The following is a 144179-nucleotide window of genomic DNA, read 5'->3' as shown; positions in this document are numbered from 1 at the left end:
GTTTAACTAACCCTTTTTGGTCTACTTCGTTCCGTTTTGTATAAAATGTAGAGTTTTCATAAAATATAGTTGAAAGATTATAAAGGTACATATAAATGATAAAGTTCACAATATCCCGATCGTCACACATTTATTAAATTTAATGAGAGATGTTGGCCTAACTGCCTACCTCATGCCAAAATACTTAGTAATTATTTAGCTTTAATAACCTGATAAAAGGATCTGGCTGTTTGTCATGATAACAGCTGAAATGGTATGACTGAGTTCTGCTCAAGACATAAAGGCTAGCTGTGCTCCCTGTCACTCCCATCACCACTAGCACCTCAGAACAGTGAAAAGACAGTGTTTAATTGAAGAAACAAAATGATAAACATCCCTCTTTCTGATCATACAATAAAAGTGTAAATAGAATCTATAAGGCTTTTTCATTTACCTTTTAAAACTAGATTATTCTGATTAACCCTGTATTATTTATTATTCAGTTATTTATCACAGTTCATATAAAATATAGCATTTAAAATCTAATTGTAACTACTAAAGGCAAGTTCAATAGAAAGCCAGAAAAGTGTCACTGGGCCATTAAAAGTTGAGAGGGTGAGCAATAGTATAGTTTGCTCACCCTCTCAACAATTTAGACACACGAAACTTCCAAGTCAGAGGAACAATAACTGCAATTGGCAACATTGTTGATGCATGAGAACAAGACAATGGACTGATAAAAATGGTGGTACCTCTCCAGCAGTGCATGAAGGTAGAGAGAAGTGTAATGTGTGAATTTTGACAAAAACTAATCAATGTCCATTAGCATATGCAGGTACAATAAGGAGACAGCTTGAGTTGCTTTCAGGTGTACAAGCAGAATTCTAAGATTTAAAGACAGCCACAGTTTTATGGAAAAGTCACTGCAGCTGGGAATGTAGTGCACACCATGGAGATCTACAGAACTGTGGATGTTTTTGAATATTAGAACTCTCCTATATGCCTGGTTGCAACTCATGTAATTGTTTCCTTCCCATATCTGCATAGGCTAATGGATGTCAATTTGTTTTTTCAAAAACAGGCAACTCTACATGGCTTTTCCTTCATGCGCTGTTGGAAAGGTGGTGTCATTTATTAATCTGTTTTTTGTTCTCATGCATCAACAGTGTTACTCGTCACAGTTACTGTTACTTCTGATTGGGAAGTTTCATGTATCAAAATTACTATGCTATAGTTTATCCTTCTGACTTTTAATGGCACTTTTCCATTCTGTGAACATGTCTTGTATACAGACTATCTGAAAATTATTCACTCCATTACAAATGTTCGTAAAAATTACACCAGTAGAGATGGAAAAAACCAATTTCTGCAGACAAGAGCAACTCAAATAATATTTTCTTTATATTGGCAACACTGGCATTCCCAACACTTCCCATCCTTCATTGCCATAAAATGGTGACACCCACAGAGAAAGCATTGTGAGTACTTTGACTTTGGGAAACAAAGAGTTCAGGCAAGCAAATGTGATTTTTCCAGGAGGATGGGAAACCTCCACACTGGGCAAAGGAAGTCTGGCGTTACCTCGATGCAACTTTCCTAGATCAATGGATAGGCCAAGGAAGTTCCATCGCTTGGCCTCCTTGCTCACATGATCTGACACTCTTGATTTTTTCCTTTGGAGTAGGTTAAGGATAGGGTGTATGCAAAAAAAGTATAGAGCGTGGAGGAATTGAAGGAGCGCATCACACAGGTAATCGGGACAATTCCAATTGACATTGTCAGGAACACTTGGAGAGAGTTCAAATACAGATTGGATATTGTTCAAGCAACAAACAGTGCACATGTCATGCTGAGGTTTACTAAGGAAAAATAACATTTTTCCATTTGCTTTATTACCTGCTTCAATCAGTTTTTTTCCTCATCTCTACTGTTGTAAGTTTTATGAACATATGTAATGGAGTGAATAATTTTTGGACATCCTGTATACTCAGTAATATATAAAATAATCAAATCACTAAAAATAATTACTAGTACATTACATAATACAATTTATATAAGAATTAAAAGTAGAATTTATATTTTTATATTAACTTATTCATGAAAATTTTTGTGATTAATAATTTTTTTATAGGTATGTGAATCATGCTTTTTATTGGGCTGTAATGTCACCAAATCCGCAAAACGAAGATAGAATGCCTCAAGGACAGTTAGCCGAGGATATTAAAGCTAAATTTCGTTCTTTCCTAGAATTTCGGGACACTTTCACAGACATGGCAGAAAAATTATTTGGTTCGGGTAAGTAGAAATTATAAATATTATCGTTAAATTGTTATGTTTAATTTAAATTAGAAAAATGAGTACGAGTTTATATACATTATATAATTAGTGCGTTTGTTTTGTTATATAGGATATGTTTGGTTGTGTAGGAATCATAGCCATTTTGAGAATCCTCAAGATTTGGTCATAGTGACAACAGCAAATCAAGATTGTCCACTTAGTAATGGCCTCTGGCCAATTCTTGTGCTTGATGTATGGGAACATTCATATTATTTAAAATATCATAATCAGAGATCAAAATATATTCATGATTGGTGGTATCTAGTTGACTGGCAAAATGTTTTGAAATTAGATGATTGGTGGAAGGGATTGAAATTGCATGATGAATTATAACATTTATAACTAAAAATTTGATAACTGGGGCCAAGCTAGTCTGTATAAATCTGTGTTTACTTTATCAAATTAAGGTAATTAAATATTTCCTATTAATTATTTCCAATAAAATTTTTATTGTAGAATGATTTCATCAAAATAAGTTTCATAAAATTAGATTATGTTGTTTTAATAATTAAATTTTTCAAAAAAAGATTCTAATCTTTTGACTATTATAACTATAACTTTTTATTAATTATTTGTTCCTAAATTTAAATAATATCCGTCCACTAATATTTTAATTTAACTCATTATAAAGTTAAAAATACATGGTATATACAGGAAATCCTCATTAATTTGAACTTGGATAGTTGGAAAACCCATTAGCACTTTTGTCTTGGCTTGGGATATAGAGATTTACATGTTAAGGAATTTGGTTAGTTTGAAATTTGAAGTGAAAATTCTGTCTGAACTGCAATATGCATATGTTAACTCATTCGTTTAGATTGAAGTGCCTCCATATTATAGAGAACAATAGACCAAGAACAACTCTAATCTGGTCAACATAGCTTTGCTTTTACAGTAACGCATTTGGGCGTCCATAGAATTCTCTTATCTTATGTCTGGGTTTCAGGATTGTAAGATTGGGCTACAAGTAGCAGATTGAGATATTTGTAGGGCTATAGGTTACTAGATTTGGGCAACTTACTACTTCTTGGGCTACATTTTGAGGAATTTGCTTTGCTTTCTATAAAAACTATCTGGAAACCTGCGAGATTCTCACTGGACACATTCTGTTTACCTGTAGTTTATTTACGTTGTTGTTAATTAATGAAAATAGCATTCTGTTATGTAGAGTATTCCATTTGCTTAATAAATTATATCAGTTACGTGGCATTTGGCATATTGTACAGAAATATACCTCAATTCAAACCTCAATTATTCAAAATCACTATTATTTTGTCCCTTGAATTTTGAACTAATGAGGATTTCCTGTATATATATATATATTATTTAAAATATTACATTATTTAATTTAGAGAAAAAAAAAGGTGCTGAAATCTGCAATTTAATTATATATAATGTAACAAATTTAAAAAAAAAAAATACACGAAAATTACATAATCTTAGCAAATCATCATTATTCTTTATCAATTCTTAAGTATCACATAAAATAAACATATTAAACCATGGCTCTTATAAGAAATCAAGAAACTTTAATTTATACTAATATTTTGAAGCACTTTGATTCCCATTTTCAGAGCCTGTTACAAAATTATACTACAGATTGATATAAAAATTTACTGTAAAATGCTTAATATTTGTTCTAAAATATTAAGATAAACCATCATTTTGAAATATTTATAATACATAAAACTTTTATTCTAGACCTTTTTAATCACAATTTAAAGCACATTTATAGATAAATCCAAAATGTAACAACGGACAAAATTTTGTTATATTTTTGTTTTTTAGTCAAACAGAACTGTGTTGATTGTGGACCGTGTTGTATAAAATAGTTTTGACATAAATAGATATTAATTATAAGATTCAAAATATTAAAAATAAGTTTATTATAATGGTAATTCAATAAAACGTGGCTTTTAAAATACCTTTTAATATTTTAGAACAATTTATTATTTATTTCTAGTTTTAAATAATAAAATTTATCTGGCATTTTAATTATTTTAAAATTTATTAACCAGTGGCATGCCGTTTCCCTTGTATTTTCTAAAATATAAATACGTTTTGCGCAATTATTTTCATATTTTAATGTACTTTAAATTACTTAAAATTAATATTTTATTATAACCACATTATGTATTTTATTACAAATTTCTATACATGTGAAAAACAATGATAAGATTGCTATTGTATATTCGAATATAAATTTGTGTATTGTCGAATACAGAACAGCTTTCATGGCAAAAATATTTGAATCATGTAAAGCAGCCAGAATACACGCATTTGCTTTACAGAGCACCAACCACTGGTGGTTTAGCTGGTGGATGCTATACACCAAAATATCATATAATTCTTCCAGCGATTCTATCCATTAGCCACTTGTATGGAGCTACTTAACTAACAAGGGGAGGGCACGACCTGAGAAATTCACTTTGGGATGAGACTTGGTATATAGGTAGTACTCCTTTAGGATGTTTAATCCTCAAAACAAGAAAGCACAATGGCCAGCCAATCTTAAGAAAAAGGCCTTTAAAAATTCAAGCTCAGCTTATGTACTAATAAGTTTCGCTAAGTCAGCAGCTGCTGAGCTGCTCAGTTGACATCGTTCTTGGCTACCGCCAAGTCATTCACGGTTCAATTCTCGGTCTCAATTAGTATATTTTTTTTTCTTTCTAAAAATTTTTTAAAATAAGTATTTTGAATATATATAAGTATTAAAATTTTATTATAATAAATTATTTCATTTAAAAAAATGTTTAACACATATTACATGTCGTTTTAATTATAATAATACAAAATAATTAATAAGTATTAATAATCATCATCATCAACTGTTGGTAAACTGATAGTATCTTCATTCACAGACATTTTACTGTAAAATATTGAAACTATTTGTATTATGGTGTGATATATTATGGAACACTATGATCCTCTTCCAAATCCAAAAGTAAACTGACACTCCAAATATCAGGTCAGTCCATAAGTCCATGTGCATTTTTATGACCTTGAGAAAAATCTTGTTTTGCTGTTGAAAATGTCAGTCTAATGTGATACTTTTCACACTGAAGTGTTAAATTGGATCTCATTTATATTATATAAATGAGATCCAATTTTGGAATTGGAATTGGCTGTTGGAATTGGAAACATTTTAGTTGTTTAGTTTTGTTAAAATGGAAGTAAAGGATGAATATAAAAGACATGTTTTATACTTTTTATTTTTAAGTGGTGAGAATTAATAATAGTAGTAACCTTCAAAAAATTTGATACAATAGAATAATAAATGAAAACTGTTGTTTCATAACTAATTATTTATATAATTAATTTTTTTGTATTATTATAATTAAAATGACATGTAATATGTGTTAAACATTTTTTTAAATGAAATTATTTATTATAATAAAATTTTAATATTTATATATATTCAAAATACTTATTTAAAAAAATTTTTAGAAAGAAAAAAAAAATATACTAATTGAGACCAAGAATTGAACCGTGAACGACTTGGCGGTAGCCAAGAACGATGTCAACTGAGCTGCTCAGCAGCTGCTGACTTAGCGAAACTTATTAGTACATAAGCTGAGCTTGAATTTTTAAAGGCCTTTTTCTTAAGATTGGCTGGCCATTGTGCTTTCTTGTTTTGAGGATTAAACATCCTAAAGGAGTACTACCTATATACCAAGTCTCATCCCAAAGTGAATTTCCCAGGTCGTGCCCTCCCCTTGTAAGTGCATTGTTTTAAGATTTAAAAAGTAAAGATTTTATGTTATTTTCATGTACGTTTCTTTAAAAAGCTATATTTAATTATAATTTTCTTTTAATTATAATTATATTGACAGATTTTCGGACATAAAATCTTTAGAATTTTTATCACTTTTAGATGTTAATTTTAAATATTATGAAAAACACTTTTCTAAAGTAAGTTTTAATTCTTTAAATTAAGTACATTTAGATAAATCAAAAAAGTCTCCATAAAATTACATAGTGAATTGCAATACAGTAGAGCATCAATCAACCGAAACGTCAGTTAACCAAAAGCATTCCAGTCGGACTGTGTCGTGCTGAATCGAATGTTTTTGATACTAGATTAACTTCTAAAGTATAATTTTTTTGTTTTTATATTTTTCAATATATTTATTTTGTTTGTACAAAATAAAGAAATAATTTTTAACGATACAATAGCTATGAATATTATTATAAAAATTTTTGTTGGACTTATCATAAACGAAAATTCGACACGAAGCAACACGCAACAGGGAAAAATTTCAACGTGAGATATATTAATATACTATTATTGGGATATACTAATATAATAATTACATGGGATATTAATAATGTATTTTTTCATACATAATCGGTTATCCAAAAAATCAATTTTCCGAACAACTCCAGTCTCCAATTGATTCGGATAGTTGACACTCTACTGTATTTATATTTGTGTCCAGACTATATTGGCAAGTCACTCTTAGACATAAAAAATATTATAATTAATGACAATCTGAGCAAAAATGTACTAAAAGAATTATATGATTTAATATCATTAGTTTTTATGGTACCATCTGCGTGGGCATCCGTTGAGCGCAGTTTTTTAACCACGAAGTGAATTCATACATTCACAAGGAACATTCAGTCAGAGGAAATATTGTCGTCACTAGCTTTGCATTCCATAGAAAAAGAGCTTTTAAATACTTTGATGGAATCGACGACAAGCGATTTTTACAATAGAGTAATTAATGACTTTGTGGAAAAAATTGCAAAGCATACCAAATGAATCAAGTCAAAAATCATTGTCTAATATAATTGAGTTGATAAAATAAATATTTTGTCTTTTTGTTACAAAATACTTTCTTCAAGAACAAATTTGAATGTGAATAGAACAGAATCACAAGCTTATTTGTTTCTGAAAAAGTTAGTTTGTAATTTTAAAACATTTTAATAACTCACCTTGATTATAATATTAATAATAATAATATAATTATGAATCTCAAAAATTGAAAGAAATTATTTTCTATTGCATAGAAACTTTCCTAAGAAATAAATTTGCTTAGTTTTTATTAAATAATAAAGATTTTAATCAGATTGATTCAAAAATTTATATGTAAAGATAGCTAAAAGTTTCATTATACAATAATTAGTGAAATCTTAAATTTCTTAATAGTTAAAACAAAAAAGTCCAAAAAAAAAAAGAAAAATATGCATGTATTAAATAATGTGTTATGATGGAGCAGATTATATGCAAAAAATATATGATCCATACCCCTTTTCAAATTGTCTTTTAAACAGAGACAGCCTATGGATTATATACAAAAAATATGGTATAACTCTCTAAATTTAACTATAGAATAACCGGACTACAATTTTCAAATTCCCACTGTCTTGAGAACAGAGTCAGATAAATGAAAATCAGGACCAGACACCAAAAGCTTAGTGGCCAGGGGTCCCGATTAATTATATATGAGCTTCTGGTCTAGACTGGAAGTCGTGATTTTAATTCAAAATCATCTCGAGAATGGATTAGACAGATCAAGCATGACTAAATTATTATCGGGAGAAGTATGATGTATACGGGCAAGTAACTAGAGAGAGACAAAATACCTTACCTACTTTTCCAGCGAATTACTCTTTAATCAAACTAATGTTTTCGGCTTTATTAATAAGCCTTCATCGGGGTTTTTTGAAATGAGATTCAATTTGGAACAATATTTAAAATTCCGTTAATTTTAGAATGATTTACGTAAGGTATTTTGTATGTCTATAGTTACTGTCTAGTTCCAGGTGATACCAATATCTATAGGGGCAAGACGGCACTAAAATAAAGCTTAGGGGGCCAGAGACCCTAATTAAATATAGTTGAACTTCCAGTCTGGACCGGAAGTGTTTTTTTTTAAATTAAAAGACGATTAAAAATTGCAGCCCAGCATATTTGCTTGTTATAGTTATTACATATTGATTTCAATTTCGCAATTATTACTTTGTGCCAGTTTTTAAGCCTTGAAGATGATCCAAAAATATTAGTTTATTAAAGCATTCTTTCATAAGAGTCATGGTTAGTTTGTTTATATGATATTGATTTTTAAAAATAATAATAATAATAATTATAAAAGAAAATAATGTGAGAGATGAAAATGTAATTCTATTTCAACAAATACTGTTAATTTGTAAATATATTTATGATCTGTTTGCAATTATGATAAATTTATATAATATTGAAATAAGCTGTACGAAGACGAAATATTTATCTTAACATTCTGTCATATCTTCAAAGTGTATATCAATTACTTTTTTATAAAATTCAAATAATAATCTATATGGCTGTGAATTTATTCAATACACTCTATTGAATATGAATTCAGGATTTACTGTTTATAAATCTGTGTGTGAAATTCGAGTATGAATGAAAAAGTTAAAATATAAAATGTATGTTTCCGTTTTGCATGCAAAATATTAAAATCGCCAAAGATATATATAAATTAAAAATAGGGTTAGACGAGTTGAATTTAGTAGAAAATAGCCTATTTAAATACTGGCTGATACATAAATTCATTTGAACATACATTGTATTATCTGTATATAGTATAAATTTTTTTAAACTATTTGAACTGTATTAGTATTTATCAGCAGCATTAATAAATAAATTAACATATCCTGGAAATTGTATTCTAAATATAAATAATTCAAAACTTTCATAACATTCTACATCTGATTTTCTGAAAATAAAATTATTTTTCATAAATACATTAATTAGTCGTATAAATACTTTTATAAAATTAGGGATGCATCGATAATGCCAAATAATAAATCTTAATTTTTTTTTTTTTGTTGTTGTTCATGGGTAGGAATGTTATTTCCTAATTGCTCATGCCTAAAAATGGTTATCATCATCTTCAAACTTTGCTTTTTCTGATCAGGATGGTGATATTTACAAATGTATCTATTTTCAATGAGGAATTAGGCAAATTTGCATCTCTTCATTCATATAGTCACAGAAAACAGCATAATATTCAAAATAAATGTATATTTATCCTAAATTGTATACAAAACTGACCACAAAAAATTTAGAAATGAGAGGTTTTTCGAGATTTACATATACAGGTAACCCTTGTATAACACGGCACTTCTATAGCACGGATTCACTCTAACACGGTTTGAGAATTGGGTAAAACCCTCATACAACGTGAAATGTAATAAATTTTTACGTACTTAAGTACTAATAGTTCACAAAAATTATTATTTCCGTGAACTATTAGTACTTAAGTATGTAAATTTTCTTTTCCCGCCTTCTGTCGATACACTGTCCCTTATTCCATACTTGCTTTATTCTTCATAAGTGCTTAGCACCATATAAGGAAATTTATAAAGATCTTTTAACTAAAAGCAAGCAATCTAAAATTGCATACTTTTTGCAAAAGGTAAAGCATGGATCTGAAGATAATGCAGAAAAATAAGGAGGATAAGGATAACTTGACAAAAAGAAAACGCCCTCTGTTAATAGTGCTTAGTGATGATGAAGAAAACATTGTTTAATTTATATTAATAAAGATATTTATCTTAATTATGAAAATATAATAGTATGTTTTTTAATTTTTGGAACCTAACCCCGCTTTTTGTACTAGTTCTTTGTTTCACATAACACAGCAATTTTTTGGAACGTAACTCCCGTGTTATACGGGGGTTACCTGTATATTGAAAATGATCATGAATCAGTTAACAAATATTTTTTGTCATGTTCTCCTTATTCTCTCCTTGGTTGTGACATTCAAAGCCCAGTATATCTTGATGGAAACATTTGTTCTTCTAAATACAGTTCCATGTTCTCAAATTTATCAAGATAGTTATCAAGGAAATGAACTTTAAAGGACGTCCTGCAGCCACTAGAATCTCAACCAGCACCACATTTTTCAATCTTGTGATGCCCAGGAAGTCCTGAACTACTACAACAAAGCTGTTCCAAGTCTAGTTCTCTATTGTAGTGAGCTTCTTAAGGAATTCTTTCCATTCTACAATCTTCTTCATCTGTGGTCCCACAAAGACACTAGTTTTGATCTTTGCCAAAGACAGACTAAGGCAGAAGTCTTGAAGGTACTTGAAGAATAAAAATTCCTTATTTAGAACTGTGATAAATTGTTTTACCAGATAAAACTTATGACTCACGAACCAATTATCTGGTGAGAATAACGTTTAAGTGACGAACATTTTCTTTACCCCTTCTGGGCACTTCTTCAGGTCAATTCTTATTTCAGTTAGGCTGGCCGTCGACATTCAAAAATAAATTGAATGGTACAGATTTCAAATACAGTATGCGCATGCATTCTCTGTAAGATGATTAAAAAGGTTGAACATTAAGTTGAATTGGAATGCAGAGAACTACTGTTTTACCAGACTTAATTTGATGTACAGTGGAGACAATAAGCATCTTTCAGGAGTACACCAGTAGTTGCTTCTTGATTTTGTTGTTTTCAACAGAGATCTTGGTCTAATGTGATCAGTGAGTGGTGCCTTGTCTGTCACAAAGGTAAAACTATGTTGACGATTCATCATGAATACATTCATTTTGAAGCCTCCAATGACTTCCCAGTCATTCTCATCTCACTTCAAGACATATAACAAAGTCTTGATGGTGCTGTATTCCTCTGAGGTATGCTGAGTTAGCTAGAGAAAGAGATAAGTACTTGCTTCTGTTATGGAGTAGCATCGTTTCTGGATGAATAGTAAACAGGCACCACTTGTTTGGATTACAGGTAATCAAATATACTGGTTGCATTATGACATGTTGACAAGCGAAGAAACTGGAAAAAGCTTGATGATTCCTTTGATCTGTAATTTGACCACTCAGGCAAGTTCTAGTACTTGAGCCTAGACATCAGACTCAGTTAGACAACTGCAAACTGAACTGATAGGCTAGTGGACCCCTGTATTTATAGTACTACTGTTATTAGCGAGGTTGAGGCCAAAGTTTTAAACGCGAAAACGTGTACGTCGGATGTTCAGTGCTGCTTTCCTGTAAACGTAGAAGTTTGACAATGGTGTTTGGAAAGTCAGTGGAATCATGCTTCACATTCCAAACACCATTGTCAAACTTCTAGGCTTACAGGAAAGCGGTGCCAAATGTCCGACATATACGTTTTTGCGTTTAAAACTTCAGCCTCAACCTTGCTATTATTGGAACATAATGTTAGTTCTCTACCATTGTCAAAAGTTCATAACAGTTCTAGAAGCTAGTCAGAGTTTATACAGCACCATCATGAATAAATATAAACATTCACATCAAACCCAATACATAGCAATAATTATTACTATCATGAATGTTTTGGAAAATAGAGATATTTTGAAATATTGTTGTAGGGAAAAATAACCCTTTTCTGTACTTTGTAGACATAAGTACAGCTATACCTTGCCTTACGTTGGTAATTGGTTCCAGGAGAGGCAACGTAAGTCGAATTTACTTGTGTAATTATGACATAAGTCAAAACTACGGTGGAAAATGCCAATAATGAGCACTTAAAGACTGCTAAATAAGTCTACAACACAGAAACACAGATGCTTTCGTGTTTCGTTCTCTAGGATTTATGATGATTATATTAACATTTACTGTAAATGTACATATTTTAATATGATTTTATGCAATTTAACGCTTTTCTAGTGATATTACGACTTCAATATTTGTGGCGGACGGATGTAAAGTCAAATAAAATGACTTAAACTTGATTTTTATATTTCCATATACTTTTTTGACAAATGATGTATAATCGAGAACAATGTAACTCGAGGTATACCTGTAACTGGAAATGACACTTAAGACCCAGCAAAAAAAAAATGTGTTACGTGGTATAATCAATATTGAAATGGTTAATTATTGGCCAAATTTATATATATATATATATATTAATATAAATTTAAAATAATTCAGATGTTTTTATTAATATTGTTCTTTTTCATAAATTATATATTTCTTTAAATTCAATTTGTCAAATGATGACTTTGGTGATGATGTACATAAATGTACATTTCTTTACTGTCATGTTATTTTGTACAGTGGTGACTCGTACTTTGAATTTAATTCATTCCTGGAAGTCGTTTGAACTTTGAATCATTTGAAGTCTAAAGCAATTTTTTACATTAGAAATAATGGAAAGTGAAATTAATTCATTCTCACACCGTAAACAATACCCATTTCAATAAACTTAAAACATAATTTTAGGTAAAAATTACACAATTAAATGCCCTATTAATAAATTAAAACGTGAAAACAATAAATAAAATACATAAATACTGTATAACAACATTAAAATTGCATTTACTGGTTACACAGTTGACTTTGGCATCTTAAACATGGCCATCAGATCTGCTACAAATGTACTGCTTTCATGCTTTGCAATAAGTTTTTTCTTCATCTGAATCATCAATATTACAATCTTTCTTATTTGTTAGACTTGTTTGTTTCCACATATTTCTTGGATTCCATGATTAATAAGTAAAGGCGATATTGGGTTGAATAGAAATATTTTGCATATTTTATCATCTGTCTTTACTTAACTTCTTCTACTTTAACAGCCTTTGGTCCCAGGAGTAAGCCTGTCAGATCTTACTACTACATTTACTTCTATCCTCTGTATCCTGTGTCTTCCATCCAGCCTTTCTCATATCCTCTTCAACTCTCTCCACTTCTTCCATTGTCTGCCTCTGTTTTCTTTTCCCTCCACACCTAAATCACACGCCCTTTGTATTATATCTTACCGTCCTCTCTTTACGACATTCCAAACCATCTCAGTCATAATTTTACTATTTTCTCTAGGACATCTACAACTCTCAGCTCTCTTCTAATATCATTACTCTTCCTTTTCTCCTTAAGTGAAACCCAGCCAACCACTTTTAATATTCATTTGTCTTTACTTAACATAGATATGTAATTTAATTATAACAGTTGTGAAATTTAACACATTATTGCTAATTTGAGATTGTATTTGTGAGGTTGCCGAATTCGAGATTTCCAAATGTCAGGACTTATCGTATGTGGGGTGAAGGAAAGTGAGGCAAACAGCTGCAGTGACAAACAAACGCGTTTATTTACACTAAGTCTTACAATCTAGTGTGTCTTGCGTGTCTTGTCTTCTGGTGGCTCTTGATGGTTCGGTTGTTGGCCCGGGGCAGACAGTTGATGCTCGACCGTGGGAGGTTGTGACGAATGGTGAAAGCCCGAAGTTCAATCGGATGGTGTCCACTTGTAGAGGCAGGGAAAAGTCTGGACAGTTGATTATAGTTGTTAGCTGGGGAAAGTCTGAACAGTGGTTGACACGGACAGAAGCTGGGAGAACTCTTCACAAGGGAAGGCAGAGAAAAGTCTGCCTTGCCCTTGAGATCCAGGTTTTTATAAGATCTTTCTCCCCTGGATCTCCAGCTCCTGATTGGTCAGTTTCCTGTCTCTAGGCAGCCGACCGACCATTTCGAGCTATCAAAGGTTTAAATTCGACACTGTGTTTTATTCCGATCAAGGGAATTTAATCGCAACTTGAAACCTCTGCTCGTATTCAATTGTTTCGAATTCTTATAAGTCTGATACATAATATCAGCGCTGCATCTCCTTTTAAGGTTAAAAAAAGAACAGTTTTCTCTCGATTAATAGCTTTAATATTTCCCGATTTAAAGTATTCTTCCAATTTCTACGAGCATCAGAATCAAAAGCTTGTTCCCCTGATTTGACATTTTTATGATATCAAAAACACATGAGCTCGAGTATCGCTCGGGCTTCACATATTCTTTGTTCAGAAGTTTGTGTTACATTTCAAATGCATTTTTCACTGGGGCACAGTTGGAACTTTGAATCATCATTTGAACTCTAAAGCAAATTTTTGTCAAATTTAGTGTTCAACATTTGAAGTACCAGATACCACTGTACCATGCAGTGTGACAGTATTAGTATATAATTCTTTTAGATTGATTCAGTTATTATTTATCTAATTAATTAATATATATATTTTTAATTACAGTGGACTCATTAGTATCAATTTTTTTCCAGAAATCCTATATTTCACTGTACACTTAACTCCACTTAAGGGAAATGTGGTTAACCACCCTTTTTCTAGTCCAAAATATATACATAAGTGTGCTGGACACCTCATTCCACTCAGTGTCCTAATAGTAAGGTGACCAACTGTACTCATTTACTGAGTTTTGTACTCTTTCTTCGCAAACCGTACTCTTTTCAAATCCTGTACTCTGAAAGTACTCATTTGTATAATTTTATACTCATTTGTATTTCTAAAACATTTTTTTAGATTATTTTATTTCAATTTTATTAATTAAATATTTAAAATTATTTTGACAGTGATTTGAATTTCACGCGCGCATATTGCTTGCCGTTTCCGGCACAATTGAGAGGCCGTATTATGTACCTGGAGAGATAGATAGATACTACAGACCTCTTTTTCTAACAATGTCAAAATTACATTTGTGAAAAGAGATGGATATATCTATCTCTCCAATATTTGTGTACGTAATCCCCAGGCTGATCTTTGATGTGCAGTATGTACGGCATGCTTGACAGTCTTGACGCATGCGTAGTATGTACGGCAAAGTGTACTCTTTTTGAACAAAAAATAGTTGGTCACCTTACTAATAGGCAAGCCTAATTATTTTTAGTAACTTGAAATTATATTAATGCATGTAATACAGGCTAAATGTGAGCAATTAGCTTTTGTTCTATTTGTGAGAGATCTATAAGTTATTCTGGCTGATTTCCAGGATCCATATTATTCGACTGTATAAAACTGTAAGATAAGCCATATCATCATTCTTGCATTTCTTGCTCTCAACTCATTGTGTGTTCAATTGTCTACAGTCATATTTTTCCTTCTTTGTTGAGAATAAAAACCATTGGCTATAGCATGTCTGATTCTTGCTTTTTCTCTTTACAGTGTTAGAATATTGTAGTCGTACGTTAAACTGTTGTTTATAGTGTACAGATAAATAAAGAATTTGAAATTTATTTGGGTTTTGAGAATTTATGTAAACAGAAAGAAAAGGGAAGATTAAAAAACAACCAGATAATAGCAATGTTTTAACTAAATCTGACACCAACAACTAGCAAAACGAAAAATTTTTAATTCAGTGTATTGTATCTGACATGTACAACTTTATGCACTCAATCTGTAATTTAAAATACATTTACAAAAGTGCACTTAAGAAAATATGTCAATTCTTAGTAACAGATGTTTAAATGTCTTACGGCCAAGAATCTTTCTTGTAGTTGATGATTACTTCAACATTTGTTCATGATTATTTGAATAAAAAATATATCTGAAAACAGAAATTGCAGTCTTACAATTTAGCAAGAGATGTTTTCTAATGCTTGCCTCTAGTGCCAAATTACTTAGCATTTAAGTAATAATAATACCTGTAGTAGTATTACAGTCCAGTGTAATTCGGCAATTCTATCGCTTCAATATACAACTATTGGGTTTGGGTGTTTATATTATGCAGTCTTACAATGATATACAGTAGTAACATTTTACCATTTATATCTGTGTTTCTTTTGGGCTGAAATTGCATGATACTCATTAATGTCAACCTCAGTTAATATTAACTATTAGAAATAATAAAGATTGATGCTAAGGAGTATCCATTTATAAAAATAATTAATATGCATGTTTTCCTTGATTTTTTTTAAAATTAATTTATTGATATTTATGAATGCTTTTTTTTAAATTTAATTTGTACTTGTTATTCTGTTATTGTTTTTTTAAATATGGCAAAAGTATGATTGAAGCATTAATATATCAATAAATCAAAAGGATTACATTTGTTTGATATTTTTTTCGTGTTAGTTTTATCCAATATAACAATATCTGAACATCAAAAATTAAATGAAAATATAATTCTTATTTAATCTATATAAATTACTGTGTTTTAATTCACTTTAATATTGAAGAATGGCATTGATATATTTTATTATTCAATACGGTTAATGTTACCTTAGGTAGCCAAGATGGCGGCTCGTCTCTAATTCCAGCAAGGAAACAGTGGGACGCACGTTCTAACCTAACCTATTCTAATAATTTGGTTGCTAATAATTATGGTAATTTATTAGAATAGGTTAGAACGTGCGTCCCACTGTTTCCTTGCTGGAAATGGAGACGAGCCACCATCTTGGCTACCTAAGGTAACATTAACCTTTGATACATAGATACTAATAAAAATTATAACATTATTAAGCATAATGGTTTAAATTAAAGACTTTGTGGTACACATTTTTCATTGATTATATTTCAGTTCTTAACATATAAAAGAGTAAACTATTTTACTCAGTTTGAATTAAAGTATTATTTCAAATGGGACAAGGTGTTCTGTAGAGGTTTGTGTTTTGTTGCTAAGGGATCACTGTACATTCACTCATTAAAATATCTAATTCTTTTAGTCAAAAATGCCAAAGAAATTTCACTTGAAAACTTTGAATTGTGATAGCAGAAACTAAAGTTATATGCTTTCCAAATTTGGTTTGTCATTCTGTTATATTTTAAAACTGAAAAATGACAGTATTGCAATTTCTTAGAGGTCTTTATGCAACATTATTAATTTTAATGGGAAAAGATGTATGAGAAGCCAGCGGTTAGAGAGTAATGCTCTTATAGACCCCTTTGATCAGCGTCAGGCTAGTAAAGGTCGCTCAAGTGTTACTGGATGGCAGTTATGGTGTTAAAATGAAATAGGAGGGCTTATCAACAGTCGAGTGGGGAGGCGCAATGAGTCCATCGATAGGGTGTCTGGTTTTTCTGATAAGAAAATTTAATATAGAAAATAGAAGGATTACAAACTTAATACTAGATTCTAATCTATTGTGTGTCCAACTCGGTCTGTTGGACTAACAGACCGAGACAGAGAGCATACATAAATTGGTTAATTATTATCATACTTTGTTACAGTAGTCTAGATGGTAAATTATCCGGAGAGGCTAGGACAACACTTGCACAATTCACAAAGTTAAAGATATTCCGTAGGGGCTGGAGTATGGTGCGAGCTAGTGGTCACCTGTTCTATGGTGAAGTCCGCCTCGATTATGGTGGGATGATTTGTGACTACCTATGTTGTCTTCTTCTGAGTATGTCTGCCGACAATCAAGTGCACAGCCATTATATCCCTCTCAGGTATGGGAATTTGGTATCATGACCTTATGTTTTGTAGTAATGACACCTTCAATGTGTCATCACTGGGCCGACTAGGGCCGTGAGAATTGGACTTGTTCTCTTTTTGTCGCTGAATTGTTTAACAATCGACTTTCTCACACATCAACAATTGGGTAATGTTGAAAATTTTGAATGATTAACTGTTTACACGTTCTTTATCAGCCCTGTGAGAAGACGGAAAGACTGTAAATTGGGAAAAGTTTATTTTTCCATGTTAACGTTTATTGTACAGTACCTGCCAGATCGCACAGATGCAAACAAAAGAAAATGATTTTTCATCACTCAGAAAAAGAATGTTTCATACATATTCTGACACTTAAGATGATTCATAAGATTGTTATTATAAATGATTGTGATAAGTCTAAAACTTAATCAGCAACATATGAACAAGACAAAAAAAGTATACAATTTAGCATTTCTTCATAATAATTTGAACTATGATGTCAAAGTTTGTGGTCTAAATAAAAACTTTAATGATAAATATAATACAAACAAAACAAAGTATAAAGAATGTATTGAATTGATTATCAACTTAAGATTAATTTAATTATAAGTTTATATAAAAATTTATTCATTATATTGAATGTTATTTTGTGTTTGAGTACAAAATGAACAAAATGGTGGTAGTAGACTATCTTTTTTCAAAGTAGAAAGGATAATTTACTCAGGACTGAACACTTACTCTGTTTAATACCTCATGATTACACAGTTACATTTGAATATCATGTAATATAAAACATACCTTGGTCAACTGCATCAATTATGAAATAAAGAATCATTTCATTCATGTTTTGTGCTCATTGTTTAATTTCATACAGAGATATTCCATGTAATAAGTGTTCAATTCCAAGTAATAGGCCTAAATGTAATATATAGCTATTCACTCAAGCAATGTCAAAAGTAATAATTATATTTTTAATCTGACATTTAACAAATTTACAGTAACTTGAATTCAGTGTTTAGTCTTGTTTACAACACATTATTTTATTTTCGATTAAATTTTGTAACTGTTTTAAATTCATGTGTCTTTTTGCTTCATTCAATCTATTAATCTGATGAAATACTTTAGCATTAGGATATTATCGAGTATCATTGAAGACGTAATCTTTTTGGTTTATTGCAAAATTATTAATAATTGGCCAAATTAATCAAACCAGTTAAATTAGAAAAAAAAAAACTACATCAGTGTATCCTTAAACATTTAACTTAAAAAGAAACATTAATTTTATGTCTAAAAGTGAAATTACTTTTGATTTAAACTATAATTTTAAAACAAAATCTTTATTTAAAGAGCATTTAAAAGATTATTATAATTGCAAATAAAAATATTTGTTTATAAGAATTATTTATTAGTTTCTGATTATTGATTTTGCATTTAATTGTCTATTTAAATGTAATAATGTAAAGAACTGATCTGATAGGTTTCTCTAGTTTCCAGTATATTATCGTAATCAAATATAAATTCGGCATCATTCTGTCGAAATTTACTAACTAGTTCTTGATATCGATAAATCGACATGGGTGCAAGTTTATCGACATTTTGTATTTGAGCTTTAATGTTCACAGTTTCCCCTTCTTTTATTAATACAGGATAAGGAAAAGCCAGAAAAGGTTCTCTATATTTATTCAACTTCATTTCTGTCAAATATTCTTCAGATTTCTTTGCACTTGAAAGCTTAATTTGAATAATTGTTCTTAATTCTGATTTCTGAATATACCGACTTTGTTGAAGTACAGATAATGTTATTCCCAATATAAAAATGTCGGATTTTAATATTTGAAATGTTACGCCGAACGCATCATTTTCTTTGAGTGTTTCTGTCGGTTCTCGGTTCCTAGATAAGAAAGGTCGACACGTAAAATATCGCAAAAAGTTTCTAGGAGTCAGTTTGCAGTTTAAATATTTTGGTAAACTGATTGTTGCTTTAGGTATAAGAATTTTCAAAAGTATGGCATAAGCTTCACTTGTGTCAAATAGATTAGTATCGTCTATTATTTTTGCGTATTCATACGGATACATGGTTAAAAATCGAATGTGAGGGAGTAAAGGTTTAATTATATTCCGAAGATTGTTTTCTATATCCAAGTTTTGTCTTATGCATTCTTCTCTACTCCAGTTGACAATGGCGGTAAATAGATTATATTCTGAAGTTAAAGCCATATTAGATCTTTTTACAATCATAAGTATCGTTGATAATTGGCAATGTATAAAGCCAGCTGATTTAAATACTTTTGTAGGATTCTCACTGATTATAACTAGGCACTCATATAAAATTTTTGACATTTCTGTTTTGCAAATTAATTCGTAAATTTGACAGACGGATTCGGTAGTTATCCTGCTACTAATATAATCTTGACATTGTTTCTCCATAAATGGTAATCCATATTTTTTAGCTGCACGAAAAGCATCTATAGCTTGCTGAACACTTGTCAGATTAATGCCATCTGTGTATAAAAATCTGCAAAGAAAAAATAATTTCAATCTAATTTATTTGTAGAACAAATAATTTCAGAATCTTTCTAGGAACTTCAAAAAGAACTAAGAATTATATTTTTAATACAGTACTATATTTTAAAGAAATTTACTTTACTTTTATGTATTAGAAATAAAAAAAGCTAAGCTTTAACATTATGCTTCAAAAATATCATATTTTCTTGAGTAAACCTCAGGATTCAAATAAACAGGATGTTGAAAAGCATGGGAAACACATTTAAGTATGCATTGTATAGAGGAATACAGTTTAGAGTGACAGATAAGGAGTTTAAGTAAAATTCTACTTCTTCAGATTGTCTAGAGTCAAACAGCACGTTTATTCAAAGATTCGTAGAACCATTTTTGGAAATTATAAATATTATCAAATATCGAGCAAGGTAAGTCAAGATGAAGTTCATAAGTAAGACCTTATCAACTGAAGAATAATTAGGAAGATGGTGAGTTTGAATTAGAAGATGGTAGTCAAGATCCTGATTCTGACAACTTGAAATGGGTAAGAATGACAAAATGTAACTAGCAACCAAATCAGAAGATGCTCAGTGGATTAACTGTGAAAACAGCAATGAAAGATTATAAGTGATTTATTGTTTAGTAAAGAAAAAAAAATATGATGAAAAGTACAGATAAAAAGTAAAAGTGTAATAAAGAAATTAAAGTAAACTAAACTAGAACCATTAAAAGATAAGAAATAAATAAGAAAATCAGCTGGCATTTAAGCGGAAAATTCTTGGATAAATTGGGGTCACTCATTAAAAGCAGCCGCGTTTGAAATTTTGTCCGGTCTCCACTGAGGGAACCGCATCCGAAACATAACATCTATGAATTGCTTGACACCACTAAAAACCTACATAAAAGTTGAAAATTTCTGATGGGATGAGAGGGAGTTGAGCGTAACTACTGACATGTTGACGAACTCTTTACTCTCTTTTGTACTGGGTTCGTACGGAGTTTATTGCTATTCGCTTTTACTCCAAGAGACGGGTGGTGGATCGCTAGGTGACCGAAGAGCTGGCCTTATAGAAGACGGCCGTACGCGAGAGGAGGGATAAAATGCCTTCCGGGAGGACTTTGATGGGAAGCTGGACCCTATTCGGGCATCGTCGGCAAGGAGGAAACCCAGAAAAATTCCTATCTGCCAGCCCGTCCAAGCGAGAGACGAACCCACGACTGAACTCCAGTGTTTAGGGTCTGTTCTCTGCTGCTATGAGCAGAGACGGAGTCCACTTGGCCACTGGTGGACACGTGTTGACGAAAGGAAATGTCATTTCCTTTAAGTGGTACCGGCTGGCGCATGCAATTACAGCAAAGGCAATCATAGAGCTAGGTGACGTGGCGCCATCTGGTGGGGATGAGGGATGTAAATCTCATAACTTTTTCTTAGAACACTCATAACTTTTCCGTAGTTGAACCGATATTCACCAAACTCTGGAACAATATCAAGCAACTGTGTGGTTTTATATTCCAAGAAACAGCACCTAAAAATGTCAAAATACTTTTTTGTTATTAAGAGTGAAAGAGGCTAAAGTCGAAACTTTCGTTTTTTGAATATATCCTTTCTCAGAGTTAATTATATTTTCCAAAAAGTAATTTATGCACACGCCAGGGTCTACTGAGCATTTTGACACCAAAATCATAAAAATCTAACGTGGATTTTTTTTAAAAATCGGACAGGAAAGTGAAAATGTTACCCCAGAAGCCTGGGCTTAGCCCAGGCAATTAACGAAGTCTTCAAAGTTCAGCGGATTCTTCCGCGAGAAGAATGTTATCAGGAACACGCGTGGCCCAGACGAGAGTAGTCACGTGATCGAATGGCGCCGAGAAATGTCACGTGACACGCTTCTTACGCATCCGCCGTCCAATGTGCCACTCCTGCAACGAAAACAAGCTTGAGCAATGGCCGTTTTCAAACGGTACATACTAGGTAAGCATGCCTACAATTTTTTGTTTATAGTATATTTTATATCAATCGTTCCCACGAAATTATACGTGTTTTGGAAATGTTCGAGTCAAATTGGTCTCGAATCGACTAATTTTATTGAAAACCTTTCAAACTGCTGTACACACTAAACTGCACAAGTGTCATAATTCTGTGTGTTTCGGAAATTCCTATCGAATATGTGTCTGTTAAAACAAAAATTAAGAAGAAACTTCGTACTGGCAAGAAACTATAGCTTTACCAAATACAGTATATAAATTATTACATAAACAGTAGGTAGCAGTAGTAACAACTCAGTAGTAAATGAACCTGACTGTCGCTGTTTTTTTTTTTTTTTTTTTTTTGGTTAATGTTACCTTGTGGTAGCGAACATGGCGGCTCGTCTCTGAAACAGTGGGGACGCACGTTCTAACCTAACCTAACCTATTGTAATCAATTACGGGTGAGGCCGGATGGCCGAGCGGTCAAGGTTAGCAACCTGCCGCCCTGGGGGACCCGGGATCGAATCCGGACGGGTCGAAAAATCCCCAGGAATTTTTCGGGGGGTGGTCCGTCAGGATATGTCGGTCCCCGTCCCTCACCACCCGGCCGCCCCATTGTGGGCCTGGCCGAACCCATAATGGGCTTGCTATAAGGAGGCCCTCTTAGTGCCCACTGGGCGGAAAGAGTTACAAAAAAAAAAAAAAAAAAATCAATTACGGGTGTACTATAGATTACTGGCTATGGAATTTCGGGACTTTCAGTATATATCCGAACTGAGGGAACCGAGACGAGTTCAACGGTACCGTACTTTGGGCCGGAGGCAAAAAATAAGAAAGTTGTTATACTTTTTTCGGCGATCGCGCGATGATCGGGAGTCGCGTCGCTCTCTCTCCGCTAAGCCTATCGCGTGTTTAACAGGCAGTCCGGCAAGTCGGCCATATATACCTTCAACAGTGGCAGATGTTGATCCACGAGCACACCGATCGTCTACAGTTGGAGTTAAGTCTTTTTCGCACATCCTCGCTAGTCGATTTCGGGGGCTACGGCCAGGGCCGGCCTTCTCGATAAAGGGGCCCGGGTGCAAGAAACTATTTGGGTCCAAATGTTTTTCTAAAATAAAAAAATTTACAAACACGAACATATATTAATGCATGTTTATTTAAAGCGTGATTTTGTTCTTGCTAATACATTAATTACTTCAGAAAAATTACTAAAAATACTGCATTCTTGATAATGTTGGGGCCCCCTCAATCGCGGGGCCCCGGTGCGTAGCATCCGCCGCACCCCCCCGATGGCCGGCCCTGGCTACGGCCCCCCAGTCTCGCTATCGCTCGCGGTCGGCTAGTACTACGAGCCGATCGCCGATCGCGATGCTTAAACAAAAGGAAAAAAAAGGAACTGGCGTTTGACTGTTCGTGCAATTTCTCGCCTTTCAGCGTGTTTTTAAAAATTTGTTTGCAGACTTTACCGCGAGAGGACAGCACTAGCAACTACGGTGCCGTCTGTATGAAAACATTAAAAAAGTATGATAACTTTCTTATTTTTCGTCTCCGGTCCGAAAGTAAGGTATCGTTGAACTCGTCTCGGTCCCCTCAGTTCAGATATATACTCAAAGTCCCGAAATTCCATAGATAGTAATCTATAGTATACCCCCGTTTTTTTTATATCGGAACATTCCAATTTTCAACGCTGACTAAGCGTTGATCTCAACATACTCAGCACTCAACATATATGTTGAATGCTGCTTTCGAATGAATTATGGGTAATTGGTGCGACATTTGAATAAAAAATGGAGTCTACGTTACGGTCTGTCCATAAATTACGTCCGCACTTTTCTTGAAATTTTTACTTCTCCTCCCCTGTTCGGACGTCCAACAAAACTCAACACCCCTTAAAACCTTTATCACTTTATGATTGATAGGCACCATAAGTAGAAACAAACATACAAGAAAAATGCATTAACTGTACGAAATAAACAGACGTCCACTGAAGCTCAACCCCTCTCCTTGTCATTTACGGACAACCTTTTGGCCTCGGAAACAATTTTCCAAAACACTCAGGTCTTTTATGTCGTCCTTCGCATGCTCCATGCTGCAAAATTCGCAGCTTGGCTCACGTAACGTTTTTCCATTCTTCTTACAGCCGGTTTATTATTAAAATCTCAATTTGACTATTTTGGCGCTTGTAACGTTATTCGATGCACACTTCCAATTTAAATTGAAACATTGAACATTCACGAACTACCTCATAATCAGAATAACAAAAATAGTGCTGGATATAAATGATAGGAAAGGAAATAAATGCATATCTGAATTTTTTAATAATTCTCATTCATGATATCAAATTTTACCTCAGCATTGTTTCAAATCCTTGCGATGAGATATCGGAAATACGAATTTCTGCATCGTTGTTGCAGGAGAATAATGACTGAAAAATGGCACTTCTCGCCGATAAGAAAAATTTGTGGGCAAAAAATTGCTTCTGTCTTTTATCTTCGTCTTCAATAAGAAAAACGACATCACTAAGCACTTTACTGTGATATAAATACAAGAAAGTCGATTGCACTGACGACTGACATTCTTGCCAATTTTCTTTTTTAAACTAAAAATTTAATTTCCACAATTATTTTCAATAAAAAATTGAAAATATGAAAACAAACTTACCACTTGTGTTGACTCTCCTGTCGCCATATTAAAGAGAATATTCTAAAATGCAAACGTGGAAATATTAATTTGAATTTTTAGTAATAAATCAAGAAACAAAAACTTTATAAGAGAGAGTAATTCTGTATGAAGAAATAGTTTAAAAAATTGTAATTTTACGAAAACTTTTGTTTGGTTTGCCGAAATTTACTTCTTAATTAACTGAAGAATCATTTCTGCAATTAGAGAAATTTATCTTTAATTTCATGCAGCATCAAATAACACTTTATGCCAAAATGCCGATCAAAATTATTATTATGTCGATATTGTTGAAACGTTTTTTTTTTTTTTTTTTTTTTTTTTTATAACTCTTTCCGCCCTGTGGGCACTAAGAGGGCCTCTTTTAGAAGGCCCATTATGGGTTCGGCCAGGCCCACAATGGGGCGACCGGGTGGTGAGGGACGGGGCCCGACATATCCGAACGGACCACCCCCCGAAAAATTCCTGGGATTATTCGACCCGTTCGGATTCGATCCCGGGTCCCCCAGAGCGGTAGGCTGCCACCTTGACCGCTCGGCCATCCGGCCGTCATGTTGAAACGTTAATCAACATCATAACTTGAGAATAATATTTTTAAAATGTCTAAATTATAATTTGAACAGTCGAACTTTTACGATCGAATTTATTCACACAGTGGACTACGAAAGTGTTTTTTTCACTTCTTATACAACACGTAAGACGACGACAACAACCCGTCTTAAGCGGACATATACTGTACCAAAGGCCGGATGGCCGAGCGGTCAAGGTGGCAGCCTACCGCTCTGGAGACCCGGGTTCGAAAAATCCCCAGGGGTAGTCCGTTTGGATATGTCCCTCACCACTCGGTAGCTCCCATTGTGGGCCTGCCGAACCCATAATGGGCCTGCTAAGAAGAGGCCCTCTTACGGGATGGCAAGTTAAAAATTGATAAGTATTCGGTAACGATCGACTTTACACGTCAAAATTATGTATTTAGCAGAAAAATTTTGTATTAACCGCAAACGCTTTACACCCATACCCGCTGAAAATGCTCGATATCGTAATCATCTCGCATGCTTGTACTCTGTTCGAATATGACTTCTGTTATCTCTTCGTCTTGGACAGTGTTAGGGACGTTTAGTAAAATCATGCGAAGGCGTCTTCCCTCTGATAGTTTACATTTAATTCTGTCCTTAACATTTGGTAGCGCCTCTATTGCGTTACGGGGGTTTTACTTTCCCTTAGCATTGCTTATACAGAGAGTGTGTCTTCCTCGAACGTGTCTTATCGATTTCACATTTACTTTAAGTTAAGCTTATTGGGATGGATGTTTGCTATATCGTGTTTGATGATTTCTTCCGTGTCAATCTTTTCCTCTGAATTCTGTTTCGGGTAAACAATCAAAGCGTGGTTACTCCCGGTCTTTCAGCGTTGATTTTCTTATTTAGGGGTTTTTGCGATGTATTGTTGGGTTTACCGTTCGTACGGGTCACCTCAGCAAAAGTTGGATACAAAAGGTGTTCCTCGGAGTCAATCGAAGGCCGCAAAGAGGGGTGGCCTCAGTGGTGTAGCGTGGGTGTCAGCCGCCCGGGGCGGAGGAAAATTTCGCCGCCCCCTTATTTAGATATCTCAATTTAAAAGACTAAAATATACAGTACAGTCAAACCTGTTTTTATGCGGGGGATAGGGACCGCATTAAAAAAAACGCATAAAAAAATCTCACGAAACTTCACGAATGGCTGTAAATAATAGTTTTCGCAACACAATTAAAAAATATTTTTTTTATGCGGTCAACAGGGACCGCATAAAAACAGTCTCACATAGAAAATAACTCAAAACCGTACGAAATAGAATTTATTGACAACAGATGTTAGCACTTGACTGCATCGTCTGGTCTATCGTCTGTTTTACATATTTTTGTCCAGTTGGTGTTTTGTTGACTTAAAAAGTAAATTATTTCATTTTTCGCATATTCATGCAATAATATTACTATAATAAGTGTATTTATGCTATAATAAGTTTATTTAGCTATAATAAGTCAACGTAAGACATGACGAATCGCACGAGACTAGTCGCCAACTATACCGCACAAATTAAAAATTCGCATTAAAAAAATCGCACAAATAAAAATCGCACATAAAAAGAGCGCATAAAAACAGGTTTGACTGTAATTCTAAAGAAATTTTCTGCAAGAATAATAATCATTATTGTGTATTGTACAGGTTACAAATAAAAAAAGTCATGTATATGTTTTACAATATAATAATCACATTTATTACAGAAATTTTTACACGTCGCTACAATGAGCAAGATGTCATTATTATACATTAATTTAAAGAAAGGGGATTCCCCAGTTTCGTCACAGAATAAGTAATGAAAAATTCCGTGCTCATTTCAATCGGTCCGAATCGTAGGTGCGACAAAAATATGAAATGAAATGGTTCAAATTTTTACAAGATATTATTATTTATTGTGAAATTTTGCCGCCCCTAAAAGTGCCACCCGGGGCGGGCCGCCCCCACTACGCTACGCCACTGGGTGGCCTGTTCTCTAATTTCAATCCTTTCGTCCTTGCGGACAGCGACACTCGAAAATTCCGGGAACAGGTCCAAGATTCTGTCCAGTCGAAGTCCTTCTTTTTAATGATATGTTCCTCTGGAGTTTCAGAAGGATGGATTAGGGTCAGGGCCGGATTTACCAATCCAGGGGCCCTGGACACAAATTCGGTGGGGCCCCCCTTTAAGAGTAGGCAAATTTGATGATTTAGAAAATTTACACAAAATACTGTACTTTCAATAGATTTCAACTAGGAAGTTGTAAATTTCATTTAAAAATAAGGTTATTGTAAACATATATATATATATTTTACTGTGTAAGACTAATTATTTTAATTTAATTGAAAAATACCTATGTAAAATTTTTTCCCGAAATTTTCCGATGTTTCATGGGTTTTTTCCCCGGGTTTGGTTTTCTTTGCCTGTGGCCCTCGTGATTAGGACATACTAGGCTGTTGCAGTAATAGGAAAAAAAAAAAAAAATATATGTTTAAACATAGTTTTGTGGGGGCCTTGGGCACCGGCCCCAAATGTCCCTATGTCAATCCGGCCTTGATTAGGGTGGCTCACAAAGGTTATCATGTAGCAGAAATAAGGTCTTCGCAGAAGCTGACAGACCAACCGGAAACTTTCTGTTATCAGATTTGTTATTGATAACAGACGGGAAAGTATCAATAAAACAGAATTTGCATTCGAATTAATCAAAACTCTTAAAATTATGGAAACGAACATTTCACAAGTATTTAAAAGAGATTTAATTTATTAGAAAATAGAACATATGCTTTTAAATTAAAATTTAATGAAGTAAAAATTAAAAATATATTGAAAATCATAACAAAATTGTAAGTAAATTTTTGAAGAATAAAACAAAATATTTTAATAGGTAGTATTTTTAATATTAAAATTTGAAGAACGAAATAAAAATCACAAATATTAAGAGGATTTCGATACGATCGAGAATACGAACAATTAAGATTTAAATAACTGATTTTAAAATATTAGCGCGTAATTAACTTCACAAAATTTACATAATTATTATTTTTTAAATGTCAACTTACGGTTTGTTCGTTTCATTTAAAGTTTAGCTCGTCGATGTTAAAATTTCGAATAGAAATTCTGTTCTAATTCTTTAAACTTATGTTTGCTCTATTGTTTTATGCCCTTGTAATCCTTAAAAAACTTTCTAGTGAGAGAATCCAAGGAATTTCTAAAATGCTTTTGCTCATATTAATTAATGTATTACATTTTTGGATGAATCAGTCGGTCAGTCGGTGACTTTTTTTACTTGGCGGGGGGTCACTGCCACGACTCCTGATTTGGCAAAAAAATTTTGGGTCGGCCGCTTGCGCGCTTGCCGCCCGAACCCGCCGATGTCCACCCGTTTTTACCGGGCCTAAAGTTTTTATTATTAAAAATAATAAGAAAGAACGTTTGAAACAGTAGAAAAAGCTATGCTTATACGTAAGTGTTAGCTGTTACAAATGTCATCTTTACTGGAAGTTCAAAAATTCTCCTCGAAAAACTGGGGAAGAATACTTGTTAGGAACTGATACACGTGCTCACAGAGTTTCAAGTGTTACCTTTTATGTATATTATGTGTAACATTATATATTCATATACGGTAAGTTTATTTTAATGAATGATATTTAGTGTTTTTATTGTAGTTCTACATAATGAAAGTTACTGTATAATATATATAGTATAATTGAATTTTTTGAAGATAGCAATTTTTCTTTTATCATATTACTACTAGTAATTTTGTTTTTTTAAAATTTCATTTTATTTTTTTCGTGTTAATTATTTAAAAAAAACTCTTAATTTAATCTGTATAGAATAAGCCCGAATTATTATTTTAGTAGTCACTGAATGATTGACACATCGGTGATTTGTAATACTTCACATGTACTCGCAAGTACTTTCAACAGCTTACAACTGTCATCTTCAGGCGAAAATCGAATACTGTAATTTTCGAACAGTTAGCTTTTTAACGGACTATTTAAATTACGTGAAGCACGTGGATGGAATTCCTTATACATATTAATATTGCAATAACTATTATAGGTGTACAAACATGCTGTGATGACGTAATGACCCTAAAATATTTAAAATATAGATAACGGTGCCGTATTTGGCTGTGGTGAAACTGAGAAAGGAAATTTATAATTTAGATTGTTTAAATAATGATATCCATAGTTGCGGGATTTCTAATGTCGGTGCATTGCACGGTGTTAAAGTGGATATGTAAAGACTCTCCCATATGAATACCTCTCTTCGATCATCGCAACGTTTTAGCAATTTTGTATGTCCCCAGAGCGGAAGATAATCCTGATTTAGCACCTTTTTAACTAATTCTGTTGTTGGTCTGTTGTTTCTAATATCTTCTTGGTGTTCGAGAATGCGGGAGTGTAGCATTCTGGTGGTTGCTGCTATGTAAATGATTTCTTCCTCTGATAATGTATGTTTTAATGGGATTTCGTAAATTCCCGATTTCTCATTCAACGTGAGAGAGTCTCTATCGTTGCCCAATATACGTCTTAATGTTGGTTGAGGGACTATGGGCAACACAAAACCCTGTTTTCTAAATATACGTGTTATTTTTAGGGATATATGGCCAAAAAACGGTATCAGAGGTTGTACTAAAGTGAGTTTCTTTGTTGCAGAGGAAAGATTTTGGAAATAATTTCTTCTTGACACGGTTAAGGAGATAATGAAATCTGGAAGTAGAATACCCAGCATTATGTACCGCCCTATTAATAAGGTGCAATTCTTTATCTATTAATGTTAGGGTGGATGGTAAGAGGAGCGCTCTCCGAATGAGAGAAGTAATAGCAGAATTTACAAAATTTGTAGGTTGGAAGGCAGTTGCAGGGATAACATGTGGTATGCTGTTGTTTTTGTGGTGCACTGAAAAAATTAGCTCAGGAGATCTACATATTTCAAGATCTAGAAAAGAGATTTTGGTATTTTGTTCCTCTTCCACAGTGAACCTGATGGTAGGATATATAGAAGCTAACATTTGAATAAAGTTGTCTAATTCCTCTGCAGAGCCATCCCATGCGAGTAATATGTCATCTACATATCGTAGATACATGACTGGATAGTGGATTGCTAATGGGGCATGGAAAATGCGATACTCTATATTCTTCATGATGAGCTCTGCTAAAATGGGTGACGGGGGAACCCATTGGCACACCTTGGGTTTGTTTGTATACGTTACCGTTAAACTGAAAATAATTGTTTTCTGTGACGAGTAAGAGGGACTCTCGCAAGTGTAACTTAAATTTGGTACCCAGGTAGCAGGTAGGCCCGGCGTTGCTCGGGCAAAAGTAACGATAGCGAAGATTGAGATTATTACGTTATAGTCACAAAAGAAAAAGAGTAATTTCATCAACAAACTAAGTATTTCTAATGAAAGGTCAAATTTGAAAATCGAATGCTTCTAATATTGTTCGATTTTCACCACGTGTACTGATTATATCATTCGATTTTCATCGAATGTTCTAAAGAAGAAAGGTCGAGAAAAACCGAACTAATCTGTTTAAGTTTGAAAATCGAATGTGTTCTAACATATTACTCTTTTTCTTTTTTTTCCAGAGCCCGTAAATCTTGCACGTTGCTTTCTCTTGTTCTCCATTGTTACTTGACACTTCCATTGTTGACACTTCCATTGTTACTTAACACTTTGAATTCTTAAATTTGGTACCCTAACTGTGTACCAAATTTCAACTTTCAACTCCTAACCGTTTTAGCAAAAATTAAGATTATTATGTTACAGTCAACCTTACCCATTTTCACAGAATGCAAGAATTGGGTCCCCCCTGTTTCCAGACTAATTACAGAATTTTTAGATGGGTCTAAAAATATGTTCGATTTCCTGCAAAAACGAAAAAAACTGCATCTGCGTCTTGCACGTCGCTTTCTCTTAACAATTTCATTGTTGACAATTCCATTGTTACATAACACTTTTATTGTTGACAATTCCATTGTTACGTAACAATGGAACGAAGCCTCTTATCAAGACTAATTAAAAGTAAACGCAAAACAATATCAGAAGAAGAAGACAGTTTGTATGTAGCCCACCTCCTCTTCACTAAGCAGTGCAATCCAGAATCTCTCTACCAACAACTGGATAAGATAAGAATTTTAGCTAACAAAAAAGCATATGAAATCAGGAAGAAATTGAATAACAAGTTTTCTTGATTACAAAAAACATCCTGCCGTAAACGAAGTAAAACTACAGAGATTCCATATTACAATTTTGCAAATACAAAGGTGCCAGAAAATATTCACCGAATAATATCACGCGGGCCGAAACATATACCCGTTCCAAGGTTGGATTATTCACAACTAATTCCTCCCACCATGGTGGCTATAAAGAACACTCGCTGTCCAGGGTTACAACATAAATTGGAACTTTCCACAATATCAAGCATCGCATCACAACGACGTTCGAAAACCAACAAGTCGAACATACAAACGGCTCAGACAGTAAAATTATACCTCGGAAGTAATCATCTAAATCTTTTAGTTGCTGATAAAGATAAAAGATTTGTGCTATGTAAACACCAGGATTTCTTATCAAGAGCCAATGAATTTCTTGAACAATCCAAGTCGGTTATACTAAAAAAGGACCAGACAACATCAATACTAAAATACTAAGGAAAACACGAAAGGTCATAGCTCTCCCAGGAGTAACAGCTTCATTAGCAGGACCTCTCAATCCACCAACTAATGTTGCTTGCCCAAGATTATTCTTCGAAGCAAAAACTCACAAACCTGCATGGCCTTTAAGACCCCTAGTTAACAAACGCTCCCACCCAACATACCTCCTAGAGGCTGCACTAGCAAAACACGTTAGTCCCACCCTCCGATTTGGTAACTACAGCCGCTTTGGATGCCAAAGCTTTCATAGTCACTAAATTGAATAACCTTCCCAGTTGTTCGTACCGGTTGTATAAAATAGACGTAATTTCCCTATATCCATCGGTACCACACTTTGAAGCCGTCATGCTTATAAATGCCTTACTACTGAGCTCTGGTTACCCAACATCACATGTGTTACACTTGCGAGAGGCCCTCTTACTCGTCGCAGAAAACAATTATTTTCGGTTTAATGGTAACATATACAAACAAACCCAAGGTGTGCCAATGGGTTCCCCCGTCACCCATTTTAGCAGAGCTCATCATGAGGAATATAGAGTATTGCATTTTCCATGCCCCATTAGCAATCCACTATCCAGTCATGTATCTACGATATGTAGATGACATATTACTCGCATGGGATGGCTCTGCAGAGGAATTAGACAACTTTATTCAAATGTTAGCTTCTATATATCCTACCATCAGGTTCACTGTGGAAGAGGAACAAAATACCAAAATCTCTTTTCTAGATCTTGAAATATGTAGATCTCCTGAGCTAATTTTTTCAGTGCACCACAAAAACAACAGCATACCACATGTTATCCCTGCAACTGCCTTCCAACCTACAAATTTTGTAAATTCTGCTATTACTTCTCTCATTCGGAGAGCGCTCCTCTTACCATCCACCCTAACATTAATAGATAAAGAATTGCACCTTATTAATAGGGCGGTACATAATGCTGGGTATTCTACTTCCAGATTTCATTATCTCCTTAACCGTGTCAAGAAGAAATTATTTCCAAAATCTTTCCTCTGCAACAAAGAAGAACTCACTTTAGTACAACCTCCAATACTGTTTTTTGGCCATACATCCCTAAAAATAACACGTATATTTAGAAAACAGGGTTTTTGTTGCCCATAGTCCCTCAACCAACATTAAGACGTATATTGTGCAACGATAGAGACTCTCTCACGTTGAATGAGAAATCGGGAATTTACGAAATCCCATTAAAACATACATTATCAGGGGAAGAAATCATTTACATAGCAGCAACCACCAGAATGCTACACTCCCGCATTCTCGAACACCAAGGAGATATTAGAAACAACAGACCAACAACAGAATTAGCTAAAAGGGTGCTAAATCAGGATTATCTTCTGCTCTGGGGACATACAAAATTGCTAAAACGTTGCGATGATCGAAGAGAGGTATTCATATGGGAGAGTCTTTACAATCCACTTTAACACTGTGCAATGCACCGACATTAGAAATCCTGCAACTATGGATGTCATTATTTAAACAATCTAAATTGTAAATTTTCTTTCTCAGTTACACCACAGCCAAATACGGCACCATTATCTATATTTTAAATATTTTGGGGTCATTACGTCATCACAGCATGTTTCTACACCTATAATAGTTATTGCAATATTAATATGTATAAGTAATTCCATCCACGTGCTTCACGTAATTTAAATAGTCCATTAAAAAGCTAACTGTTCGAAAATTACAGTATTCGATTTTCGCCTGAAGATGACAGTTGTAAGCTGTTGAAAGTGCTTGCGAGTACATGTGCATGCGAGTACATCGCGGCATTACAAATCACCGTTTGTAATGCTGCAACACTGATGTGTCAATCATTCATTACTGTACGTTGGCATGAAATGTAATAATATTATTCTTTTATAGTAGTCACTATTTGTATAGTTTAAAGTTGAATGGGATATCTTGTTATTTTTATGAGATAACTGATTTTTAATTTGAATGAATTTGAGCTCTAACCCTATCTCCCACATATATCATGATCATATATATAGGGTGCCCACTTAAACATGTTCAGATGCATGAGATCTTTCCAGTATTGCATGATGTGTGTATATGATGCATGCATGCCTTGGTGCTAAAATAAAGTGAATCAATTTAAGACGATTTAGCAAAATGTGGAAATAATCTCCGACTGTAAAGGATTAAGACAACATTGCAGAAATTGATACAAAAATATTGAGCTTGATTTTGTTAGAGAATGCGTTCGAAACGACTGACTTCGGTGGAAATACAAAGATGTAGATGACCGAGCATGGCATGTAGCATTTCTGTTTCATAAATCTGTCCTATGCGTCTCTCGGTTTGCTAATATCATATGATGCTGCATCATACACCGATGCTTTTACATGATTGCTCTGTGAGCCTCTAATACATGTCTGTGTGAGAATAAAGTGGTATGCCATTGTGATGATGCTAAGTCTGATGTAGCTGTATTGCCCCACATCCTTTTTTATTGAATAATTTATTTGATTTTATTAAACCCATTATCATTATCACGGCATTTTTAAATGGATTAATTTTTTGCCCTCGGATAGACATTTAAGTATCAGTTATTTTAGCTCTGGAATGAATGTGGAATGAATGTACACTGAATGCATACACTTGTGCAGCGCCAGAAAGATATCTTTTGCCCGTAGATGAATGTTTAAGTGGACACACTATGTATCTTTATTTATTTATTTTTCAGAAAAGAAATTAATAAATATTTTAATAGAAATTTTTTAATGTTTAAAATATTTTCTGTATTTACAAAAATTAAATATTTACAATTATTCTTTCATTACTTGATATTACATTATTATAATTGACTGTCGATGGTCGTCATGTTAGCTTATATATACTGGAGGAGGCGATCGGACTGAAGGTCCGGGTAGCGTAACTGGTAACGTGTCTGCACGGATAGCAGAAGTTGCGGGTTCGAGTCCCGCTTCGGGCCGATTTCTTTTCCTCCAGTTCCAAATTATTAAAATTATTTATTTAATTTAATTATGATTATTAAGTTTAGTAAGAGATGGCGCCTAACGCCAAGCTCTAGTGCCAAATTGTCTTATTAATTATTTATTTATTATAGCCAACTCTAGCCCGATAATTTGGCTCTTGTGGATGTATAGCTTTGTAACGGGTTAGTCATTATTTATTTACATTATTATAATTATTATTGCAAAATGCTATTAAAATAACTAATAGAACAAGTCATTTTCAGAATGAAAATCTTGTTTTCATATATATGTGTAACAACAAAATTTTGTATAGGTAAATACTTACATGTACAAATTTTATCATTCTGATTTGTTATTTCGTTTGCTTTTTTCTAAGCCGCTTATTGTTTAAACAGTTTCCAGTACTTCCTTTTGCTGGATTATGAATACTCTGATACAATAACTTGGCACTAGATGAGTTATCCAAAATTTTGGTTAATTGTTCCAATGACATATTATTTAATTCTGCAATATTTTTTACTTTATTCATGATTAGATAAATGTTCTTTGAATTGATACCTGGTAAACGTGACAGGAAATCCTGCAATAATAATAATATTATTAATAAAACCAATTAAAGAAAGATTTTTAATGGAATGGATATAAAAATTAATTAAAAATTCAGTTATAAAACATATAAAACAAGTTGCATGACTAATGTGTCAGAAACCTGAGGAGGGATTAAGACAAATTTAATCCGAAATGCATTGCTGTTTATAAAGGAAAAGAATAAAATAGCAGTGTTTTTTTTTTAGAAAATCTTGATCTTTGATTTTATACACATATTGGGAAAGAAAACCAATTAGAGGTTTCACTAGTCTTATGTTTTATAACTGAATTTTTAATTTATTATTATTACTGTATTTTCATGGAATGGCCTGCATAAAAACAGGGGGAGACCAGCATGCTGGAAATCCTGGGGTTACCAGCATGCCGGTTAAACTGCGACTAAAATATAAAATTAATCAGATCTAACAAAAACTAATCATTAATTAAATGTTAAAGAAAACATTCTTCAGAGTACAATAAATTAGTAACATTGTAATTTGATTTACTTAAAATCAGGAAGAGGGTTTTCATTTACAAGACAATAAAATAATTAACGACTTATTGATGGTGGGCTATACCGACCATCTACCCCAACCTTAAAAATAACACACTGATTAACATTGACTTTGTATGAAATTTGAGTAAGTCGAGATAATTTACAGCAAATTTCTTAAATTTAATATGTTTATTTTTGTATTTTTGAATCAAATAACAATAAAACACACATTTAAAAAAAGCAATTTTGGAATTCCACGAGTATTTTACGTCGTTAGAAAGAAAACAAAATGAAGAAATTAAACATATAATCATAGTTTTTGATGTAATGCTGACAGTTTCACAGTTTTAGAACGAAAACATGTTCATTTTTACATGACATAACTCGTTCGTTTTTAATGCACCCTCTAGAGAGGGATCTATAACCTCACTTAAATCTGTATGTGGTTTTTACCATAAAGAAATACCTGATTTCATGGTCTCCTCGGATAGACCGCAATGCCAGTCATTCCACGAAAATACAGTGTTACGTTGCAAAAAGCTCGATTCTGGTGCCAAGTGCTATGCCAGACTAAAGTCAAGGCAACTCAAACAACTGTAACATTAATCTTCTGTGTTATTGGTATATGTGTCCATGTCTAGAAACTTCCTAACGATGTGATATGTGTTCAATATTGTGGCTTTCTATAGTGTCGTGTATGTTTTTATTATGGGTTTAACATTTCTAGACTTTCATGCAGTGTATGTGTATGACAGAAGTGGAAGAGAAGACAACAGGCACAATAAACACCCTATCCATCCTCCACGGTTGCCTTATTTCTTGGATGAGTGGAACATGTTGATTTTTTTCACTGTAAATATTTTTTATGTCATGAATGTTTAGGATGGAGATGTCTATAATATAAGTGATCTTATTGCATTTGTCAATCAAAATGATGTCATATCTATTGTGATGAATAGTTTTATATGTGATTATGGTGCTCTCATAGTATTTTTGTATCATTTTCTAATACTGTCTGTGGAGTATCCATGTAGTACGGTACCTGGGTGTCTAATAAACTGTGTTTTAGTGTAAGCTCTTTGTGTATTATATTTGATTATGCCTACGTAAACAGTCTATTTGTGCCGAGCTTGCAACCAGAGGTTACATGTTATATTGTTACTGGCAGAATGTGGCATTCATTATTATTACAAAATTAAACATAAAATTAAATAATGATGATGACGATAATTTTGTATTTACATTACCTGAGCTGCTGTATTATATTTATCCGATGAGGATTCTGTTGAGTTGCATTTATCTGAAACTTTTGCAACTTGATCTACTTGAGGTTGTTCTTTACCAAACTAAAAAGTAAAAATTAGACTATTGAATATTTTACAAATTATGAGAAATAACATGAAATAAGGAAAATTAACTCATTAATGACTAACTTTGAATCTAATATATTTAGTAAATTTCACACTTCAGAAAAATTAAGAATTAATATTTTAACATTTATACTTTAATAATACTAGTAATTGCAATAAACAAGTTAATAATTAAATCAAAATTACTTATCTTATTCATTCTAATAAAGTTTTAACAGTTAAAAAACAAAAGTTATACTTCATATGTTTTGTTGGGAAGTATGTTATCTATGATTATATATTAAAGCCAAACAATTACCAGATTAAATCGGGCTAATATCATTTGGCTTTAATGTATAATCATAGCTCGACGTAATCTGGTAATTGTTTGGTTTCAAACTATGTCATCGTTGTTAATTATTTGTTACTCTTCGCTAATATCATGTCAAAATTACTTTAAATGATTAAAAACACCCACCTTAATGATGATTATCTTTCTGAACTGTATGTTATAAATTCAATTTTATGACTTCTTAAAAGTATTGTCTTTTCCTAAATAATCTTTACTAAAATATAGGTGTGTCTATACTCTATGCCAGGGGTGGCCAACTTTTGTGCACATAAGATCTACTTTTTATCGTAAAAATGTGTCGCGATCGACTTGTTGTCATAGGCATAGTCTAAGTGGGGAGGGGGAAGTGTGAAATACATATTATGTTTATACACTGTTTCAGTACGAAGTGCACTCACTGCTTATGTGTCGAGTCATAACTGCATGCATACAGTTGCGTTCGGTTACAAATATAATACATTAAGTCAAAACATCGCTAGCGATCGACCAAAATTGGCTTGGCGATCGACTTGTTGGCCACCCCTGCTCTATGCAATGCAAATGGCAGAAAATGTGTTGATAATTTTCATTATTAAACTTTAGATGTATAAAAAACATAAAAATTATACTCTAAATTGATAATAAGTCTGATTATAACTTGCTTTATTAGGTTATATAGCAAAAGTTTAAGAAAAGATCCGAGTTGCTTAACTTTCCTGGCAACATTTGGTGGCACCATCTGTTATCTTAGTTAACAATATAAAAAGTTTTTAATAATATCATGAAAAGGCAAAAAGCTTAATTTTGAGAGTAGAGATGGGTTTTATAAAAAAATTATAAATGCTAGTAAGAAGTAAAATCATCATTAAGTCCGATCCTACCGAGAATACACACAATCCCCTCTATCTACCCACCCCCTCGACCTTTAATCACCAAAATTTAATAGCATCAATCCCCCTAATAAACTTCCCTGCAAAATTTCAGGAATTTTCAACAAAAAAAGCACAGGAGTTATTAAGCTTCAAATAGGATGAACAAAATCGTGCCACCACCACACACAAATTACCCTAAAGTTTTTTGCCTTTGACATTTCAAGGTGCCAAGTCCAAAAATGTAAAAATCTTACGGATCATCATTTTTTGACCGATTGCAATAATTTTCCTCTATTATATATAACATCCAGTAAAGTAAAAATAAATTAAAATTTATTAAATTTTATACATATTAATGCAAAAATAACAAATAAAATCCTATTTAAAGCTGAATATTAATGAATTATTTATAGGATAGGAACTACTATGAATAAAAAAAATCACAATAAGAAAATCATTAATTAATATTAGTTTAATCATAATTTCAAATGAATGAGACAAAGTAAGGATTACATATTAGTAACATTATAACCCTTAATTACATAAATTTAAAAGATATCGTACAGTGTACACCTTTTATTTTAGTGGATTTTTGTGCGTTCATTTACTAAATTTTTTTAGCAATTTTTAACCTTTATATTTTACAGTTTTCCTCCCTTTTTAAATTTTTTACTCCAGTTGTCACCAATAAATATACCATTTCAGATACGTATAACTAAGGACTGAGGAACGGCACATAGCCCAAAATGTATATCCTTTTTAGATAATAAAGTCTTCATAATCAATAAGCGTATTCCTGTATGATAAGTTTTCTACAGCAATTCTGCACTTACTTCCAATGAAATACTAAGTAAAAATTTACTTTTCCATTTTTTTTATAATATTTATTATTTTGAAATAAATAATACACATATTTTAAAATATGAGTACAATTTTTAAACTTACTTTTAATATTTCAAACATTTCAGCAGAAGCGTACGGAGAATGGCACCAAAGAATTCTAAGGTGAGGAAAATGCAATGTCAGAAGTATTAATTTTGAAGATACATTTTGTGCTGAAACTTCACTCGATAAATAATATTTTCCCTAAACGTTTCCATAAAAATGAAAATACATGAGCTTGTTATAATTTGATAATAAACAATCATTGTAACTTAATAATAACTAAATTAATATAAACTTAAATCAAAATGCAGTGACTCTAGTATATTGCTGTCTTGTTATAAAGCTATGAAGAGTTGTGTTGACAATGAAATAGTCAGCTTATATGCAGATAAATCAATACCTTTCTGATAGAATTTTATCTAAAATGTATAGTATGCTGAGTAGCAAATAACTCCTTTTGTTTTTAAAATGTAGAGCCACTTTGAAGGTCATCAACCTAGGCTGTTAAAGTACATAAAGTCAACTGATCATTAAGATCAGTATTAGAGAAAACGTTTGCTCAACCACAACCCTTGAAAAAGCTCTACATAATTTTTTGTCAATTGCGAATTGTAAGACTAATTGTACTGTTGACAATTCATTAGAAAAGAGGTAGTCAAGGCTCTATTTTCTATTTCAGTAGAAGCTAATAATTTCCTTACCTTTCCTGACTACAAAAGCCTTTATCTTTCCATGCACATCAAGGCAGCTATCTCTCTAATGAAGAAATGTATGTGTGCTAATGATTAAGTGCCATTAGACAAATTCAAAGCAATAGCAGATTATTTGTATCTAATGTTAAATAACTCATACTTCTCATGGATTAACAAATTTTATTTACAGAAAAGAGGAGTCTCTATGGAGTCACCAGCATTTAGAGATTAGCTGAGGTTGTGGTCAATAGGTAGAAAGTCCTTGCATTAAAGAATTTCAGAGAAATACAGGGTGTCTCAAAAGAAAGTTTATATTTGATTTATCAATTTAAAAGAAAGTTTGACGTCTGTCGTTAAAATCTTTATTAATTATTAAAGTACACAGCTTAGGAATTTACTTCTTAAAAATAACGTCATCTAAATGTAAACCATTACGCTCACGGGCACTCATTTAAATGAACAGCAAAATTTCCCATGACAGCTTGGCATGTAGATTTCCATGATGGCTGCCATTTTGTAACGGATATTTTCTCTCAGCTGCGCACCAGAAACCCCTACATTCTCCTAAGGTGACTGTGGCCCGTACTTTTTTGAAGATGAAATGGGATGGTCAGTTAAAGTGACTTCAGAACATTATGAGAAGAAGTTAGACGACTTCTTGGTACCTGAACTGCAAAACTTTCCTGGCTATAACCGAAGAACATGGTTTCAGCAGGACAGAACCACGTCCAACATCCATCGTCTCTGCCACGAATTCGAATTTCCCAGGGAAAATTTCACGAACTCATGGCAGAGACGTATTGGATGTATGTGACGTGGTTCTGTCCTGCTGAAACCATGTTCTTCGGTTATAGCCAGGAAAGTTTTGCAGTTCAGGTACCAAGAAGTCGTCTAACTTCTTCTCATAATGTTCTGAAGTCACTTTAACTGACCATCCCATTTCATCTTCAAAAAAGTACGGGCCACAGTCACCTTAGGAGAATGTAGGGGTTTCTGGTGCGCAGCTGAGAGAAAATATCCGTTACAAAATGGCAGCCATCATGGAAATCTACATGCCAAGCTGTCATGGGAAATTTTGCTGTTCATTTAAATGAGTGCCCGTGAGCGTAATGGTTTACATTTAGATGACGTTATTTTTAAGAAGTAAATTCCTAAGCTGTGTACTTTAATAATTAATAAAGATTTTAACGACAGACGTCAAACTTTCTTTTAAATTGATAAATCAAATATAAACTTTCTTTTGAGACACCCTGTATTAAACTGATAGTAAGATAGGTAGATGACTATTTTAGTTTTTCCAAATAATAAACATGAGTCCAAGAATTCATAAATCATATTGGTAAAAATCTCATAGAAATCAAATTCTTAAATTCATAAAGAAAATGTTTTCAGCTCTTTTCAATATAATATTAACTAATAAGATGCAAACTTCTCTGTGTTTGTTAACAAAAAATAGAAAAACCTTTTAAATTCTTTGTAGAATTTTCAGCTAATTCATTATAGAATAAAATATTTAAATTACTTTTTGTTCTTAAATTTGAAGTAACATTTTAAAATAATCTTAAACTTAAAACATGCCCATTGTGTGAATGATATAGCTATATTGCAATTACCAGTCGCTGCCAACCTGAGTGCTCTTGTACCCTTTAGCTATATTATAGATCTGGTTGTGAATCCAATGTAATAATAGCTATACTTGTGTATCATCCAAATATGAATAATTATGAAAAATTTTTTGTTTTTTTGTCAAATTTGAATTTTGTTATCTTTTAAGAACAATTATTTATTTGTTTAGTTAAATACAATAAAAGTGTATTTTCTAAAAAGTGTTTATTTATTTATTTATTTCAATTCAGATCACATACTTGTTCATTACAGTCTCAGAACTAAAGTGAGTACATAAGCAATAATACTTTTCTGTGAAATTAAACTTCTCATACATACTTAATTTCAATTACACAAACATATCTATATAAGTAAAAATAGATAAACTAATTTGTCAATTTTTTTAACACATGCATTTGGAAAACCTACTTTATTATATAATGGACACCCTTTTGCCCAAATCAGTCTGTTAAATTGAAGTTTTACTGTATGTAAGAGAGGAAAACATTTTTTGTAAACCCATGGCAGACCCCACTCCTTTATAGACTGGAAATTTGACAATGCTATTATGCACAAACTTGTAGTCTTTAGAGCAGTAGTTAGCAGAGCTATAATCCATTCTTCTCTGAAAATTGACAGAAATGCAGTTTCAAAGGATTAAAAATGTAGTATGTAATCAGTTTCCGAGACAACAGTGGATAGTATTACCAAAGCATTCTACAGGAAACGGGACAGGAAGCATAATGATGATGATGATGATGATGATAAAGGTAGATAAGAAGTATGAGTCATTATTGGTAAAGCTATTACCACACACAATTCAAGTATACATTGGTAATAAAAATATTACCTTCTGTTATGAATATTCTTCATTGCAACAAAGATGACATACTTTCAAAATCAGGTGTACCTAGCTCTAATTCTGAAGCTATCTAAATGTAAGGAGAGTTTCTATTACATCAGATCTGCCACAAGATTGCTTTCAAAAAGAATAAAAGAGCATTTTTACTTTGGTTATATTGGGTCAATACAAAATTAGTACCACACTTATGCAATGGACTTGCAATCGTGAGTTAGATGTATTCTAGAATAAATCAGTTCTTATTGATGAATGTTGAGACAACTTACTGATTAGGATTCTACAGCAAATATACATTTTTGCTTATCTAAATACATTGGCATGATCAATAGTAGAGATATGATGAGTGCATGCTAGAAGCCAATGCTAGACAGCATAAACTTCACAACTCATAACCAGGCTAATGATAAATTTAACCTAATATAACAATAGCTATAGTGGCTTACAATTACTTTGTTTACATTATAATTATACAGTGGAACCCCGATATAACGCGCATGTCGGGCAGGAAACAACACCCGCTTTATACCGAGCAGTGCGGTGTAACGCGGTTCACCTCTTTACTTAAGCAATAATGTCAAGCTTTTCTTTTACTCATCATGCATACAATAATTAAACACTATTCAAAATAAATGCAGAAACTCAATACATACACAATTACTCAATATGCATTAACAATAAAATGCGCTACTCACTAACGCCTCACGGACCTGTATAAACGTGTTTGAGCTTATCACGTCGCAAACATCGCCCATGTTATAACAGAGTGCACGGTATAGTGAGCAGCACTATAACGAAGGTCCACTGTATATGTATAAATTTATTGTATTTTCACATTGATGATTTCATACTTGTCTATTCCGTACTGTATTTCAAATACAAAAGTGGTTGTTCTTTATGTTTTAAATTTATGTTCCATTTGCTGTTGTATAATATATTTAAAGCTGAAAATGACTCAATGAGAGTTTGGTTTCCGTGATAAGCAATGGCACAGAATATTATAAATTATAAATATTTTAATTTATTCAAGATATAAAATTTTAAAAAGTAACATACCTGTAAAGAAAATGATTTATTTTGGTCAAACTCAATTAAGAGAATTGGTTTTTTATAATATCTACTCATCGATTTTACTTGATTATAAAGGCGACCGCTGTTCAATGAACCAATTAAATCACTTAAGCTTTTTCTTTCAACACACATATCAGGAGTCAAAATATAATCACCTATCTGAAAAAATCAAATATTGTACTTAATAACCTAAAAGTTTATAACTTAATTTTTGATTATGCCGAATACCTCCAATGTTACAGGTTCAATATCTATTCCTCTGTGATGAATTAAAGATGGAAGCTCACTTCTAAATTCTCTTAGATCAACTATAATCTGTTTTAAAATATAAAATGTTTTTAAGTTAGAGAAAATAAAAATAAATATATTTAAAAGAAAATATGAAAAAGTCATACAAAAATCTTATAAATTTCTTAGTATATGAAATTAATTTCAGAGAATCAAAGTATGAATTTGTTGAAGTTACAGAATACAATAATTTAATTGTAAATAATTCTCTTGACTCTTTCTAACTTTTTTGGAAATTTACTTTAAATCTAATATGTTTTCAAATTTATCAAATTAAATATCCAATCTCTGAATACTATCTCTCTAGGAAAAGCACCAAAGTGAGATCCTTATCCCCAAGTAAGAACCTTAGTTTATTTTATCAAAGAAGTATTTCAGTGGTAATTAGAGTAACTACTTCACAATCTAGTTCATAAACTTATGAAATCATTTTTACACAGTTCAAATTTTTGTCCATGAAAAGTGTTGCGTTTTCATTCTTGTTATCCACGAAATTGTTGAAAGACGATTTTGTGGTCTCGTCACTTCACTTCTAAATATTATAAGTTCCTTTCTCATTACTAACAGTAGTAGTAAAAAAACTAAAGGATTATGTGCTTTGTTAACCATCTGTTTCTTTTTTCTATAAATTTCCATTTATATTTGGGAGTCCAACTTTGGTGCACTTTGTCTGTATATAAAATAGAATGCACACATTCCATATTCTTTAGTGCATCTTATTACGAATTGTGTTACAAAATACCTTTTGTTGAACTGTTGCCTGTTTAACTTGACTTCCACCTTTCCTGGGATTTACAGTTTCGTTAGCAGGAGCGGCATTTCTGACGAGATCTGGATGATCATCGGTTTTACCATCTCTATCTTCAGGAATAGCCATAATCTATCAATAAAAATTAATTTTTAATTGTTTAGTATATAGTACTTGAATTAATTAAAATAATTCTAAAATTTAATTAAATTCAGGAAGAATTTATTAATTGCACAAATATAAAATGAATGCTATTAACAAATACTTTTCTACAAACATTGAAGTACAGAAATTTTGTCCTTAAAAATTATATTTCATTTTTAAGTTTTCGTGATTTGATGAAATAAACATTGTTTACAAATTTTAGCGAAGATACAGAGCAAGACAATGATTTTTTAAAATTACTATTACTATTTAAAACAACTTGAAATAAACCAGCAATGAGTTGCTCGACTTTCTTGGCAACATTTAAAATTTTGGTGGCACCATCTATTATCATATTTTATTTTAAAACTTTTTATATTTTTAACTATAAAATAGCAAAATGCTTAATTTTGAGGGTAGGGATGAGTTTTATAAAAAATTGTAAATGCTAATAATTAATAAAATCATCATTAAGTCTGATCCTACTGGAGATACACATGACCCCCATTATCTCCCCACCCCTTGACCTTTAACTACCAAAATTTAATAGCATCAATCCCCTAATAAACAAATCTCCCTGCAAAATTTCAGAAATTTTCGAAAAAAGCACAGGAGTTATTAAGCTTCAAAGAGCATGCCAGCCACCCACCACGCTAACATCCAAACATACAGAAATTACCCCTGAATTTTTTTGCATTTATCAATGTTTTGAGGTGTCCTAAGTTCAAAAATGTAAAAATCAGGAGGGGATCATTTTTTGCCGGATTCCCATACTTTCCCCTCTGTTACGGTTGATTTACACACAACTGTGACGTACGTGCCAGCACAGTGACCGTTTGGTGCAGTAAGCATCGATAAATATTGCACATAGCCAATCAAAGTTTCGTCTACGACACTTGTACAATTGACAGAATACAGATCATGTGTCGTAGACAAAACTCTGATTGGCTATGTGTGATATTTATCGATGCTTACTGCACCAAATGGTCATTGTTGTTTGTAAATCGATCCTTATAACAGCTGGGAAAGTAAAATGAAAATAATTTTTTTAGAACAATATAATTTATATGTAAACAAAATTCTAGCAGCTTTTATGCATTGCATCAAATATTTTCACTTTCACTGTTTTAAAAATCATTGTTATTTTAAAATAGCAAATGATTGTATAGTAAGTGTAGTCTGTGGGGCCTTACTATAAAAAAAGAAGGAAAAAGGATAAAAAATAAATAAAAACAAATGACTTAAAACTACTTATATAACTGAACCAATATTTTTATCAAATTTTTCTTACACTTTTCTCTCTAATAAGAAATTCAAAAGCTTCTTTTTCTTTTCTCAATGTAGTTAAGTAACGTTGTTCTTCTGCAGAGTCTCCATATATTAAAAAGTATACTTTTATTGATAAATGAGGATTTAATGCTTGAAACATCTTTAATAAAAAAAAACCATTTTTCATAAAGTTAAGGCAATAATTTTTAATAATAAAATAAAATAAGACTTATTTTATTTAAAATGCATTTAATTTTTAGTTTTACGTTAAAATCATTTTTTTTTTAATAATCAAAACTATAAAAAATAAAAACTCTTGCCTCTATTAAACGAATTGCACCAATATCAGCATTATATAATATAATATAATTAGGTTCGTTTGCTTGTAAAACTTTTTGTAAACTGAATGGATCGTTACTTCCACGTAATGCTTGAATAATTGTTATTGGAGAAGTTAAATTTTTCTCTTCTGCTATGCTATCCTTATCTTCATTCTTTACTTGTTCTACTTCTGAATCTGTCTTTATAAAGATATTGATGTATTTAAATAAATTTTGCTTAAAAATTTCTTATTCATTTTCAATAGCAGATATTCTAAATTTATTAATATATTGTATGTGTATTTATCAATATTAACCTTTAGATCTGAAGCTGTTACAAAACATAAAACTTTTAAATAATCTATTGTTATATGTCGGTACGAAGAATGTATCTATTGTTATATGTTCGGTGATGCAAGCATCGTTGCCATACCTTGGACCCCTCTCTATATGTATCTGCAGAATATTTAGGAAGCGCAACCTGGTACTGCCATTAGCTCCACTTCCAAACTTGCGCAAGCTTCTGTGTAACGACAGAGACAAGCTCTCCACACTAGAGAAATTGGGGGTCTATGCTGTTCCATTGAAAAATCTAGCAATGGGAATAAGCACACGATATATCGGGGCCACCACCAGAATGCTTGTCAGCCGCCTCGCCGAGCACCAGGACGATGTGGTGAGGGGTAGGCACACCACAGAGCTAGCAAAAAAGGCTCTCGAACAGGGTTTCAATCCACTATGGTCGCAAGCGCATATGCTCAAGTGCTGCAATGATAGAAAAACAGTTTTCATCTGGGAATCCCTCCTTACCACCACGTTAGAAGCATGCAACACTCCCACTCTTGAGCTGCCCAATATTTGGGTCATGTTATTCAAGCATTTAAACGCGCTTTAGCGTTATCTAATATACGATTAGTGTAAGCGCGGGTCTGCGCATGCGCGGCCTCGCTAGTCGTGGAGCTAGATGCTCGATCGGCTTTCGAATGTTTTTTTGAATTTTTAATTTACGTTCGTAACGGCTTTGGAAAAGCTTTATGCGTTCCATCCTGCATCGGTTTTGTTTCTTTTAAAGTTTTTCGGCAAATTTACGAACTTGCCTGAAGACGACGACAGTAAGGTTCGTCGAAAGTACTTGCAACAAGCAAACGTGGATATAACGCTGAACTCAGTGAACTTTTCACAACGTTTAATCTATTGTTAACTTTAAATAAATATTTGTACATATATATTATATTATTATTATAGAGTAGTATAAAATTTACGTTTTTTATCTATATTTTGCAATCATTTTATTTATTGAAACAATAAAATTAAAGTTTACATTCATCTAAAGCCGTGGTTTCCGACGTGGTTCCCCACAGGGGAACAATTCTGGAATGAATTATTAACAGTGAATTTGAAAGCCTGCTAATTGTTCTTATATCTTATTATTAATAAATTAAGCTAAGAATGTTTTTTAAATTTTCCTATTTCTACAGCATCTTCTCAGTGTCTTTTCTGTTTAGATAACCATTAAATGTATCTGCCATTTTTTCAACAAATTTCCCGTGAGTCAATGCACAACACCCATTCACCGAGTCACGTGATGTTGTGAATGAGTGCCGCAACGTCTTTTACTTGGAGTTAAAACGTCAAACGTGTACTTCTGCTTGCCGTACAAGTTTAATGTTTGTACTTGCACCTCAACCTCTCTAATGTTAGAAGTGATACTGTTCCTTATATCTAAACTTCTGTCAGAGTTGCCATTGTAATCAGATATTATCAATTTGATGAAATGGTCAGGATAGTAAGTACAAACTCAGAAAATTTATAAAAATTTCTCAAAAGATACAATACAATAAAAGTGTCTTAATCTTGTCTTTTCTACACACCTCAGGAAATAGTCTGTTATTTCCTGAGGTGTGTAGAAAAGACAAGATTAAGACACTTTTAATTTTGAGAAATAACAATTTTTTGCTCTTCAGACAAATATATTTTAACGAGTCATAAAATGAGTCATAAAATGCATGAAATGCATTTTATGACTCATTTTTCTAAATTCTTTTTAGATACATAGTAGAGACTACTTATTATAATCAAAGACATTGCTACCAGTTTCTAATGTTATAAGAAGTGGCATGTTTCAAAACATAATAGTTGAAATACATTTATAAAACTTCACTAGTGTACTAAAGATTAAACTCTAGTGAACAGGCTTAGTTATAGTTATCAGTGTTCAAGCATCTTTTACTATATATTGACTGATAACACATAATTGTTATTTTGAAAAAAACACAGAACACCAAAAGACTTAATTATAATTAATAAATTTACAATTTTTAATTGTTTTAACATGTGCTATTAATGTCAAAGTCAATAAACAGAATTTCCACTAATTACAGTATTATTTTCTTACCTTGCTTAATGCTATCATTCAGTTATCGTCATCAATACAGGTGAAGAAGTCTCAAAGTGATTACAATAAGCAGATTCTACCATACAATAAACATAGTCATTGACATACTGAATGAATATGTAATATAATACTTCAAGAATTTGAAATCTTTATTATAACTTTTAAGAATCTGAAGATATGGCATTGCCTATCTCAATTTAGTATATAAAATTATATAAACTTGTTCTTATTTTATAATTGAGCAATTTACTCTTTAGAGCTTCTACTGAAATTGTTCATTCTTGTTTACACTTTTCCTCTTTGCAAAACTGCATTTTCTATCCTGATAATTACATAATATTGATAAAATAATCTATCATTATCATTATCAGTTAATTGTCTATAAAAAGAAAAAAATGTGGATTTTCATGTTATCATTCACATTTCATAAATACTATTACTATAACACAACAATTTACAATGCAAAAAACTTCCTACCTGTGTTTTAATAATTTTAAAAACTTTATAAGCTCTAACTTAGATCCTAAAATTCAACTTTTTAATATATAACATATATTAAATGCAAATTAATTTTAAATACCTCTGGTGATGATGAATTATTTTGTGTATCTTCCTCATTCAATTCACTTTCTTTTCTTTTCTTCCCACCCTTCCTATTCTCCTTAGTCTTCATTTTTAAACTTTTTTTCTTTAAGGAGTTACTATATAATTTTCTCAGAAACTGTTGTGATCCTCTGCATAAAAACTAAATTTAAAATACAAAGCATTGTTAGTTACACAAAGAAAAAAATGCATATTCTTATTTGAATACTATACATCCTCATACGTGTATTGTATATATCATATTTTTCAAAAATCCAATGAAACAAGTTTTTTTTAATATTTTTTATTACAATACAAATAGAAATATACAAAAATAAATATGCTGTATCAAAGCACATATTAGGATTGATGTTATAACTTATTATTTGCTAACTATAATATTGCAAATGATAGATTTGTTTTCAATGTACAAGTTTAAGACATAAGAGAGGGTGCAGCCGACATTTTCTTTGCGAAAATGAAAACATCAGCCGCAACCTCTCTAAAATGTAAAAGTTCATGACATTATACTCGAAATTAAAAAAATAATAAGATTTTTAAATTTTATGTTTTCTGCAATACTTTTGATGCAAATATCTATGTAACAATATTGATAAAATATTAACTTTTTAAATACATTTTTCAATTATCAGACTTCCAGAAATAATACAATGGAGTGGCTGTATGACAGATTTCTTGGGAATTGTATTGCCCCAAGGCAAAAAGCTCTATCTCCAAAAAAGTGGAAAATCAAGTTGCACACTTAAGATCATACCTAATTAGCATCCTTTATTAAAACTGTCTAATACCTTTCATAAAAAAAAAAAATTCTGTAATTATTACAGAACATTTTGCCTTTGGGCAATAGAATTGTGTCTAAACGTTCCTACTGTCAGAACATTCTTCAGACACTGTAATGGAAACTGGTTCAAATGTGCTTGGACACAGCAATGATAGACTGTCAATTACTGCCAGGAAAATTGAATTTTGCATGGTTTTGTCATGAAATATCAACTTGGCATGTTTGTGCAGGCAGCAGAATTATGGAAGTTTGCATCTCAAGGAACAGGTGAAAAAACAAAAGATCAGCTGAAAATAGGATGTCAAGAAGCACAAGCCAACATTCTACATGATCTTTATTGTACCTAATTCACATGAATGCCTATGTCTGGTAAGATCCTCACAGGTTTCCAGATAGATTTTATAAAAAGTAAAGTAGAATTCCTCAAAATGTAGCCCAAATTATTTTTAAAGCAGTCCAAAAAGTAGCAAGTCACCCAAAAGTAGTAGCCTACAGTCCTACAAATATCTCAATCTGCTACATGTAGCCCAATGTCACAATACTGAAACCCAGCCATATTTTATGAAATAAGAGAAAAAAGGGGTAGTCCATATGTCAGGTGATACTCGAAAATGTGTTACTGTAAAAGCAAAGCCATATTGACCAGATTAGAATTGATCTTGGTCTATTCTTCTCTTATACCATGGAGACACTGATCTAAATGAATGAGTTAACATATTATGCATATCACAGTTTTGACAAAATTTTCACTCTGAATTACAAAGTAGCCATATTTTGAACTAACCAAATTCCTTAATATTAAATCCCTATATTCCTGGCTGGGACAAAAGTATGGTTACGAACTAATGGGATTTCAAACTATCTAAGTTCAAATTAATGAGGATTTCCTGTATATATATTTGTTTATATATGTTAGTCTAAAGGCCGAAATCGCTCATTGAGCGAAAAAACAGCCACAAAGCAAAATTTGCATCGTGGCATTTGTAAAAATGGACAAAATGCATTGTGGCTAATTGAAAACGGCCACAAAGCGAAATTTGTGTCGTGGCTTTCATGATATTTGACCATGACGTGTTCTGGTTAGGTTAGGTTAGGTTACTTGGTTACTTTTCAACAACATGTAATCATTTGTGAAAATCTGTTAATGTACTCGATATGTCAATGTTTTATAACAACTAATTAACTAAAAATAATTACTTTGTCAGGAACTTTTATTAATAAATCAGGTTTTTTTTTTATGAGAATCAAAAATGTTTCAGAGTTATTTATTTTTACAAGAACTATTACTGTGATATTTTGAATTGCATTTTATGTTCTTTAAGTGACATTTGCATTTTTTATCAATACAGTATCTTTTACAGTGACACACTATAAACCCCTGCTTACTTACAGAATGGATGCTGAGTGAAGTTGAGGGTACATCCTGAATGTTAATAAAGATACTCTTAGAAACTGTAAATTTATTAAGAGCATAAAGTCAATCAAGAAGACCCTTGTTTCTTAATTGATAGAGACCTGATGGATACAGCTCATAACAACAGCTAAAACATTTCTGGGAGCTGCATGTCCCCAATCAACATCAGGCACCCTAACTAAAACATTCGAACCAATTTCAACCTAACCTAACCTAACCTCAACCTAACCTAACCTAACCAGAACATGTCATGGTCAAATATCATGAAAGCCATGACACGAATTTTGCTTTGTGGTTGTTTTGAGTTAGCCACAATGCGTTGTGGCTGTTTTTACAAATGCTGCGACACATTGTGGTCGTTTTTTTCGCTCAATCAGCGATTTTGGTCTTTGAGCCTAACATATATACAAATATTAGTTTTGAATTTGCAAATAAAAAGTAAATGATATATTCATATTTGTGTCTAATAATCTGAAAAAATCTGCACAATAGAGCTAGATTACTATAAAAACAGAGGTTCTAGTTGCAAAAGAAGAAATAGTTTTAAAATAAGATTTTTGTTTGTAAAATATTTAAATAAAAATTTAATCTATAATTGAATTAAAGATGGTATTTGAGTAAGTATAAGAAATTAATTGAAAAGTTTTTAATACAAACTTCATTTAACTGTTGTCGAGTGTGATCATCATCAGTTAATATTAATGTTACTGCTGGATTAACATTTTCTTTTGTATTTTCTTTAATTTCAGCTAAAATTTCAGACAAAACAAGCCATTTTGGATTATCTTCTAGTTTTAAATCTGCGCAATTACAAAGTAAAATTAAAATTAGTTTACAATAAGTAAACAATTATATTTGTTTTATTGGTACAAACCTTCAATTCTTTCTTCTTTTAACTTTTTAATATCAAGTTTTCCGAATAATCTTTCCCTGCTTTGCTGAAATTATTGTTTATTAACAGTTTACTTCTTTGCATTATGATTTAAATTTATAATTTGAATAATATGAATTTTTAAATTACTTACAACAAACATACTCTCTGAAACATCCATAAAAAGCCAATCAGACATATTAGCATTTACTTCAACATTTTCTCTAAAAATGTAATTAGAAACATTCAATTGAATAGAGATCAGACAAAATACCATATTTTCACAGATTGTCTGGCATGTCGTCTATCTGGAGAGACCACAAAATCAGGTATTTCAATATGGTAAAAATCAAAATGCCAATTTATCCCAGGTGATTGCTGGCATGCTAATTTAAGTGAGGTTATGCATTCTTTTCTAGAGGGCGCACAAAAAATGAACAAGTTTTATTCTAAAACTGTGAAACTGTCGGCATTACATCAACAACTACAATTATATTTTAAAATCTTCATTTGTCTTCTTTCTAAGGATATAAAATACTTGTGGAATGCTGAAAGTGCTTTCTTTATGTTTATTTTATTGTAATTCAATCCAAAAAATGCAAAAATACACATATCCAATTTCAGAAACTTACTGTAAATTATCTCATCTTACACCCATTAGCATCCCCTTTGTGTGAAATTTGAGATGATGTTATTTTTAAGGTCAGGGTAGATGGTCAGTACAGTCCACACTGACTGACTGACTACTACTACTAATGTCATTAAGCCACTAATTGTTTTATTGCACTGTAAAAGAAAAGTTTGTTCCTGAGTTGTTAAGTAAATGTTAAAATAAACATTCTTCTGAATACAATAAAATAATAACTATTTTACTGTATTCAGAAGAATGTTTACTTTAACATTTACTTAACAACTAGTTTTGTTAGATCTGGTTAATTTTATTTTTTAGTCGCAGGTTTCTGGCATGCTGGTCTCCCCTGGTTATAAGTAACATGCCGGTCAATCTGCAAAAATACAGTATAATTTTAAGTATTTGTTTATACAAGACTTCAAGACAAGACAAGGGCCAGAATTGAATACAGTAGAAAGTCGAAAATCGGAATCAATTGGGGACTGGGGTTGTTCCGATTAGTCATTTGTTTCGATTACCCATTATGTACGAAAAAATACATTAACCTGTCCGATGTTCAAATTTTTCTCCGTTGCGTGTCGCTTCGTGTTGAATTTTTCTCCATTGCATGTCGCTTCGTGTTGAATTTTCGTCGATTTTAAGCCTAACGAAAATTTTTATAATAATAATCGAGGCTATCGTATCGTTAAAAATTATTTTTTATTTTGTACAAACAAAATAAATATATTGAAGAATATAAAAACATGAAAATTATACTTTAGAAGTAAATCTAGTATCAAAAACGTTTGATTCAGCATGACACAGTCCGACTGAAAATCGTTCCGATTACCGGCATTCCGATTAACGACTCTCTACTGTCTTTATAAGAATCAAGAACTTTCAAGGATATAATGAGTTTCCAAGAACAAAGTTCTCAAGAACAAGCAACAAATGTAATTCATTGAAAACAAAGAAAATAAGATAACACAATACTGCAAATTGCCATTATGGAATAGTTAACAACTAACTAACTAGTACCAAGCATTAAAGAACAAGTTTACTAACATTGTTGGCAATTATAGAGACTGAAGTTAACAATTAATTAGAGTATTAAAATTCCTAAAGAAATAGATCATGGAATAATTTGGTCTCTGTATTACTGTAATATGATTAGAATTTCCAATAGCATAACATGACCCATTTTTGGTACTGCCTTATTTGCAGTCATACGAGCTCATAAGGATTACAGTTGAGAAGCATTTGAATACCTAGCACAAATTCTTGGAAACAATGAGAATTTCTAAAAAGAATTGAATAATTCTCAATTCTTGCATTCAAATACTCCCATCTTGATTTGAAATCACTTTGGATTAAATCTAATAATTTTTTTTACTAATGTAAATGTGATTTTACTATGAAAATGAACATAACTGTATGACTTTATCTAATATAGTTTAAAGTTCAAAACAGAAAAATTTTAGTACTGTGTGATCCTGGTTTATATAGGTTTTACTACAATATTTGCTATTAATACAAAATTTAATATAATATTTAGTATTAAAAGCAGTATAAATTTAGCATATTTATTAATTTAGCAGATTTCCATTTTGAAAATCTCAGATTTTTATAACTATTTAAATAACTACTATACTTTAGAATGCCGATTATCTGAATCAATTGGGGACTGGGGTTGTTCGGAAAATCAATTTTTCGGATAACCGATTATGTACAAAAAAATACATTATTAATATAGTATATTTGTATATCCCACATTGAAATTTTTCTCCATTGCGTGTCGCTCTGCGTTGAATTTACATCAGTGTTAAGCCTAACGAAAATTTTATAATAATAATCGTGGCTATTGTATCATTATAAATTATTTCTTTATTTTGTACAAACAAAATAAATATATTGATAAATATAAAACAAAAAAAATTATACTTTAAAAGTTAATCTAGTATCAAAAACGTTCGATTCAGCACAACACACGTCCCGACACAGTCCGACTGGAAAGCTTTTGGTTAATTGACGTTTCAGTTGATCAACATTCGGATAATCAACGTTCTACTGTAGTTCATAAAATGTTTTATCACTTTGGCATACACCAGATTTATCCTAACATTTACAAGAAAGTATCTATTATAGATTTCTATGCATACAGAATAATGGCTAGAGAATGGAACAACTACAGTTTAAGATGTTACCAGTTGTTCCCATCAATTTCTTGTAGATGTGTTTACCAAGATTGAAAGTGAGAATGCTCTACATTCAACCAGGAAAAAACTATATTGATGACTATATTCATCTGAAGGATACTATGCAGAATGAAACCAATCCAGAAGATCTTGAAGAATAATGATTTTGCCATCAACATTTTCTGGAAGTCTGAGGCATATGCATGAATATACCAAAGATGCATTCACTCGTGGCAGAGACTATAGATGACCTGATATTTTCATCTTTCATGTGCAAGACACTACGGAAAGAGATCCACAAACACCTTTTTCCAGGACAGTCACCAACAGATTGATATGACTTGGTTGCTCGAGTATTCAAGAAAAACTTAACACAATAATAAAACTTATTTCCAAATCACACATTTTTGAAGACACAACTGCTTGTTCTCCACAGAGAGGCCTTCCTCAAGCACTTGCATTAATTTAGTTGAAAACAAAAATACTTGAAACAGATATTGACAAGATCATTTCAGTAAAAGTTTCAAACAGGGATAAAGACCCTAATTTTTATGATGGCTTCAAAAACATGATTCAAAATCCACATAGTGATCTCAACCTGATACCCCAATAATGATTGATGATTAATGCTCAAAGAATTATCCAAAATAATTTTTATGGAAAAATTCAAACTCGGTTAGTTTCAATAACTTTATACAAAGGAAACCTAAAAATAGTGGCTTTGCAGCCAACCTTAAGATCAACTCAGAAATACTTAACATCAGGTAGAGATTGACAATATGTGGATAGTCCTCTCCTCTCTTGATTACAAAAATTTTCCAGACACTAATGTTGAACTGTGTTATTCTATAAAAGTAATCAAATATATGTGCAAATATATTAACAAGGGAAGTGATCAAACAGCATTTGAAATGCAATATGAGAATAAAATGCTTTAACAAAATACACTAGTTTCAAATTGGAGGTATATCAGTATCAATGAAACAGTATGGAAAATCTTTGTTTTTCCAATTCACGAAACAAAACCAACAATTATGCATCTTAGTGTTTATTTAGAAAATAAGACAAAAAATATACTTCACTAAGAATTGCAAACAAAAACTTCAGATTTCACTAAGAATTAGCAACACTCTTAACAGTATTCTTTCAAATATACCAGCAAGATCCATTTGCTCAGACTCTACTCTGAAGTTCTGAAATATTATATAAATAGAATTCTTCCACAAAAGTGTTTAAGAAAACAAGGAACACAATTAGAAGGATAGTCAGATGTTTGTTCATCAGATGGACAGTCTTGTAGACAATATTTGATAGATAAACAGTGAAGGCTCTTGGTAGAGTCTTCTCTGTTCATCTATCAGATATTGAATGTTTTTATCTCAAAATGCTGCTATATGTTGTACACAATCCAATTTCTTTCCAGAACTTGAAAACCTGTTAATGATTATATATGTAATACATATCAAGAAGCATGTCTTAGCTGCAAGATCACCATTGGCAGTTGAAACTCAATCAGCTGGCAAAACTAGATATATCTTTTGTATTCTGTTAACAATTTTCTCTGTTGACTCACCATCTCAATGAGGATATTTTTATTCAAGTAAAAAAGTGCAATTCCACTATTGAAATCAGTTTCTTTCTGAACATTTTCAATAAAGCTTTGTTTAACATAGAAAACATCTGTTTATCAACAAATGGTAAAATGTTAGATTATTCAGGTATATCCCAGTCGAGAAGACAACGTTGCAAGCCATTGTTTGAAGAAATCTTGTGAAAAACATCTTATAATGTAATGGAAATGAATGATTTTGTTTCTGTCAAAGAACCAATTTTAATTCCAGAGCAGAAAGCAGTATATGATTGAATTCTCAGAGTCGTTTTCAAAAAATTATAAAATATAAATATTCATAAAATTGATAAAAATTTATTCAAAAAAAGTTAATTCATAAAAATAGACTTACCTAATTGACTTCAGAAGATTATAAAATGTAACACAATCATACTGTGTTAAATACCTAATAATAATAATAATAATAATAATAAAATTATAATTAATAAATCTTTTATAATTAAATAAATTGGTAATAAATTATTTTAAAATAAAATAAAACTATTATTCATTTTTATGTAATACAAAAAATAAACAAATTGCTGGTCCTTTCTAAAGTTAAAATTAGATACTATTTTAACAGCTGAGCTAAAAAACCCCAAATAATTTTATCTCAACATCTTGAAGGGAATTTGGTCTACAAATATAAATTATCTCAACCCTACATTGGGACTGTGAAATCAAACACTCACAGCATGACCAATCAATGCTACAGTAATCCATTTGCAAGGCAATGCAATGTCTAGAAAACCAAATAAATTATATATTACCAAATCAGAAAACTGGACCTGGAACATTATAGCTACAAACAGTATTACTAAGACAGAAGTGACTTATCAGTACCAATAATATATAACAGAAGAATGCAATAAAATGAATGAATGAAATAATAATTATAATGATAAAAATAGTCATGAAAATTGTATAAGGAACTTGTTTAAAAACCACATTGTCTATATTTAACAATATACTATATAAACTCTTTTTCCTCACTAACCATCGCTATCACGTCAGTAATGATCCTGCATCTAAAATAGACAATATTTTCATCTAAATCTTTGTCTTTATATTTAGAGCATTTCTACAATATGTATGCTCTCAATTGAGTCTAACAGTTGCACAATCCATTAGTCCACCTCTACTTTGACTAATCTTCTGGATACTGGAAGAAGATCAGACAATTGCATAGATATAAAGATGCATTTTAAAGAAAATAGAGAAAAAATTAATTAAGATATTTGAGTGCTTCTGTTTTAAAAATTATAAATAAAACAAATAAATACCACTTTAAGATTTTCCAGTTATACTGTACTTTAATACTAAATGATACACTGAAATATAATTATTTTTAGTATTTTTCATATGTAAATTTCTTTCAATCACTTACATAAGAATGGTGCGAAGAGTTTTAAGATCTGATATTAATCTGTGTGTTTTTGGTCCTAACTGGTGCCAAATTGGATCTAGTTGATACTTGATAATTTTATCAAATGATTTTGAAATAGCATTTTCTACTGTTACTTCTTCTGTATCCAGCTGGAATAAAATTATATATTTAATAACGCAAATAATTATACAAAATTTGAAATAAGTTAACTTACTATTGATTTAAAAAATGCTTACTGTTTTATTTAATTTTTTTATTTCCTTTACACACACGTTCATTATATCTAATAAGGCCAACTGAATACTTTGCATAGCTGGTGTCATAGTAATATGGAGTTCATCAACATCTGGCTACAAAATATTCAAATTTAAATTTTATAAATATAATTTTATATGAAAACACCAATATCATCAATAAACCAGCAAAAAACAAGATCATAATGAGAAAGAAACATTTTTTCATTAGGATATTGGTGTTATTTATAGTACTTTTATCCAGTTTATCTTATATGCATTGATGTTTACTGTAATTTCATATGTTAATGATATAATATATTCTTTTTCTTTATATTTTATGAATTAAATGATATTGTTTTAAAATCTAAAAGTAATAATTTAAAACAAAGAAAACTTTAATAAATTGTTGAACAAAGTTACAACACTAAATTATTAAAATATTGTTCATTTATTCAATAATACAGTAAGAACATATAAAAATGGTGCATATGTTTTTAGTTATTGCGATTATATTTTAATAATTTTTTAATATTTTTCAAAGCTATTGTTCTTTGAATTAGTATACATCAGTAATATAATAAACCACCACAAAAACTGGATAAATTATGAATAACAACATCAAATTAAATCCAAATTCAGTTTTAAAAAAAACCATAATATTTACCCAAAAACAAATGCTTCCAATAGCTATCAGCTATTGTCATCAGGTTATGGCATAGTGTTTGAAAATAGAAAATAACTTTAAACATCAATCTTTAAATGATGGTGAAGTGCCATTCAATTGGTTGTTGCTGTGGTGATGTAGAAATTAAAACTGGACCTCACATAAAGATCTCCAGGCCTGATAGTTTTATATATTTCTAATATTTTGAGGTGTTTGAAGAACATAGCTCTGGCCAGATGTAGAAATTGTACTTTGTGTAAGTATGCTTGAATCTGATGTTCTATGGCTAAAAGGGATAAGGAAGTGGCATCATGCATTAATTTATAGAAATGAAGTGTTCCTTCAATCATAAGCTTAAAGGACATGTAGTGATGCTGATTTATAATTGTTGTTTAGATGTGTTATCTGTGACTGGGATTGTGTAAACCCCAGGTAGAAGATGGTGTTCATAGCAGCCCTTGGAGAATAAATATGCTTTTTGACTGGATTTGGGTTTCATTTTGTGTTACAACAGTAATATATGATTTTTATAAAATCAATTAGTTTTCTATAAAAAAAAAGGCTATATGACTTTGCAACAATACATGTGCAAGCATCATTAAACAATAACTTTTTTTCCAATGTTTAACACTGAATAATTAATTTACATATTTTTTTCTAAAATACGGTATAAAACAGATGTTAAATTTTAAATGCAGTTTTATGATATGAGAGTTTCAAATAAATATTCATTTTCTTTAAATATTTATTTTTATGAATTAAATTACTGTATTTAAATGCAGAATACATCTGTCTCTTTAAAGTTCATCAAAATATCTCATAATTATTACTATTAAATAACAAATAACTAAAATTTATATACCTTGCATTTCTCAAAAGTACTTGATACAACAGCATGAAATCTTGGCCATAAATAAAGCTTTCGAACAAATAAATTTCTCATAACTCTCTGTATCTGACAAAAACCTCTGGTAAATGCACATGGATTAGATGACAATGCTTTAATAAAACCTGTCTGTTGAAATGAAAAATATCAAAGAACTCCATAACTAGTTTTTAGCATAACTACATTAATTAATTTAAAAAAATACTAGATCACTAAAACTCAATACAGAATAAAATATGTAAATATAATACATGTGTGTGGCTGAATATTTATAAATGTTATTATTTTTGTTTTTAATAAACATGAAATAAATTTCTGAAATTTTTTTATATCTTCCTGAAACAAATTTCATGTATACGATATTTACATGAGTTGACCAGCTTGCCACATATAAGTGTGGATTGACTGGAATGCCAATATTTTTTTTAATTCTTTTCACTCTGTGGGCATTAAGAGGGCCTCTTTTAGCAAGCCCATTATGTGTTCAGCCAGGCCCATAATGGGATGGTCAGTGGTGAGGAATGGAACCCAACATATCAGGATGGAATACATCCAAAAAATCGACCCATCCAGATTTGATCGTACCCAGGATCTGTATGTTGGATGATCACTCCTCAAAGTATTACCATCTTTGCCCAACTAGGTGATAGCAGTATTCATAATGACCGGTCAATTTGATAAATTAATCAATATTTATAACACTGCACGCCCTTTTTGGGCGTGCAGTGGGCCTTTTTTAATCAGGCATTATGAATAATGCCTGATTAATCACTTTGTACATAATATATAAATATTGTTCATTTAAAATTAAAGTTTTTCTCACCTTATTTTTTGTTCTATATAAACGAAGAATAAATGCTTCTTGACATGAATCTATTATTCTGTATAAAAATTCAACAAAAATTGTTACCAAGCTGAATATAATAAATATTTTAATCACATATGATAAAGTATTTTCTATTACTCTATAAAATATAAAACAATCTAAGCAATTATTTATTTCAAGTTATATTTAATATTCAATTAAAACAGTTTTTGTTTATTATAAATATTTTTAGCCAAAAAATATTCGCTAAATTAATCCAATCAACAACTGCTGAGAATTTTGAAAATTTTAAATGATGTAGTAAAATTATAAATATGAAACTCAGATATATCTTCCAATGTTCAACACTATAATTTTAACATGAAATTAATTTTAAGCTTTTGATAATAGATTATAAACATCTGTAAACATTCAAAATACAGGAAAAGGCCTATTGACTAGTTTTAAATTACTCTAAAAAATATCAAAAATGAAAAACATGCCTTAGTAAAGAAATATATTTGACAAAATACAGAGATTTGTTAATCTGGCACTTAATATTACGGAACATTTTTGTATTTTTGCAAAATTCAATAAGTTATATGCAATCTAAATGCTGTAGATATTGCTGTACAGTTTGTACTAGGGCATGCTACATAATTCTGATTTGTTTAGGCATGTTCTTTAATTAGTCTAAAGATTAATTATTTGAGCACTATAAATGGCTATTGCTAGGACTTATCACACACTATTGAGAAATCACTTAGAGACTGATGAATATTAATTATTTATTTGTAATCATGATATGCATTTTGGGCAATAGATAATTAATAAATAAATAATTAATGTTCATCAGTCTCTAAGTGATTTCTCAATAGTGTGTGATAAGTCATAGCAAGAGCCATTTATAGTGCTTAGATAATTGATTAATAATAGTGAGACAAGAAGCATATTATTAATTCAAAATAGTCTAAAGATGATAAAGTGCATAACTATAATGTGTTAAGACTGACTGAAAACCCTGTGAAAGTGTTAATAAACACAAAACATTATTGTCTGGAGTCCAAAAATTCACATCACATCACATGTCCAAAAAATTCTGATTCATGAAATAATAGCATGCTGTACTATTATTGTATTATTATTCTAGATTATTGGCTATTTTTTAGAGGTGTTGGATTACCAGACATTCTGGATTACCACAGCAAATCTAGAAAAACATATGAAATAAAAATTTGTAATGCTGAGTTAGACCATAATGTCATTTGTGTCAATGAAAAGTACACCATTCATCCTTAACAAAGTCATAAATTAGAAATATTACCATTTAAATAAAATAAAAATTTCATACTTATGGGCTTTGTACACAATAATTCCAGTAATGAGGTCAATTGGTACTCGATCCATCAGCATATCCACAACAAGAATACGAGATGTAACAAAAAATACACCTCCAGACATATAAACTTCACGTCTAATGAGATACAATTAATTATATTTTTTATTATTATAAATATTAAATTTACCATAATAATAAAATCCAAAAATTAAAATGTTTCTATAATAATACCATTAAACTAATAATAAACATTTTTTACAACAAAACAAATAGCTGTAGGAATATAAAAACAAATTATCTAATATGCAACAATATTATAAGTGATTTTAATAAAGATCATATCATAACAGATACATGTAAATGTGACATTTTGTCAAAGATAAGTTTGTATCATGACTTTTATACTTCCATATAAATCAGTGAGAATATCAAGATTGTCAGTAATAGTTTATGAGAAAACATTTCAATGTCATATAATTTGGATGATCGAAAGTAAAACAAAAATTCATACACTAATTTGATGTAAATTTTGTTTCATATCATTGTACTTTATTCACACTATATTGTAAGAAAATATAAATATTTCTATATTCTGGTATCTAAACTCCCTGTTTTTGAATTCCTGCTATAAGAAATGATGCACTTTAGCATCCATTGCAATATCTGAAACAAATAATCTCAAGTTATTTTCTTCAAAATTAACTTGAGATTAAATGTAGATCTCATTAATTATGTAATAAAGTCTCATCTAATCCAAGTAAAACAGAAACCATGACAGACAAAGTTGCCCTTTATTGAAAACTATGAATTTCAGATTGGGACTCTGCCAATCATTCCTTAACATGGTATACATGTATAAATACATTGAGCTTTAGGTTTTATATATATATATGTATGTATGTATGTATGTATGTATGTATGTATGTATACCATGCCAGGTAAAGCAATAGCCGGCTGAATGCCATAGATGAGGAAAGCCTATGCCGCAGGTGTAGATGTCATCCCCAGTTGGCACCATGAATAACCGTGAATGGTAATATAAAAGGTTTAAATGTGTCTGGAAGCAGAGAGTCACTCAGCGGTCTGGTTGTTGTAACTGGGCAGTGCACTGCACAGTAAGCAGAGGTAGTAGATTCAACTCCTACTCGGGGCTAATTCTTTTCTTCTAGACTGTTCTAAATTATATTAAATTATTATAATTATTAATTTTGATAAGAGATGATACCTAACATCTACCTCTATTACCAAATTACTTAATTTCTAATTATTTATTGTAGCATAAAATACTCCAATTAATTAAGGCTGTTGTTTGGTTTAAATAACTTAACATAGACACTACATCTGAGTCACAAAAAAAAAAAAACCTGAAAGTTATTGGATTAGAAATAATCTCAGTATTACATATCGACTTGAAATACATTTGGGAAAATTTTGAAAATCGCACTTTAAAATTAAAGAATAGAAAGTGGCTTTGTTCTTAGCATCTGATTTTATTTTTTTTAGTGGTATTATGTTTGTGTCCTATAATGGTTATGCAATTCAGTAATTTTTATCACAAACCTTGTAAACTTATAAGCTTATTCTTAACATTTCATTACAGTAGATTCACTACCTCATTTGTTTATTTTCATTATTTTTCTGTGTTATACAGTAAAATGTATAATGTAAATTTTCATTAATGTCTATTGTATATTAAAGAAAACACAATTGCTATACAGTTTCTAATAAAGAGTATATTACAAATATATCCATTAAGTTAATACTTACAAAAGTATGCTTTAATAATCTCATTTTAAGTATTTATTAGTAAAATAATTAAAGTGTATAATGGTTAATTTCATAAAACTAACCTTTCATTTGTACCATATTCAGAAGTAATTGTTTTAGGTAGCTCTTCTGATCCCATAAATGTTCCCAATTGTTCAAGAAAATAATTCTACATAAAATAATATTTATTATTATAATAAATACTTTCATAAAAAACTTTTATAATATTCATCATTACAAAATTTATTAATCTGATTTTTAATCAATTAAATAACTATATACAGCAGAATCTACTTATTGTAATCATAGACATTATGATCAATCAGTTAATTCAATCAGAATTAACATGTCCCAAAATATGTATGGTAAGTTAATAATAATTATAATTAATATAACTTCAAATTATATATCTTTTAATTGTTTTAACATGTTCTTTTAATGTCACAGTCAATAAAAACAGAATTTCCATTAGCTGCAATCGTATTTATTTATCCCACTTGCTCAAGGGTCACACTGCTTGTCACAAAATTTGCAAATTTGCAAAAATTTTATTCATCTGGCAATTGGAGTGGTGTCACAGTAAGCAAAAAAGTAACCTGGTGAATAAAAAATTTGTTTGGTGAATATATTGGCTATTGCTATAAAAAAGCTAAGGTAATCTCTGCTTAATGTTATCATCATCAGCTTAGACAAACCCCAAAGTGATTACAATAAGCAAATTTTCTTGCTGCATGTGATAAATTATTTTACATATAGTTATCACAGATATTTGATGTAAGTAACGATGTGATGTGATAAAGAGGGAAAGGCTCATAACAATTCTAGTGTGTGAAATGGTAAACAAGAATACACCGATCAGCTGGACAAAAACAGAGAAATGAAATTGTTACAATGATGGGCTGTAATTTTTAATCATATTTTTATAATTTATTTAATTTAAATACAGGCCTTGTTTTAGCAGTGTTTTTCCCCTGTATATCATACATTTCCCATTAACAATAGAGTCATGCCAGTCATCTATCTAACTCGATTTAGGGAAAAAGTTTTTAATTGAAATAACTTCTGATGCAAACCAGAAGTTCATAGTTAACTGAGGCCTCCTGCCCCTAAGCTTTCTTTATCTCATTCCAATTTTCATCTATCTAACACCATTCTCAAGATTAAGGAATGACAGACGCGCAGATGACAGTGGAAATTTATAGGTATACAATTTTTTCAAATTGCAGCCCAATTAGAAGAATTAGTCAATCATAACAACTTTATTATGACTGAAGCCATCTAAATCTGCAGTAGAAATATAAATAGCACTGTCATAAACTGTAGAACCTTGGATTCTTTGTCTTCCACTTGAAAATAGATTGTCTAAAAATTTTTTTTTTTACAATCTTAAATATTCTTTATTTTTATTTTTAAGTATTATATTTATTATAAATGACTATTCCATTTTTAATCTCCCAGCATTTGTTCTGTGTTTCAAACAAGTACTTCCAATCCTTTTAAAAAAATCATCTTTAGGTTCAAGCAAAATAGTTATCAAATGATAATACTGTATCGACATATTGATATTGATTGATATGATAACAATTGTGTAAATGCACTTGTGTAATTTATAATATTTCTGAACCTGAATATGATTCTTTAAAGGGAATGAAAGTACTTGTTTGAAACACCAAACATAAGCAAAAAATTGAAGGTGGATTAGTTATTTATTGTAAATACTCCAGTCAACTTGATTACTTATATTTATTTCCAAATGTTGAATTCTACATATTGTATTTTATCTCTTTAATATAAATTATATTTTCTCTGTAAAATAGTTATTTTTTAATTTATTCTGTTACTACGGTAACAGCACTCTATAGTTCCTTTGGATTGTTTGTTTATCTGAAGATAACTGATAAATTTGGAAGTACTTGTAGGCTATTCTTGTATTAGTTTAGACTCCATTAAAGCCTATTTAATTTCTTTTCAGTTTTTAACAAAGTTCTCCTTTGTTTTTACTACTTTTCCTTTTTCTTCAATTGGCATTGAAATCTCATAAACAGATAACTCTTAAATCTGTATAAAATTAAATATACTTGCCTCTTCTTGTGGTGAAGTTCCAATAATTAAAATCAAATTACCCGGATCATTGTAAACTTTTATTAGACTTAACAACAATCTTTCAATTCCAAGTCCCCTGTAAATAAAAAGAAAAATTTTTATCAAATTACAGTAGACCCTTGCTAAGTTGAACTTTGCTTAAGTTAACTCAAAGAATTTTGAAAAAATTAAATGAAGTTATTAGCTTCTTTTATCTATGGTCTCTTCAACTGAGCACAAGTTGTTGCACATTATCATGCTCACATCATCTGATATGAATTGCATAGGACACTGAAGAAGACAAAATAACATATTGACTAACTCTGAGTGAGCAATCATCAATGCAGTAAATTGTTCCAATACTATTTTGTATGCAGCATATTCTGAAAGCATAAAATATACTATATATACTTGTCATAACAAAACTTATGTAAATAGACTGATTTTTAATTATTTAATTATATTCATTCCCAATGACAAAAAAAGACCCAACTAACTCGCGTTTTTGCAAACTCAGACAACCCTCATCCCCCATTAGTCCAACTTCACTGGGTTCCACCATATCAATCATTCGCATAAATATTATCTGAGAGTTCAAAATGAAACTAAAAATCAACAAAAACAACATTAAATTAAATTAAATGTATTAGTAAGTGCAAGCATAGACTTAACTGAACTTCTTTCAGCATAGATATAGAATGTTAGAGGTAGTCATTCTGACCAATTAGATAATGTTAGTGGTAATCATAGTAACTAACAAAACCAAACAAACCATCAAAATTAAAAGATTTTATATAATTTTTAATAAAAATACTAATAACACCAAACAACCACTCACCACACCAGGATATAGTTAATCATGTACTCTGAACCAATTACGGTGTTTATTCCAAAATGATAAACTATCGAGGAATCGTTAAAAAACTCGACGAAGAACTCGGAAGGAGTTCGAAAACATTCACTTTTGTTTGTTTTTGTTATCTATACGCCGTAATTGGTTCAGAGTGTGTGATTAACTAATAACAGCTTTTTACAAATTGTCTAATAAATATAATTTTTACATATTGGACTAGTGATATTGACTAGCATTTGTAGAGTATGATATAGCTTATAAATATGTATATTCACTGGCTTTTGTAAGAGAATGACTAATATCTCCAATGAAAATAAAAAGAAAAGAATATCTATTTGCACTTCCCAAGTTCACAGCCTCCCAATCTGCTATTTGATATAGTAAAATTCTGACAATTTAGTGTTTGATTGTTTTTTGTGTTCCTGCATTTTCATGCAAAGGGTAAAAAAATTGTTCCAATGTAGATAATACATTAGTACAACACTTGACATGATATGATTTTAATTGAAATTTAAATAGTAATGTTATTTCATGTGAAATTAATTGAAAAATATTCTATTTAGATAAATTTACAAATAATCCATTATTATTTACTATTTTAAGAACATCCATTTAAAATCAAATTTGAATTCAGCTTATTTCAGCTATAAACCAAGTTTCAATGTAATATTATCAAGATACAGTTACAAAGCAATAAAAATCTTTCCACGGTTATTAATTTGTTAATTAGTATGAAATTGTATGGTTAATTGAAATAATCGTGTTTATCTTATCTAATAATTGTTTTGAGTCGGAAGGTAATTACTATAAACAAACTGAAGGAATCCCCATGGGTAGCTGCATAGGACCAAAACTAGCTGAAAGCATGAAGAAAATTGACAAAAATATTGTAAATAACCCATAAATTTTAAGCTTTTACCGTTACGTGGATGATTGCCTACTCATTTACAACAGTACTGAAATTGAACATTCAACTTGTTTATCAATAAAATAAAAAATAAAACTATATATATATTAGATCAAACTTCTGAAATTAATGAATTATCAAACTACTTTCGTTAAATAATTACCCCAAAACCACCTTATTAAAATGGCTAGGTAGATTAGATAATAGAACAACAGACATAGCCCAAAACATTAGTTCACCAACCAAATCCTGTAAGGTTTCATGTCAAAAACGTTTCTGAATTGAAAAGATCCAAAATATAATTCAAACAATTTAATATATGTATTGTTCCAGCCAAAACCAACACAATCCAAAAAAGATCAAGCAACAGTAATACTATTATCAACATTTCGGAGAAAAACAATGTTGGTTTATAAATTTCATGTAGTTGTTACCACACTTATATTGGTGAAACAAAAAGAAAGTTAAAAATATGATTTAAAGAACACATCAATGCTATAAAATACAAATTTGAAAACTCTGCTATCGCTAAACACTGTGTATTCCATAATTGCAATATTAGTAAAGATTCATTAAAAATATTAAAAACTGAAAGAAATGCTACCAAATGCAAATTATATGAACATTTAGAAATTATCAAAATCCATGATAACATAAGAATAAACAAAAACATAGAGATACAGTACAACTAGATTCCATCTGGCATGCTTATTTAAACATGGCCGCATTTCTTTATGCAGCGTTCGAGAAGCACTTTACAGCAAACACTCTGAAATCCATTTCTAAATGCAGCACTGCAATGTAGTGAACTGTTTCTAAATGTTTGCTGCAAGAGGTTGCTGCAGCAAAGATAAAGCAGCTCTTATGTCCACTACATGTGTAAAGCAAAATGGATGCTTATGTGTATATGATATTATGCTGTAAAAATGAAAAAGTCGAAGTGACTGTTGATAAAAATATTATGTAAAGATTAAGAAGAATTAAATTTTATAAAATGACTCTGAAAGTTATCTAAAGAATAAGAAATAATATATTTTAAATATAATTATACATCTCCTATCTCTTTAATTCGTTCACATTTTTGAAAAGAGAAATGCTCAATTCTTTATATCTCTTTATATAAATATTGTAGTTCTTTAACTAAAGCACTACTTTTGGCTGTAACTGGAATTAAAGGATAGATTACGGCGTCCACGTTTCGCTCAAGCAGAAAGCATTTCTAAACTATGATGCGACGTGTAGCAATAGCTGCTTGTGACGTCATTTTCGCAACACTCTGGCTGCATAAAGAAACATGGCCCATCTAAAACTTAATAGCCAGCAGGTAATACTTATATCACCAACACCGGATACCACCCTATAGTAGCATCACTTCTGTAGTAGAAAACATTGTTTGTACAAGCTAACTGTCTAGTAAAACATATGTAATCTTCCTTAAAATAGCTCTTACTTTTTAACTGTAATCTTGTTTATACCTTTGTATTACATTCATTTACCATAGTATTTACTAAGGTTTCTCATTTTCCGGTCTTTTGATTGTCCCGGGATTTCAGGAAAAAAGTGAACTGTTTCCTGGGATCCCAGGATATATTTAATTATTTTTAAAATATAAAAAATCTTAAAATCAGACGATATCAGGGCCGGATTATCGAATAGGCAAAGTAGACAAATGTCTAGGGCCTGGAATTCGGAGGGGCCCGGCTTCAGTGCAGAAGATTTCTCTGTTTTAAAATGAGTTAAAAATTATTTAAGAAATTAGATAGGACAGAAAAGGCTGTATTTAACAATTCCTACTAAGCTCCGCTCGACTAGCCATTATCTAAGAAAAGAAAAAAAAAAAAAAAAAAGGTCAACAGCCACCCGTGCGTCAGAAGTAATGTGCGCCACGAGAGCCCATTGTTTAGGAGCAACTTATTTAAATGAGACCCCAATTTAAATTTTGTCTAGGGCCCGCTACAGGCTTAATCCGGCGCTGGACGATATAATTATTTTTCATTTTTAAAAGTAATTTAATACGATCTGCAACCTCCAAAAATCAGAATATTAATAATGCTGTGTAAAATATATACAGGTACTCCTCACTTTACGACCTATCTGCTTAACGACCACTCACACTTACAACCAATCAAGTTTTGACCTGCAATTCGGGGAATCCCCTTTCTTAGCTTGAGTGTCGGTCAGTGGCGAATGGTGACACGTGCACTAAGCGTACTATAATAGGGTTGCGCGTACTATAATAGTCTTTTTATGAATAAATTTGAAGTTTGTTGCATAATTTGTATAATTTTACAACAATCCTATATTCCTGGCGCAAGCTCCTCGCTTATCGACCAATTCGCTTAACGATGTAGTCGTTGGAATGGAACTCGGTCGTAAAGTGAGTAGTACCTGTATTAAAAATTACCTTTGAATTATGTAGAAATTTTCACAAATAGAAAAAATTTATTAGTTTGTTGGAAACTGCTTACAAAAAAAAAAAAAAGCCTTTGAATTGAGTTGGAAATTTAAAGAAAAAATGAACTTAGAAGGTAATTTTTGTTTTTTAAATAAAACATAATACAAAATATTATTGTAAATTTTTATAAGATTTTGAAAACCAAAGATGGTCAATACTCTGATCACTCAATCTGGTTATTATTTTAATAATGAAAAGTCCCGCTACTGAAAATGTCCTTTGCAATTCAATGAATGTGGGTGGAATCGTGTTTAGTGTATTTAATAGAAGATAGATGTTATGTGTTTTTTTTCACCCATAGCATTGAAGATTTCTAGTTCATTTTTGAGTTGTGTTGCAGTACTTCTTTTGCTCCCAAGTATTCTTGATTTGTCTACTTCGGCTGCTTTAATAGTAGCATCAAGCTTATAGCCTGATAATTTGGCAGTTCATTTGGCTTTATTAATCAGGTTTATGAAGAAAAACTTCATACTTGCAGACTTCGTACTCATTTCTATCTATATACGGAGGTGGAGAGAATATCCCTCACATATAACCTGGCCTTGAAATCCATATACGCTTCCATTGCCAAACGATGTAATGTCATCATTGCTTATAGGAGAGGCCCGACTATCTACAGTATGATACGTAATGGAAAGGATCCATCTGACCCGAGTAGAATGCCGGGCATCTACCGAATCCTGATGAGAGATGAGAAGTTTAATAGGGATCTGATCTATATAGAATCAACGAAATGTTCGATGGAAATCAGAATCAAAGAGCACAAGGCTGATATACGATATAACAGAGCTACCATGTCACTCGTGTTATATGCTTCTGAACTGGGCATTAATGTGGACTTCGTGGGAGCCACACTAATAATTAAAACACCCCGGATAGACCACCTCAAATGGCTAGAAGCGATAGAGATTCATAAAGCGCAAACTGCAACGACATGCATTAATTCGTGTGAAGAGATGGCTCTTTTGCTTGCTTGGCAAGCATTATTACAAGATGATGCTTGGTAATTGAGGTCAGATGACGAATGGGGTCATGTGACCCTAAGATTAAAAAAGAATGCAACGTAAGAATATCTAAACACGCAAGAGAAATACGATTCAAAACAGTAGGGAACACGACGGATATGGCGCATGCGCACTGGACATTACACAATCGAACTGTCATCGTTTAAATTCGTTTTAAAAGTTCAGAACGATCTTATAAAAAAGAATCCAGCCATTTTAACCTGAGGAAGGACACGGAAGGTGTTCAGAAAACGTTTGTTGATTTGATTTTGTTTGTTTTCACACCGGTCACAGGCTCTAGTAAGTGTTATATTTATCTCGTTTCTATCCTTGCCCAATTTGCATAACCTGGCATAATGCAGTTATTGAAGCTACTGAGCATAGTTAAAATTAAGATAGCATCAGCACAATAATTCAAGATATTACAGGTTCTGACAAGTAAAGAATTTTTAGAGTCCTGCACAAATACATATTGATTATTGACAATCTATGAGATGTCATAACAAGCAAAAATTTAAAAAACTAATAAGCAGGCTTGAAATTAATATATACAAATGTTTTCTGACAGTTTATGAGTTAATTATACTTTCTATTTGCTAAATTTCCTCAACCTTAGCACAAAAAAAGAAAAAAGTGAACTTATAAGAAATTTGTGGGATTTCCCAGGATGAGAAGAATTTCCCAGGTTAAAAATACAGCTGGGATCCCAGGATCCTGTTTGAGAAACCCTAGTATTTACTTCACAATTAATTTCATTAGCAACAATTTTAATCTCTGGTTGCTATTTGTACTGAAAACATTATATAACATCTGTGGAAAATCCCGAAAATAAAGTCATCCACACATCAGCAACAAAATAGAATGTTCCTTTTATATATGTATAAAAACGTAATTTTGTACTATTTTTATCCAAAACCCAAATGTTTGTAATGAAAAACCACTTGTATTTTTGTAGATGCCTGTATATCCACCAAATTGTAACAAATACAGCTGAGGAGGGACAGACAACCTGTCCGAAATGTATACCATTGTCATAATCTGTGTCTACCTATTTTTGTGTGATTACTCAATGTCAATAATGTGTGATAAGTCCTCTATAGAGCCAAAAGTTAGTGCTTAAAGTTTCATACATATTTTACAATAATCACTAATATTTATTTTCAATTTGTTATTTACTTCCTGTATGACACTCAAACTGAATATTTGAAAAATCTGTTTGACAGTTGTAAGTCACTTAGATGATTATAAAAAATATAATATTCCTCCTATTCATTCATTATAGAATCAAACTTATTTTTATACAAAAGGAAAAATACTACATATTTAGATTGAAAAAATACTGAAATATTATCTATTGACGTTGATAATTTGATCTATTTGGTGATTTATTTGAATATAAAAATAATAAGAAATAAAATTAATATATTTCACAGACAACTGCACTATTTGATAAATTTTGAAAACTTACTTGGCCATAATGACAAGTCCATCTTCTTCAATAAGTTCAAGAAATATCTGATTTTCATAATCCAGCAGTTTCATTGCTCCACAAAAATAAATATGATGAAAAGCTATAAAAATAATCGAAATTAAAATAATCATTAAAAAGTTTTTATAATCATGTAAACATTGAACTTATCTCTAAACTTAAAATAAGATAAAGAACTATATAAAAAGAACACAAACTCGATACTATTTGATAAACGTTTGTTCATATATAAGTTTCTGATGAAAGTATTTGGTTGGATTTCAACTAGACATACTTGTTAAAATTATTTGTGCATAGCATAATCAATAGCACAAACTCGTACAATGATCAAGCATTTTAAACATTCCACTGTATGAATTTAAACTAAAAAGAGAATGGGGCTTATTGTTTTGACAGTATTTTGTCTGTTTCAAATAACAACTGCATTAAAAAAGTTTTATCTGGAAAACAAACTTTTAATGAGTATTTATTCTAAAATGTGAACAAGGAAAAAGACAGTTTTGGCTAGGAAAAAGTTATATTTTATTTACATACCATAAACAAATGAAGTAGTTAAAAAACAATTTTAAAACATGTATTAACTGACAACACAAGCAGTACAATCTTGATAATCCAGTTATTCGCTAGTTTGACTTATCTGGTAATCTGACACTAGTCACCCGAGTATTACTGGAACTGTTGCCAAATCATAGATAAATTTCTCAACTAGTTCAAACTCCAGTTTCCACAAAATTTGAATAAACATGGCATTATATTGAGTCAAGCTTGATCACAATATTAAAGATGTTTAGGCTTGTCATCTTAGGTTGCTAAAATAAAAAGGACAGTATCTTATAATATAACACTATTTAAAAATATAAATATCAGTTCCCTGAAATTTTCCACCAAAAATACTGTACCTCCACTAAATTTCCAAAGAATAATTGTTTCAGTTCCACTAAATTTAGTGTTAGTCTACCAATTTGGCAAAACTAATTATCGTCAATGCAGCACACTCGGATGTTTTGATCAAAAGGATAGTCCAACTTAATACAAAGTATTAATATCAAGCAAATAAACAAATATTTTCTTTCCAAATGAATAAACCATTGAATTCACCTTACTTTCAATAATTTAACAATATCGTTAATCTGACACTTCCTTATATTGTATTTTGGTTTGCCAGGACTGTACTGCATGTAAACTATGTAGTCAGAACATGAAGATCATTAAACAAACGAAAATTTTCCAAGTTATATGGAAGTGCGAAAGATCAAAACAGAACCAGGTGTCAGTTTCTGTTTTGATCTTTCATACTTCCATGTGTAGGGAAAATTAGTGTAATAATTACAGGATATAACTTATTCTAAATTTAAATTGGTAGAATTTTACCTATGTGCACTGTCGTGGTGGAGGTTGCGACCGTTCATGCAACCGTCATCTCCTCCTGGAGGGGAGCCGCCAATTGTTTTAACGTCACTAGTTATTGATACGTGTTCAAGAACTACTGTGAATCAATAACTAGTGACATTAAACAATCGGCACCTGCCGGCGGCTCCATTCCAGGAGTCTGTCAGAAGCACGAATGGTTGCAACCGCCACCATGACAGTGCACATAGGTAAAATTTTACCTTTAAATTGTTCTTCATGAATGTAGCATTAGTAAAGATTGTTTAAAAAAAAACCTATACTTAATTAATAAGTGTTATATATGTGTTTGTACAATGTGTTGGGACATTTTCCTGGATTCATTGTAAAATATCGTTTCGCTTTATTATACTTGTTTATTATAAGCAATTTTTCAATCCTACATTATGTATACTGAAATAAAAATTCACAGATCTCGTGTGAAATCAATTTAAAAATCGTAATTTTAATTCAATATCAGTACTCACAATATTTACTTATACTTTTACGAATTAGAATTCAGCAATGCTTCTGAATATACCAACACGAAAACAAATACAGCAAGAGTTCACATGTGACATAATTCAAAATGAAATACATACACACGAGGAACGTTGCCAACCCACACGATTATAAATTTTCTTAGAATTATAAAACTTTTCCTTTTCATGTCAAATTTTTCCCATAATAATGTTTTTCGGAAAAAAAAAAATATTTAAAAAATTAAATCTTAATAATACGGTTTACATTCTGAGAACACAAATCTTTTATAATGTATATATATATATTTTAACTCTTTCCGTCCTGTGGGCACTAAGAGGGCCTCTTTAGTAGCCATTACGAGTTCGGCCAGGCCCACAATGGGGCGACCGGGTGGTGAGGGACGGGGCCTGACATATCTGAACGGACCACCCCCGAAAAATTCCTCGGGATTTCTCGACCCGTTCGGATTTGATTCCTGGTCCCCCAGAGCGGTAGGCTGCCACCTTGACCGCTCGGCCATCCGGCCGTCTTATAATATATATGATATAGGCCAGAAGTGGAAAACATACACGTGCTCAAAGTGGCACGTAGGAAGAAATCAGCCTTTTTTTCAATCATTTATTTATATTTTTCCTAATTAAAGCACATTCGTTTAATTTCTTTAAATATAGTTATTCGAAGTCGAAAACTTCGGCACAGATAAACATTTTTAAAGATAATTATGCACACTATATAGCATCCTTGTCCTAGTCTCATAACAGATTGGCCCGGTATGTGATGGATACTGACATTACGCGGGTGAAATTACATATAGAAACTTCTGAGAATTCGAACCTAGTTCTCTCACAGAACTGACGCATTAACCGCCTCAACCATCTGTGTCTTAAAAGATTACATACTTGAAATCCGTTTAGGAAAACGAATTACAGAAATCTACTCGGTACTTATAAAAATATCTATTACGTATCCTAAAAATTCGGGTTCGAATTCAAATAGGGTCTTCAGAAATTTTATGCGTAGTCTGGCTCATATATCCTAATATATGATTGCTTGCTGTTATAATAATAATAATAATAATAATATTAACTCATATATATATGCCCTTTCATCGTTGTCCCCCAGCCTCCATTGCGGCCAAAGTTCGGAGCTTTTCTCGGTGCTCATAGAGCAGAAATCTTAAAAATTAAAAATATATACAGTAATTTATTCTCTTCAAAGATAACTGTCAAATTTTGTCTTTTTATATTTTATTGTAATACATCTGTACCGAGTCGAAGACCCAGGTGGTAAAGGGTTTAGCCCGTTGCTCTAGGTTCCAGGATCTAAATTTGATGAGCAACGGGATGAATCCCGGATACCTGTTATTACATGTTTAAAAATCTATTGTTTTTGGGTGCTCGAATACATATTAGGACAAGGAATTGGAAGGAATATCGAGTCTAAATGAATCTCACTCGTCTGCAATAAAACTTTTCAAATAAATTAGAAAAATGTACATATAATATCTATGTTTATGGAGTAAATTACTGAGAAAAGGTTTCGAAATTCTCAACATAAATATATAATTCCTGCTTAATTTCCCGCTACCCGCAATTTGAATTTTTTCCCTGAATGATCGCGAGTGATCGTGAGCTTACTTCTTCGGGAAGATGACTGAGGGACTTAGACAGACTACAAACAGGACACTCATACAGTATTTTGAAGGGAAACTTGACTTAACCCAAGTATCAATTTGAGTACCTTGGAGTAGGTGCATCCCTCTTTGGAGACCATTGGATATAGTGTATACAAAATTAAATGTTTATATTTACGAGAAGGTTTACAAGAAAACTCCTGAAAATTTGTTTTTAGAATTTTCTTGTAAAATTTTTATCGTCCTGGCTATTTACTAATTTTATTAACGGTAATTAAATAGTATGATGGAAACACCGCGTTTCTTTGAGATTTCGTGATTAAGTGAACTTCACTAATGAACGGGAGGCAGAAAGGGCTCTCTGTGTGGTCTTTCTCTTAGGCCCGCTCGAGTAAAGAAATGGAATCTTCCTTCGGCCTTTTTACTCGAACTAATTCTTTGTGTCTTGCATCTTTAACGCCCGCTCAGACCAAGACAGAAGATTTGACTGGAGGCGGAGAAGGCTCCCTGTGTCCCTCATCTTTAAGGCCCTCTCGGACGAAGGAGATTTGACCGAACGCGGAGAAGGGTTCGTGTGTCTCGCATTTTTAGGGCCCGCTCGGACGAAGACAGGAGATTTGACCGGAGGCGCAGAAGGCTCCCTGTGCCTTGCCCTCTTGGACGGAGACAGGAGACGACGACGAAAGGCACAAAAGGTTTCCTTTGTCCCGCATCTTAAAGGCTCGCTGGGGTGAAGACAAAAGACGGTGAGGATTAGAGGGCTTTCTGTGTTCCGTTTCCTTTAGAGGTCTTCCGTTTTTTTAAGGCCCGCTCGGGTGAAGAGGCCGATCGGAGATGGAGAGGGTTTTCTGTGTCCCGGTTTATTAACTCTGTTTAACCCGGTTTATTGTTGTTCTTGGTTAATGAAGTTCGGTATGAGATTGAACTAAATTCTGTGGCCCTAACGTGCATTTTATTACGACCAGGTGTATTTATAGATTTCCGTCTTTCTTTATTACTAGTTGTGTAATATTGCATCCCTTAGTTTAGAATTAAGTACAAACGAATAAGGCCAAGAGTTTGTGGTAATTTATGAGAAAGTTTTTTGATAATTGTGAAATCTATTTTCATTGGATAATTGCTAAAAAAAAAATTAGATACGTGTATAGGTGTAGGAGTTTTAATAAATTTCGATTAATAAAAATCAATAAAAATTCAAATTTAAATTTTTCTTATTAATCTATTACTTTTAAATAATTATAAGTTTTTTGAGCATTTTACATATATATATTTGATTTAGTCGAAGAAATTCTTTACAAATATTCATTCGATAATTTTTTAAAATTTATTCTATTCATTTTCACTACAATTAATTATGGAACACAATTAAAATAATAGATTATAAAATTCTATTTTGCATATTTTTGCGTCCACCATCACGGTCTAGTTGGAAGAGGATTGTATAAGTGTACGATCAAGACCATTATTGATTACTTTTTAAATTTCGATTTTAGGACAAGTATATTTTAATGATGATCTCTTTTAATGACTTTGAGGTGTTCATCCCTGCAATTGGATTTTTAATTTGTATTTTATTTGACGAAGACCCTGAAAATGCAAGGCTTTCGTTAATAGTGATTTAAGTCGGGGATGGGCAACCTTTTTCTACGTAAGGGCCGCATTTCAAAACTTTTGAACTGACGCGGGCCGCACACAAGAGAAAAGAGGGGGTACTGTCGGTAAATCACAATTCTTTATTCATATATAATTATAAATTAGCATAGGTATACTTAATATAGCTTCTGGCACTGATCTAAACGTAATATATCGGAAATATTTAGCCAAATATTAGTCACCGCTAGTTTTAAATTCGTTTCCATTTGTCTGTTAGTCGGTTTCTTGTTTTAATTTTTACTAAACTCATTGCAAAAAAAAGCTATTTACAAATATAAGTTGTAGAAAATAACGTTTGAATTTTTGTTCAATATCTCATTAAGCTGGGAAATTGATATATTTATTCATATTTTATGTCACGCGGGCCGCAAAAATATTACTACGGGCCGCATGCGGCCCGAGGGCCGCGGGTTGCCCATCCCTGATTTTAAGTTGTTAGTTTTCTAACGTAAATGTCTATTTACAGGCGACATTAGAATACTTCCTTTTATCATATTACCCCATGTACGTAAATGTTTTTCACGGTAGTACACTCTTCAACATATTGCTTTTATTCTTAGCTGTGAAGGCTGCCCTGTTCTTGTGAGGCCCGGATTTCACCCCCCCCTCGGCAAAGTGGCTCTCGAGTTAGAGCCATTAGATCGGTGACTTATTTCGTAAAGACCGAGGTGGCCGAGGAATGGGTACGAGAGACTAATTGCTGCAGTTTCTCGAACTAATTGACAGATCCCCGATCGTACATCGTGGGAACGACTGAAGGATCGCTCGTCGGGGTAATTTTGGTCATCGTTTTACATAGTTCAAAGCGGAATTTGTCCAGCTCTCCTACGGAGGGGGCGGCGGTCGGGGCCGGATGGTCCCAGCTGCGCCTCCTCGGTCAGAAAAACACATTTAGAGTGTAATTTACGGGTCTGTCGTCTGAGGAAGGGTTGACTCGATCGGACGAGAAGCGGCCCGGATGGGGAAGTTCGGGGATTTTCGGCTACCCCGCGGCCCTGGCAACATACCGTGGACAAATAAAATAAAAGTTTCACCATCGTTCGGACCAACCAGAGACCTCGGGATTTCGGGGAAAAAAGTTATAAAAGCCCGGAGTCCCCAAGACCCGGGGATGATGAGAAGAGAAGACTGCTACGGATACACCCGGACAGCATCTTGGGATCTTGAAGACTGATAGCCAGGATTCCCAACGTTTGCGAGGAAAGCAAGGATCGTAACCTTATCACGTAAGGCCGTTCCCGAAGTCTGAGTCGGGTCAACGACCCCACCTCACAAGGATCATACCTCACATTCTTAAACAGGGTTGAATCTTTCGTGTAAGTACTAGTATGTGTTTTCGAATGCTTGTTGTATACACGTGTAATATTAACTTTTTTTTATTTATAGTTGACTCATAATCTCCTTCGCCTCTTGAGGATCGAAACATTTCTTCACTTGAGGAAAACAATACGTGAGTAAAAGCACAAATTACTAGAGCAAATAACTATAAATTTATTCATGTTGATTCCTTCTCCTTTATTAAAAAATCAACTAGATTGTAATGTAGCCTGCATCCTGACTCCCTCCAAGAAAAGGATATGGAGAAATTGTTAAATTTAGTAAGAAATTTTAGTTTCTTAATAAGTTAAGAACATTGTTTGGTTAAACAATACCCTTTTTAAAAACTCAATTTATAATTTTAGGTTAATCTAAATTTGAATGTAAAACAGGTTTTCCAGAGAAACCTTTTTAGAATTATCGTCATATAGGAGTTATTGGAGACAACATAATCTGTGACAACAAATTAAAGATTGGCAATATTTAACCAGACCACCTCGCAATTGGAGTGGTCGGGTTCTGGATGGAATTACAGAAGCACTTTTTCTAATTTTGAGTCTTTTTACCAAATAATGTATCTTGGAAACGACGTTAGAACTACAAACGTATGTACTGGTGTTTTCGAACGCTTACGTTGTATACACGTGTAATATGTCAATCTGCTATAAGTGAAAAAAAATATCTTTCACCACCTTACCGAGGAGGAAACTGGCGAAGTTTCTTGTAAATGTAGAGCAATTTATATTGTAAAAACAATAAATTACGCTATAGATAATAACGTGTTTTAGTAAAACCCCCATCTTTTTGAAAAAACCGGTACATTACACAATACCTTTTTTTAAAGGTTAAAGAATTTTAACCATTCTCTGAAAAACACAAGGTTGGCAGAAAAAACTTTGGATTGAGAAACGAATCAGGTCGATTAGTTAATTTAACCAAACACTTTTTGGGCTTGGCTGAGAAAATCAGTTTTTATATTAACTCAAATAAAGGAGAATTTTATTTTGTTTTGACACTAGTTATAACCGACATTCTTTAATTGATGCGAATATATTAACTTTTTTGAACATCGTTCTCGTGCAGAAAAGCGAAACATGTTAATACGATTTTTATGAACAATGCTATTTGTAGTTTATTTCAAACGCTGTTATTAAACTGCTTTATTGCTCGAAAGATTATTGATGGAAAATGCAATACATGCACTGGAACGTTAATACAAGAAAGCCCGTATTATGGTGCTGTAACTCTGCTAATAGACTTAGTGAAGTAAGTTTGTACACCTTCTTTGAAGGATAAATTAAACGTAGTAGAAGAGTACGTGGACCAATCACTGAAGAATGAGTTAACGGGGACGTGCATTTACTGGAAGATAACTTAACATGTACTAGAGGACGAGAGTTAAAACTCAAAGTTGGCTGTTTAAAAGTGGAACACCGCATATCTCTTACAGCCAAGACAATTCATTTTTGTTACTTGTGGAGTATCTCTCTTTGTTAGACTGAAGCACACTCAAAAAGAAAGAAATAACAAAAACCAAAGCGTGTGGCTAGTTGGCATACCTGCAGTAAAGTCTGTATTTTGATAGAAAAATAAAATTTATTTTTTAGTTTCCAAATTATTCATTATGACTACTGAAACTATTACCAATTAATGACAAGTCTATGCATTAGGAATGATCAGTGTGTTTTAATACCAGCCCAAAGCAACAAATGTAATTCAGGTTTATTTTCAGAATGTAGATGTTACTGTTTTATAACCATTGAGCACCTATTTTGTAAAATATAGTTTTCCAATTTCAAAATAAAATTTTCTGGGAATTCTAGATTTTTGAGAAAAAACAAATTTAAGTATTTCTCATTGTGAAAAAACGGTGGTAGTCCAAATTTTTATCTTTCGAGTAGGCTAAACTAATTGAGTTTTGTAACAAATTTATAATCTCAAATTGCATTTACATCTATCGATAATTTATTACATTATGCTAGCACTTCAAAGAAAAAACAATTACTTGTGGTTTCGGCATGGCTAATTATTTACTTTTAGTTCGTGGTCAATTGAATGTCATTTTTAATCTAATCTGCCTAGTAATAGTATAAAAAGAAAAGTTAAATCTAATTATTGCTTTACAATTCTTTTATGAAAATTCATTTTCATACACCTACAATTGATTAATCAATCTTCAGTATTATTTCTAGTTTCTTTAAATTATTTAAAACCTTATCATAGTGACTGAAAGTGTTTTAATAAATGATGCAATTTCTATGTTTACTAGTGTATATTATTTAAAGCTTAAGGGAAAAATGTAACTTGTTTTAAAATTTAATACACAACTTTATATTTTAAATACCAACGATAATATTAATTTAAAAAAAACTCAAAGTTTACTAAATAATAAACACAGTTTATTTTAATTTTTCAGAGTATTTTGAACCAAGTAAAATGTTTTCAAAAAGTCTTTTTGTCCAATTATATAAACCGTTATATTATACAAAAATGTAAAATATATTATATAAATATATTTTTAATAAAATGAACAAATAGAGAGAAATGCTTCTTTTTTATTTATATTTTTCATTTTGTTTCAATTGTTAATACAAATTTAAAACAAATGTGTATACATTGAAACCATGTTTTCCACAACTAAACAGCACAATACACTGCTAGGCAGTCTAGGACCAATACACAGAAGTTTAAAAAAGATAAATAATCATTATTGGTAATATGGGAGACAGATGTAGCAGAAAGCCACAAGTACACAGCTGATGGTGTAAGCATTTGTAAAATGTGAATCCAAGTGAGCATAAATTTATTATGCATATTAAAGAAGAAAAGAAGACACATCAAAAATTTTTCACTTACACAACATATCTCCATATTGTGCCCATGTAATAAATTGTTTACAACACAACAATTCCAGAAATATTTTGTCACAAATTCAAAGTGCGACTCATTGACCTATATTTACTATGACATTTCACGGGATACTTCCTATGCTTAATTGTATCACAGAATTTGAATTGGAATAAATCAAGGCATACAATCAGCTGTCGTTTATCTATTATATCCGAATCAGAATTGTTAAATAAATAAAAATAAACTATAAGAAAAGATTTTTTTAAAGAAAAATTACAACATATACTAAAATTTTCAAACAGTTGCAGATTACAAGGCACAGTCTAACAATTCGCAACTGTTTGGTCCACAATTATGCACTACATTTATATAAAATTTTTGTAGCAACATAATTATGATTTTGCATGATTACACAGCATTGAAATGAGCAAATTTGGCATACATTCTAAATGTTCAAATTATTCAGCACCTTTTATGAAATAACTATTAATAAGGGATTCTTTTGATATATGATTAGCTGTACAGTTAATTTAATGAAATTTTCAATTTGCAGAAATTTTTCCAAGTTTTAAATTGTATTGAAAGTAATATATATATATGTATATGCATATATATATATTATTTTTTAATTAGGCAATAAAGAGTAGGTGCTGGTTATGGCCAAGAAAGCAGAAATATCCAATGCAATGTGCTTCTCTACTGTTGCAATATTCCTAAATAACATGAAAATTGAAAAATTTCTTTTCACTTGGATTAATTCAATAATTTTTTGCAATCATATTTCCTTGCTATAGTATACAAATACTATCTGTAGTACTGGAATACTATTATAAAACATCAAACTATATAACAACAACTTTTTGTAGGATTTTACGAATCACACACAAAAATCAATTCAAAAACAATATTCCCAAATGTTGGGAAATATACAAAGCATGATATAATGTTATTAAATACTTACATATGCCAATGTTATCATGAACTGGAAGAAAATAATCTCTAAATCATAGTAATAAGTTTTTACTAAAATTATCTGTCATATACAATTTTTTGCAATATCTTGCTACTGAAGAATAATGAACAGTATTTTAGCATATTTTCTTTTAAATGCCACAATGAAATTCACACACTATATAATTAAACACTTTAATACTTACAAACAAATTTATAAAATATAAAATAATCATTCACCAATGAAAATAATCATCTGAATAAATACACAGCAATAAAGTGACTATCAAATCTGTCTTTATTCAGTTGACATTATTTCTTCTCATAGGAAAGATGTGAAACTACAGTACACAGTAAGCTTTGGCAGATTTAAATTGTACCAAAACTGTCAATTGTGTATAACAAGAGTTTATGTACATTCTATGACATGACAATGGACTCAATGAAGTGATTCTCAAATGCAAAACTGAAATTTTAAACTTTGATGATTTTTTAAAATAATGTCACAAATTATAATAGTTGCTGTCGTCTTCATAATATGAAGTTCTATTATTATCTGTTAAAATGGCAATTTAAAATGAGTTAAAAATATCAATTTATATACATACAAAAATGCTAACATTAAGCAGTAAACACTTATTAAGTGTGATTTGTATCACCAACATATTTTGCTAATAACAAAAATAACAAATCAATAAATAACAAATATGACAATAAACAATTAACATTCACTTTACTGAAAACTATTATACTAAGCACTTCATTTCGAAATTAAACTGACTTAGTCAATTCTGTTTGTAGTTCGTGAGAATTAAAATATCGGGAGATAAATTAATATGACAAAATCCCAATATACATTCCATTAACAGCACACATCAAAATGAATGAACAACAGCTTATATTCATTATACATTGTAAAAATCAATGTATAATGTCATATTTTATTTTTTTTTTCACTTATTTAAAACATTACTTTTATTTGTAAGACATCAGTGAAATTATATTTTATGTTAAATATTGTTGTAATATTTAATATAATTGGAATTGTAAAAAGTCAACAGAATAAAGACAGTCAATTAACTTTATACAGACTGTAATTTTAGACTAAATACAGTAGTAATTATCAAGACTAACATTAAGGAAATACACTTTTTTTTTTAATCTGAGCATATTTCATTTTATGTCAAATGCACAAAGCACTTACTATATTTATCATGCTTAAAAATTACATTTATACACATAACATGAACAGGAAGTCTATTGCATTGTTCACATGATTGTTATTTGCAAATATAGATCTAAAAATTTGATTTCAGTTCTATGAAGTTCCAATGAGACTTCATCCTATGAACTATCAAAAACAATGGAACACTCATTATTATATATTAAAAATACAACTGATGAATGAATTGGCTTCATACTATTTTTTTTTTTTTTTTTTTTTTGCATATAGTTAATTCATTGCATGTAGAGATTTCAATAATTTTAAAATTATTTTCAGTTGTATCTTCTCATTTTGATGTGTGCAGTGAACAATTTTATATTCTACACAATAATTTTAATAATTTCAGTCTTCTGTATAATGACACTACAACATACAGAAATGTAATGATATTCATTAGCTTGAAATATTAATCCGTATTACACTATTTCTTTTGTCGGTTAGGCATATCAAAATTTTCAGAAACTCATTTTTATAAAATAATGACTATGTTCATGCAAAGAACGTTTCTAATCTGATTAGCAGCATTTAGGGGAAGTAAAATTAAAAGCAATATGGTTTCGACAAAACCAAAAACATATATTAAATACAATTTCCAACAAGTACAAAATAATATAAACCTGTTTAAAAAAATACAAATTCCACAAAATTCACTTTTATGTTTAAATTTGTTTAAAAAATACAAATTTCACTGACAGAATTTTCAATAATACTAATACATATGAGATTCTTTCATTGTAAAATATAAAAATTAAATTCACTCTCACACAATTACATAAAAATGTGCCTATGTTTTTATCAATAATTTAGTTTCAAAAAATTAATCCTTATTTATCAATAAGGTATTTAAGTAAACTTTAGTCACATGACAAGTTGTTTACCTAAGAGCTGCAATCATCATACTTGACTGACAGACTGGTTTGAGAATGTTGAATTAGGATTATTTTCCTGTACATGCTGGCTATATGTATTGTTTGCATCTATTCTTTGACTAGAATTTTCATTTGTTCCAGTGTCATATTTCTTTCCCTGCTGAGATAAATTTGCTAATTCCTCAGAATAATAATGTGGTGTATTGAGGTAGTCTTTCATTCTTCGAGGTAATGGTAACGTACTTATTAAATCTCTTCTTACCGATTTTAGAATGATAAATCTGAAAATAAAAGCAAATTCAATAAGAATATTGCCTGATTAAACATTTAGGAAATTCAACAAAATAATTATTGTAATAAAGTTACAACAAATATACGAATAAAATCTAAATCCATAATTTTTTTAAGATTTATACTTAATTATAAAGCAAATTTGAAAGAAAACTGTTTAATAATGAAATTTTTAATGTACTTAAAATTGTAATTTATTGTTTCCCATTTATTATTTTCATTTTGTATTTGAAATACTTGCAATTCTATGTAATTTTTTATAATATAAATGGAATAAGATTACCATTTGATAGTAAATTTCAAACTCAGTATTTATAACAATTTCTTTCTTAGAATCAATTTCTTCTTCCTTTCTTAGAATTTATGATTTTTATAAATTGTCTTTATTATACAAAAATTAAAAAGGATAAGACACCACAATCATAAACAAATCTACAGAAAATGAAGATTTTATGTCTTAAAAGATTTAAATTATAAATCTTACACTTACTTTATGAACTTTATAAATTTATAACATGATAGGTAATGATAACATGCTTATTAAATCTATTGCATACTGACTTAACCTTATATTTGTCACATATGAATAATAATTATCAAATATTTCCATTTTTGTGCATTTTACTTAAATAGTAAGCTTGCTTTATAGCAAAGCTTTATTTAGCAACTCACCATGCTATAATGAATAATACATAGCCAATCTCTTATTGTGAGACATTTACATTTACACATTTACCAAAGGATTAGAAGGCCTCCACCAATAGGTATAGCCTTGGAAAAAGAAATATGGAGAGTTATAGAAGTTAGAAGAATGAAGAAAAGAAAAGAATGACAAGAAAGTGTGAAATATGAGACTACAGTGTGCCACCCGAGAGCCTAATGTGTAATATGACATCAATGAATACAAATTACAAATATATAGTTGTGTACAGAATGACTGCCTCTACAACTTGAGGCATTAGGAGCCCCATAACGGCTAACTTGCCTTGGTGCTCAACACACAAAACGCGTATGAACAGCCCCTTTGGGGGGAAAACAGACAAAGCCCTCCATGGCTTTGGAGGTAACAGAAAAAAAAAGTGTGTGTACAATACAGCCAGTATATGAGAAGAGGTCCCCAACAGTTGTCTTGCCATGGGGCCAAAGCAAAATGTGCATGTACAACCCTCTCTAATGAGAGGGGAACTGCAGAAAAGTCCGTCTAGCTGTTATACTTTAGAATGTCCGTTGCTCTGATGAAAGTTTCAAGAGCCTGTAGGGTCTTTTGACTGGTGAAAAAGGCTTTCAACTGGCATGGCCAGTGAAAACCATGGTCATACAGAGTGCTCGCTAAAATTCGTCTTTCATGTTTGTATTTAGTGCACAAAAAGATGATATGCTGCACATCTTGATCGTCAGCTAGGGCACAAGGGGCATTTCCCATTCCTTGTTCAGGAAACGTTTCGGGTATGCTTTGAAGTTCCCATGCCCTGTAACGATTTGGGTGGTAATGAAGTTTGGATGGTAAAAAGACATGTGCCTCCTGTCCTGGATGCTTGGAAAAAATTTGAAGGCAAGTCTGCCTGTTTTTTCTGCTTCCCACCTCTGTTGCCAGAGTTGAGTCATGATGTTGTCTAGTTGGATTTGACCAGGCTCAATGGAACGGTGTTGAGAGAGATGGGTATGTCCGCCTTAGCCGCCTTTTTTGCAAGTAGGTTGGCTCATTCGTTTCTGGTTATCCCAGAATGCCCTTTCACCCAGTTTAAGAGGATTTTTATCCCTTTTCCTCTAAGTAGCATCAGAAGGTTGATGTTTCTTGAACTATAGTTAAATTTGTGCATAGTTTCCTGATTTGGGCTAGGGCAGTTTTGCTATCGCTGTTGATGCATATTGTCTTATTTCTGAACATCGGCTTGTCTCTGATATATTGCAACGCCTTCAAAGTAGCCAAACTTTTGGCTTGGTTGTTTGAGCATTGCATTCCTAGCTTGAAGCACGCTTGGTAAATTGATTTTTCAGAAGTGTTATTAACAACTAATGCGCACCCAACGCCCTCGGCAGATTTCAACCCATCAGTAAACACATTGTACGTTTTGTCATTTATTGCTGGTGCCTCAGTAATTTCCAGGTTTGGTTCAGCAGAGTGAACTGTGTTAGCCTTTTGCTGTGCATCCAGGCCGTAGTTCTGGATGTCTTTTATAAGTTCCTCCATAGAAGCATGGACAATGGGAGTTTGAATGTTGTTTGCCCTTTGACCTAAAAGTTCGTATTTCCAATATACTTTTAAAACTTTTAGATCTAGTGGTAGAATGTTTGAAATTACTTGCAATGCGTTCGTCGGGCTTGTTCTATATTCTTTACCTATTGATATTAAACTCGTTCGTTGGATAGAGTTAAGGCGTTTCTTAATGTTATTGTGAGACAGCAAGAGAAAGGATTTTTATTAATAGTTATATTTAGTTAGTTACATTATTTATTTTTCCCTTTTGTTTCAGTTATTTTCAGTTTGGGGTTGAGTTATGTAAAACCTCAACAGTTTCTCAATGTTTTTCCAACTGAAGCTTCATTTGCATAATTTTAAAGTAAGATTTCAATGGAATTGCATACCACTAATTTAGTGTTTAAATATGGCTAAAATATTAAATAGTATTCTACTTATATTTTTGTAAACATGTTCAATATGAAAACTAACAATGTATAAAAAGACATTATACGAGGGATATTTTTTAAATAAGGTCCGTTTGTGAATGAAAGTGAGAATAATGCGCAATCATGGCAATATGCATACGCTTCTGCTCCGAGCAAGCTTGGCACGCGTTTTGACGCCATTTGCAGCCATATCGTCTGTCTGTATGCTGAGCTGTAGAAGTTTAAAATGTTTAAGAAAATTGAGTCTCCCGCCGACTGTAAGATACGATCTGTTATTCGATTCTTGAATGCAAGAAACTTGGCAGCAGCGGAAATTCACCGTCAGATTTGTGAAGTTTACGGTGATAATGCTATGAGTGACAGTAAAGTTCGAAAATGGGTAAGAATGTTCAAGGATGGGCGAGTTAATGTGCATGATGAGCCATGCCCTGGCCGACCTTCTCTGATTTCTGAAGATTTGATTCGTGATGTGGATAACAAAATTCGAGAGGACCGACGATTCACGATTTCAACGTTATCAATTGAATTTCCACAGATTTCAAGATCAGTTTTGTATACCATCGTTTCAGAGAAACTGAATTATCAAAAATTGTTTTCTCGGTTCGTTCCAAGACTGCTTTCTGACGATCACAAAACAAAAAGATTAAACAGTGCTTTATTGTTTTGACACGATACGATCATCCACACAGTCCAGACCTTGCACCCAGTGATTTTAACTTGTTTCGATACTGAAAGGAGTTCCTTGGTGGTCAACATTTCAACGACGAAGAAGAAGTGAAAACTGCAGTCGTGGATTGGGCTTCTTGACAGGCGGCAGATTTCTTTGAAGTTGGAATTCAAAAAATTGTTGAGCGGTATGACAAATGTTTAAACAAAATGGAAATTATGTAGAAAAGTAGATAAAAGTATGTAGAATATAGAAAAAAATATATTTTAACGATATTTACAGTATTTTTCTTCTTATTAAAAAACGGACCTTATTTAAAAAATAGCCTTCGTATTATCAGATTGGCAATGCAAGTTAAAATTCATTACATATACACTGCCTAGCAGTGTGAATACTAAGTGTTTAACTGATTGATCTGATGTGATTAGAGAAAGAATCTAGCAGAAAAAAACCCTTAATCAGGTTAATTGTTTAAAATTTAAAATATCTGTAGTTTTTTAAATTGTACTAATAATCAATTGTATTGTTATAAATACTGAGTTTGAAATTTACTATCAAATAAAATTTGCAATATTTGAATTTTATACCAATTATTGTTGTCAAAATTATTATTTTGTTTCTGTAGTCAAAGTCTAGCATTGACATTTATAATTTAATAAAATTTTCAATCTTTTAGGAATTCTGGTGCAAGGGTAGGTTTTTGATATAGTGAGACCTTGTTGAACTTCAAACAAGTCTAACTTTGGATGCTTCAGAGTTTGAACACTAAATTCAACAAAAATTTGCTTCAGAGTTCGAATGATGCTTCAAAGTTCAAACTGCGCACACAGTGAAAACATACACTGGAAAGTAAAATAAGCTTCTGAACAAAAAATACAATCTCAAATTAGCAATTTGTTAAATTTCACAACTGTTAAAATTAAACCACACATCTACATTAAGTAAAAAGAGATGTTAAAATATGTATAAAAAAATTTTTTTCAAACCCAATATCACCTGTACTTATTAACCATGGCATCCGAGAAGTGTGTGGAAGAAATGAAGTTTAACAAATAAGAAGACAATTGTAATATCGATGATTTGGATGAAAAAGGAACTTATCACAAAGCATGAAAGCAGTACATCTGTGGCAGATCTGGTGGCCACATTTAAGATGCCAAAGTCAACAGAAAATTGTCTTTATTGATCATAAAGATCAGTAAATGCAATTTTCATTTTATTATACAGTATTTACACATTCTATTTATTGTTTTTGTGTTTTAATTTATTATTAGAACATTTTTGTGTTATTTTTAACTTAAATTATGTATATTTGCTGTTTTAAGTTTATTGAAATGATGTATTGTTTAAGGTCTAGGAATGGATTAATTCGTTTTCCATTATTTCTAATGGAAAAAACTGTTCGGACTTCAAACGATTCAGAGTTCAAACAGCCTCCTGGAATGAATTAAATTTATAGTACGAGACACCAATGTATTTTGGACTTTGCACTATAAGCATGATGCTATTTTACTATAATTATAACAATCCCATAAAGGATCAGAATCTCATGGATGCAATCTATTGAACATTGAATCAACAAACATGGAAGTAAAAACAAACTACCCTCTTAGGTAAAAATAAGCCTTAACATTAAAAACGATGTATTAATCAAAGTTGCATCAATTACAAATAAAAGTAAAAATATTGTATAAATAAATATAATTTTGATAATGAATTAAATGAAAAAAATTACAATATATAAATATGAAAACCTGTTACAATTTCTTTCAAGACATGATAATTCCAATAATAATAAAGTGCACACACATTTGTAGACTAGTAACTAACATTTGTTTGATTATTTCATTTTTAATTTTTTTAAGTCAACTATCATTTAATTATTAGAACTAAATTTTTCTAGATATTCTAAATTACTTTAAATAATATAATTATAAAGAATAGTTTTTAAGTTTCAGAGTATAGTGGATGATCGGTTAACCCTTTCCATGCTGGCGATCTACAGCAAATAATTGAGTGGATTTCGTCATGCGGCGCATTTTTTGCAGTTTTTGGATAATTTTTAAATCGCGATATTTCGCTTTAAAATCGCGCTATGTTTAATCTGTTTTTTTGCGTTTGATTAAGAACATATTACAGTTTACGATTGTTTAATTTTTAGTTTAATAGAAATTTAAAATAATATTAAAATTTGAAGCTTCACGAACAGAAGAAAAAAATAATTAATTTACAGAAAATCGCTAAACTTTGTACATTTGTTAGTTAGATACATCTGTCTTCTTTTAAATAAAAGAAACCGCAGCTCTCTAGCTAGAGTGGGGGAGAAGTTATTGCCATTATTTACACTATGTCTCTAATTACTTGGCAGGGAGAGGGTCTATTTTACCCAAATATTTATGGCCCAGGGGTGGTCACAAAACACTTTTTGGCTTAAACAAAGTCAATCGACCTACAGAATAGCAAATCAAAGCTAAGATCGCTGGAAAATCGAATATAATGCAAAATAATCGAATTTGATTAATTACGCCGAAAGGCGTATGCCGCATCACGAATTAACGGCAAGTCACGTGACATACGCCAAAAGGCATATAACCGCATGGAAAGGGTTAATGAACAGTTCAGACTGCAACCAAATCGGACAATGAACACTTTTGCAAAAGATTTTTATGTTTGGACAACAAACACCTCACAGAACAAACACAAGAAGAAATGACATTAAATAGTGAATATCAATTGGTCTTCCCTTGTCTCCAGGTGAAAATTCAAAACCTTTTGGAGCACGGGAGACATTGACATCGACACTCAATCCAATACTGATCAAATAGTATCCCTCCAAACTTCGAAACTCTCTCTTGTAGTTCCAGCCTTTTGTTTACCTTTCTGAGAGAAAGAATTTTTTTATAGTCTTCACAAGACTGTTGGGCACTCGATAAGTTTTGCATCAGTTTTTATTTTTGAAAGGTGAGAGTTTAACTCACCCATCAGATATTCATTAATGATTTAACAACAAATTTCGAATTACATTCGGGCCTCATATTTACATAATTCTTTCATGTGCTAGTTGATTTCTGTTCTCTGAATTTTTGTGAGTGCTTTTCTGAACTTTATATTTAAAAAACTGATAATATTATGAAGCCTAAAAAGAATGGAGTGTGATTACCATAGAAACCAAGCAAAAGATAATATCAAAGATAGTATGTGGGCAGAAGATGTCTGATGTTGCTAGGCAGTACGGCTTGAATAGGTCTACAGAAGGCACAATCTTAGCTAAGAAAGATATAATCAAGAAGACTCAAGCAGCTAAAGGAGTAACGAAAATCACTCTGAGAAACAAAGATGTGCCATCCATGAAAAATGTAGCTATTGCTTTTAATTTGAATAAAAGAAAGAGAAATGAAAAGAGATGTAACTAGTATGACTATCATTCAAGAGAAAACTAGAGAAATTTTTGAAGAACTGAAGAAACAAGCTCCACATGGAGATAGAATTCAAGGCCACCACTGGATGGTTTGCAAAGTTTAGAAGGAGATCTGGCATTAAACGTTTGGTAATTCACGGTGAGTCTGCTAGTGCTAATAATGATGATAAAGAAAAAACTGAGAAGTTCTGTCTCTCATTTGAAGAATTCATTAAAAAAAAGAAGGACACTGTCCACAACAAATTTTCAATTGTGATAAAACTGGTTTATTTTGGAAGTGCATGTCAAACTGTACCTACATCACGAAAGATGAGAAAAATATTCTTGGGCATAAACCCATGAAAGACCAATTAATGTTAATTTTGGGAGCTAATGCTAACGGTGATATAAAGTTTATCCTGCTACTTGTCTATCGCTCTGAGAACCCCTAGAGCATTCAAAAACATTCCATAATTTATTAAAGACTGACAATGATATGGAGATCAAATAAAAGGGCATGGGCCATGCAGGCTCTTTTCAAAGAATGGCTGTTTGAGGTTTGTACTCCAAGCATCAAGGATTACTTTCAGACCAATGAATTGTCATTGAAAGCAGTGTTACTATTGGACAATGCACAAGAATACCCAAAAGACCTTGAAGATAATTTGCTGGAAGACTTTTCCTGGCTGACAGTTCAGTTTCTGCTTCCAAATACCACTTTGTTGATTCAGCCAATGGATCAAGAGCTTATTGCAGGTTTCAAGAAATTGTACATTTATGCACTGTTTTGTTGGTGTTTTGAAGCATGCCAGTTCTCATCAACAATGACATTAATTTAAAATGTTTTGGAAAGAAAAATTTGATATTCTTGAAGTTATATGGCTCATTCAGAAGGCATGATCCGAAGTCACTCAATGATAGTTGAATTCTGTTTGGTGAAAATATTCAGGGAGATAGAGATGACATCCTGGAAATTATGGATGAAATTGTGACAACTGCTAGAGATCTGGAATTAAAGGTAAAGATGACATTGAAGAGCTCATAATGGAACCTGAAACTGATCTGACGACAGAAACTCCAAGTACTCTTGAATGAAGAACACAAGAAACTCAGCAAGATGTGGTTTCTTCTGAAAAAGATGGCGACAAAAGAAGACCTATGCTGAAATCTGCTATTAAAGATCTTTTGAAGTGAAAGAATATCAGAACAATCATCTTAGAATGGCATCCAAACCAGATTGAGGTTAATAGGCTTGGGGATTTCTATGATGACAATGCTATTAATTACTTCCAAAAAATCCTGAAGAAGCGAAGAAAGCAATCAACATTGGACAGATTCTTTAACACCCCACAAACGAGAAAAAAAACATGACTGATAAAAATGCAAGACTGTGTATATATGTATTTTTATTATTACATATAAATAAACGTAGTAAGAAAGTATATAAATTTTTATTTATTTTTTGGGGTCTCCATAACAAATTAATCAAATTCCCATAAAAACCTATGGTAAAATCGATAATCAGTTAACAAACAATTTGGGTAGCAAACATGGTCTTGGAATGGATTATGTTCGTTAACCGATCACCCACTGTATTTATTTTTATGTAGACACAAAATTGTATGACGTCTTCCTGTCAAAATCAAAAAATATTCAGAAAATTTAATGTAACATCCATTTTTGACAGGTTTCCTAAGCTCAATATAAAGCAAGTTTACTGCATAATTAAAATTAAAGATATATATAATACAATTAATATTTATCTTTCTAGATTTTAATAAGAAAATAAATAATTGATCTGATTTGAAACTGTAAATCTATAAAAAAAAAAAAAAATTAAATTGAAAAGATTAAGCAAAAAGTATAAGTTTAAATACCTGCAAAGATGCTGTAGAGATTGGACTTGTTTAAACCTTGAAACAGGATGAAGTAGTTGTACTTGCATTGGGCCAAGAACTGGTCTTCGATGAAGAAAAAATAAATAACGTCCACTTCGAGAATGTGCTACAGCATTTTCAATAAAATCCACAATAGTATTACTTCGAAATTTCTGCTGACAACCAAAACTGAAGTTACCTGTACAAAAAATATTTCTTGTCATTACAGTTCTTTATTTTGTCTACATAGATCTAAATTTATTTAACAATTTTATTTTAAGCTTGTTTTATTGAAAAGCTTATGAAACACTTAAAATTTTAGAAGCAATTACTACAATTATTCGTTTTTTTTAAGTTCATTATCATACATTATTAAACTAATGAATAAAAATAAAATAAATAAATAAAACTAAAATAATTTTCTAAAGTAACAACTAATAGTTTTAATTATTGAAAACCTATATTAAAAAAATACATGATACTACTATAGAAACACAAGTCTTTTCAAAATAAATAAGTGTATCAATAACTTTTTTCTAGATTTATACAGCAGTCTGGTTTAGTTATTTAGAATTTCAAAATCATCATTAGCTATGCTAGAATAAACATTCTGGGTATCATCTAGTTTATTAAATAATCAATCTATTATTCATAATTTAATAAGTTTAATTCACAAAGTGCTTTGTCAACTTTCGTCATTTTAAAAATTTAAAACTGTTTAGAAAGCCAACAGTCTATTCTCAGAATTTTCTTTCTTCAATTAATTACCTTCTTAAATCAATTTGAAATAAAAGGATTTGTAAATCTTCTGAATAATATGTGAAACTCACTAAGTGAGTATGTCAAGGAGGCCTATCATGTAGAGACAAGCTAACTCAAGTTTTCATTTGTTGGAGCACATTTTCTGGAAAAGATCAGTTGGCGAGTCATCCTGGACAAGTCGAGATAGGTATGCCAACCAAGGCAGACCCGATAGAAAGCTCAACTCACCTCAGGATTGGTCGGCCAATGGATCTAAAAATTAGATATAAGGCAATGTGACTGTTGAAACAAGGAGAAACAAGTCTAGCCTAGGAATGTGTAGTTAGAAGCAAGCAAGAGATATTGCTGTGTATAATATTGTAGATAGTTGTCAAATAAACAGACTTAAACAGACTACAATCGTTTGTACTCCTTGTACTCAATCGTCCTGGCTTATTTTTAAAAATTTAAAGACTTAAACAGAGTTCAAGGAGTCATAAGGTGTTCTTTTTGATAAACCAGAAATCAGAAGGCATGATTTGAACTTTACTGAGTAGTTTCAAAACAAATTTTTTAGATAGTATTTGATAACAAAAGCATGACATACAGAGTTGAAAATTAACAATTATCCAAATGTTGCAGGCAACCAAAAGTTTATTTGGAAAAGTTTATTACTCCTGAAATTATCCAGCATGCAATCTCATTTGTTTTCTAGTTTTTTCATAATTTTTTGTACTTTATGCAAATTTTATCGAATTAAATAGCAAATAAGTACTTTTCAGTAGTAATAATAAGCAAAACAACTAAAAATCCATTTGTGACATCAAACTCCATTATGACGACAAATCCAATATGGACATCACGCAATACAAAGAGTAGAAAGCGTGTGAGATGAGAAAAAAATTTAAGCAATGGCAACTGGAAGAAAAATATCAAAATAATAATCATTTGTATGAACTATAGAACACTGTTAAATTAAAGTCTTTAAAACACTATTGTATTGCCTTGTATTCATTAATTTTACACTGTTACATTATAAATTATAAGTTTGATTCAATCTAAAATAAAATATTTTCTAAAATTAAAAATGTATCTTTAAAATTAATACTTTTTGTTATTAAATTAATTGTGTGTTTTTGGTTTTATACAAAGTAAAATATTTAAGAAAAGGTCATTTTTGCCAGGGCCGATAATTTCAGAAATAGAAAGTTTTTGTTTTATTCGTGTTCAAACTTGGACAAGTTGTATTGTGTTTTAAATACATATAAACAATATGCTTAATAAATAATAGTTTCACTTTAATGGTTAGCAGGTGAAGTTTATATTCACCTGCTAACCATTCATTTTATTTATATGTAGTATGGAATAATAAATTTTATTCAATATTCAATTAGTTGTTAGTTCTGTGTACCTATAAAATAACTTTAGCATGTAATTCTTAACATGACTTTTAATGCTGTAACCAATTATATTTTTTTGTATATTTTTATCACAATTTTTTCTTGTTTGAGTGTTCAAATATAATTTCTTTTCATATAAGAATTTTTGACAAATTTTGAATACATCCAACAAAAATTTATACTCTATTTTTTAATCTGGCATCTATTGTAAATGAACGTCTTGTAAGTTGCCAAGATGTCCAAGATTACTTTTTGTGTGCAGACCTAATAAATGACTGTATAGAGTGTAAGCAACAAAAAACTATATTTTACATAAGTATGTTCATATTTTTGTATTACCCGGTAGTTTATAACAAGGTTCGTCAAGCCGATCTGATAGCATGTTCCACAAAAGCAAATCAAATATTAACTTTGATTAAAACAAATTTTATAAATTTTGGAATCAAGTAGTTGTTCAGAAAAATTTTCACTGAATATATAGTAAGGGATGTGGTTTATAGATTCCAGAGGAACCAGGGAGTTTTTACTATAGTTTACAGTGACCGTAAATGAAAATGTTCAGTTCCCTTTTGCACATGCACATGGACATGTGCAATGAATGGATTGAACAGAACATAACTTAGATAACGAAAGTGAACTGTCTCACTATGCATGCACATGTACGTGTGCAATAAATGGAATGTCTGGCAGACACACAAAAGTCCTAACATAAGCACTTCACTACTATAGTGGAGCGTGCTAAAAAGAACAAATATGTGCATTGCAATTTGGACAATTGGTTTCACTACAAGACAACCAGAAGTCTAGAAATGGTTGCATGCCAGATAATTAGCAGACATTCTTAATTTCTACCAGTAAACACATTTCTATAGTATCTTACCCAATTACAATATTCTTGATAATCAAAAACAATAGCTACATTGATAATACAGTAAAATCTATCTAAAATAGAACTTGAATAAAATAGAATTATTTTCTGTTAAGAAAGTTTACCATGTTAAATTCTACTTTAAGCCAAAACCTTTCTAATGAGGAAATAGAAGAGGTTTCTGGATACAAAGAACATAAGCTGAATAAAGTAGAAAATTAAGGTTCTACTCAGACAAATAAATAAAATTGCCTCTAAGTATAACAATCATCACAGAGTTTAACAAACTGTAGACTTATTCTGAGAATGATTTCAAACGTTGTCAGAGAAACTAAAGTCAAGTGACAAAGAGACATATAGTTACAAAAATCTTTGTAGGAATTAACCAAATGTACTGTACAATTAAATACTTTTAAAAATCAAATAAGTTTTCAAGAATTGAGTTACAAGGTTTTGATCAATAGTTAACATGATGATTTAGTTTAACTACTACTTGTATAAATGACCTAATTTCTCTTTTCAATTTGATTTATATATTGCAAAATGTCTTTTCCTTATATGAAGGAATTTTTGTAAATAAATCTTAATAGCATATAACTATTAAGAAGATTTATTACAATACAGGACAAAAAGCAAATAATTATAGATAACTTTCGCATTTGAAGTCTTTGTTTCTTGCAAAACTGAATCAAGGGAGTTTCTTTATACGATTTTCCATATTTCCTGCACATATTTTAATGCTTTTTCCTACTCAAATGATGGCTGAAATGACTTAGGATGTTTCAATTACAACTGAGATTGATACCAGTAGTCACATTCATATTGAAAAAGTATTGATATCCTGCTAGCATTGAAAGAAAGTATCTTTATCAAATGATATGACATGCATATGCCATTTACTAGCTGGAAAAGATTAAAAAATATCTCTTCCACATAAAAACATGATAAACTGACTGAAAGAGATGTGGGATATTAATCAGTATGAAAATAAAGCTCTGGTATCATTAAGAATAAAATCAGTGAAAAAGTTTTTTTAAGTGTTGACTGATAGTCCAATTTCCTGGAAAGCAATTTATATTGTAAAAAATCTAGCAATGAGTTGCTTAGCTTTACTGGCAACATTTGGTGGCACCATCTGTTATCATATTTTATTAAAAACGTTCTATATTTTCAATATTATAAAATGGCAAAAAGTTTCATTTTGAGTGTAGGGATGGTTTTATAAAAAATTGTAAATGCTAATACTGAGTAAAATCATCATTAAGTCCAACCCTACTGGAGATACATACGACTCCCATTATCTCCCCACCCCTTGACCTTTAACCACCAAAATTTAATAGTATCAATCCTCCCTAATAAATAAACCTTGCAAAAATTTCAGAAATTTTCGACAAAAAGCACAGGGGTTACTAAGCTTCAAAGAGGGTGAACAAATTTTGTCCTCGCACACATCCATACATAAAGAAATTACCCCCCCCAAATTTTTTGCATTTCTCAATGTTTCAAGGTGTCCTGAGCTAAAATATGTAAAAATCTTGGAGAGGTCATTTTTGACCAATCGCCATACTTTCCCTCTGTTATATATAACAGCTAGGAAAGTAAAAGTTATAACTTCAGTCCTTTATAACTTAACAGCAACATTTAGAAAGATGTCAATTACTATTTATGTTTAATTTTCCTTGAATCATGTCTTTAGTTGTCTTTTTAATTTTTAAAAAATTGTTTTAAAATGTAAGATGAGATTGTCAAGAATTTGAAAATATACACACTATACTCTATTCTCTGAACACTGTTATTGTTTGTTACTGTACAAGAGAATGACAGAGATTTCTAACTCCTAGACCAAACCAATATGTATCAGTTTAGTTGTACAGTCATCTTTATAATTAACACTGCAACCAAAATGGATGCGAAATAATAAAAGATAATGCTAAAATCCAGAAACACAAAGAAAACATGTTTAAATGAAAACAATTCAAACATTTAGAAATTATAAAAATAAAAAATAATAATAAATGAATAAATAAAAACACAGGGCTACAGCTACACAAATCTTGAGAGGGTTTCCTACAGAAAAAAAAAGGAAAAAGATAAACAAACCAATGCATATTTGTAAGCCAAAGAAAAACGAACCCGAAGGCAATGTTAAAGCAGATGTGAAAAAGTGATGTACTACACATTTGTAAATTACTGTTGTGTAACACCATGATACAGCAGCACAAACCCACCAAATTCATATTGCTTGCGCCACCAAACTCACCAAATTCATATACAATGTTTTGACACACAATATATTTTTAGCATCCAATATCTCATGAAAAAAGTTCAAGTACCAAAATTTTGACAGTTGGTGGAAAGCTGGTGTAACCAATGGTTACACCACCTTTCCAGCAACTGTCAACTTACCAAATGAGTTAACATCACAAAGAAATTACTTGGAGTACTGCTCTGAAAAGGTTGACCTTCTCATTTAATAGAACATAAGTCTTAATAATTCAAAAAAATAAATAAATAAAAATAATAATAATTTGCAATTGGTCTATTGCTTTTTAAGATAATGTCAGACATCAAGACTGATTCGTGTGATTCATATATTTGGTCAACTGTCAATGAAATTACAGACAAATGCAACATTACATGGCAAACTTGAGGTTGTATCTTTTTACATGTAAACCACAACTCATTGCAGCCAATGAGCTGGCAAATCTGTATTATTTAATATTACATAATTTATTAATATAAAAATAAAAATATCTAGTAAGGAAACTAAAATTTAATTATATTTTTGTTAGCATTCCAAAAATTTTTAAAAAGTGTATAAATGATGACATTTGCCTGTATTCACAACCAAGATTAAGAGTTAAAGTTAGAAGTTAACCACTAAGCACTTGATACTGTAAGTAAAATAAATAGTAATTAGTTAACTTCTAACTCTTAATTCTTGATGTAAATGCTTGATGAAAAATGTAAATGCTGTCATTTACATTTTTTTATTTTCAAACTACAATATATTTTTCAATTAACCTTGTTTTTATTACCTATAAACTATTAAAGAAGATCATTCTATTAATAATTCCAATGTACTAAAATAATTCACACCTATTCAATTGAAATATGAAGAAGAAAAGAAAGTATATCTTAAGAGTATTAATGTATTTTTCATTTAATAAATATAGCTAAGTGAATGTTTGATCAGTAAGATGTATTTAAGGTTTAGTAAATTCACAATATTAAACAGGCAAGAGACGAGAAAATTAACATTCAGGCATTAAACTATGTATGAATATCGCTATAATTACTAAGAAAGCTAATCGCTATAATGCCAAGTACAGGTATGTCTTAAACAAGGTCAAAAGATCGCTCTTTCCTGCCACGGCGTTACATGTTCCAAAGGAATGCCCAGTAGTCCTTCCTGCATTACCATTCTGTGGTCGAGTCACCGTCTCTATCTGCTGTGTTTTTAGGCAACACGCGCTTTTTCTACCAGTCTCCCCGCGGCCAAATCTTAGGAGGCTACTGTGCAATGACAGGGATGCTACTTCCGTACTAGAGAGGTCTGGAGTTTACTCTATCCCAATGGAAAATACTATATCCGGTATTCACACCCACTACGTTGGCGCGACAACTAGAATGTTGGCTTCTCGTATTTCCGAACACCAACTTTCCATCAGGGCAGGCAAAGGTGATACCGAGCTAGCAAGAATGGTGTTACAGCACCTATACACCCCGCTGTGGGACCAGGTGGTGATGCTCAGGCATTGTAATAACAGGAGCAGCGTGTTTATTTGGGAGGCCTTTCTTATCGCTGCACTAAATCCGTGCAACACACCCATGCTTGATTTGCCTGTTATGTGGGTCAACTTATATTACAGATTAAGGCATCGCCTCTAGCTCCACGTCTCAGTATTTTATAGCGCATGCGCTACGTCACCACACGTGCATGTTTAAATCTCTTCTCGCTCAGTTCCATCGTTGGTCTTGTTCCAAAGTTCTAATGCGGTTTATTCATTTCAAAAATTTTTGGTTCAAAAAAGGATTTTAACCGTTATTATCTACCTGACAAAGACAAAAATAGTTTCGTCGAAAGCGCTAATAATTATAGTGATATTCGTACATAGTTTAATGCCTGAATGTTAATTTTCTCGTCTCTTGCCTATTCAGTGATTGGCGTGAAGTCCACCATCATTACAATTCACAATATTAAACTTCTTATTAAACTTCTAGCATATATATAAGTTTCTAAATGTATTAATATTCTTTGCATTTTGTTTTGTACATACAAGTAACGAAATATAATACTTACCATGATCATGTTCTATTCTTACATGACGTACTAAACCATTTAATTTAAATGTCAAGCTAAAAATATAATGTTCATCAGAACTATCTCTTACAACAAATGAACCATCTGGCTCATTTGCAAGTAATTTTTCTGCCATTTCACCACTTATCGGTCCCCAATACCATCCACACTGAAAATAAACAAAAATAAATCATTAAAAAGTAATAGTTGTAATAATAAATAACAACACAACACAGGTTTATATGGTTTCTGAAGTCTACAAATCAAAGCTGTTTTTAATATCAACAAGCTGATGGAACAGAGTAATATATATATATATATATATTGCTAATCTTTAACCCCCCATTGACCTTTAACAACCAAAATTTAATAGCATCAATCCCCTAATACACAAAACAAACCTCCCTGCAAAATTTCAGAAATTCTAGCTATGTCTCATGAGGGGATGGTATGACATTGGGATCACTGATTTTGATCAAACTCAGTAAGGTTATAGTGCATCCCCAATGACTGACATGTGCCAAGCAGTAAGACACAATACTCAAAATTAAAAGAGAAAATTGAGATTGAAAATTCATGTTTCGAATCTCAGTGCTATCAATGTATTTTTTTCGTTTTTTTATACAAAATTATAATTCTTAAATTTATAATATTGTCAGAGAGAAGGACTGATTTATTCTTTTTAGAAAACTACAAATGCCCAATAAGGGTAATAAAACAATAAAATCCATCTGTTTCAAGTAACTAGTCAATTTCAAAAGCATTAACAAATGCTTCCTAACATTATTCATTTAAAAACAAAACATTTTCTGCATTTTCATGTACAGTATGTACTTACTCTGGCAACAAAGTCATTGTTCAACCTAAACGCATCTATAATTGCATTTTTGTTTGCTAAAGAATGAAAAGATGGCTTTGATATCTCATGATAATGTCAATAGCATAGAAATGTGTTCTGCAGAAGAATCACTGCACAACCATATTACAAAATTTACATATTATGAAAGTATCCTTCAAAATCAAGACCTAATTGCAGCCAAAGGTTCTTCAACAATTTCAGAAGTTGTGAAGGTAGTAGAAAAAAAGAAAACATCAAGCACTCTGATATTTTCCAATGTAAAAATGTAAATGTAATATGAATGATTCTTCTCCAAATTACTTGATGATGGAGAAGTGTTTTTAAACATTAATCAAATTTGTTTTTCCAGTGACATAAATATTCTTCTTATTGTAAAAATCTGCATCTATTCAATGTGCATACTGCAAAAATGTTTATTGTTTCACATGCTTCTACAAAAATTATCATCCACAAAATTGTGCTGATAGAAAGCAAACAGATTAAATAATGTTAATAAAAAAAGACATTTTTATTAACAAAATTAATCTTGAATAATGATAATTTTGTTTAAATCTATTCCTCTTCCCAAATGAATTATAAGTGTTAGTACAAATCCCATATGTACTATACACGAATATTCAAAAATAACTTTTAAATAGATATAATGAATTAAAAAACACCAAGAAAAAATTAAAAGTTATGGTTTTGTATAAAAAAAAGTTGACACCACCGAGATTCAAAACACAAACCTCATGACTACAAAACTGGTGCAACCCCACCAGCCACTATACAAATGGTAGAAATTCTTCTATTTGTATAGCAATTTTCTCTTTTAACTTTAAGCATTCCATCTTACTGATTGGCAGACATCAGTTGTTAGGGATGCACTATAACCTCGCTGAGTTTGATCAAAATGTTATGCCATCCCTTCATCAGTAGGTATGCAAACAATTACAGTTGTGGTCAGACTGCATATCAGATATTCCACCAGAATGCATTAAAATTGCTACCCCCAGTATTCTACAAAAAGGTTTTCAGAGGCTTAGTGTGTTCAGAATTTTCAATGTACCTACTGTTTGAAAGTCTTGAATACCAAATATGTCTGTATAAAGTAGTCAAAGACATTTATATGGATAAGTGCAGAAAATTCATGTAAATGATAACTGGGCAACAGAACTTAAAAATTCTTGCACACTTAGCAAGCATATGATTTGACAGATATTATTTATGGTTTTTGTAAATGTTGGTAAAATATATATAAATATAAATGTAGTTAAGACTTACGAGGCACAAGTTATAAAGTACAAACTACGAGTTACAAGTTATTTTCCAACTTAGAAAAAAGAAATGTTTTGGAACAATGTATTGTAGTATTGCTAATTATTTTGTCAGAAGTGGTTAACAAAGTGTATCAAAGAAAAGCAGTTCTTCGAAAACAAATTCCTTTGAAGAACTTTTATACTTTTTTGTTTTAATTTATATTGTATTTAATGTATAATGTAATGTATTTTTAATTTTATGTAATTGCCATCTTTGTTTTTATGTATATTTGTTAATTTTGGGGTAGATAGCATCTGTCCTCCATGACTTTTCAATTTACTTGTAAGGGGTTGTCCATAAATTATGTCTGAATTTTTCATGAAAGTTTTACTCCCTCCCTCTCGTTCCAGTTTGTCCAAGTATCCATAGCCTCTTCTCCTCTTTGGTCATCCAATAAAACTCGATTCCCCCTTAGAACCATCATCACTTTACGAATGATATGTACCATATGTAGAAACAAAACATACAAGAAATTTTGAGATAAATATAAGAAAATGCCTAAACTGTATAAAATTTAATGAAATAAACCAGATGTCTGCTGAAGCTCAACCCTCCCCTCTCCCTTGTCTGACTTGTCATAACCCCTTTCCTTCCTCTCCAGTATGGATGTCAGATAAAGTAGCTTTATAATAAAACAGACATACTACAGCTTAATAAAATGTTTAAAAAGATTTTTTATGTTATCTGATTGTTAATATAGAAATTAAACTTCATTAACAGAGAGTTTTTTACCACTTTGATGACAGTAGATCACTCTCCTCCCAGTGTGAATTAGTTTTAAGAAATGTAACATTCACAAAAAAATTAATTTCTCTTCTAATTTATAATTTTTAATAAACTAGACAATATTTTCTACTTCCAATTCAACTGTGTTGAAAAACTCCGATTATTCAGAGGGAGACAGCAAGTGTGAACGACTACTAGATGCCACGTTTGTCGTTATCCAAGAAAACTATGCTAAACCTTGCAAAACAACGAAAGAAAATATATGAAATTTGTGGGGAAAAAATTCAAAACAAATCTGCATGATGTTGAAATATCACCAATAGAAAATACTTTAATCCTGTGAAATTTTGGAAAATTTTTCTTAATGAATACTACTACTATTCACTGATCCTCAACTACAAAGTGAAAAAAATTTGCTAAACCTGTTAATAGATGTCCCCATCTGTCAATAATGTTTCATGTTTGTCCATAAATATACAAGCATACTATAATGAGACAAACCTAAAATCTCATAAAAAGTAAATAGTAAATAGTTTATTAGCTACAATGTGTCAAGGTTAACCTTTCACTTCTATTTAACCATAATGCATCTGAACAATTGATTTTCAGTATCATCTGTTTTTACTGATTATTACTATTAATTAGAACCAAATCATTTTAAATTACAATGTGTTCTCTTTTTATTACTATTGTTTTATTAATATTTTTAACATTTAAATTAAATAAGTGTAAATAATATATACATCTATGAGGATCATTCAAAAAGAAACAAGCTGGAGGTTGGAATGTGAAAACCGATGACAGAATTGTAATATTGTTGCGTGTGTAAGAATGTGTGGTTCCGACAACAGCATGGAAGATCACAGCCTGCCATTGGAGGGTCACAGGTGCACACCACATGACTACAAAGCTAGCAGAAACACGCATCAATCATCCACTGCAGTCAGTCATGTTGTAAACAGTGAAATGGAGGCATCAAAAGAAGAGCAAAGAGGTGTTGTTCGTTTTCTGACAGTGGAAGGAGTAGGAAAACGGACCTTCATCGATGAATGTCACAAGTGTACACTGAACACTGCATGTCCCTTGCAAGGGTCAAGGCGTGGCACAAGCGCTTCAGGGAAGGGCAGGTGTCGTTAGCCGATTATGCATGGTCAGGAACACCACACCACATTACCGATGACATTGTCCAGCTGGTTGATGGAGTCAGGACCGCCGAGTGAATCGTCCACTGTGGTGGACAATTGACGCGTGCTTCTGCTAGCTTTGTAGTCGTGTGGTATGTACTTGTGACCCTTTAGCGGCGGGCTGTGATCTTCTGTGCTGTTGTTGGAACCATGCATTCTTACACACGCAATGAAATTTTAATTCTGTCATCAGTTTTCACATTCCAGCCTCGGCTCGTTTCTTTTTGAATGATCCTCATAATATTGCTTACAATATTGCAATTAGGAGTAGAGCCCCTACTATAAATATATTTATTTATTAGTTTGAGAAATCAGTTTTCAAATAAAAATTTGAAATCTGGATATTCGGTAAAATCTGATAACTTAAACTTCACATAACTCAAATTTTTTCAAAAAGCTTTTACAGCAACTTAAAATTTCTTGACAATAGAGAAATTATACATTGTAATTATAACAAAATTATAGTTAATGATTATTTTTGATATCTGGAAGTTTTTTAATACTGTGCATTTTATTACTGTAGTCAATAAGTTACTAAAGTGTCGTGAAATTTTTTGAGTTCATTCCCTGTAATAATAAATTCAGCAGTAAGCTGTAATAATAAATTCACCTACTAAAACTCAATAAATTTCTGTATAGAGCTGAATGTAATATACACCTTGTTTTCATATTGTTGGAGAAAACACCCGTTAACTCAGACAACCTTCATCCTGTATTAGTCTGAGTTGCTGGCAGTTTACTATTATGATAATCAGAATTTACTTCAAAAATCTGCATTTAATATATTAAAAAGTTAAATTATAGATGTATAATTAAAAAACAAAAAAATTATCAGTTTAGAAAAATGAATATTTATGAGGAATTTAGATTTTTCTCATCTCGTGAATAAAATTTTAAAATGCTTAAAATTATTATGGTAAATCTTATGTTGCTTACTAACTTATTTATATTTATGTAAATTACAAAATAATCAATTACATAAAAATTAGTAATAAAATTGAACAGTTTCTAACTAATTAGAATTATAAATTATTCTGGTATAGAAATATACAGTATCATCTTCCCAAGATTATTATTTACATTAAAGCCTAATTAATTTATAATTAATTCTGAATCAGTTAAAAAAATAACTAGGTTATAAAAATCCCATCAATTTCAATATAGTGTAATAAGTTAATTCTGGTATGAACGTCCATATAAATTAAATAATTATTTGAAAAAACTTAATGTTCTCTTTCCAAGTTATTAGGACTATGAAGTTTGACTCAAATATTAATCTTATTAATATTACTAACAATATTAACAATAGCTATTTAATGATATCATTATAAATATGAATAAATGCAAAGCATTGTATTGTATTGCCTTCAGATAATGCTGTCATTGTTCATATAAGATTAGAAAAAAAGAAGAGAAAACAATACTTACATCTTTAACTTTTTCAATACTTGCAGCATAATCCAATTTTCTCTGTGCACATACATCAGTTCCATTTTCATCATAAGTTTGATTTCCTCCACAGTCATTCCATTCTTCTTCAACAGTCAAAGTAGGTTCCCAAGCAGAATTATCTGATGGCAAAGGTGGAAGTGCTCTATGAGTAAATGGGCTTGTATTGGGGCTTGATTTTGATTTGGATGTTTGAAAAGAAAGTTCATCATGAGATTTAGAATGACTAGGTGAATATCTGTTTTCAGTTACACCAGTTTTTTTCAACCCAAATAAATTTGTAAAAGCAGTTTTTATAGAAAAAGGAAAACTTTTTCTTTGATTTTCTGATCTTTTACTATGATTAATCATCTTATCACTTTTTTTGCCTTTTTTCTGCCATAGATAAGAACCTAATAAACGTTTATTGGAGGGTTTATTATCTTGTGCTACAGACTTTGATAGTTCATTACTTTCTTGATCATTCCTTGTTAATGTTTGTAAAGAACTTCTAACCTCTTCTAATGTCATATGAATAGGTTCTCTATTGGGATCATAATCAGACATTGGTCTTCGAGCTGCTTCACTATTCCAAAACAGATCCCAAGGCATACTATGGCGTTTCAACTGGGATGGAGATGTGGTAGTGGTCACATTACTGTTTTCATCTACCTGAGATGAACTATCAGGAACTGTTTCAATACAAGGTGATACTGTATTTTTATCAGACATTTGATCAGTATCCTCATGATTTGCAGAGCCATCTATTGGATGGACTATATTATTAATATCATTCCAATTTAAAATAGGAAGAGGTGATTCCAATGATCTATCAGGTCTTTTTGATGGACTTACCAAAACTGAAGTTATTGTAGCTAAGTTCCTATCAGAAGAATTTCTAGAGGATGGAACTAAAGGTGGTGTATCTAAAGACCTACTAAAGAATACATGAACATTTTCACTTTGGGAAAGACTACTACGCGGCCGTTCTCTAAAAGCTGACAGTCTCTCTTGTCTCTGTCCTAAAACATCTACAATACGTCCACTATGCAATGATTCAAGACTACTATGACAGTCTACTCTATCAACATTTATTGGTGGAGGAGGCCTCACTGCTTTTGGTTTTAAAACTGTAGTATACTGTGAAGGCTCACTCTGTGATCGTAATGATTTATAACAAGATCTAGAGGCAGGAGATATATCTGCATCAGCTTCACTCTGAGTTCCTTCTCTTTTTAATCTAAGAGGTCGAATTCCTCTTGGGGGTGGTACAGGTGGCTGTAATTGATATTCTTCAGTTGTTGCAGATATTGCAGAAGGAACATAATATGCACTCAAAGTATCATCACTATAAGTTCCATCAAAATTTCTTTCATCTGAACCATCATCTGTTTCAGTATCTAATTTTTCAATTTGTTCATCATTATCTGAACTAATGAGTACATTGTTATTTCCTTCAGAACACAGTACACAATCTTTTAAGTCTTTTGGTAACATTAAACCATTCCATTGTTCATTTTCAGAAGAAATATTTCTCTTACAGTTTGTACCACAACCTTTATAGGAAGTGCAGCAACTGGATGGCATATAACAGTCTTTAGATTGAAATGCACAAGTTTCATCTTCTTCATCGTCATCATCATCATCATCAGGTAATTCCTTAATAAGATGTATTCCATTAACAGATGTACTTTGGCAATCACTAACATAATTCTCTTTCCAACCAGATATTTCACCATTACACCATATAGGAGTTGCATTATGAAATAAACAGTGATGTTCCGAATCATCATTATCACTCTCCGATTGTACATCACCTACACTAGGTACAGATTTCTTATCAAATGGAGATTCATTAAAATCTGAATCCTCAGTAGACTTTTTTGGTGATTTTGGGCTTCCAAGTTCCGTAACATCAAATTCTAACTCACCAGATTGAAAAACATCATGTCTCCAAGAACTAATAATAGCATCATCTGCAGGTGATGGCAGGTTTGTTTGAAGTAGCAATGGCCTATTATTTTCACCTTCAAATCCACTGTCAGTGCTCATGTTAGGAGATTTGAGAGTTTCAGCATTTTCAGGTGCCTGATTATTTGCTGTAGATTCTGCTTGAGAGGAGGAAAGTAAAACTTGTTCTGAATTATTAACTAACAAAGAGACAGGTTTCTCTCGTTCTTCCATTTTGCTTTTCTTCTTTGCTGATATGTAGGACAGTGTGAAAAGATAAGGCCATGAGCAAGGACAGCAGCCCACAGCTGTACTAAACTTCATGTTGTTGCTTAACAGCAGAGCCAATTATATTAACAAATACTTTGATGAACAGAATGTTGCAGAGATTAAGTGACTGCAGGTTTTTGAGACACATTATCAGTTGGCCAAAATTCAAGTGTTACTGAAATGTTACACCAACTGTTAAAGAGAGTAATTTTATTTTCATTTTATGAGTTATCCATAACCATTGTATTGTAGCACCACTGATATTTCTTAGATTCCAATTCAGTCCTAAATAAACATATACATTCATTAAAATTTTGGAATATTCATAAATTTTGAAAAATAATTAGATTAAATATCTATTCAATTATAATTTCATTATTTTTAAAACTTGTTATAAATCTGCTAAAATGAATTTGTTTACAATTTTTAAAGCAAACTGTAAAATATTTAATTTAGTAAACAGTAATCTATCAATTTGAAAGATTTAGGAGAAAAACTATTCCTATAAAAGCATTAATATTAAAAGAATTTGATTCAAAAGTGATTTGGCCAAATATCAAATATGAATATTCAATCAGCATTAATGAGTATTGTAAATATCATCATCAGATCATAAAAATGGATTACAAAAAAAGACTTGAGTTGAATAATGGTTGTTTACTGTCTATAAAGTAGAAACAAAATATTAAGCTATCCACAAAATTTAAAATCTAATTGATTTTGTATATACAGTATGTTATTTTTTCATTGTAATAAATAATTGTGTGTTATCTATTACCCACAGTTATCATTATTTGCAGGTAATTAGGCATCTTTAATCTGTCTTTTTGCAATATCAGCCTGAACATACAAGTAATAACAGACAATTGTTATCGGTCTTAAGCAGTGTTTTAAATGTTAATCATCTGTTCACAGTACAGTAGTTTAAACTGTTGGCATTTCTTACTTCAATTATAGACTATAGTCAAACCCAAAAGTTTATAGACCTTTTTTTTTGGCAATAACTTTGTATTATATTATAGGTCTCATTGGGTCATAATTGCAAATTTACATTAATAATGTAAATCCGCAATTATGAAGTAACACAAAAAAATCTAATTTGCACAAAAAAACAAAACCAAATTTGTAATATGAAAAACAACTGTCCCAAAAATTTATAGAAAAGTGCAAGATTATACAAATGTTAAATGAGGAATTTATAATACAGGTATACCTCGTCTTACGTCGGTAATTGGTTCCAGGAGAGGCGACGTAAGTCGAAAAACGATGTAAGTCGAATTTACTTGTGTAGTTACGACGTAAGTCGTAGTTTTGACTTACGTCATAACTAAACGCCAATAATGGAGGAAATGCCAATAATGAGCACTTAAAGACTGCTAAATAAGACGACAACACAAACACAGATGTTTTCATGTTTTGTTCTCTAGGATTTATGATGATTATATTAACATTTACTGTAAATATACATATTTTAATATGATTTTATATGCTTTTAACGCTTTTCTAGTGATATTACGACTTCAATGTTTGTGGTGGACGGATTTAAAGTCGAATAAACTGACTTAAACTTGATTTTTATTTTTCCATATACTTTTTTCACAAACGACGTATAATCGGGAACGACGTAACTCGAGGTATACCTGTACTAGATTTTAGTATATGAAGGTTTCCAGAAAGCCAAAAGTGCATATTTTCTCAAACGAAATGCTGGAATGTTCACAGCTATCAGCTGATGAGGTTAATATATTGAGCTTATAGATCGGGTTCTTGGGATGTTTATATATAATTATAACAATTACTGTATTTTAGAATCTGAGAAAATTTTCTAACAACTAATGATATAATCCTAGTAGTCCCCCTAGTAGAATTTTATTAAAGAACAATACATTTAATAAACTGCAAAAGTGCATGTAATTAACAAACAAACAAAAAAGATAGGGCATAAAAGATGCTCAATTTTAAAGATCTGCATAAAATTCTCCTGTATAATTTTTCTTTAAAAATGAATCAAGTGTTTTGCAGAAAAACATTATTTGTAGGAATAAAATTGAAAAGTGGAAAAATGCTGTAAACAATATTGAAACAATATTTTTTAAAAAAAATTCCTAAAAGGAGAAGGGGAAGGACAAGAAAATTATATACATAAAGAATGAACTTGACTATTACAATATAATTTAACTTTGTCCAAGCTGATAAATTTAAACATAATATTTCTGAATAATTTGAACTTATAAATATATTCTTTAATGACTTTTGAGAGTATATCTACAGAATCTGAAGAAAAAAAAAAAAACGCACAATTAGCCTTGACTTGTGTTAAATGACAACATACTTTAAAAAGTAACAAATAAAATTTGAAGCATTTGAATTCTTATGGAATGTAACAATTAACATAGTATCTCACTTACCAACAGCCATGATCATTAGATACCAAAATACTAAATGGAAACAAAATAAGCTCAGACACGAATTGGAAAATCTCAAAAATAAGATGATATCAATATAGTCAATTAGAGAGGATGGTAATTCAGATTTAAAATATTTGCCAAAAATTTCAGAACTTTTCTGGAAAAATATTTTATTTTGTTGAGTTCTCAATAACATTTCTTAAAAATATGAAAACATGATTGTGATAGGAAAATGTTCTGCAAGATATGAAAATTCAACTGTCACAATCCTCCACGGATTTCTTCTCAGCCAACTTTAACTTAGCTGAGAAACATGGAAGGCTACGAACAGAAATGTCACCAATTATTATAATGCAATTTTCCTGTATACTTATATAGTCTGAATTGATAAACATTTAGGTGTAAAGATCAGAAAAAATCTGGGAACTAAAATATACCACATAATAGAAGTTCCAAATTAAAGTTTGGATCCAGACCAATTATTCCTTCCAAAATTTTCTAAATTATTAAATTAAATTTCAAAATTAATTCTAATTATTAATTTTAGCTTGACAGTATAATTTGGCCTAAAGATAGGCAGTTATTTCATTTAATTACTTTAAAATATTGCCTGAAAATAATGAGTTAAATTTCTGATTGATTATAAAATTAATAATGAAATCAAATTATTTTAATTTTAAAAAGTAATAATGCATAAAATCAAAAGTATTTATTTTTCAATATACTAAACAAAACAATTAGGGATTACTGCAATATCAGCCTAGTAATGCAACAGATATGGTGATTTATTTTATGTATAACACATAGTCAGACAAATAACAAAAAAACTTACTGTATTAAACTTTAAATAGTTTATCAAAGTTTATGATGCAATCTCATGACAAAGTAATTCTTGTAGAACATATGGCATCCTGCAACTGCTAAAACAGTAGTGCACCTGGCATGAAAAAAACAAGATTATTTGAAAGATTTTATGAATAATATCACAGGTAGGTTCTAAAATATCAAAGTCAGATTGATAGGTCTGGTTTTGCTATAAAATAAATCTGATATTGCAATACTCCTAATGTTTTAGGCATCTAATGTTTATATTTATTTCTACTTAATTACGAAGAAATATAATTACAGTATTTCTCAAAATTTATAGAAAATATTATTTTAATATTACGCTATATTATTACTATTGTATATTCAAAATGTTCTTGTGTTTTCATGAAACACGAAGACTTTTTACAAATTACTATTTTGTTTATTTAATAAAATTATTTTAAATTTTGTATACAGTCTCTGGCCGAATTATTAGAACCACTTAAGAAATCAGAGTAAAATGACAATTTAGACAAAGATTTTTTTTTTAATTTAAATTTAATTATTATTATACAACTCATAAGAGTAATAAAACATACTTCAATTGTAATGACATAAAAAATTAATATTAACACATAACAAAAACAAAACAGAACATGACAAACAAATAAAATCTTGCTGAAAAACTAATTTTTCAGTAGAATTATAATCGGCATTTAAAAGACATGCATAAGTTGCACTAAAAATATGCCTAAATGCATCAAAGCTGTAATAAGCGCAAAAGGAAGCATAAACTATCAAATGTGTAACCAGACTTTGCCTGTAAATTTAATGAAATAAATAAAATAAATCACTTTGCCAGGAAAATTTATGGAAAGAATTCTTTTATGAAAGTTGTGTGCAGTAACTTTTGTACTGCACACAACTTTCAATGACATAATGGCTTCAATTATTACATTTGCCAAATTGATTTTACTTTTGAACAAAGACTGCTGAGTAAATAGATTTATTATTTCAAAACTGAAAAATTTCACCAGGATGCAAAATTCCATTAAATTAAAAAGTACTGAGATTTCCTGATTTTCCATGTAAATATAAAATCTTCTAAGAATTTTAAAAGTTGTCTATAAATTGCTATCTCATAGTAGAAGGTTCAAAGAATTTACTTACAAAGGAAATATATTCCCTGAACTTTGGGGTAATATTTCATATGAAATACGATTTATCAAAACAAACATATGTTTTTAAAATATTATAGATGTCATTAGATACTCATTTATAAAAGTATAATTTAAAGTTAAGACTCTAATAACAATTATCAAATTAACTCAATCCAAGAGCAAATGACCTTTGAATCAATACCAAGTTAACTTGCAAGTAAATTTTAAAAATTTTCAAAGATTCATTCATTATACTTTTATGGAGGCATCAAAAAGTTTCCATTCACAGCATACCATTGCTTACAGAAAAGTGCATATATCAACAAATTAGAAAATACACTGAGTCATTCATTCAGCAATATTAGTATGTGAACTTATTGTCTTTTAAGTTTTATAGAGTGGTAGCAATGGCTTCAAAGATATCAGGTGCATTCCAGGTCCTGGTGTTTGATCCAACAACAAGCCATTATTCAGTTTTTATGTACAAAAGGATGTCATCCTGCTGAAATTTATTGCCATATATTAGTAATTTATTGTAAATCTTATCCTGTCTTGTGATAATATGTAATGTTATAACAAGTTTTGCAGAGATCATGACAATTACAAATTTACCATGAAGTGAGAGACTATCCATGTCAACAACACCAAACCACATCACAAAAGTGGATACATCTATATATTAAATTCAGGATTACACCTTGAATTTGAATCCCAAAATGTCTCAAAAATCTGTAGAAATCTCAAAGAATATTGTCATTTCTAATACATTTGGAATACAAGAGAGAAAGTAACAATTTCCTATTATGAATGTTGTAGGAGACAAAATCTAGCATCACCATTATAAACCAGAAACCAAAGCAATGATAATATCATCTCATTGAAAGAAGTTTTGCTATGTCTACCAGCAAGATTATGAAATGATAGTGTTTGTTGACCATAAAGGACTTGGCTGTTAAACGTCAAACCACCTAACATAATCACTACCAACTGCTATTATGAAACACTGGATTGATTATCTGCTACAATCAAGAACAAACATACCAATAAACTCACATCAGAAGTCATATTGCTCTTGGACAATGCCAGATCACATGACACCATCAAAGATAACCTGGAGAGATTCAGATGGGAAACAATTCCCATCCACTGTATAGTCCTGACCTGTTGCCGTACACCTTTTGGATTCACAAAGAAAGCATTGAAAAATTGTAAGTTTCAATTCTAGACAGACATTTCAGATGCTATTCAAGAATAGTTCCAAAACCAATAAAAAAATTCTTCCAGAACAGAATACTTCATTTAGTGACATTCTAGGATAAATGTTTCAATGTCTACATGGAATTTTGAACTTTTTTAGAAAAATTCAATATTCTCTGAGTTGTCAATAAATGAAAACTTGTTGAAGTCTCATTATATATTCTAATCTATTTGTAACATGTAACACATACTAATTTGATGAAAATATTTTTACCTGATTTTCAGTTGTTTTCCTTATTAGTTTGCACTTTATAATATTTTAATTTCAATTATGTGATTAATGAATTAATAAGCAGTAATTCTAACATGATTTTTATTCATTAAATGAATAATCAGTTTAATTTAATTAACTGATGAATAAATTTTTGTCACATGATATTTATAAAACATTTTGAAACTATTTAACATCTATATATACATTACAATATACATGTATATTACAATGCAAGATTGAAAAATTTTACATTACTTTAAACTTTCAATTCTGTTTCACAAATCAGAATATTCATCTTTTAAATTTTGGCACTCCTTTTAAGTTATAACGATACATTTTATATTAAATTGTTTACTTTCTTCTCTAAAATGATTCAATATATTATTTTTAATTCATTCTTATACATTTTAATAATTATGATTAATGTTGTTTTAATTATAGAATTAGTATAGATTTAAATAAGATTATAATTTCTAAATCAATAAATAGTTACCTAAGAATCTGACATTTCCATAACTGGAATGGGATCCTGGCATAATCTAAAACTTCTTAATACAACTTCAAAACATCTCAAAGATAGTACTTAGGATTTATTCTATATTAAAAAAAAACAAACACATAGATCAAAAATCTTTACAATAAGATTATGCTTCAGTAAAAGTCTTAACATATAGAAATATTCAGCAGCTCTACTTATAAATAATAATAAAATTAACAGATATTCCTAAATATATCAGTTTGACAAATAACTTCATATAAATTGAATATTTTGGATAATAAAAAGTATAATATAAAATAATTTTTATGTTACAAATATAAAATCTCAATTGCTTAATTTTTTACTAAAATGCATAATATAAGTTCATATAACAAAGAAACACAGTATTAATTAGTCCAATAACAATTTTCGCATGTTTCAAAAATACATTATAAAATTTTATAAACTCAAATTATTCACAAAACATCATTATGTCATCTCAATGTATTTTGTTAACAGATCATTGTACAAAGACCAGGCTAATATAACATCATTATTTTCAATAAACATTAATTTACATATAAAAACTGCACCATGATTACTCATTTATCATAAAAAAATCAAAATATACAATGCAATTTTATGATAATTATTGAATATCTCATTACAATTGCATTTGGTATTTTCAATGCCTGCAGAGCTTCTTAGCTCTGGAACTGAGATAAATTTATGCTTAAATCTAGAAACTATTCAAAAAGCTAAAAAATCGATGGGATCAGGTAATATACCCAATTCTTTTTTAATTTAAAACTCTAAAAATCTTTAGGTTAAAATTCAAGTAAAAAACTACTCTTTTATATCCGATTTCGAGTGAGTTAGTTAGCGTGCAAATAAATAACGAAAAGTGCTATAAAAAGTTCATTGAAGTATAGCACCTTTCGTTATTTATTTGCACGCTAACTAACTCACTCGAAATCGGATATAAAAGGGTAGCTTTTTACTTGAATTTTAACCTAAAGATTTTTAGAGTTTTAAATTAAAAAAGAATTGGCTTAAATCTAGAGTTTATTTAATGTGTTGTTTTAAGCAATGACATCTGATTTAGTGGCTGATTTTGGAAGCCAATTACTTTCAAACTTTGCTTCAGAAATTCAGTTCCCATGTAATAGCTTTTGAGCTTGTTCAATGTTGCCAAATAGAAATGTTTACAAATATACAAGTGAATATAAAGCTGTTAAGATGGCATTTATGTTAAATTGTTTAAAACTCAAGGAATGTCAAATAACAATTGAGTAATGTGTTTGTTTACACTTGCAAACAGAACTGAACTGCTGCATGCACATTTTAAGCACCAAAATCCCAGTTTAAGTTTATGGGACAGTTTTCTTGAGATATTCCTCAAAGTCACAATCTGATCAGGGACCATATTCTGGTCATCATCTCTCATCTTCAAGAGACAGTGTCTATGGCACAAGCTGGCCACCAATTGACTAAACATTTGTTTATGTCTCAAAAGATCATCCCTTCTCCCAAAATGTGATTCTGGACAACCTTTTCTCTTAAAGATTCTCTCATCTTCCAGAGATGAGCAAATAGTTGTCTTTTGACTGGTCTCAATTTCCTTATATCCAATATGAATGACTGGATGATACTCACATTATACACTCATATTAGAGAACATTCTCTATCTCAGGAAAGAGTATTTCAAGATAAACATAACATTTTTAATCTTATTTTAAAGAGGCCACTTAACATTTCACTCAGGAATGCCACTAAATACCTGATTCCATCTATTTTTTAATGATTGTACATCAATTACTGAACCATCGAATAGGCTATTAATCTATCCATTACTTCCAGACATCCATTTCTCTAAGTATTTTTCGAAATATCATCTAATTTCTTCCTAATTAAGTATGCACACTTTTCTAACTAAATTAGGTTATCAAAATTTCTATTTTTTAAGAGATAATGTTACCCAAAACATGTTGACATCACAATTGGTAAAAATGTTATAAAAAAATGTATATCTTCATCAAAACTGTGCACTTTATCTGAACCTCGTGCTTTCCTTACCGTGTGCTCTAATTTTGTACTTTGCATTTTCAAAAATTTTTAATTTCATTGGTTAAAATTTTCTACTTGTTTAGTTGCATGCACATATACCCTGAACATCTATAATCAATTTAGTAGAATTGTGATGTCAACGTAAAGACAAGATCATTATAAGCGACCAGAATCACCCATTGTTAGAAGACTAGTTTTGTTTCTTCTTATGCTTATGACATTCATCAACCTGAACTTGACATGCATATCAAATTGGTCAAGCAATTTCAGAGGAATTTATTTAAATCCAATGACATTTGAGTATAAAAACTGAGCTGTAAAGAAATTATGCAAGGATTATGTTATAAACAAGTCACATGTATTTCACATAATATAAACAAAATTTTTCTATTTAAAGTAATGATAATTCTATTGTCATATTCTGTACACATGAAAGAAGAAAGAACAATTAACTAGAAATAAAGCCATTTAACTTGTTGACTGCCAACTACGAGATGATTTGTAGTTGGGAGTCAATAAGTTAAATTGGCTTTATTTCTAGTTAATTGTTCTTTCTTCTTTCATGTGTACAGAATATGACAATAGAATTATCATTACTTTAAATAGAAAAATTTTGTTTATATTATGTGAAATACATGTGACTTGTTTATAACAAAATCCTTGCATAATTTCTTTACATTTTATATCATTATATAAGGTAAGAAAAGCACGAGGTTTAATAGATGCCATCTACAAGATAACTCATATAATGTAGTCTGTCATGTTTTACGAGACACAACTATTTCCATAGTAAGTAGTTATTATAACTGATTACTGGGTGTTGGGAATGAGAATGACACATCGACTAGGCATTATAGAACAAACTATAAAGAAGTTTAAAATGTGATAAGTTTTCTGTTTTAATTGCCAGATATAAATATTTTCATAGTAAATATACTACCAAAGTGGCTAATTTGTGCCTGGAATATGAATGACAGATCAATTTGGTGTTGTAAAAGGAAAAGTTTATTGAAAAAGTATTGAAAAACATTAAAAAATAAAAAAAATCATATTTATTTATATTACTGAATTAAACATATTAAAGGAAATGATGACTTAATTTAGTTTCTTTACATAACAGATATGTTTAAAAGTTTTAGTTTGTAAATAGAAATCTTTGAATGTGAATAAAAGTTGGCTAAGGTAAACTTCGGACATAAATTTTATTAATAAGGTCACCTATGAGTCAGTACAAAGTTAGTACATTAAGAAAATAATAGAAGAAATTAATGATTCTTCAAGATGATCATTGTAATAAATTTTCAAACTGTCAGTATTGCCAGAATGATATGATGTATGTTAACGTTACAGTTAACAATCAAAGAATGTAATATGCTGTATTTTTCGTTTCTTTTTTCTGATTCAATCTACTCATTACATCATTGGCATTGATGGATCAAATGAATATTTTATCAGTTTTTCTGTTGGTATATGCAGGGATGCACAACCTGCGGCCTGGGGGCCACATGCAGCCCCCTTTCAATGTTTATCTGGTGGTGGATGGTACAGGCCAAATCCCTTCTTTTGAAGTTTCTAAGTATAGAACTTTTTCCCTTTCACAAAGTCATTGGCACCCAACTGTTTTATGACTTTCCCTGAGGTGAGAAATAGGGGATTGAAGTTCTTCTATTTCTAGCTAACACACTTTCTGGTTTAGATATTGAATATTTTAAGTCTAATACACAATATTATAACAATTTTTAGAAGAATCAAATAGAATAAAATGATGTTAGAACGTCATTTCCGATGTTATTAGGAAGTTTCTATTTTGGCAGAAAATTTTCAATTTTATGCTTCGAAAACTTGCTTATTCGTTAATTTAGTTATTTGTTATTTCGTTAGTAATTCATTAGTAGCATCAAATAACATAAAAATAAGTGAAAATAGCACTGAAAAACCATGAAAATAACAATTTTTTAGCATTTGTTTACATTCTAGCTTCTGATTGGTATAGTTGAATTTGAATCAATCTTTTCTGAAAATATGCTTATTCATCAACCTAATGTCATTCAAACTAGAAAATACCAATCAGAGTTCAAAAAGGAATGTACAAAAGCTATAACAACCAATTATTTACAATAAAGTCTTTTCATAGACTAACAACAGAAAAAATTTTTAATTATTACATTAACCCAAGAAAATTAATAGCTGGAATAGAGTCATACGACTAAAAGGAAGCCGACTACACTAAAAAGTTTTGGATTTGAAATAATTATTTCAAACCGTCTCAAGTCATAAACTTCCCATGATTATCAACACTGCCTGCGACTAAAGTAATTAGACTCCTTGTGTCAACAAAAAGGGTTGTAAAATGGTCCGGTCCCCTAGTCAGTAAACTTAATCCTAACCTGGCCCTTCTTCAGAAAAGGTTGTGCATCCCTGGTATATGAATATGTGTGAATGTCAGTATGTTTTATAGTGGTTTTAGTATGTACTGTATGTTATCTATAGGTTAACTTTTTCATTGTTTGTGAATAATTATTTCATTCTTTGTGTCACAAACAGGTTTTTGTATCATTTTAGTCAGTGATTCTCAAATGGTATGCCACTCCATTTGAGTAATTCACCTGGTATGACACGATGTGACAGAAATTAACAACATGGTATTAAAATCAGCAATGAACTATAAGTATAAAATAAAGAAATTGCAATGAAAGATTGGAAGAAACAACCACAGGATAAGTCAATCAAACATTGCAAATAAGTATTTTATCAATACATATAAGAAAATAATAAAGAAATGTGGGTATCCATCATTAGAAAAAAAGGACAAATGGATGGATAGTTTAATAGTTAGCACGTCAGACATAGAAATACCATTGAAGATTTAAAACATTTTGAGTTTGAGTCTGAACTTTAATATAGTAAGACAGATACCAATGAAAGACTATGCAGTAGGAATAGAACGTGTGTTGCAATGTGTCCCAACATCAAAAAGAAATAATTTTAAAAGAAAGGAAAATAATTTCATCAGTGAGGAAATTTTTATCAATTATTTAAACAAATTGAGGATATTAAAAGCAGATGAGTCAAAGTAAATTATATTGGTTAATAAAAATACTGAAAAGAACATACAGTGGATTCTTGATATATCACTTTTGGCAAGGCTTGGATGAAAAACAACTAATGTGGGAAAATGACTGACATGGGAAATTTATGACAATGATATTTTTATTGTTAATTTCGTATGAAACATGTATTTTCCAGTAATAATGATGACTTTCTGTAATACTAAACAATATGGAGCATGCGCATGGACATTTGTTTATTCTCTAACTTTTTTCTGACAGATTTCCTTCTACTTCCTCTCTAATTTTCAATTTTTCAACAACGGCTCTGACTTTTCTCATTTGTCCAGACACGATCTTTACTTCAAGACATCGTGTTAATTTTGGCCAATTTTGCCAGACTTTAATAACAAATTTTATAAACTTTCATATACACAAAGCCATAGAATATGTTAATTGGATATCAAAAGTATGTATCCTAGCATAGAAATAATATTCAAGATGCTTTACAAACAATGAAATGCCCCTAATGGTTGACAAAGTTGAGCATATTTATAATTAAAAATAATTATTTTCACTTTGACAATGTATATTACACACAAAGGAAGGAATCCCAATGGGCACATGTGTGGGCCCAAGATTAGCAGAATTAGTCATAAAACTTACAGATATTAAAATAGCTAGCATAAGTAAAATTGTTTTTTCAATAAATATATGGATGACTACATGTTGATTTTTGATGAGTAGAAAAGTACACCACATCACTTATTAATCCAAGTTAATAAATTAAACGAAAACATAAGTTTTGAATTAGAAATGGAAAAAACATTCGGACTCTACCGTATTTAGATTCGTTAATAATAAGAGAAGATAAGACACCTGAATATCAAAAATATATAAAGCCAATCACAATACCAAAACTGATAAACTATTATTCATCCATTCCAATTTCAATAAAAAAAAATATTTTTTAAATAAAATATTGAAAAAATTAAAACTAGAACTAAAACAGAAAAACAGGAGGAAGAGATCAAATCAGGGTTAAAGTATACCTAGGTAACTCGTATCGCGTTTCTTCGAATTATCTCGATAAAGGAGCTTTCTGGAAAAAAGTATAGGGCATCTTTATCAACTTTGCTTAACTTATGAAAATTAATGTATCGTGTATTCATTCTTATGAATGTGGTTATATGCAAATGATGGTATTCCATTTTGTGGCGATTTTGTAATTGGCTCTAGTTTTTTCGAGTAATTTCAAATTTTTTGGATTCTATCTTTATAAAAAAGTATAAACATTATTTTTTGGCTAAATTTATTTATGCATTTATTACATTTATTTATACAAATGCATTTATTACATTAATTAACAGTAATTTTATTAATAGTTATAAACAATGTCTTTAGAAGAATATAATAATGATGTCTTTTGCTACAAAAGACAGTTGTTTGAACTTCTGGAAATAATTTCATCTAAAGATAAAAAATGAATGAAAGTTTGGGCAGACCAACAAATAAATCCCAGTATAGCTTGTTAAATATAGGGAGTGCTTAAAAACCTTCAAGGGGAGTTAAAGCTGTAGAATGATGTGGTGTTGGCTGGATAATTGCCCTGAGTAATGGTGTGTTGGTAGTTAATTTAGTGAGTAAAAGCTGTTTGAGTGAATGAAATTGCATTGTAATAAGCAAGAAAACATTCAAGAAATTTTACTGGTAAGATGATGTATATTTAGTAAGGAAATTATATCAGTAATTTAGATTTATTTAGATGTGTTGATGTTACAGGAAGAATTTAAAAAATAGTAGTTTAAAGGTCTATTCCAAAAATGTTGAAAGAAATATATGGATATATTAAAATATAAAATTTTTAATTTTTAAAGGATTTTTTTTAAATTTTTGTATAAATTATATATATATTTAATGAGTAATTTTTAAATTGCAATTAAAACAAGGTAACATCTGCCAAGGAGGGGCATGACCACAATTTGAACAATGCACCTACATTTGAACTGCATGCACAGCATTAAAATGCACTTTGATCTGTTTTGTGCCAAGTCATCTTGCACTCTTGCTGGAAGCATCTCTTGCATTAAGCTTGTATGTTTCAGTAATTCAATACTTTTTTGCTGTGTTTGGTTAGGTATAAAACTCCTAATTATTAACCATGACATCCAAGAAAAGTGTGGAAGCAACAAAGCCTAAGAAAGCTTTATTATTGTGAAAATCTGGAGACCATCTGACCAATTTTTACCCACATTTTAGGGAGATTTATTTAGATTCATTTTTATTATTTGAGAAATTATTTGTTTAAAAAAAAGCCATTAAATTTTCTTTTTACTTTCAAATTTGGTAAAAGAGGGAAATAGAACTTTCTTCTGTTTTGTCAAGATAACAGGCTTCATCATGAGAAATGATCTAATCTCAAAATGTTGACATATCTTGTGGTATGACTCACCCCTTGGATCCCGTCACATCACCATGTGACGGGTGTGCCACATTGACCCTCAACTGAAAGAGATTCGGGGATAAAAGAGGAGAACATCCTGTTCTCGAGGCTCTCTCACCAAGATTACTGTCATCAAGGTTCTCTTAGGTTCTCTCTTCAGTTCTCTAGTAAAAGTACTCCTCCAGTCCATTTATTTTATGTCAGAAGAATTCTAATCTACCAACACTGTGAAGAATTAGAGTCAATGTTCAACAATAAAAAGGAACAGATTCCACAATTAGAGGAAATACACATATGTTATTGTGAACTCTGTTGGTATTTTACTTGGAATCTAATATTGTTATTAGATTTTGTATTTAATCTTTATATTAAAATATTTTTTTTGTTGTTTAAACTAATCTGATTTAGAACTCTATTCATTTGAATGCTAGTCACTCTATCGACGGACTCAACCCTCACACTCAACACATTATTTCTTTTATTGTGAGTTAGGACGCTTGTTCTCGTCTATCCTAACTAGTGTCAGGAATCCTAGATTAAAGAAAGATTTCAATGATCTTTCTATATATTAAATTATAGTCATCCCAGACCTTGTGAGCAGGCTTCACAAACCTGATCTCACATCAGGTGTTAGGAGATAGAATTCTTGTATCCTACCTAGCTCCACACTGTGAGTTCTCACAGTATTGATGTTTGAGATGAAAAAAGAACTTATTGCACAGTGTGAAAGTGGTACTTGTGTTACAGATCTGGCAGCTTAAGCCATATCGCCAACTTTAGGCAGCCAGATCTGGCAGCCTAAAGTTGACGATGTCTTTCTGAAGAAAAAGGAAACAACAAATGCAGTAAATTTGGCTAAATTTAGGTGTAATAACATTCAGAGCCATACCAATGCATTGGCAACAGGGCAAGAGAAAGGGATATGAGGCATGAGGGACACTTGTTGCCCCCTTTCACCTCAGAAATATTTATATTTAACTAAAAATATCAGGAACCCTTTGCCATAATTCATGTTTCCCCAATACGTCCATTGAGCCAGATGTTGATGTCCAAAAAGTGGGCATTGGTCATAGACAATTGGTCCATTTTAAGGGTCAACCCGTATGGATTGTAGTTCATGTGACTTAAAAAATCATTGATGTTCGGCTCCGTTTTCCACAGAATAAATACGTCATCCACATATCTTTTATATATAATGCCCACTTCTTGGACATCAACATCTGGCTCAATGGAGGAAGGATTGAAACTGGCATATATTATAAACCTGGCTACATCCCTTGGTTTATACCAGCAAACTCAGCTGACCCTTACACATATAAAGTCGCAGCATTCCGGGCGTTAGTTAGAAGAGCGTATATGCACCCTTCCAGATGGAATGATACTATAATTGAACTATAGAATATAGAATGCATTGCAATGGAGCATGGTTACAAAAAAGAACTAATATGAGAGTTAGCACATGCCTATTCCAGACCATGAGATATGAAGAATACACCCATTACTCAAAGGGCTAGCAATGAAGATCAGAATCAAGACCCAGCCAGCAAGCGCACCATAGTCGAATACAACTGGCGATTTCAGACATTATATAAAGAAATTGCAACCAAAACTGGCACCAGATTAACATACCGAAGGTCCCCAAATATATATAAATTATTGCACAACGCAAAAGACAAACAGAACCATCTTAGGGCTCTGGGGGTATACAGTGAAAGATGACAGATTTAGGCAAGAATTGGTATACATTGGCTCCACTAAATGTTCCATCCAACAGAGAATCAGGGAGCACAAATATGACATAGACCATGCTCGGTATACCAGCACCTTATCCACCTACACCACCGATCCAGAGGTTCACGCAGACCTATCCAACACCAGACTGATAAATAGAGTTTTTCTGACTGACATCAGGGCCCTCGAAATATACAGGGCCAGCCATGCAGGGAGATGTATAAACTCTAAAGACGGCAATGCACTTTCATACGCCTGGCATTACGTATGCGAAGAACAAGAAAACGACAATGCTACGTAGCACACGCATATGTTTGAATTTATTTTAAAAATTAATGTTCCTTGAAGAATAGTTTAAAAATTGGAAGCCAATTTCTTTTCTTTTCTTTTAACCTGAAGCAGACCTCAAGTGAGACCGAAAACATTTGTTTTTCTGGAGTTTAAAAAAGTGCTGGATATAAAGGTTCAAAGAGTGAATATGTGTTAATCAGTACTAGATATCGCAATAGTTCAATTAATGTTAACTCACTTAAAATTAAAATTTAAAAAAATTTTTAAAAGCAGACAAACTTTAAAACAAAAATTAATGAAATTACTAAAAAAATAAAATAAATTTTAATTTGATTATCTTTTGTGTGATAGAATGCTAAAACATTAGTTCACAGATTTCTATAGTTATGTCTCAAAAGAAAGTTGCAACTAATTTAAAAAATTGTAATTAAGGGTTCAAAAAATGTAGACTAAATTAAATACTGTATTTACTCACATATAAGATGAGGTTTTTATTCATTTTTCACTGCTTCAAAAACCTAGGTCGTCCTATACGCGCGAGCAAAGGATTCTTTGCATTTTTGCAATAATTTTTGTGAACCGTGTGTTTGCATATTTTAACCTCTGCTGTTTAAAAACAAAAGTATTTTATCTGGGTCATTTCAATCGTTCTTGTGTATTGTCAGGAGTAAAGATGAACAACAATAGGAAAAGCAAAGCTTTTGAATTGAATTCCAATTTGAAATTCCAAAATCACATGGGAGCCCGATATAAGTTTTAATCCATTCCCACATGAAAACGGATGATTATTAGGAAATCAGAATTCGAAGAAACTCTTAAGTGTAATCAACAGAGAGTGGATTCGACTGTTAAGAATTGGCAAAAAAGGTTCCCCGATTGTCCAGCTTTACGTGAACAAATTATGTCAATTTTACAAGATTTTTCCTTAAAGTTTAAAATGCCAGTAATTTTTGTGCGACAATGTGTGCATTTACGTGCATTTGACATTTTATTTGTGATTAAACAAAATAAAATTAAATTGTATTAATAAATGTAATTTTCTCTATTTTGATCTTTAAAGTCACACCTTGTCCTATATGTGCAATCATCTTATAAGTGAGTAAATATGATAAATAATAATAAATATATAAAAATTATTAAAAATAATTATAAAAACTAAATTAATACTAAAAAATTGAACCTAAAAATTATTAAAGAAAATACAAACTGGAAAAATGTAAATATTAATCACATCAGTAACATTTGCTTTATTCCAGTATTACTTTAAAAACAACAAACATTTTCAAACAACTTGACTGCCCTGCTCTGCTTCAATCAGTTACGTGTGTTCCAATTAGAATGATCATTCTATAGCATACTAAATTCAAATTCCAATTATTTTCAAAATTTACGAAATTTAAATTTACCAGATTAAACTTTACAATTAATGTATTCTATATAATTTTATATAGTGACGAAAATCAGTGGAAAGATCTGTGAAAACCACCGCTTCAAAAGTATGGAACTCTCGTTTGAGTTTCCACAAATTTCATGAAGTTAGTTGAACCTAGAGAGTTGTAATGCACAAACTAGGTTACCATAAGTTTTGTGCTACATGGATACCAAAAATCTTGTCAGATTACAAAAAACAGCACATGGCAGCATCATTGACATTTCTGGAAGCCTACCACAGAGATGGGACTCACTTTTTGATCGTGTCATAACTGGGAATGAGACTTGGATAAAATGTGAATTGCGAGATAAAAATCTCAGTCTATGGAGTGGGGACACACAAGTTTTCCCACAAAATCAAAGACATGTTTGCAAACATTGTCAGCAAGAAAGATCATGGTAACCTTTTTTTTTGGGACAGGAAAGACATGCTTCTGGTGGATTTCCTCAAACATGATTCAACAATAAACTCTAAGAGATATTGTGAAACATTAAGTCAAGAAGAGCAATTCAAAACAAATGTCAAGAAAAATTGAGTTCCAAAATTTTGTTGTTTCATGACAATGCCCACCCGCATACAGCCAATTGCACTCGACAGCTTTTGAATGGTTTTGGATGGGAGATCTTTGATCATTTGCCATACGATCCAGATCTTGTGTCGAGCAACTACCATTTGTTTCCATGCATGAAGTTGTGGCTCGCAATGCAGAACTTCAATGACGACACAAAACTGTAGGCAGATGTGAATGAGTGGTTGAAGTCTCAGGTGGCAAAATTCTATGACAATGGAATTAATAAGCTGGTGCACCATTATGATAAGTGAACAATAACTATGTTGAAAAATATTTTATGGGTGTGGCTTTCAAATGTATATAATAAAAAATGTTTCCTTTCACTTGGGGTTTTTTTATTCTAAAATGTAAGTTACTTTCTGGATTGCCCTTGTAAAACAACATTTGTATTAAACTTAAAATAGTAAAGAATTTTCAATCTGAGCACACATTAGAAAAACCAATAGCTTAGTATAGTGACACACACACACAAATGGGTGCTTGTGTAGTGTCTTTACTAATGCATGTTTGAATGCACCTTGTGTGTATGGTATAGTATTTAGCCTTAACAGAAACCTTAGCAGCAACCTGATGAATTACTGTACTTCCTGGCTGATTGCTTGTGTAGTGGCAGCCCTAAAGGAATATTGTTTCTGCAGGTATGATAAAAATGGAATATCACGTAGAGGTGGGTCCTCTTTAGGCATAATCATTAGCTCTAGAGAAATCTCCTCAGAAATATTGAAAAATTTATCCCTGTACTTACTAGTCCCATAATTCAATTGCAAGTGTTCATATAAGTGGAACAGTTCATATATTGGGTTGTTCGGAAAGTTCGTAGCAATTTTTAAAAGAAATTGTTTTAAAACTAAAAATATACTTTTATTCCATTATGTATGCGCCATTGTTTTTAATGACGTGTTGCCATCTATGGGGCAGCTTCATGATACCCTCTTCATAGAACTTTCCGGTTTTTCCCGTGAAAAACTGATCCACATGGTTTTTGCAAGCTTCCAAAGTATCAAAGTTTTTATCATGAAGGGAATTTTGTAGAGAACGGAACAAATGGTAGTCTGACAGAGCGAGGTCGGGTGAGTAAGGGGGGTGGGGTAAAACATCCCAGCCTAGTTCCAATAATTTTTGACGTGTTCGTAAAGACGTGTGAGGTCTGGCATTATCTTGGTGAAACACAATGCCTTTTCTATTGGCCAGTTCCGGACGTTTTTCTTTAATTACCATGTTCAGCTTATCCAATTGAGAACAATACTTATCAGAATCAATTGTTTGATTCTGTGGAAGCAGCTCGTAGTACAGGATTCCTTTCCAATCCCACCAGACAGTGAGCATGACCTTCTTTGGATGAAGACCGGCCTTTGGAGTTTTTAATGGTGATTCATTTTTCTTACCCCATGATCGTTTTCGGCTGATGTTGTTATAAATGATCCACTCTTCATCACCTGTCACTAAACGCTTCAGAAAAGGGTCATTTTCATTTCGTCTTTCAAGAGAATCACAAATGGAGATGCGATCCAGTAAGTTTTTTTCCGTTAAGTCGTGAGGTATCCAAATGTCATAACAATTCACGTATCCCAGCTTCTTTAGATATTGAAATACAGTACTGTTTGATGACTTCACTATGTCTGCAATCTCTCGAGTTGTGTAATGAGGGTTTTCATCCAATAATGCTTTGATCTGGTCCTCTTCAATAACAGGAGGTCTTCCTGAGCGAGGAGCATCTTCAAGGCTGAAATTACCCGTTTTAAATTTTGCAAACCACTTTTGAACAGTTGATTCTGATACAGCACTCCCACCATAAACATCACATATCTTTTTTGCTGTTTGTACAGCATTTTTGCCTTTGCGGAAAAAGAAAAGAAACAAGTGTCAATAATGCACATTGTTCGCATCCATTTTTTGCAATGAGACAAATTAAACGCTATTTGAATAATCTTAACGGTTTTTTTGTAACGACGTGTCTTAAGGTCATTTATCGTAATATTCATTGGTTTGTACAATTCTACTCATTTTTGCGTCAAATCGGTGTCTCAACTGTCAGCTATCAAAAATCGCTACAAACTTTCCGAACAACCCAATATTAAGTGTAAAAATAAATAAAATACAATTATCATTTTTATTTTATAGCTATTTCCTTTGTCCAATAGTAGTAGTAATAAAAAATATACTATGACAGAGCCATAATCAGATTAAACAGTTCATCCTAATAGATAGACTTGTTATCATGTTCATTGACAAATGCAATAAGATTGTTTACATGATAAACATCTCCATTCCAAACCCTCATAACATGAAAATTTCTCACGCTGAAAAAAATCAACAAGTACACACTAGTCATCCAAGAAATAAGGTAACTGTGGAGGATGGATAAGGTATTTATTGTACCTGTTGTCCTGTGTTTTACCACATACACTATACAAAAGTCTAGAAATGTTAAACCTTAATAAAAAATATACACGTGGCACTACAGAAAGCTGTGATATTGAACACATCACACCGTTAGGAATTTTCTAGATGTTGACATACACATAAATAACACAGATGCTTAATTTAAACTTGTTTGGGTAGCTATGTCCTGATTTTAGGCCTTAATAGTGCTTGGCACTAGTATCAGTTGAGAATGACATTTGCAACATAATAATAATAAACTAAACTGAGAAAAATTAAACAGAAAATATTAATTATAGTGTGAATCAACTTTAACTTGTGATTGGACTTTTAAAATCACTAGTATGTTGAGCACTAAACACAAGACCGTGTTATTTATCAAACACCTGGCTTTTTCCACCTTTATTAGTTGATAATAATAAAGGTGGAAAAAGCCAGGTGTCAGATAAATAACACGGTCTTGTGTTCAGTGCTCAATATACAGTAAAAACACGGTTTCAAGAACATTTAAATCACTAGTATGGTTATACCAGTATTGTGGTAGTGACTGTAAAATCAACATATAACTTAATCCATCACATAATCCACACTCCCTCTTTCAAACCTGCAAATAAGATATCTATTTTTATAAAGATGGAGATCTTATTCAGGGCTGTCAAGAGTTTGCATGAGGCCCTAGGCTCCATTAACCTTTTTTTGTTTTTTTTGAACAAATGAAATACATAAGATGTTTATTAATAAAAAGCAATCTTGAAAATTTCATTTTCTGTAGTAAAATTAACGTAAAATAGTTAAATTAACATCAATTTTATAGATGGTAGGAATCACTACAGACCGTACCTTTCTCTAGGCTTGGGGGAAAATCCTCAGATTCTCCCTCTTGTTGGTCCTGATCTTATTTATCAATCAACACTGGCATATTTATCCTTATAATGAAATCTCTAATGAATAATGAAAATGTTTGTTTATATAATTAATAGTTTGATGCAAATAAATTTGATATTAAAATAATGAACTAAAATTTTTTCACAACACATGCGTGCATTTGAATGAAATAATTGTTTAAGGAGTTTTTTTTTAAAAAAAACCTAGTTTTTGGTTTTTTTCATTAACTTATCACACAAGGAACTCTTATTGATATAGGCTTTATTAATGAAAATGCATTTCAGGTCTTAATGATCCATCTTCAGTCCTTATTTTTTTGGACAGATATTAGTTGATTATTAAATACAAATTGAAATTTAAAAATTTGGCAATTGACTGGATATATTATAAAATTTGCTTAAAAAAGGTTGATGTAGATGGGTAAAATTACAAGTTGGATAAGGTTTAAAACAATTTTTTTTATATCCAGTCAATTGCCAAATTCTTTAATTTCAATTTGTATTTAATAATCATCTAATATCTATCTGGCCAAAAAATATAATCATGATAAGCTTGATTTAAAAGCTTATCATGTTAGTACTCTTAAATTCTATAACTGATGTTACGTAATATCTTGAATTAAATGCTTGGTGCAATCTTTCACTGCATAAAACTAAACATAGAATAAGAGCATGACAAGTACAGTAGAGCACCACTTACGTCTCTCAAGAAACTGGACCAAAAAGACAATCAAAATTTAATATCAAAATTCAACACACAACAAAAAGTTTTTGTTATAGACTATTACAGCTTTTAACAAATGCTTCAATGTTTATTTTATTAAATATTTTTATCATAAAAAACAGCAATACTTTTATTGTACATACTATTTTGATATCACAGTGGACAATGGTAGAGTAGTCATAATTCACATACTTGACTAATAGCAATAAATTCCAAAATGATTTTTTTTGTCTGTTTAAGACTCAAATATAATTATTTTTTCTAGTATAGTATACTTCAAATTAACATCACAACACCTTTCTTACACTTCCAGCAAGAAGTTTTTTTTTTTTATCCCAAACGTTTTTTGACTCTTTCAGTGGCCTGCTTCACATTACAATTTGTTTTTGTGGTGCTTCAATTGTTGGCCAAGTTTGCTTTTTGCTTTTTAAAGCTTAGAATGTTAACTTAAAATTCCACAGCATGATGAAAATGAATTATAACCTGAAGCAGGCCTCTGAAAGACTGAAAACATTCAAGATAATAAAGAACACTTATTGCTGAAAGTGTGAAAAAGATGTAGTGGTAGTAATTACCATATTCCAGTTGCTAAAGTGATGATAATACAAATTTGTAGACGTCTTGTATATTGTGATTATTGGCTAATGGATGTGACACAATCTAAAATTTATCCCCCCTCTGAGAGACAATATATTTGATGGGGTCAATTTTACACTATTTTATTTTAGAAATAAGATTAGTGTGACTATAGAACAAAGAGTGTGTTCTAGAAATTATGAGTGCATTTTTAAAAGAATATTGTAATATCTTTTTTTTTCACCACAGAGAAAAAAACATATAAATGAAACTGTAAAATGAATTTATAGATTTATTTTATTCAAAACTATTTGTCATATATTTGGTTAACAATTTTCATGTCATCATTTTTGCATGGATCACATTTAGAATTTTTATTGCTATTAGTAAGAAATTTTAAAAATGATAAGTATTATCGACAGTTTTTTAAATGTTTGTAATTTTTATATCAATAATTTATTCATCATTATTTCAAAAGACTGAGTTTGTTTAATTATTAAAAATACAAAACATAAATGTAATTAGAATATATGCAAAGTACATTCAAAAAGTTCCGGGAATAAGCATGTAAAATTAAAAAAAAAAAATCAAAAGATACAACTGTTTGTAATTTACAAACAGTTGTAATTAAAGTAATCATCCAATCTTGATGTAATTTGGCAGGAAAACAATTCAACTCATTACTTTTGTAGTAGTGTACAGCCGACAACATCAAACTATCCCCACATGCACAGGTCCTTTTTCTTTGCTGAAGAAGTGATCTAGCGGAATACATACATGAACATGCTGAAAAATTACATAGTTCCTAGTTACAAGAAAAGGGACTGACAAACTGGTCTTCCAGCAACATGTAGCACCACCACACTGGCCACTTATTGTTGTACCTGTTCAACAAAAATTGGTGCAAGCAAGGAGGTCCTACAAACTGGCCATTGAATTTACTATATCTCACACCACTACATTTTTCTGTGGTGACACATTAAAGGAATTGTTTACAGATAGCAACTGACAGATACAGAAAATTTTAAAAAATAACACGGATGCAATTTGCTTAGTAATTCCAGAAATGCTGTGAAATGCGATCTTAGCTTGTTAAGAGCTTTGTGTAATGGGGGAGGTGGTCATGTTGCGAAATCTAGATAAAACCTTTGTGTCTGTAAAACTTTATAACTTATTTCAATTTGAAGGGTTTTAAAATGTATCAGGTTTTTATGAGACACCAAGACAAAGACAACTTTAAAAGATTGGATATGTATAGTATAATTAGCCTAAATAACAGATCTGAAATATTTACATACAATTTTGTTATAAAGTATAATTTCTTGAAATAACTTAAAAGATTATTTTTCTGTGTACCTAAGCCAAGAATGAATGAGATTTTAAAAATTTATGCTTAATTCAATGAAAAACAATCAATAATTTTGACATTTCTTTATAACTATCAATTCTTATAAAATATGTAAGGTAATCCAAAATCCAAATCCATCCGTGGACTGCTTACTGAAACCATGAAATGAGTGAATGCCATACCATTTCCAGTTATTATGCAAAAGTTATTAACAATAAAGCAGAATAAAGCAGAAATTTTTGAAAACAGAATTAAGGAACTTTGTCAAGGTCGCCATGTTTTTACCTTGTAGCCCAGTTCAATTCCCACACCTTGTGTCTCTATACCTCATTGCCAATCATAGTAACTTGTCAGCAAGATAGTATGATTTTTTAGAACTGTAGCAGCTTACAGGCACCTGCATCCAAATAAGCAAAAATACAATTTTTCTCATTTTTATATATCCACATAAAAATACAGGGTGTCCAAGAAAGATCTTTATCATTCTAAACATTAATAATAAAAATACTAACAGGTGAAATGAAATGCAGTTTGCTGCAAAAGAATAAAGATATTTAAGAGTTTTTTCTGGTATCAATTGTCTGAGGTAGATGGATTGATTGGTCGTAGAGGACCCATATCTTGGCCTTCGCAATCGCCCGACATAACTCCACTGGATTTCTTTTTTTTTTTTTTGGATTATGTTAAAGACAGGGTTTATCAAGCACCTGTTTCTGATATATCCATTTTAAAGGAAAGGATACAATTCATGTACAGTACATGAGCTCCGTTAGTACAGTAGCATGAACAATGGCGAGTCTGCTCGATTTCCCTCCAAGTGTTTTTTAACATTTGTGGTGTAACAGTGAGGATTGCTAATTGTATCCTTTCCTTTAAAGTGAATATATCAGAAACAGGTGTTTGATAAACCCTGTCTTTAACATAACCCAAAAAAAAAAAAAAAAATCCAGTGGAGTTATGTTGGGCGATCACAGAGGCCAAGATATGAGTCCTCCACGACCAATCAATCCATCTACCTCAGACAACTGATACCAGAAAAAACTCTTAAATGTCTTTATTCTTTTGCAGCAAACTGCATTTCATTTCACCTGTTAGTATTTTTATTATTAATGTTTAGAATGATAAAGATCTTTCTTGAACACCCTGTACAATATACAAATCTTGTTTACCATATTTTAGTTCTTATTTACACTTTTCAAATTTATAACTATTACTTTTCTGTGCCTTCTGTCGGTATCATTTTTACATATCATCTTCATACCTTATGAAGATTTTCTTTCAGAAAAATTTCAGTGTTTTTGTATTTAATGTTAAATAGAAATTTACTATTTGGTTAAATAAAATATTTCTTTTAGTTTTAAATTTTTACTTTGGATAATTTCATATTTTTTTATTTTCTCAATTCAGTAACGAAACAGGTAGCAACCTTTTAAAATTTTGGTAGAAAAAAAACCAACTTTTTTAAATGTAGTAGCTTTTCATTCAAAACAGTAGTTGGCAACATAGCTCTCATCTCCCCAGGATCTGGTAACCATTAGTTATATCTGATATATTGCTGTAGAAATTTGAATAAACCAAGTTTCTAATTAAATGTATTTCACTTTATCTTAAAATGATGCCCAAGACACCAGTTTACAGCAACTCTTTGATTACACGAATTTCCTGATCAAGGGTTTGTAGTGGAAGATGGAAATTTGTGCTGCAAGTACTGCAATACTATGGCCAGCTACAAAAAGAAATTTACTGAGTACACATATTGCAAGTGCAAAAGTAGTAGCAGCAAGCAAAGAACCTTGCCATTTACTTCTTCCAGAAGTAATAAACCTTCAAGATGGCAACACATGGTTTCTGTATTCTGGTCCCTAGCATATTTTCCATCATAAAGAGTTCCAAAAGTATGACTTTCCGAATGAAAACTTGCCTAGTGAAAGCATCTTGCACTGGATTTTCCCCAATGTTGGAAACAAAAATTAGGTGCTACTGTACAAATGTGTTGTGGTGCAGACAGTTTGCTGATACTAGATGAATCAGTCAATGAGAAAAATATTAAAGTTTTAAATACATTAATTATGTGCCTTGGAACCTACAAATCACCCATATAGTGCAATCAAGATCATAGAGAAGTGCAATAGTGATATCATTGTCAAACAAGTGTTTGCATCTCTTAAACTTTTGAATGTTGAGTTAAGACAATTTTGTTGGACTTTTGACAGACAACACTCCATATATGAATGCTACGGCTTTGAAACTTGCACTAGTGTGAATGAGATTGTTCCACATGACATCCTGGGCACATGTTACACATTTAGTCACTGAAGAAGTGCACATTACTAACATCCTAAATGTTTCATCTCAGGGATGAAGGCAGTTCTAGTAAAGGCAACAAACAGAAAGCATTAGTTCCAGATACAGCTATCTGCCAAAAACCACTCTTTGGCACTGCCACCTGTACCAGTTATTACTTAATGGGGATGTGGCTAGAAGCTTTGTAATATCATAATAGATGGGATGTTATAGTGACATAGAATAGAGAAAAATCAGACTATGGAAGAAGCTGCATTGCAAGAGCTCAGCAAGTTACTTGATCAGTCTGAATTTGAAGAACAGCTAAATGCAGGTGCAAGCCAAGCTGAAGCCTTATGCAACTTGATCAAGAAACTGGAATCACAGCTTGGATGCAAATCAAGTATTGTAGGAAGTGATATTTGGTGAATTCTTAGAGGCATTCAGGAACTGTTGGTACCAGTCAGTATAGATCTGAAACTCCAACTTTATCTAGAAGGCAAGCATTCAGCATGGCAGTTCTGGAAAGAGCTTGAAATCCTACATCCAAATAATAACCAAGCAATGGACGGTATAACTTCTCAATTGTGCAATTCTCCAAGAAAGAGGCACTAAAGGAAGAGATAGCATACTACAATGCTTTGACCAACAATGAAAACAGAGCAGTGTGCAATGATATAACATATTTCTGAAAGCACTCTACCAAAGAAATGTCAATTTTGAGTCAGCTGGCATTAAAAGCTCTCAGTTCCTGCTAGCAGTGGAGATGCGGACAGTTTTTCTATCCTGAACCATCTTCTTACTCAGAGATCATCATTTACCAAAGAAAATTTGGACATTCATATTTGCCTCATGTTTAACTCAGTTGATCTATCAGATTCAGATGAAGATATACAGTAAAAGTAGCATTGAGAATCAAGTAAACCAATGAAAATGCAAAGAAAATGTGCATGCTGAATGGAAGTGTAATTTAAAAAAATAAATTAGGCACAATAAAGCAGAACATTTCCATCATAAAGCATAATATAGCAGAATTTTTAAAAAATAAAGCAGATTGTGGGTTGCCTTAAATATGCTCATACAATAAAATGATGAGTACATATTGTCCTATTTACACCTGATTGATATTCATGGATTATTCTGTGAGATTAAGCAATGACTATATTGAGTTAACTTTACACCATATATAGACATGTTTTAATAAAGATACTTAGGTTCAAATAAGAATAAACATTCTATTCTGATGTTCCAAGAAGGAACATGCATTATAGACATGCAGCAACTGGAAACTTTTCAAAAAATCACAAACTATTTTGCCAGTTTAAAATTTTTTTCATTACCAATTTTATTTACTAATTAATGCAGTAGCCTTATCAGTTTGGAGTCTGGAAAGCAAAAGTAACATGCTAAGCTGGTCACTTAGAAATAGAAATCATTTTTGAATAATTTTTTAATGAAAAATTCTAAATAATACATTTGATTTGCTTAAGCAGTATTTCACAGGTGCTTTAGTTTATTAAAAAAGATCAAAGTAAAAAATGTCAAAACCAAAAAATTCAAATTTTCAGTCAGTCGATAAAAAAATCCCCAATATGGAAACGTTGGGCAACATTGCATTAAAACTGCCTTCAGTTCTCAACATCACTACCTAATTTCCTATCCAAACTTGCCACATGGAACCATGACATTGCTAAGTGTGTGGAGCACAGGACTCCCATTGCAAAGAAGCTTGGCATTCTGCTTTTTTTTTCCTGAAGTGTGCTTTGTGATTCGATTTCACCCTGAATGTCAAAATATGTAGACTACAGTTTTTATCATCACTTTAATAAAAATATTACCAAGTGCCAATTTTGGTGCTATGCAGCACAACCCCTGGATATGGTAATCCGTTCCCCAAAGGGAAACTAATGTTTGAATGAAAAATTTATGTCTAATATTTAAAAAAATAAATATAAAATTTTTTATATACTATTTCAAAAATTTTTTAGTCAAACTTTAGAAATAAAATCATAAGAATATTCAATTAGTCAATGTACCTTTAACAGTGGGTGAAGTTTAAAAAAATCCTAACTTCTTGATGTGATTAATCAACTATCTTCAGGTATGAACAGGTGAAAATGGAATGCTAGTTACAGTAAAGCCCACTGCAAACTAGTCAATGTGGTAGATTTTGACATGACATCAGAAGCAATTTTTATGATCCCACGAATGTTTTCTTTTGTAGAACTGGCAATGTTGCCCCTCATGATATCACTCTTGATGTAGTTCTAAAGATCCAATGAACATTTTGTCTACCCTTCTAAGGACTACTGCTTGATAGTTTGTAAAATGGCAAGTATCAGTGACAATGATTTGTTGATGTTAACTTCAGCTCCTCTCATTTGTTGTCTATTTGACAGAAATTTAATAAACACAAAAAAAGACCAAATAGATCTGTTCTCATGATATGTATTATAACTTTTATAATTTTTCATTACATATCTGATATTTTTATGTAATATAATGATTTATTTCTAGATCATCTAACAAGATTTTATACTCAATGCTCAATATTTTAAGATTAAACCCTAAAATAGTTTAATCTAAGAAAAAAATTTTTTAAAAATGCTAAATGATTGTCTAAATGTTTGCAGTTGATAACAACTGCAATCAATCAGATAGTTTCCTTTTGACATCTGGATTAATCTGCTAACTAAAAAATTAAAAACATTTGAATAATTAATAAGAGTATATTTAAAAAAATTTACCAACAACTCTTTTAATTATGAAAATCAAATATTTTCAGCTCCTTTCTTAGCCATTATCAAGTAAACATGTTATAATATCCTGGTTTTTAATAAGGTTTTTAAATGTACAGTAATACCATGGTTTTTGATGACTTTGGTTATTGTCAGTTGCCTCGGATTTTGTCGGTGTGCCCTTGTGACCTCGCTACTAATTTTATGAAAACAAAGGATGACCCATGCATTTTCCTGTTCGGTGTGATGTTGTTTCTCTTTGTGTGAGCATTATACTCCATGTACAGCCAAACAATTCCATTGCTTTCCTTTCCTGTTTGCTCCATCATAGGACCAAAGAAAGTTTCCAGAGCCAGTAGCCCTTTGAAGAAGGCCAGTAACACAATTGAGTTGAAGAAAGAAATCATTGAAAAATACAAGAGCAACATTAAGATTGCTGAAATTAGCCAGTTTTATATTCATTTTATATTAATTTCTTATTGTTTTTAGTATTAAACACTATATTTATTCTATATAAAATGTGTTTTTGTTATATATTTTGGAGTGTCTAGAATGAGTTAATTATATTTACATTAATTCATATGGAAATAATTGCCTCGATTTTTGTCGGTTTTGGATTTCACCGATTGTTGTCAAACGGATTATGGAAGAAAACCGAGGTCACTGTACTGTTAAATGTAGCCAGTTAAAAATATTTTTCACCATAATTAATAAGAATCTTTTATTAATTTGTGCATGATGATTATCCAATAAACCAGGGATGGGTAACTTGTGGTCTGCAGTAATATTTTTTGCAGCCCGCATGGTATAAAATATGAATAAATATATCAATTTCCCAGCTTAAGGAAGTATTCAACAAAAATTCAAAAGTTATTTTTTACAACTTATGTTTGTGAATAGCTTTTCACAATGAATTTAGTAAAAATTAAAACAAGAAACCGGCTAATAGACACATCAAAACTAATTTAAAACTAGCAGTGACTAATAACCAAATATTTCCAATATATTACATTTAAATCAGTGCCAGAAGCTATCTTAAGTATACCTATGCTAATTTATAATTATATATGAATAAAGAATTGTGATTTACCGACATTTCCCCCCTCTTTTTTCTTGTGTGCAGCCCGCGTCAGTTCAAAAGTTTTGAAATGCGGCCCTTACATAGAAAAAGGTTGCCCATCCCTGCAATAAACCATATTTGCCATCATAAATGTTTTAGAAACTTTAAAGTTTCAAACAAATTAATGTTAATTTTTTCTATGTTAAGGGACAAATGTTCAATGGGGAGTACTAAAGTCCCCGTAGTGCCCTTCGATCTGTCTCTGATCAGATTCGAATATAAAAATATAAATTTAAGAAACTATTTATATTTATAGCCAATTTTGTCTTGACAACAGTTAATAATTAACTTATTCTTTTCAAATGTATTCTCTCTCACTAAAATTAATATATCAGAATTAAAATTTCTTGTTTCTTCTCCTGCATATTTAAAAAGTTTTAATATACTTGCAATTAGAAGTAACATATGAATCTGCATATTATTATTCTTACTTATTTATTTATTTATTAAAGCAGAATTTTGTAGTATATTCGAAAGATTGGATTTAAACAAATATGCGCTTAGTTCTTATTGTGATAACATACTAATGATATCAATAGAATTTATGACATCATCTATATTCATCTTAAGAAATAAGATTTGGCACTATCATTCATTATATGAATATTAATATTACACTGTATGTAATAAAATAAAAAGCACAAAGTAAAGTGGTGGATTAAACCAGCAAATATATATACACGAGTAAGACCTTTTACATAGATCTATTTAAAATTTATAAACTGTTTATCTATGACTTATTTCATTTTACAGAGTAAAATCAAATGAAATATGTTATTTTTTCTGATTTATCATTTTTATAATTTATGAATTAAAAAACTAAGAATTGAGAAGACTTGCACTTACACACAATAATGGATCTGTCAATATAAATTATCTTGAATGACTCAGTTAAAAAATAAAGTTATATTATATATATATATATATAAGATGATGCAAGATAATGCATATATATTGTCTATACACTACTATAGACAATATATGTGTACACACACACACAAATTATTTCAGAAATAACAGCATAAATATAATTCAATATATAAATTGTAAAATTTACTATAAACAACAGATCACAAAATACAAAAATAAATTCAAAATTAAGTATAATATTCAAATTTATAATATTATACTCTAAATTGTTTAACATTTTCTATTATTTGAATAAAAATGAATTCTAGTTTCTATTAGAAAATAACTAATTATCCTAAATTTCATATAAACGATAAAAAAAAGAGAGCCGACGATATCCCCATCCAGGTTATCCCAGAGCATAATCGTAAAGAAAAAAAATAATGGAGAGTCGTGTAACGAGGAGAAATCCCACACAATAATAATACTCAAAAACAATAACGAATTTGCACTTATGTTTCATATGTTTATATTGATTACAAACCAAAATATAATCTTTTTCTCCCCCTCTTCGTTAATAAGCGGTTTAATATAAAAAAAAACTTATTCAAACTCGCATTCGCAATCATATATATTTTACAATATTCCAACAAATATAAAGCAATCCTGAAAATATCTGAAAAGGTTATTATATTATAAAACAAATGATATCAAGATGATAATAGCAAAATATATTAGACATTACCAAAAAGAAAATTTGAATCATTCACAATTAAGATATTTAATAATGCTTTTTCTAAATATATAATAAGTTCATATGTATACAGTAATGTTAAAATATATAAATTATGATAATTTTTATGATTTATAACAACATTAATACTTTGAATCAATGGCTTTAGGTGTGTTGGTTTTGTGGAAATGAAATAACAATGCAAATGTATATTATGGAATTAATAAAGAGTTAATGATTTAAACGTGTAAAATCACTTTATAAGAGAGATAAAAAACGAATTTGATGCGAAACATTGTCAATACTTAAGCCTACTTCACGATCACATTGCTTTAACCCGATATTTGATTTTATATCCTAATCATTACTATAACATTTCAATATTTATAACTTTTATCTTTTATTATATACTACTTTCATTAAGATTTATGTCATTTTTAAAAAATTTAACGATATTTTCAAGAAGAACCAACATTACCTATTACCACTTGTGATCGAAACCTTTACGTCTGTGAGACGTCAATTCCGACCTATCAGAATCATTCTAACAATTGACCAATAAGATGATGGTTGGCAAAGGCAAGGTGAACGGTAACCATAGTTACTCTTCATATAAGGAAGTAGAACATGAATGAATATTAGAAAATGGAGAGAATGATATCGAGTATGAACGTATTTTCTCTATTCCGAGAAAGTTTCGCAATGAAGGCGATACATTCAAAAAAAAAAAAAATTAATAATGATGATTTTTTTGCTTATTCCAACGTACTAAATTGTAAATAAAGCAGATTTTACTTAAATAGAGAAATTAATCAGATTATTTTCTTGTGTAATTTCAAATTTGTAATGACATTACGCGTAAACGAAATAAAATTTCGATATTTAATAAGTTTTGGAAAATTTTCTTTATCGTTTTTAATTAATCTTAAAAAGAATTAATGATTTTTCATTCATTGTTTTTGGTATTTTACAAGATATAATAATGTTTTAATAATTTATTTATAATAATTATAACCATTAATGGTGTAATTTGAGCTATATATATATATATATTTTCCTTTTTTTGTATATCATAATCAATTTTCTTAATTTAGACTGAACGTTATAACCCGAAAATTCCGAAAGCGACACAGGAAAAACAAAAAACTGCATCGCACTGTCGTTACATACGGAAAACCTGGACAAAATTGGGACTCTTCCAATAATAGATTGCTTCACGAAGAACATGAATTACTGACAAAACTCGACATCTGACGCGATACTGCATCATAACACATCAACGTCATCGTTGTTGGCAAACTACACTGTTTTAATCGGATGATATAGAGGGAGAAAAATCAGTTTAAAAATTGCTAATTGATATAGGCCTACTGTATTTTAAGATATATATATATATAATCGATAATCATCAACAGAATGACGATCCAGATGATTCGAATTCCCATTATGAAACGTATCTGGCCATCACATTTTCAACAGATACATAATTTAAGATTGTTTTTTTATTTTATTTCTAAGCAAAAAACATTCATAAGAATAAGCTTAAAACTTATTTTTTATTATGGATTTTACAATATTTTAAATTAGAGTATATTTCTGTTTTAATTGTTATAAACAGATTATTATGCGTTCCATTCATTCCAGAGGTTTATAGAGAGATTTTAATTTTATTTCCAGTTGAATTAGCTTTCCATAATTTCTTTTTTTAACTTACATTGATATTTGAGTAGCTAGGTGCCACAATTAGCTATTTAAACCATAAGAGATTTATAAATATAAAGACCTAATTTTAATTGTAAATTCTCTATATGAAATTTACGAATGTATATAAATAATTTTATTTATTTGTGATTTTTATTAATTTTTGAAAATAGCATCAAATTTGGGTTTGGTTTGATGGGATAAGGAAACACAGCGTATGGACCGTCACCAAGAGAGAGGAGGCCTTCGCAGAGAAACTGACCCCCTGACTAGTTGTTAAACACGTAAAGAAAACCTGGAAAAATCCAATTCGTTGTTCAGGCACAAACCTGCAACCAACTACCAACTACCAGTGTTCAGTGCTTTTATCCACTCAGCAACTGATGGGCAAAAAGTGTGAAGTGGCTACATGACTTTGTTAAAAATAAATGTTCATAGAAAATAGTTACAATTTTTATGTTAAGGTGAGCTTGTTGCAATGTATCATATTCAATAATTAAAATGTTATATTATCTTTTGCATTATTTCATATTTAATAATATAATAGTGTAACGTTTCTACCAGTAGTTAATTCATTTGTAAGTACGCTAAATATCCATTCAGACCTTCAATACCAATGGCGCTAAATCCTTCCGCTGTTTATTTATTAAATACTGTATTTGTAAATATTATTAAGTGGTCATAAGTATTAAATAATAATTAATAAATTTATACTTTTATAGCAGATTATACTTTTGTTAATATTACACAAATATAAGCAATCGTTTACTCCGTGACATCGAGAAAAGCACCATTTTTCGCTAAACCGCCACTCCCGTTTATTCGCCCAAAAACATCGCCGAACCGATGGTGGCAGCTGATAGAGGTTTGATTGTATTTTAAGAGGATTATAAGATAATTTAATCAAATTATCTTTCAAAGGGAACAAGACAGGAACGAGATGAAAAGAAATTAATCAAGTTTACAGCTTATATAGCGTTATAGTGTTATATAATGCTTCGTGGACGAGTGCATTGCCAAGAGTGCCTAAAACCGCTGCAGCTCAGGCGCCTGGTGTGCGCCAGCTTTTTTAAGGCTAAATCTATTTCCAATTCGTTAAGATATTTGTGTAAGAATTACATTTACGTTTTATACATCATTTTGAAGCTTATTTGATGTAACCTAGATGAGCCATATTGCGTCTGTTTGGCTATTTAATTCCATTTAAAATAATTAGAAGCGAAAATGTATCCAATTTTACTATTTCCATAGTGGCATCCCTTCCCTGCCATTCGGGCTATTGAACTTATTCCCATCCAGTATAAAAACATTTCTGAGAATAACTTCTCGAGTTGACATTCTCTTATTCATTTCCCATTATTTTCTAATTTTTATTAAACACTCGTTTTCTATACTAACATGCCTACAGCAGCGCTCGCAGAGTATCAAAAAGAGGGGGACACAGCCTATAAAAAAAAGCATCATATGTACAATACATTATGCAAGAAGATACCTGTATCTATATATACATAGATGTATCCCTTGGTTAACGCTGTTAATTAATTCCTCGATGCTACCGCATATATCAAAATCGCGTTAATCAACTACAGTGGTACTGGTATACTCGATGAACAATTTCGATCAGCTAGAAGAAATTTTCGGCTAATAACAAATATTTTTATTTTAATTTTGTCATCAGTAATAAGTTTGCTGTGATAAAAATGAGTAACTAATCTATATCTATACACGAAAATGTTTGTTTGTTCGCCATACACTTCTAGGCCGTTCGACCAACTTTGCGTAACTCGGCAGTTCCGTAAACATACTACTAACTTAGATAACGTTGTATATACCACCCCAAAATAATTATTGGATTTTTTGATATATTAATTAATTTATGTCTACATTGGATTTGCTGGATTTACATGTAGCGCCATCTATTGACCAAAAAATTTAAATAATAAACTAAACATAATTCATACAAAAAAGGATATCATTTTTAAAAATTAAAACAAATATTATATTTACTTAATTACTGTGACAATGATATAGAGCAAAATAGACTCGTTATGTTATTACTTTGATGAGTAGCA

General features: G+C 31.1%; 4 protein-coding genes across 5 annotated transcripts in view; 1 reads left to right on the top strand and 3 right to left on the bottom strand.

Moving 5' to 3' along the window:
- LOC136972915 (superoxide dismutase [Mn/Fe] 2-like) overlaps nt 1–2803 on the top strand; it is a gene marked incomplete at its 5' end in the record, with an annotated part of 7071 nt that extends 4268 nt beyond the window's left edge. The window contains 2 exon segments of the mRNA XM_067267576.1: nt 2111–2274; nt 2387–2803. Coding sequence (XP_067123677.1) covers nt 2111–2274; nt 2387–2649 — 427 coding nt within the window.
- Nucleotides 2804–18805: 16002 nt separating this feature from the next.
- LOC136972914 (BTB/POZ domain-containing protein 2-like) lies at nt 18806–24594 on the bottom strand. Its single transcript, XM_067267575.1, has 3 exons — nt 24562–24594; nt 24249–24499; nt 18806–19945 (listed from the first exon to the last, which is right to left on the bottom strand). The coding sequence occupies exons 1-3, from the start codon at nt 24586–24588 to the stop codon at nt 18874–18876; spliced, it is 1350 nt and encodes a 449-aa protein (XP_067123676.1). The 5' UTR covers nt 24589–24594; the 3' UTR covers nt 18806–18873.
- A 9908-nt stretch (nt 24595–34502) lies between these two features.
- On the bottom strand, nt 34503–72676 carry mei-9 (DNA repair endonuclease XPF mei-9). The gene is made up of 21 exons (XM_067267568.1): nt 72588–72676; nt 65901–65997; nt 63902–63987; nt 62064–62186; nt 60731–60788; nt 59884–60036; nt 58358–58471; nt 58122–58270; nt 57087–57140; nt 52475–52544; nt 52324–52387; nt 52107–52249; nt 49232–49396; nt 46257–46457; nt 45959–46096; nt 44518–44655; nt 43716–43802; nt 43473–43646; nt 39321–39461; nt 37071–37169; nt 34503–35319 (listed from the first exon to the last, which is right to left on the bottom strand). The coding sequence occupies exons 1-21, from the start codon at nt 72659–72661 to the stop codon at nt 35092–35094; spliced, it is 2556 nt and encodes an 851-aa protein (XP_067123669.1). The 5' UTR covers nt 72662–72676; the 3' UTR covers nt 34503–35091.
- An 8939-nt stretch (nt 72677–81615) lies between these two features.
- On the bottom strand, nt 81616–140998 carry LOC136972904 (uncharacterized). Of its 2 annotated transcripts, XM_067267566.1 has the most exons (7): nt 140885–140998; nt 115203–115304; nt 112104–112208; nt 106644–109148; nt 101148–101316; nt 93836–94034; nt 81616–85256 (listed from the first exon to the last, which is right to left on the bottom strand). In XM_067267566.1, exons 4-7 carry the CDS (start codon nt 108915–108917, stop codon nt 85001–85003), a joined length of 2898 nt encoding a protein of 965 aa, XP_067123667.1. In that variant the 5' UTR covers nt 108918–109148; nt 112104–112208; nt 115203–115304; nt 140885–140998; the 3' UTR covers nt 81616–85000. The 2 variants fall into 2 exon arrangements, with proteins under 2 accessions (XP_067123667.1, XP_067123668.1); XM_067267567.1 differs by lacking the exon at nt 112104–112208.
- Between the last annotated feature and the right edge of the window lie 3181 nt (nt 140999–144179).

This window comes from Centruroides vittatus, unplaced genomic scaffold, assembly GCF_030686945.1.
Source record: "Centruroides vittatus isolate TY-2023 unplaced genomic scaffold, ASM3068694v2 contig_3060, whole genome shotgun sequence".
NCBI classification, from domain to species: Eukaryota; Metazoa; Arthropoda; class Arachnida; order Scorpiones; family Buthidae; genus Centruroides; species Centruroides vittatus.
The sequence above is the reverse complement of the archived record's forward strand: the minus strand, read 5'-3'. Positions and strand labels throughout refer to the sequence as shown.

Coding starts and splice junctions, on each gene's coding strand:
- LOC136972914 (XM_067267575.1), bottom strand. CDS start 24,588: ATGGCGACAGGAGAGTCAACACAAGTG. Junction 24,500..24,561: donor CAGGAGAGTCAACACAAGTG/GTAAGTTTGTTT, acceptor TTAAATTTTTAG/TTTAAAAAAGAAAATTGGCA. Junction 19,946..24,248: donor GGATTTGAAACAATGCTGAG/GTAAAATTTGAT, acceptor TTTTCTTTGCAG/ATTTTTATACACAGATGGCA.
- mei-9 (XM_067267568.1), bottom strand. CDS start 72,661: ATGAAACTGCTGGATTATGAAAATCAGATATTTCTTGAACTTATTGAA. Junction 63,988..65,900: donor GAACTTCACCACAAGAAGAG/GCAAGTATATTT, acceptor TATTTTATGTAG/AATTATTTTCTTGAACAATT. Junction 35,320..37,070: donor AATATAATACAGCAGCTCAG/GTAATGTAAATA, acceptor TTATTATTGCAG/GATTTCCTGTCACGTTTACC.
- LOC136972904 (XM_067267566.1), bottom strand. CDS start 108,917: ATGAAGTTTAGTACAGCTGTGGGCTGCTGTCCTTGCTCATGGCCTTAT. Junction 101,317..106,643: donor GTATTGAAAAAGTTAAAGAT/GTAAGTATTGTT, acceptor GTTTATTTTCAG/TGTGGATGGTATTGGGGACC. Junction 85,257..93,835: donor TCTCTACAGCATCTTTGCAG/GTATTTAAACTT, acceptor TTTTATTTTCAG/ATTTATCATTCTAAAATCGG.